The sequence below is a fragment of the Hermetia illucens genome, chromosome 1 (genome assembly GCF_905115235.1).
Source record: "Hermetia illucens chromosome 1, iHerIll2.2.curated.20191125, whole genome shotgun sequence".
Lineage (NCBI taxonomy): Eukaryota > Metazoa > Arthropoda > Insecta > Diptera > Stratiomyidae > Hermetia > Hermetia illucens.
Genome location: NC_051849.1, coordinates 212,595,240 through 212,739,418, shown reverse-complemented (window position 1 = coordinate 212,739,418; position 144,179 = coordinate 212,595,240). Strand labels below are relative to the sequence as shown.

The window sequence follows — 144,179 nt, the reverse complement described above, 5'->3', positions numbered from 1 at the left end:
CGCTGACTGGTGGAACTGCTCCAAATGTCGGCAATGATTGTGGAAGTGGAGGATGAGCAAATTCTTCAGTTGAAATCTGCTCGAAGTATTCTCGCCATCTATCCGTTGCGGCCCGATGGTTGGTAAGCAAAGTACCGTTCTTGTCATTAACACAACAGAAGTGTTCGATATCCTGTGTGCGTTCATCACGGCTTTTAATAATAATAATAATAATATAATAATCGTTGGCACAACAATCCATATTGGATCAGGGCCTTGAAGTGTGTTAGAGCACTTCATTCAAGACCGTAACGGTACACTACAGTACACTGTAGGAGGCAATGTGGTCAGCATTGCGCTCGCCCGAGATTATTACCCTGATTTGACTCAGGTACTCATTCACAGCTGAGTCGACTGGTATCCGACGTCAAGTCACGATACAAATCCCACTGCCACCAGCCAGATTTGAACCGCGGCCTTCCGTATTATAGCCCAGTGCTCTAACCACTGAGCTATTCGGACACTCACGGCTTTTAGCAAGTCGATACAGATCTCTCTCGCCATCCCGAGTGTCCAGTTTATCGTATAGATTTTTGAAATGGTCCGCTAGTGTGACAGCGACCGCTTTCTTTGCTTCCCGGTTGGCATTCTTATAAATTTGCCAATTAGCAGGCGTTTTATCGTCGAGAAATTTGTGGTAGAGGCGTTTCTTTTCACGGACCTTCATTTCAACATCATCATTCCAAAGCCAAGTATCTCGGTTGCAGAGGCCGCTTTGTGGATCGTGTCTTTCATTTGGTTCCATGATTCTTCCACATTCGTAATGGTTGGCAATCGTATGAGTGAGACCGTTTCTTCATTCTTCTCACCAAGGAGAAGTGAAAAGTCTTCCTTTTGCAAAACTTCACTAATCTAACGACTAATTCCGGTGGAAATCAGGTGTTGTCTCGTGGGGAGTAAGACAATTTCACGACTGCCTCCCGAGCTCCCCCCCCGGCCTGCAATGAAAATTGGACAGCCACCATGTCTCCAATTAGAAACTCTGAAAGGCATATGTATTTTAAAAGTCATAGTTTTTCGCAAGAAGAGTCTCAAATTACTTGCATACTTCTTCCTTGCAGACCACGAATCTACCCCTGATACGGTCAATACTATTCCAATATTTTCCGTATAAATCACTGCAGCTGACGCTTTTGCATTGTGGAAACTTACATGGGCTATTTTTGTGCTGGCTATTGGCTCTATTAATGTTTAGAATTCTTTACTAACTAAGTATCTTCTTTCATCTCCGACAAGTCAATCCCTTTCATATCGATATTCACCTTGCTCTCTAGAAGATTCAAACCTAGGTCGTCCAGTTTTTCTTTCTCAGCACGAAGCAGATCCACTTCCTAGCTTAATCCTGCCCTTTTCGACCTCTATGGCGGCCGCAATTCCCTTGAACATCTCCGTAGGCTTTCTTCCGATGTGTTCTCTGAATTACAGTTTCTCCGTGTGCTAATGCACAGATATATTATCAAATCTGTATGGTAGTTACTTCATTCAATTGTATCCGATCGCGAGGAGTTTGCCTTTGACCTTCACCTTACTTCTAAATTCTTTCCATAATCGCATGGGGAGATCTCTACTTTAAGCGATTAGGATTCCCAGAAGTTGCTCCGTCTCCAACGCTGTGGCTTTAGGAAATGATGTGTCCCCTGGTACATCATCTCTAGTTAATGTCGATAATTTTGCTTCCTCGCAGTCTGGCAACTTAGGAACTATAATCCTAAGCCCGTGCCCTCTGCCCCGCAGTTCACCAGGACCTGTTCGAAGGCATATATCGGCGAACTTGAACCCCACGCTCAAACCCTCGCACATCTCCATGACGATGATGGCCTCAATGATTCCCTGTTCCTCATGAGTGAGTATTTGCTCCGGAAATACTTTCGGCAGTATGACTAGTTGAACGCCCTTCACCGTACCAGCATAAGTTTTTTTTGGGAGGAATCCCCTCTTGTGGGTTGATCCTTGCTGCTTTCTGGTTCTTTAGTTCCGTTGTTGAAGACTTATTTCCATTCTCAGTCTTCTTAAGGACCTCTTTTTAACATCTGCGTCACCGAGGCCTGTCTGCCTTGTGACGTCTGACATACTGACCTCTGACCCTGGTTCTGTCTTCTGAGCAAGCACCTTTGGTAGCTGGGGCCTCTCCAGTAGGCCAATGTTGAGCTTGGCTTTAAAGACTTTCCAACTTCTCCCTTCTTGAATGTAGCCACCTAGTTCTCAATATTACGGAGATGTGCCTCCACCAGATGGGCCAGTTTGCTATTACATTTACCATAATTTTGCTTCCTTAGTTGACAATAGCCAACTTGAATATTCATTTAAGCATCCTTCGACCGCTGTATTTGTTACAAGTACTTGGAATGATTTTATGATTTTTCAAAGTGAACAACAGTCTTTCGATACCATAAGAGGTGACTAAAATTTAATATTATAACAGATGAATAAAATGTCTCTTTATTTGATCTTGATTATCTCGAAATGATAGCAAAATAAATAGTTTTTCATCGCAGACAAATCAATAATATTTCGCATACGTACTACCGGGAATTCCATACGCACATAATTGGACATTTGGTAGTCTAATTACTATTCTTATAAACAATTCCTGACTTCAATGCTGCAATCCATCTGTTCAAAGATTCTCTACAAAGAGGTGTGCAAACCTTCAGTATCTGTTCCTGGAAATCAAATATAAACTCAAGTAAACCAAATTATGTAAATAAATATTCGTGGAAGTTGGAGACATTCACCATGCGTGGTGCTATCAACAAATTCACCTTCGAAGTGATTATTTGTGAATTTTAGATATTCCTAATTCATCGGCACGTTATCACTGAAAATAGACATTGCATTCGTATCTATAAAATTTAACTTTCAAATGAAAGTATAATAGAATTATGTAAATGTAGAATTTTTAATCATCTACCAAACTAGCGCGAAATTGCCGGAAAGTTTTCTTTGGCGCTTGAAAAGTCTTTATTGTGTTTTTCCCGAAAATTATTATCGCTTCGTACTTAGTCTGTTGATATTGTTCAAACAATGAAGTTAATTAGATTCGGTTGTACCTGATTTCGAAGGTTCTAGCTTTGGTTGGCTTTCGAAAGTTTCCACTTGAATCATCATTGCCTTCTTATAGATTGTAACGACTTGTAATTTCCATGGTTACCACAAGGTTCTGGTCTATTTGTTTGGCTTAAAATAGCAACTGCTAATACATATCTTCATATAAACTATAATATTCCGAGGATTGGATAGTCTTCATGTAACCTAGTTGATTCTCGATATTCTATTTATTCGCCTCTTGCAAAAATATCAATATTAAAGATTCTATTTATAGATGTCTCTGACAATATTTTCACTTAATGTAAAATTAACTTTATCTTAATAAATATTGGGTTCTACTTATAAAACCAAGGACTTCTGTAAATGATATTTACATTGGGTTTGCACTGGATCTAAACCGTTTTCAAAGTAAGGATAGTGTCAAGGTTTGTGGAAATAGCACCATACGTACTGATAGTCAACAACTGAATTCTGCAACAATATTTCGAAGTCAAATAAGATAGGGGATATAATACTGTGAATAAAGAATGATATCCAGTTCTTCCCAAAAACAGGTTAACAATAAGTACCCAGGTTAAACCAATTTGGTATTTATAGAGCCACCGAATAGCATGTGTTATTAGATCATCCAATTGTGCAAAATATCTACCTAATTTGAGCCAAAACGCGAAAAAAAGATATAAACATATATCATTGCATCATTTCTACCAATACTATAGGTAGATTCTGACCCAAGTTTTTATATCTATTTTACCCAAGTACCATTGGAATTCGTAAAATGCTCTCATGGGAAGTATTTGGAAGTCAGTCAAAACACATGGAGTCTGTGTCTACTGCACGACGCCATTAGAGTGCCTGAGCCGTTAGGCCGTACCCCCTCCCTTGCAGGATGGCTTGTTTTCTGGCTTTACCAGATGATAGATTTTTTGCAAAGATGCGTTCTTACAAGTCCCACACCGGGGGATGCTACTCTAGCTTGTTGACTTATGTAACACCACAACCACCTCGAGTCCAACGCCAATGTTGCGCTTCACACAATGTTGCGAATGGGCCACACTCAACCCCGAAGTTCGCGTTTGCCCCAGATTCCTCTGAGACCGGTGCGATCATCGGTTCGACAGCCTTTGGGGCTTATCTTGTAGATTGAGGAAACGCATCTCTGAGTTCTACATGGGCTCATTTCCGCCAACTTTGTTATTGTATCAACAGCCGAGCCCTTGGAAATGCTCGTTTCGCGTCGCTGACCTTGTCAGCCGGCTATCCGAGTCTATCCGAGTATCCATTCTATCCATTCTATCCTCTTATCCCATATAGTCTTTTTCCCTTTAGCCCTATTTTCTTCCGCTAAGCATTTCTGGTTTAGAATTCAACCCTGTACCATTTGCCCAGTGTTGTGCCACCGTGCTGGCCTGTTTTGTGGTCCACAGGCACGAAAAACCGCCATGGTCGCATTAGTCGGATTTAATTACCCATGTTTTCCTTATACTAAAATTAGAGTCAGGCTATTTGCCTGCAATTGGTTTCCCGAGATAACGATTTCATTTTTTATCACAGCATCCAATTTCCCAGGTATAAGCGGAATATCAAAAACCTCAAGGGATAAAGACACTAGCCCGAGTCCTTTCTTAAGAGTTAACCTATGGCCCCGTCGCCAATGACGGTAATGATCCGGTAATATCCTCCGATGTCGAAATACAATGAGTTCACCTGGAATACACAACTTTGAAGTTTGTTAAAAATAACTGGATTGCATTCAAACTTTCCAGAATTCTGTCTTTTATTATCACTTATACTGATGCCTACTTCTAGAATGAACATAAGGGGAGTTTTATTTAAGCAGACATCGGACAGAATATATTTTAAAGCCTAGATTTTGTAGAGATGGATCGCTGTGATTATTTTTAGATTATTCAGTTGGTAAGGTTCAAAGAACGAGTCCTGTTTAACTTTATTCCCAATGCAAAATGGTGCCACTGGTTTCATGTAAAGGGACACACATAACACATATTCTAACCAAATTTCATGACAATCGGTTCAGTCATTTCAAAGTAAATCGGCTATGACGGAACGACAGACATTAAAACGATTTTAATAAGGCTTTGTTGCACACGAGGCCTTAAAAATGGCTCACCTAATAGCAGCAAAGAGTAAAAAGGCTGGGGAGAAGTAACTTCTTCATATATAGGATTTTCATATTTCACTAGAATGTCAATTACGACGTCATTATCTTATTTGCCTGACTTCAGATGCAGTAAATTCGAGGGAAATTGATAAGTTTGAACTATAAGCAAAGCGTGTTCACGTATTTCTAGCAAACATTTTTCAGCAACTAAAACTCAATATCGTCTCCGTAGCTAGCAGCCTTCCTTTCCCTTCTTCGATGCCAGGTCTATACGGGCTGATGTGAACAAAAAATGTACTTTGTTAGATGCGTACGAAAGCCTGTGGATTAGAAGGCAACCTGTAAATTAGGATTAAGGTAATGGCAACTCCCCTTTATTAGATTATCCATTGTATCAAGTTTGATCTGCTATAACTTTGACACTAATGACCGGATTCCATGAAACTTGGCATGCGTATGCATGATAGTGTCATCTACGGTGGTGCAAAATGGTACTCCTAAGATGAACTTAAGGAGGGGTTTTCAGTCAATTTTTAAAAGTTGGTGCTATATTATTAGTAAGTTTATTTGAGCAAATATCGGAATGGAACATATTTTCAGGTTTAGATTTCATATAAGCGCACCATCCTGATTTTTTTCGGATACGGTAGTTTCCGAAAAAGAGCCCCGCCTCACTTTAAGTGGGCACATTTTGACTCCTTACTCGCGCACTTCACACGGCACGGCAAAGCTAGTACCAAATTCAAAAAGTACTAATCGATACCTTTCATTTAATACCCCATTTGATCATATTCAATGAAAAAAATGTTTACATCTCTTCTTTGCATGTATGTGGGGTCCCCCCCCCCCCACCTAAATTTATATCACTCACTGACTGCGTGGGATTTCATAGTTCCCATATGTCCACCAAATTTCGTTCGGATCGAATTAACCGTTTTATATGAAAAGTGCATATAACAGACAGACAGACAGCGAATCGATTTTGATAAGGTTCTGGTAAAATGCTGTTCGTTATGTAACAAAAATTTTAAGAATTTCGCTCCATTATTTGCAAAACAGGAGGCTATGGCCTCTAAAAAAATGGGGTCACTATTTATAATCTAAGAAAACTTCAGTAAGGTAGGCTGTATACTAAGTTGGCATATACCAGCTTCGGTTGCTCTATTGGGCTTATCATCGGATATAATGTTAGTTCATGACAATGATCCAAAACATACAGCCGTGGTCGTTAAGGAAAGGTTCCTTTATGATGTCAAAAAGACTTTTCCTTCCCTATCTCAAAGCCCAGATTTGAATACGATAGGGCACCAGTGGCCACGCGTCGAAAAGGGGTTACGCAAAAAGAGAGCCAAGGAGCATGAAGGGCTTGAAAAATCACATAAATTTTATTTTTTCTGCAGAAGTTACCGAGCAATTTGTAGAGTCAAGCAAAAGAAGACCTCTCACAATTTTAAAAGCTAATGGTCACCGCACAAAATATTGGTTTATACAATTGTTGCCATACATTTATTCTATTGCCATTAAATTTTCAGTGTCCAAGTTTTCTTTGATCGTACAAAATGCTCATTTGTTCCATACATTCATACAATTGAATAATAATAATAATAATAATCGTTGGCGCTACAATCCATGTTGGATCAGGGCCTTGAAGTGTGTTAGAGAACTTCATTCAAGACCGTTACGGTACACTAGGAGGCAATGTGGTCAGCATTGCGCTCGCCCGAGATTATTACCCTGATTTGACTCAAGTACTCATTCACAGCTGAGTCAACTGGTATCCGACGTCAAATCACGATACAAATTCCACTGCCACCAGTGAGATTTGAACCGCGACCTTCCGTACGACAGCCTTGCGCTCTAACCACTCAGCTATCCGGACACAATTGGACAATTGAATGCCACTAAAAATGCACATGCATGGCTTAAATTCAATTTTTATTAATAGAAGCGACGGAACTAATGCAAAGGACATTAATAATTAGCCCATGCAACGCAAATAATGCCTCCCGTAATTCTCAAAACGAACTCATTCTAATTAATTACATTCAACAATAACAGTCGAAAACGAAAAGCGCCGCCATATTGCAAATGACGTGAAATGTCAACAAACTATTATCTGTCATAAATAGCAAAAGTTCGATTTTCTGAACATTTTGCGTGCCGCATTGCGCTTCGAACTTGTTGTATATTGTTTCATACAAGTCCGTGTAATAAACTTTATTTGACAGCTCTAAATTGGGCATGATTTCTCTTACGACGCTTGATAGTCCAGCGCTCTCTAGCCATAACAGTACAGATGCTTTGCATGAGTATAAATCAACACCTTCAAGATGGTTTGCGAACATATCAGTGCTAAGTCGTCAGCATAACCTAAAACTGTGGTTTATTCCAGAACCGGATACGGGATACTCGCGGAGACAAAGTACTCTTGAAATCCATCATCTTCGCCATACCAGAGCCACCCTTCTTGCAAGTAATTGTGGACAATACCAGCGAGATGGTAGAAAGGTATCCGTGGCCGCACTGAGAAGGCCAATTAGCGGCCATGACTGCTGTTGTAGGAGCAATGGAGCAGAGTCCAGCCAGCTCACACACAGATTGTTGCTAGGAACTTCCGTATAAGGAATGGAATACATCTCTCATGTCCAGGATCACCATTGCGTCATATTTGCTGGCCTTACCCTCTCCGTAAATCACATCTTCGGCCAAGCCAGTAACCAATTTTTTTTTAAGGAATCTTTACTATTGATCTAAAACACCAACAACAAGTGAGAGAAAGCTGTGGTATCCAAAAGATATTTGAGTCCAACGGAGGTTGATTCTTTTGAAGGTTTACCAGCTGGCAGCAGCATAAGCTTTTGGCAACTCAACCAGCATGTCTCGTCTAGATTTCATGATAAGCTTAAGGGTTTTATTGTATGCTGACCAGGCCTGCAGCTTTATTGTCTCCTCTCCTATCACATATCTACAGCAGCTCGTTTCTGTTTACTGCGGGAATAGCCGTAATATTTGGAGAAGCTTTCAGTGCAAAAAAATTACTGATGATTTCGTCCAGGAGAGATCCAATTCTGCCCTGGGAGTGTGTGGGAAGTGAACTCCGTCGTATATTTAGACCTAAACTAGGCCAAAATGAATTTTTTGTTGAAGATGCAAGGAGTCCTGAGCCCACATTCACTTCCCGAGTGGTCTGGGCCCTCTTTAAGTGGATGCGGACTCAGTACTCACTGGATCCTCGACAAAAAGCTTTCAGCGCCCTTGAGGAGACAATGATGATCATCTACAAGAGGGGAAAATACTTGATCTGTGGCAATTAAGGTCTTCTACAGGGGAATGCGCATCTCCTATCACATGCTTTGGCGATACATTGAATCACATGAAGTCCTCTTCTCGGGTAGGGGCCTTCGTATTTTCGTCTAGCCATACCTTTATGAAGATCTGCTGATTCAAAGCTTTTGCGGAGTATCCTATCATGTTTCCCGATCCTCACTGGCATGCCGTGAGATGAAATGCAGAAGGGCAGGGCAAAGTCTGCTCTACCATTGCGCAAGAACCCCCATCCGAAAGGTATTTACCTCACTTCCGCTGACTAGAACTATATCCAAATGCGCAAATGCATCTATAAAAATAAACTACGCTCCTTGCATTTACTTCTTCGCTATCCCACTTACCGACCAAAGCATTGAAGCCATCGGCAATAACCTTTGGACTTCATCCCCTTACGTCCTGGACACTATTATCCTATTCTGCATTTTCTCAAATTCAAACAATCGCAGGCTTGGTGGGGCGTAGCAGCTATGCACATATACAGCACTTATTTCCACCAACATGAAGCTACTTGTTGAATGCCTTCTTCAATTCTGGGCTTTCGTAACTTCTAGCGATATATCTGTTATCTCGCCCCTCCTTTCCTTCGTAAAAGATAGATTTGTCGCTGGAGGATGCTTTCACGAGTTTCCAAACTTGAGGCATTTGAAGTATTTCTTTAATTATTTCTTTAATTTGGTCTGTTCTCTCAGATAGCAAACGACCCATCCAATCCGAAATTTTGCTATGACTAACAACTTCTATGTTTCTCCCATTTGAACACATGTTGGCATAGACTTTTTGCAAACTCACAGTAGACTCGCCCGCAGGTCCCTCCAAAGTGAATTATTCCTTCAAAGCGACCCAGATTTCTTCTTTGGATGTCACTTCATCCAGATACTTACACTGTGAATAGGGCGTATGCTTTTGAGTGCGCACTACACCATGAGTTTTTGACTTGAATGCGAAAGTCATCGGTGTTTCCCACGCTGGATCTTTTCAGCGCGAACATGTGATCTCTTTTCAAAGTTCTTCGGATCCAATTGACATTTCCGCTTACATCTTTTAGGTCGGTATCATCTTTGAGCTTTTAGAGTAGCTCCACGTAGCCGGCAATGCAATTATCGCCCCTCCTTAAAGCGTGATCTACCCACCCCCACTTCCGTCTTCCGATCACATCGCGTATGGACGACAGGTCCCATTGCGTTATGCGGCATCTTTCGCTTCCCTGACTAGTGTAATAGCAAATCCCCATTTATTACAGTGGGCATTACGCTGAACTCCCCGAAATTTCGCTCGGTGTCGGAGTTCGAACGCGTCTTGTCCTTTATCAATAGAGCCTTTAACCCTTTCCGTTCATCGATTCGCTTCCAACCAACCGATTATTCAGTGTATCTGCCTTCCGATCAACAAGATAGTCCTCGTATTGTCGAGCGACAGCCCTCCAATCCTGAGGGAAGTGGCGGCCGGAACACGCAAGCGAACCGAAGCGACGATCAGATCGTGATTTTTTTCGGTAGAGTTGTCAGCACCTACCTCTTGATGCACATCCTGAAGACAACTCATAAATCTACTACCGTTCGCAAAGTCAGATGAAACCAAAGTTACCTCATGAAAAGCTCTGTGCTCGAACAATGTGCCACCAATAGCGAGGGGGTGGGATTTACAGTAATCAGCAAACCTCCCAACATTATCATTATGGTGTCCAAGCCTGTGGGTTCTTAGGCGTTTTCAGAGCCCACCCTGCCATTCAGATCGCCCATCACAATCACAGTGTCACCTTTAAAAAGCCTCTCATGAACGGCGTGTAATCCTTCGTGGAAAGCATCTTTACCCACTATATCGGAGGTCTCACTGTACAATGCAGTCAGAAGTCAGCCAGATCAAGAAAGCGGTCCTTGCGGTAGCCGTTAAAGCAACCCGACACCGGATACGTGTCTGCTACCACTTGGCTTTCCAGAGTATGAAAGCACATTGCCGTAGGTGCCAGAGCAAGAGTATTACTCTCCAGAGTTCCACCACTTTATTTCGCCCAGGATGTTCAGCTTATATCGTTAGAATTCTCGTTGGAGTTGGAGAAAGAGAGAATTCTGAGGAACCTCGATACCATTGTCGAGGAGCACGCGTACATTCCAGAAACCAATCAGAGTTCGTTTTCGACAGTAGTCATAGCCGTGAGGTCAGTCCCTATCTGAAGCGTTGTTGACGTTTCGGTAGCAGTAAAGTTTCGAAATTTGCAGTTTGGCAGCCCATTGATATCTATCCCCTTTAGTTGCCTCTCTTAAGCGCCAAATCATAGAACAAGCCACTCTAATAGCTTGAACCATATTCTACTCTATTCTCGAACAGCTCAACTATCTTTGCACCAAGCTGGGACAAGGGTAATTCCTCAAATCATCTATTCTTTTTATTGTTTTAAATTTATCTAATCCGCATTGGATATATCTAGCCAATATTGAAGCGTGATTGTCACGTTTTGCGCAACTACATAGTTGACAGTGTTTACTAACCAATTCTCCACCCACTATACTTTTCTATTATTCATTGTCCAAAACTTGGAAATCCTTGCAAAACATCAATATTTGCTCAGAAATTCATTGCTATAAAGCAACTGTTCCAATCACGCGTTATCGTCATTCAGTTGAAATATCATCAGAAAGAACAAAGTCCCCGCAACCCCCCGAGCAAAATGGCGAATAAACTCAATTGGTCGTCACGTTGTATTTTCTTAATATAATATTATTTGCTATTGAACATAGAATACGTACTTGGAATGACGCCTTTTCGGAAACAAACAGAAATAGGTTTGGTCATGTGACTTTTATTCTGCTTTTCTGCCTTTCATCCAAACCCACCGACGCTTGGGCATGTACGTAAATATTTAATTAATTTTTAATTAAGGCGTCTCCTCTTTTGAATCTGTAAATCCAGATCATCCAGGTAAACAACGGTTATCGCAATTTCCGTACACATTGGATCCTAAAATATAATCTTTGTTCGAACATTTGAGGTCAATGCAATAGCAAATATGGAAATTGAGTGCAAGACTGATTTTTAAAAGCGTAAATAGTCGACATTCAACTAGTATATCGGTGGCTTTGTAGGTTACCTTTATCAAGAGGGTTATATCACCTTGAAAACAATTTTCCAAATGGGAGTAACTTTGCTACCGCAGAACTGATGAGAAAGTAGCCATCTTTACATGGAAGCTACAAATATCCAAGATTGAGTTTCACTTGATAAAGATTTTAAAACAATTTTAAGATACATAGAATTTCAGGGACTTATAATTTCGAGTCTTTGTTAACCCAATCCGAAATGGTCACCTATAGGCTCGCTAAGGAATCTTTGGAATGTGGTACCTGTATTGCATAGCTTGATATCACAGAAGTTTCTTAGGATCCTGACCAAAGCAGCCGTCCTTTTCGCCCTAATTGTACTGCTAAGGCCAATTCTAATTACCTGACGTTGGTAGTAATTCTGGCGAAAGTTATTCGGAATTCAGGTGCAGTGAAAGAACTCCTTCCAAAAGGGTCATGATCCATCATTAATACTTTGACATTCCAATAAATCCAGTTCATTTTGAAAGGCTTTGTGAAATTAAGACAATTTCTTGGCCTTAGGGCTTTAATTTCTGAGTCCTATTGTTTCTCACCCCATTTTTATTCCTAGCACTTCTCGGTTAATTTCGTAGCTCATTGTACTCCTTGTAATTTTTAAGCCAATTTCGACAACTCTTTTGGTCAAGTTTTCCAATATATTTGCTAGGTTTAGCCAATTTCTTAACCCTAATTACTTAGTTTCTTTCATTATGATGATGCGTGCTATAGCATTTTTTTCTCTCAATTGGGCTAAAAACCCCTGGCCCAAATAGATACGATGAACTAATATTATAATTTTTCACGCTAATATTGCTTCCTATCTTGATTATTTCTTAGCTCATTTTTAACTAATTTCTTAGCCAACGGAAACAACACCGACAGCACCTATTCAAGAGGAGCGACAACAGGAGGTACTCCAGGACCAGGAAAAGGACCCATTCAAAGGAAGTTCGTCAACTTTGAGATCTCCACCGATGCCAAACATAAAACAAGTCGGGAAACCGGAAGCTTGACGCTTCAGGTATAAAAGGTTTTGTGTTTCCCTATGTGAGGAGCATAACGTAGTTCTCCATTGGTTACTGCCATTGTCAGAATTCAGCAATTTAAAAATCTCGAGTCAACGCTATCAGCCAATGGAGAACTGCGCAATGAAATTGTTTCACGCATTAATGCAACCTGGATGAAGTGGCATTCCCCCAACTGGTGTTCTTTGTGATCGACGTATCAGCGCACGTCCCAAATCTAAAATTTACTGCAATGTCGTCCGTCTGCCACTCTCTATAGTTTTGAGTGTTGGCCGACTATAAAGGACAATGAACGGCGTTTTGCGGTAATAGGGACGAAGATGTTGCATTGCACTGGTGGCGTGACACGTTTTGCGTACTTTTTTTATTCCTTACTCACGCACTTTGCAATTTATGCCAAAACTAATGTCAGTTTCGGAAAGTACAAATCGAGACCTTTCATTTGATGCCATAGACAATATCCGGTGAAAAAAATTTTTGAATCCCCCTTTTGCATGTATGGGGAGCCCCCCTTTAAGCTCCACCTAAATTTATGCCTTTCGCTGTATGCGTGGGATTTCATAGTTCCCATCTGTCCACCAAATTTCGTTCGGATCGGTTTAGCCGTTTTGGAGAAAAATGCGTGTGACAGACAGACAGACAGACATTGAATCGATTTTAATAAGGTTTTGTTTTACACAAAACCTTAAAAAAGAGGATTATGATATCAGCGAACCAAGATTTCCTGATTTATTTCAAATTATTACCATTAGAAATCAAAGAGTAATATCCTTATTAACGAGCGCTGTTTGAGTCGTTAGTTTGGGACCTATTTCCCCCTGGGGTACTCCAATATAATACCGTGAGTACAACCTCTCCTTATTAACTTCCCTCATGGCAATGACCTTCATCATTATAGCATGATAGACCCTGGTCATATTAGCCATATGTCTGTTTTTCCCTATTTAGCTTAAACGGCAATCTTACGTTATCTTCTTGTTGAGAAGTCGCTGAGAACCATGTTATAAGTTTCTGTGTGTTATGGGTTGGATCCGCGGTACTGGCTCTTCTCTGAAGTTCTAACATTGGTTTCCACTCATGACATTGAGACTATAATCATGAAGTCATCAGGCGCAGAGAGGCTGATGTCCTACTGGGGTGTCTACTCCTCCTCCCTAACTTACCCATATACATGCTTCCAATATCGTGTTACTGATGACTGTATAAAATAATTCCACCTTACACTTGAGTGTTGTGCAGTGGGGGCGGGACTGCTGCATTGTATGGCAGATATGATTACCTAGCTATTCCCTTAAATACCATCTTTGGTATCTTGTCTTTTTATCCCACACGTTTTTTAGCAAGATAGAGTACTCTCTACCACCATTACTCTTCTTGCATTTTGTTTTTTGGCTGATCATCAATCTGTTATTGATAATCTGCCATCTTTCTGCTCTTCATCATAATTGTATTACTTATGTCCGAAGTAGTTTTTACTATGCCTTTTTCATTGGTATAGTTTCCTTCCTGTTTTCAATTGCCTTGTGGGGTTGTCTGTCCATCTCCAAGTCGGAGTCCGGGTATTTTTTTATATATATTTTACCAGGACATAGGTGTATGATGTTTTTTACCCTTACGGTTGATGAGAGCATCTTGTTGAGTTGTTAGTTGGGACATGTTCCCCCTGGGGTACTCCAATATAATACCGAGAGTACAATTTCTCCTTTTTAACTTTCTTCATGGCAATGACCTTCATCATTGTAGCATGATAGATCCTGGTCACACTAGCCATATGCCTGTTTTTCTTACTAATTTTGCTTAAACGGCAACCTTGCGTTTTTCTTCCTGTTGAGAATTTGCTGATAATCATGGTGAAAGTTTTTTGCGTGTTGTGGGTTGGATCCTCGATGTTGGTGCTTTTCTAAGTTCTAACATTGTTTTTTCCACTCATAGCATTGGGTCCTTAATCATGAAGTCATCAGGCGCAGAGAGGCTGATGTCCTACTGGGGTGTCTACTCCTCCGCCCTAATTTATCTAGAGTCGTGGGCCTTACAGACTATGTTAGGCAGCCCTTCTGAAAGCAGTTGGGCATCTGAACTCTGAAGATTTTCCAAAATCTTATTCAGATGACGTCTGTGGATCCTCTTGGAATCTCCTTCAACCCTTTTTAGGGTTCAGGGGACTTCTTTGAGTTTTCCTTCTTATGTTGTTTGTTGGTTTTTGGTAACTCTATTCAATCCTTTAACATCGGGCTCCCTCTAGTGAGATGCAGCTGTTCCTCAACACTGGACTCTCTTACTATGTCCAGATGAGAGGGGCGTTTGCTCCCATGCGTAGTAGTCTCAGTCACCTACTGTGCAATTACACTCTACAATATGAATATCCGGTAGTAATATGGTAAACCAGATACGCATTAAAGATTGCTACACCAGCCTTACGGCAGATAAGGATAGCAAAAAATGATAGAATGAGCCTGTAACCAGAACGCAACTGAAACGTGCTTGTAGACGACAAGGACCTGTACTGTGAGTGGGAGGACCTTGTAAGAGAGTAACAGCAGTTGGAGTTTCGTGGATATCGCTTCACGAGAACTGATATAATAGTTCACAAAATGGTCATAGGTCGATAGTCGTCGGGTCAAGCCAGCTTGCAATGTAGAATGCAAGTTGTCGACCACAGAAACCAAGCCATAAAAAATGTGGTGAGAGCTATTAGAGTGCTCTACAACAAATTGCAGCAGTAGGAATGAAATTCCAAGGACAAGTCGAAATCTGTTGTCCAAACGATGTCACAGGCGACCCAAATGTCACCTGCAATAAACCTGTCACTAAACAAGAGTGTGCGGAAAAAAGATGTGAATCCTCTGGGAAACCAACAGGCGCCTAAAAGGAAAAAGTCCGTGCAAAGAGAGAAAGTAGGTTCCCCAAGTGTGAGCTCCAGGAATCGAATCGGTAAAATCAAAAGGGAATGGAAATGGTGGATTGACCAAGGTAGTTAATAAAAAGGCGAAGGGAAAGGCAAAATTGCGAATTAGCCAAGAAACAATTGTAATCTCCAGCAAGGGAAATTTGTCTTACGTGGAGATATTGAAAAAAGTCAAAGCTGACCCCGACCTAAAAGATCTAGTCGGAAACGTCAGCAAGATTCAAAGGACCCAGAAGGGTGACCTAATGTTCAAACTGAAAAAATCCAACTTGAAGAAAACTGATGACTCCTGATCTAAAGAGCTCCCTTGGAGAAAATGTCACAGTATGGACCCAAAAATATGAGATCTATATACAGTGCAAGGATCTCGATGAAATGACATCCAAAGGAGAAATTTGCACTTCCTTGATTAAACAGTGCAAAGTTCAGGAACTTGCATATTGCCGGAAGTGCTAAATGCCCGGAATTTAGGAACGCGCTGACTACAATGAAAAAATGAGGTTTATTCAAATAAACCTCACTCATTGCAAGGTTGCTCAGAATTTACACCTATGAATTCGAGGTGGAAATTGCCATCATTAGTGAACCGTATAGAGACCGTCATGGCGGCGTATGGGTTATAGATTCGACTGGTGTAGCGGCGGTATGGCCATGTGGTCGACTAGCCACACAATGTACTGGGATTCAGGCAGTCAGCGGCTTTGTGTGGGCGAAAATAACCGGGGTATATGCGTAAAGCTGTTACGCCCCACCAAGTCTGGCACTGTCCGAATTCGAGGGAATGCTTGACGGTCTTGTTCTCGACACAAGAGGTTGTAGTCCAAGGGTGATTGCTGGTGACTTCAATGCTTGGGCCCGGGAGGGGGTAGCAGAGAGACAAATGCAAGGGGCCGCAGTCTATTAGACGCTTTTGCACAGTTGAATATAATTCTGGCCAACGGAGGTTATATAAAAACACCTAAATTTTGTCAGACCTGCACTAGCACGTGGTATGTCCTGGTGCGTCAGCAAGGACTACATCCACAGCGATCACCAGGCAGTCTTCTTTGGACTATGATTGAATTCAGCGGGCAAGAGATCATCACGCTCCAGCGAAAGCTCTGGACGAGCAGACCTTCTTAGAGGTGTGGCTAGACCAACCTAATAAAGCAAGCGTTTCTACGTAAAAGGTTGTTCATGTGACTCCATTCATCGCCAAAGCGTGTGATGCGTCCATGCCCAGGAGGTGCGCATTCCTCAGTAGAAGATCAAACTGCTGGTGGAAAAATGAACTGGCCAGCCTTCGGTCAGCCTGTCACCAAGCCAGAACGGAACATCCGACGAACCCTGCAATGAAAGCATGCGCTTCCTGTACGGAGAAGGAGCTGCCAGCTGCTAGCCGATATCCTGCCCCAATAAAGGACTGAAGTAACAGCGTTACAGGAAATGCATTGGACAGCGATTGGTTTCCTAGAGAAGAGTCACTACACCATATATTATAGGGGCCATCCGGAAGATAGATTCCGTAGTCAGACAAAACATAAAACCTGCTTTTATCGGCTTTGAAAACAGAAACGAACAGCTATGCACTCTGCAGTTGCGAGGCAAATTTTGAAATATAAGCCTCATTAACGTTCGAACTCTGCTATCCCTTAATCTCCATGAATATCAGAGCATATAAGGTCGCCAAAATGGGCAAGACTATCAATATCTCGTTGGCATAATGTTCTGGGCTCGAATAACAACACCACCTAGAATCCCTTCTGACAATCAGGTGAGAGTGAATGGTGAAGCCATTCACAGCACAGCCCTCAGTAACACTTACAAGAGGGAAATGGATGCCGCAATAACCGCAGTCAACAGAGATCCTGAAGATGATCTTGACAATTACCTGAACAACGTTATCATTTATACGCGCACAAACATACTTGGTTCCCGTCGCAAAAAAAGTCGGTTCCGTTGGTTTGACGTTGGCATGCGTAGAAATTCCGTTGACCGGAAAAGCGACTTCACAGACGGGAAATGGAAGCTTGGAAGAACCATGAGGTCTGTGAACCCGAAACGAACAGAGAGCAACCGCACCATGCGCGGAAGTTTTACCAACAAGTCAGCATGTCTACGGACTACTAATATGGGAGCGGTGGTCATAAGTATGATGATGGGAAAATGAAGACATGTAGGTTTCCCTGCACCTACACTTTTTTTAACATTCATGCATATACGTATTTGGGGAGCTACTTACTTCCTTCTTCTGGGCGTCAGTTACTGAATTATTGGCAGAAAAACACATGTTTATGTAGAGATTTGGTTGTAATAATAATCAAAAATAATTACATCGAGTCAAATTATCGCAAAAGGGGCTAATGCCGAGAGTTATGTCGGTGACGTCCGCACTATAGCCAAACGGATAAGGTTGCACACCTTTCAAATGAGATAAACAATGTGTACCCGAAAATTCTATTTACTATGGAAATGGAAAACAAGTCGGAATACGAGAGGCTGGATTCTTTGTTGTTTTGTATTCATCCCGTCTAAGAAATTAACCGAAATATACCGAGGACGAGGTGCGTTGGTTGCATTGGTGTTAACCCGAAATACCCGAAGATATGTTAGCTTTAAGGAGAGAGTTGCAGTTTAAAGGATCAATAAAAGGCAACAACTCAACTACACTATCTCCGCATCAAAATATTCCTTGATATACATATGTATTTCCAAACTCCAACTCTTCCGTTCATATAAGTCCACTTTATATGATGATGACGTCAGTAGTAAGTGGGATACTCTCCCAATAGGTTCTGTGTGTTAGAGGGAGATAGTATGATAGAGCTTTTAATCTTTCATGCTATCTCGCTCGCTCCATCTCTTTCGCACTGCGAGCTTTTACACGCCTGACAGTACGATGAATTCACGTGAAATACACAACCTTGACCTTCTATAAATTTTTTAATAATCGTTGGATTTTTGTCCAAATTCCAAAATTATGCATTATATTTTGTATTTCTGAGATGAACTTAAAAGGGTTTTTCGTGCAAATTTCGAAATATATGCTAGTATACTATTATTAATTATATTTAAGCAGATGGGATGTACTTTGAGGCCTAGATGTCGTATGGATGCATCATTGTGATCTTTTTTTCAGATTTTTCGTTTGGATTAGTTCTGAGAACGAAGCCTGTTACACTTTTTTGAGCCCTCACTCCCCTATGTTTCATCCAGTATCAATAATACCACCAGTACTAACTGAGTCCTTTCATTTGATATCCCACTCGACCATATTTGATGAATAAAAAAGTCACCCCCTTTCACATGTATGGAGACCCCCCTCATATTCAACACAAAATGGCACTACTTGCTATATGTAAAGGGATTCACAGAGGACACCTTCTCACCAAATTTAAGATTCTGATAGGGAAAAAATACACGCTCGATAGATTTGAGAAGAATGGGTACAGGAAGGAAGCGATAGAAAAACTTATAAGGAGAAAAAGCAAACGTAAAGAATGTATGTAATGACATCATGGGGATGATCATCATCCTTGCTTGGCCGTAGTCGAACTAGAGGAGAGAACCATTTGCGGTGGAGAGCCATCTGCCGGCACACCTCTTTGCTAGCCAAGCTCGGGTGAAGGTCCTTTGTACGCTTCAGTGTCTCACGTGCAATCATATAAGCTAATGCCTGGGTCCGCACAATAACTTCAAAAAGATAAACGAAATGTGGTGGTCAACAATAATTTCAGATATCCAAAAATAGACCCCTTCCCCTGAGAGCCCTTAAAGGTTCATTTACATTGACATATCTTATTTTTTTATTTATGGACGTATTTGCATCAGCACAATGTAAAAAAAAATATGAACCATAAATAACGCTCAAATACTCATGCTCAAAAGTACTAATAACTCAGTCACATTGCATGGAAAACGGCTACGTACGCTATCCAGGTGGTATGCTTAGCAATGAAATGTGTTTTCGCCAGTGGTCCTGTCCAAAGGATACTCCAGTTTTTAGGTAGAGAATAAACTGGCCAACTTTTCAAATTTTTCTTGAAGCTCTACAGCACCATCCAAATTCGATCCTTGATTTTGGCTGATTTTATTAAAATTATATCAACTCTTTCAACGAGCTCAAATTTCAGAAGCCATCGTCTGGTATTCAAAGGTAAAGCACTATTAAGATTGCGACTATACATATAATTGCTAAGTAGACGTGAACCCAAATAGTGAAGAGCCGGATAATCCTGGCATTAGGATACCTGCAATTGAGCAGAATTGATAGGATGGTATTGTTACGCCGAAGCGGTATTTCCCACTCCTGCACACAAGCTATTGAGTTTTTAAGATTTCACCTTAGTTCCGCTTCTCTGGTTTTCGATTTCTTTGCTCCGTCCATCCTACGTTTCTTGCTCGACAGTACGCGGCGTCAAAGAGGCAATACACTCAACCACCTCATTTTCAAAGCCTTACATGCTATTGGGTTTTGAAGACTTTATTATTAAGTTTAGTTAAGTTAAGAAGATTATCAATCCTAAGTGTTCATATTTCTGCTGGTTAGCATCCTGGATAAAGGATAGCACAACACTAAAGCAAAATCATCCTCGAATAAACTCAGTCTAATTTTATCTAAAATTCCAACACACATATATTTCGTATTAAATAATTTCCATAATCAGGTCTATGCTAAAACAACAACAAAAATGGTTAATGATCATTTTGGAATATTAAAACATTTCTAGATTAACATTGAAAACATTTAAATGGGAGAAGTTAACAGATGAAAGGATTTTATAAAGAAAACTATGGAAAAGAAACTAAAATGATCATTTTAAAAGTTATTTTTTTTAATATAAGTGAATATCGAGATGGTAATAAGGAAATTGAAAGGAGTGCATTGGAGAAGCTATGTCATGGGACAAATCGAACTAAATGTTTTGCACATGCTGCTAAGCCATAGACACTACAAGGAACCAAGATATAACATTGTATTAACAGCAAAAACAAGAAGAACGGAACAAAGTCGACCAACATACCATTGCGTCAATTATAAAATTGTAAATTCGGGACACTTAATGAAATGAAAAAATAATCGTGTCTTAATTGAACACCTGAAATCCGAAACGATAGGTGTTTAATCATGTGATGCAAGCCACTAATCGAGGAAAAGTCATCTATGGAAGCAATGCGTTTTAAGTGTAGGGTACTTGACAAAAAAAAAATATTGAAGTGTTTTCAAGTTTGTATGAAGTTAATCAAACTCTTCTTTTGTAGCCATCGAGTTGTATTCAAGAATAACAAATAGAGGTGAATGGTATAATAGTTTTTTTGGCACTGCAAGACGAGTGGTACATCTCTACAATGTCACCGAATCTAAGGTTGACATTCCATGTGATTTAGATTTGGTGCTATCGGATTCATAAATCAAGTTTCAACAGGCAGAAATGCTGGTGTATTACAAATTTGACTCGATCTAGGCCCATTTTGGGAACGAAAAAACACTTATAAAAATACCTGGAAAATGCTTTTAATATTCTCAAATTTTTGTATTAAAAAAAAAATGTCATATAAATTCTTTTGGAAGGCATTTGGATGAAATTTTTGTGTTTGTGGTGTGCAATTATTATAGACTAGTGGACTAATCAACGGAGAGCTACCGAGAAAGTAGCAGAAATAAGCTCTGAGCCTGCAGAAGGGTTCAAATATTCTATGTTATCAAGTTTTCGTCGAACTACGGCGAATTTATCCTGGTTATATTTGCACTCATATTGTGTTTTGTTTACGAAAAACAAAAAGAATTCAAATCGACTTTAGATGAGTACGCCCCCCAGAGGGCACCTTCACCATCGTGACACGGAAGAAACACCACTACCTTCACATTGACTAAGACGATACCACTACATCCAAATCCCAGATGTCTGTGGAGAGTAACTCCGACGCAACTTGTGGCTCCAATTTGACCTTAATAATTGCACCGATTGCTGTATCAGAGATGCAGGAAACAGTCGCACTCAAAAAAGAAAACAGGCGCCTACTTAAAAGGACTTGAGGAAGCATTCGCAAAAAAAAATGGTGGAAATCCAGGAGGGGTCGAAAGTGATCATTTTTTCACGATCCCATTCTCAGAAACCATCCAACCGAAAAATCTGAAAAAAAAATAGGAGGCTGGCACTTTTACGTTTGACGAGCCATAACTCTGTCCATTGTACCTACAAAAAAAAATAAAAAGATTCATTCTTTCTGTTATTTAATGTGGTTTGTTTCTGCTTAATATCCTCTCTACATGAAATGGATGGTTTTCGAGCTATTTTTAAAAAACCGTTGAAAAGCATCCATTTCTTTAATGAAAAAACGGCATGTTTGAACATGAATAACTCGAAAACTACTACTTGTACGAAACATTTTCACACCACATTTTTTGCTTAATATCGACCATTTAATAAACTTCTGAGGTTTTTCGAAGAAAAAATTTTCAACCCCTCACATCGGCGCTATATAACTTTTATTTCATATGCCACCCTCTACCCCCACCCCAAATTTCATGTTAATCGGTCTTGACTGAAAGAATTCAAAGATTGCATTCGATTTTCGGTTTAAATTACTGGACTATAGTATGATCAGCTACATGCAGAGCAGATACGTTAACTTTGGGAGCAACGACTACCGCAACTGTCCGGTCTTCGTCCGGGTTGTGGCGAGGAGAAACGCATAGAAACGTGTGCCATCCTCCCGTTCCACTTCCCCACATATATCGAATCATCGGCGCCCGATAACGAACCCGGCGTGCGCAAGAGCATTCGTGCCCTTCGCAGATGGTTTACGAATTAGCATCGCTTATATATTTCGCGCCCGTGAGGCAGCCTCTACCACCTTCTCCAATGCTGACTTCCTCGAGTTAACAAGGGAATCACAATTCCTCTAAATATTATAATGGGCGTTAGGGTAATCGAGGCCAAGCGCGCATACACAAGATTGGACTATTCCGGGGCGAACATAAACCCAACGTAGTGAGTGAAACTAGGTTGAACTATAGATACAACCCCAATTTTTTCCATTTCAATCGTTTCCGGACGGACTGACCCCAATCCCACCTCCAAGGTTGCAATACTCATTCACGGCCGTTCTTATTTCCAGGAAGTTCCTGCCCTCACAACTTATCCTACTCCCCAATACTTTCAATTCACCCTCATCACCTTTCAAATCTATTCTTCCACAGTCTTCGAAGCATCTATCTACTGCCCTGGGTAGTCCTTCAACACCAGCCACCAAATCCTCAAAAGTCAGCATCAACCCATTTCACTGCAGCCTAGCCCTCCCGACATTCAACAAAAGTTTTACTTACTTCTATCTGGATCATTTCCTCATCGCCAGTAATATTATTGTCATCACAAAGTCAAACGCTTCCATTTTACTTGACACCGTCCCAGACATCAGCGACAACGATGCCATAATCGTTGATATCCAACATACATCACATCCCACCATCAGTCCCTGGCTTCCAGAATGCCAACTGGAAAATTTAGCCTCTCTTACTCCCCTCCAACCACGACATCTCTAACGATACCATTGACCTGATAGTTAATCAATACGCTGATGCAATTCAGCAAGTGTGGTTCGAACAGGCCCCAACCCTTTCCCGTAATTATCATAATCTGATCTCCCTTCCCAATGATATCCTGGAAAATATCAAATATAAAAAGATCCTCCGGCGAAGACTGTTTAGAAATAGATATCTTCCGCAATCCTCACGCCTTCTAGATGAAATCCACTTCCTAGATAGTTCAATCCACGTGAGAGTTCTGAAGATCTATACAAACCATCTCCACAACCCTGACACTTTCAAGGAGCTTAGAAAAAGCCCCGTCTTAGAAAAATTTCCCAACAATGTGCATCTTTCTTGAAAACGAAGTGATTCAGTCCATCTTCAACCTCCTCTCACTCCCATTCTTCCGGCCGCCACAAACCATCTCAAGCTTCTCATCGAACCACTCATTGGCCCCAAACTTCGAAAAAACATACCACCCTTTCATTTCCTCAATCCGAACACCGCAGTAGCTTTAGTAGCCCCATCAAAAAATAAGAAATAAGTCAGACTCGGCTGAACACTTTCGATCGTCTTCAAGAAATACACTTCAAGTATTTCCGTCCTCCTATGCTCAATTATTATCCACAGGCTCTATAACGCTCACTTTTGCGAAGGCTTAAAGGGTGCTCCTATTGCCCTAAATCTCAAGAAAAAACCAAACTTTCTCAATCCCGACAACTACAGGCCTATATCGATCCTATTTTCTTTTGACCAAATGTTCGAGCGGACTATAAAATGCAATTCGCCAACGTACCAAAATACTTAGTTGAGCACGCCTACCACATTTTGAAATTGGACTTCTTCTGGGCTAAACCGGAAAACCCCGACAGTTATCTGTCTCCTTGATCTAAGAAAAGCTTTCGGCACCGTATGGCAGTACGGACCCGCCTTTGAGCTTTCCGACATCATAGACTTCCTGAAAAGGCAGAAATCCCCTAGTCCATATACGGTCACACCTCTCGGCGCCTTAGTCATGTCCTGCGGTCATCCCACAAAGAGGTCCTTTCTGCCACTTTTTTCCCGTTGTTCATTGCCGACCTCCCTAAACCACCACCACATCCAAACCCCATCTGAGTCCTCCAATACTCGGACAACCTGATCCTCTATGCCTCCACCATACACATCCCGGTGGGCGAAGCTCATCTGAATTGTTATTTAGATGGGCTTTACAATCACTTCTCTGAATGGAAACTTTCCCTACATCTCCAGAAATGCGAAAACATCCTGTTCCATGGAACCACCCGCTTGATGCCGAAAATGTGGACGAACATCTCTACCTTGTCCCCAAAATCAACAACACTCCCATCTCAACCGTCAAAGAAATCACCCATCTTGGGGTGACAATGACTTCCCTTCTGTCCTAAGTACCCCGTATCACTAAGACACTGGGCCATGCAGCAAGTGCCCTCGAAGCCCTATTCCCTATCATCAAATGCAACATCCCAACACCCAAGAAGGTTCAGATGTTTTGCTACAAACAGCTTATCCAACCCCTCCTCATGTTCGGCTTCTTTTTTTGGTCCAACTTTTCCTTATTCCAAATGGAACGACTCCGGCACTAACAGCGAAAAGACCTCCGCCACTGTTCCACCAACTTCGAAAGAGAAAATTGGTTCGAATACATCTCCAATAAGATCCTATGCAGCTTCTATCAAACTCCTGGCATCGACGCCGTCCTAGTCAGTGTGTCAGCGCCAATCACGTCTCAAACCACTCATTACTCAGGTCATGAAGATTGAGATCGTTGAAGAGAACCTTCTGCGAGCTCATCTGTTCCCGCAAATGCTTCTAACACTTCAATCCCAAAATCGCCTTTTTGATCTCCAAGATACACTAGCTTTCTACACGGACAACCGCTATACTCCCAATCCCAATTTTACAGACCCTGACATCATTGGCCCCCATCTCAGCTTTTAGTCCCAAAACCCGTACCCCATGCCCACCATGGTATCCACAACTTAAAACCTTGTGAACAAAGAACCTTAATTTGGAAGTTGGACAAGGCTCAACCAATTTCGGATTCGGCTGCTAATGTAAACCTTGAATTATAATGTAGGTGTTTAGGCGATTAATTTTACAACGCATATCTACATATCTGCCTACTTCTTTCAGATTAACTCGTGACTAAATAAATAAATATGTTTGGAGTGCGCTGTTTGATCGGAAAGGAAATTACAATACATTGAATTGAAAATACTCATGACTATTCCTATATTTGTGCTGAAATTTAATTCTATAAAGCAATAGAACTTAAAGAAATATCAGCGAATCTTGAATTGAACAGGGAGCGGCCATCAGTCAATATTTGGCAGATTATCATCCCAAAGAAAACATATTGGCCTTGATAAGTTCACACAAAGTTCAGTTATCAAATTAAGTCAAGAGCATTTTTAAGACAATGTCAATATATAAGAATTTCAATTTTAAAAGTTTCATATGCTATAATTAACTATTTCATATGCTATAATTAACTATATTTCATATGCTATAACTAACTATATATACTATGCTATAATTCAATATTAATTCTGTATTTTTCGATGACTGAAGCTTGCTAGATAATCAAGATGGAAAAGCTTCGCAATTAAAATGTATAAACATCCAAAACAAAAAATGTTAGGCGCACTAATATCTATCCCCGATCCAATATGTTCCCGCTCTGCCAAACTTAAATGATATTTAGAACTTTAGACACAACCTTCCCCTTTATCCACTTTTATGTACACCCCCTCCAATTTAACCTTTAGATCGCACACCACTTTGATCACTCTCTTAAGAGGGGAAGGTTGTGTCTAAAGTTCTAAATATCAGGCTTAAGTTCTAAATATCAAGCTTAAGAGCCTTCCTGTGCATTGCCTTTCCCATTCCCCTTATGCCCGCCTCCAGTTTGCCAACAGGCGCGGCCACGGCACCTCACATGCCCTCCTAGTCCTCAAAACCGACATCCTATCCCAACTAAAAAACAACATCCCCACCACAGCTTGCCTCCTAGATATCCAGAAAGCCTTCGACGGGGTCTGGCACGACGGCCTCACCTACAAACTCTCCCACACTTTCAAATTCCACCCACAATTATGCAAACTCATCTTTAACTACCTGTCTGATCGCCAATCCTTAGTCCGTATCCACGATACCCTGTCCGATTCTTACAGTCCTCCCGCAGGCATCCCCCAAGGCTCAGTTCTGTCAGCAACTCTCTTCTCCCTATACACCGCCGATATTCCACTCCAGCACCCTACCAACTCCCCCCAAGCAGTCAAAACCATCCAATATGCTGACGACTTGATCCTCTACACCTCTTCCCGGAGAATACAATCCGCCCAAAACCGCATCAATACCTCAATCCAAACCCTCAACAAATTCCTCCAATCCTGGAAACTCCTACTCAACCCCTGCAAATGCGAAGCCATTGTCTTCCGCGGTAGAGCCACCTTTACCCGCAAGATGCTGGCCGACACCCGCAACCTCACTATCAAGATCGGACCTTCCACCATTCCCTCCGTCCAATCCACTAAATACCTGGGAATAACCCTCAATACTCGCCTATCACCCGTACCCCAGGTAAATTCCATCATTTCAAAGACCCTAACAGGACTAAAAACCCTATGACCCATCCTTAAGAAAGACTCCGCCATCCTCCCCAAAGTCAAACTCTACTGCTATAAGCAGCTAATCCGTCCCTTAATTACATATGGATTCGTCGCATGGTGTGACGTCTCCTCAGCTCAAATGGAGCGCCTTCGGGTACGCGAAAGGAGGTTCTTCCGCCTCTCCCTTTCCCAGTCCAATATCCACTCCAACCAAGCTGTCTACGACGAGGTAAAGTGCTCCCGCATAGACCAGATCCTCCTTACCTCACTAACCAAATTCAAATTACTCAGTCTATTTTTGATGTCCCTTCTTCTCTTCCCTCCAGCTGGTGGACACAGCTTGCCCTGAATCGCCTACCATTCCCCACCTTACGACTGTCCATCTCTCTTCCCCTATACCTTATTTTAAACAAAATCCTCGAAAAGAATCATTTTCCTGGCCTATAGGAAGAGAGTCTCATCATCCCCATTCATAAAAGTGGCGATAGTACTTTAGCAGGAATTACTGTCCCATTTCGCTCCTCTCCTCCTATTCCAAAATCTTGGGAAGATATGTCAGCGACTGGTTGTCCGTCCACTTTGGCCACCACGGAGTGAAAGAGCAACGCGGCTTTTCAAAAAAGCAAGCGATGGTGGCTTTACGGTTTCTTACCAGGGCAGAGGCAAATCGTCAGACGCTGCCCTGGGAGCAGCGTGAGTTTGGGTGGAAGCCCTAAGCGAGGGGTCCGTGGACCAGGAAAGAGGGAGTAAGTTGCTCCCCATTTGGTCCGGTCCAGCATTAAGTTGATGCGGACTTAGGACCCCATCATTCTCAAAACGAACACGGCTTTGTTAAGCGACTTCACCAACTCTGTCGCTAAAAAAATTCACGCAGGAAGTGAATACAATCTACGCTGACTTTGCTAAAGCCTTCAACACTGTAAAGCACAAGATACTCCTTGTTTCGTGGTTTGCCTCTCGCCTTTTTAACCGATCCTGCCACGTCCTTTTTCATGGCTGCACATCCTGCTCCTTCTCCCCTTCCTCTGGCATCCTACAGGGATCTTTTCTGGGTCCTTTATTATTTTTATTTTTTATCAACGACCTTCTCCCTTTTTACTTGTCTCTGTTTGCTCTATGCCAACGACCATAATCTGTTTGGCGCTATATCTTCGAATACGAGCTGTGCTTCCCTTCAATCTAACCTAGACATTCTGGTTCGTTGGTGCCCTGCTAATGGTTTAGCGCTAAACGTCAGAAAGTGTCCCTCTATGTATATGCTACTCGCTTAAATCCTTACCCACTTCCTTCTCCTACTCTCCTAACGGACATTTCTTATCATACCTAAATTCTACTCAAGACCTCGTTGTCACTTTCGAAGTCACCAATCGAACAGCAAAATTGTCAGGCTTTATACTTCGCTTCTTCTCTGATTTTGACTCCATTCAACCCTCCTTAGCTCTCTTCAATTCCCTCGTGAGGAGTACCCTCGAATACCTCTCCGTGATCTGCTCACTTTGCCGTAACTGTGATTGACTTACCCTTGAAAATGTAAATTCACCTCTTCCCTCTTATTTAAGGAAAACTTTCCTCCTGTGGACGGCCCCTCCCGCCTTCGCTTTCCTAATCTCCTCTTTCTACGATCGCGTAGATCCTATCTGCATTTACGCACATGTACTCTGGTGTGATGGACTACTCCATCCGCCGCCGACCTGCGTCTTATAATACGCGCAACGCAGACATTTTCAACATGCCCTTCACGGAGCTCGAAGTCTACTTCTATTCCCTGACTCCTAAACTTTGTTGAAGTTACAACGCATAACAGCTTGGTCCTTTAAACTTCTCTTCTTTAAGTTGTTATAAGCATAAGTCAAGATTTTTGGCTCTCTCCTCCTCTTGAGAGCAGTAAGTAACTGTAGTTTACTCTGTTAATTGTCCAATTGTCCCTTAAGTAAATAAATACAAAAATTCAGGGTGTTTAGAAATTAACTAAGATGGTTCATCAAATCTGTGGGCGTCACGAAAAGGTGAAAAGCTCATAAAATGAGAGGAAATTTAAGAAGTAACAGAAGAGTCCTTTTTATGTATTACAGCAATTTTTGTATATTTGTTTGATCCTGTCAACTAGATATTAATCAGAACATTAAAACCTCCTCCATGATGTTAACATAACATCCTGGTTCCAAGCCCAGATAAAGGAGAAGGGTTTGAGGCAATCTACTTAGTACCATCCTTGGTAGAAAAGACAGACCGATTAACAAGCTTCGGAGATATGCTAGGACGTCTACTCAATCAACGTGGCAGTGCGGGCTCTGATCCTGCCGAGAAATCAGCAGGCATGGATTGCGACCCAAACTGATAAGACGATGGAACTTGCAAGAGCCCCTCGGAAGCGAGACCTCGATATCTACGGTTCGCAAGAACAAAATGCCTTTTCAATCTCGCGCGTGAGGCCGTAATTGGGGCTGAAGATCCTGAACGAATCATACTCTCAACCAACGTTACCCCTGCCTCAGGTATTCGTGAAGGGCAGTTTTTGGAGTACCCACCTAGCTTTGACATCTCAGACCATAAAAATGGAAGATGTCTCTTACATTATTATGAATTTGAGAGAGTTAGAGAGAAAATAGAAGAGGACTCCCTCTAAAATCCATTGAAGTCATACATCCTCCATAGAAAGCAGCATTAAGGACGTCAACGGTAACTTTTATGGTTGCCATAAACTCTAAAATGGGGCATAGTGCCTCAACCCTACTTAAGGGTAATCGTTACCGGTTCCTGTCAATGTTTTTCAACTTATCCCACGTTCCTCTGAGAAGTTTGCACTCCTCCTCCACTGTTCTACGCTATGTACAACTTAGGGCGACCCACTCGTCCGCCGTTTGGAATAATGGGTTTCATTACATGGGATAACCTTTGACTTTCGTGGTCTCATCAACACGTCGACGGGCATGTGACCCGTATCCGAAGGCGGTCTTCATTCGTTATTATCTCAGGTTCGATGACACATGAACAGTTGTGGTCACTTTCCATGTACTGCTTCCATGTACAGCACAGAGAAAACACTAGCTGGAAACAGTCTCAACTTGATGTTGAGATAGCTGCATTTCCAAATCTGGAACAAAACAACGAAAACGGATTTAAGTCTCTTTTTATTTTGTTTCTATGAGTGAAGGTGCTACGCCAGGTTGCAGCAATGTGTGTGGGCTTCCCAATTCCCAATAAAACCACCCAAACTTCTCCGCCCTTATCCCCGCGTGACTACTGTCAAATATTACTTCGCAAGTTGGTGGCTGGTTTACACCAACACGATTAAGTCAAGGGTCCGTCGCGCTTTTCGAGCTCTATCCAATTCCTGCGACTTTCCGTGACTCACAGTTATTGTTGCGTTTACCGCGCTCCAATTTGCTTCCGAACTCAGCATCTCCTATGACTACGTTGACGCTGTCATATAACCTCCTAATTACAATCACAAATCACGGACAATGGAATTTAACATGCTCCAGATCCTTGGGTGTTGCAGCGCATTCGGAAAAGTCTGAGGACTTGTCCAATCCGAAGTGATGCAAGTACCTCTTGTATTCACCGTCCGTCTGCGATCTTCCCAGGGCTTTCCAGCCGTAGATTTTCCCCGATATCTCGCGTTTCCGACGTCGCAGTGTTGAAATTTTTGAATTTCCTGAACCTGGGTCACCTCCGCTTTCGAACGAGGTATCCCCCACAACAATCCGCCAACTTTGCATTTTTCACCATTTTTACGACCCGAGGGTCATGGAAATTTCCAATTTTTTCTGCGATTTTGCCAGAGCTTTCCAGCCGTGGATTTTCCACGATATCTCGCGTGTCTGTCGTAGCGTGGAAATTCTTGGATTTCCTGAACGTGGGTCGCCTCAGCTTTCGAACGAGGTATCCCCCACAACAATCCGCCGACTTTGCATTTTTCACCATTTTTGCGACCGGGGTCGTGGAAATTTTCAATTTTCTGCGATTTTGCCAAGGCTTTCAAGCCGTGAATTTTCCACGATATCTCTTGTTGCCGTCCTCGTAACGAGGAAATTCTTGGATTTCCTGAACGTGGATGGCTTTCTCTTTCGAACGAGGTATCCCCAACAACAATTCGCCAACTTTGCATTTTTCACCTTTTTTACGACCCGGGGGTTGTGGAAATTTTCAATTTTTTGCGATTTTACCAAGGCCTTCCAGCCATGGATTTTCCTCGATTTTCTAAACGTAGGTCGCCTCCGCTTTCGAACGAGGTACCCACAACCCCAATCCGCCGACTTTGCATTTTTCACCATTTTTATGACTCGGGGGTCATAGAAGTTTCCAATTTTCTCTGCGATTTTGCCAGAGCTTTCCAGCCGTGGATTTTCCACTATATCTTTTGTGTCTGGTGTCATAGCGAGGAAATTCTTGGATTTCCTGAACGTGGGTCGCCTCCTCTTTCGAACGTGGTGTCCCCCCAACAATCCGCCGACTTTGCATTTTTCACCATTTTTACGACCCGCGGTCGTGGAAATTTTCTATTTTCTGCCATAGTTGAACGCCAAGAAAATGGATTTGCATTTTATACCTAACTGCGAGGTGTGGTGTGTGAGTAATCTGAATGGCTTCCAAGCTCGTGCACTTCCCTCACCTACCCCCTGAGACGCTGCGGTGGCGTACAGCCATTTATACTGAAGCTATCCATCCCCCCTCCTTTCACAACCGGGCTTGGGCCGACTACGGTGGAGTTTTACGTTTCACTACTTTTTACTTTCAGAATAATATAATTTATTTTATTCTTATTAGTCACGTTTCTTCGACTTTACAATTTTTCCTGTTTGAGCTTTCTCTCCTTGCTTGACTCCATCCTGCACTCTATCGTGCACTGACACCAAAAACCAATTTTCGCTGGCAAAAGCGGCTGCAGTGGCCTCTTGGCCCCTTGTCTGAAGTCTCGCAGTATATACTGGATGTTGAGCCCAAGATATGAAGCTCCATACTTTTATTTGGGGTTGCTCCTCAAGCTTTGAAAAACTGCGTCGCTCTTCTGCACCTGCGCTCAAGGGAAGGGAAGCTAATAAGTCACAATCATAGGTGCTGTAGTTCCGTTGAGCGGGATTCAGCCGTTTGGAAAAGAAACTCAACGGCTGCCAGATTTAGTTCACTTTTTGGTGAAGAGGAGCACCTATTACAGTGTGTAAGACATCGATGAATATAGCTTGGGGTGCATCTTGCTGAGGGAATGTCGGAAGTGTAGCATCCACCAGCTGTTGCTTGGTAGTCTCATGCGCCTGGGCAGCCTCTGGGACCACACAATCCGAGGGGAATCTTTGGTCTTCGACCAAGAACCTTCTCAGATCATTAACAAGATAGGTCAAGAAAATACGCAGTTTACGAGTGCGCAAAATCGTGGATGAGTGAGATTGGATATCGGTCTGACATCCTCTGAGCATTTAGGCGACTGCCACAAGGTCTCCATTCGCCATTGGGTTTGGGGACAATGTGAAGTGGCGAAGTCCAACATTTGTCTGAAAGTCTACAAATCCCGTGCTTGAGAACTTCTTCGAACTCTTTCCGCGCAACTGGTAGGGTGGTAATGGACGCACTTTAAAGAAAAATAGGGAGTCAGTAGTGTTGATGTGGCGCTGAACATCAAGGTCAGGAACAACGGGCTCAGAGAGATTATGCTCGGTAGGTATGGTGCGATATTTTCGGAGAAATGCGCGAATTCGTGCGTCGGCAACATCTTCAAAAACAACGGAAAGAGTGCTGGACGAGGAAGATGAGATTTTTCCTGATGACCTAAGGGAAGCTGCGGGGTCTATGAGGAGTCTGTTATGTGGATGCACTAGCAATCCATAGTGACACAGGAAATACGCGCCTAAGATGGGAATCCTGATGTCCGCCATAATTAACAGCCAAGAAAATGCTCGTCGAAGTCCTGAACTCAAGTCTACCTGCCTCTATAATTTTTGTGAACATTTTATATGACGTACAAAGTAGTGTCAGATGTCACATGTCAAATTGACACTTTTTTTGTGAATAGGGCATATCACATTTTTTTCAACTCTTGCGGGATTTGTTAGTGGTTTCAAATAGAGCGAACCAAATTATGAATAGTTTCCGTGATCCATGAATCGCCTGATATGATAAGTTCAGCGGAGATGTCATCTATACCCGGCGCCTTGTTCATTTCTTGGCATTTGATCGCTGTCTCTATTTCTTCAAATGTCGAATTGTGTGTGAGGGGTTAAGGAGTTCTTTGAAATAAGACGCCCATCTCTCTCCCCATGATTCACTTCCGTCCCCGATGTTTGCTCCGTATTTGTTTTGCAGGGGGCGATTTTAGGTAGATATCCCCCGCATCAGACTCGCCCGTGATATTGTTGCCAATTTTCTCAAATTCATCGTTAAAATGATTTCTTTTCTTTTGCCTTAATATGCTATTAGCTACTCGTCGGAGATTTTCGTAATTTTCTCTCTTCGTCCTTGTTTTTCGTTCTATATGTTGTTGGTATGTCTCATTTGTTTTGTCAAGTGCTTCCTAGCATTCATCGTCAACCAATCATTTCTTTGTCCTCGGGATTTATATAAAACCACTTCTTCTGCTTTTTTATTGATAACTAATTTTAGGTTATACTAGGTGTCATCAATAGGCTTACTTGTGGGATACTGGAGAAAAGGAATTAATCGTTCTTCCAGTTTCGCATCTTCTTCTTCTTTTTCTTCAGCTTTTATCCCGTTCACAAGCAGGGGTTGCCTCGTTTTGATCGGTTTCGCCATTTTGTTTTATCAAAAGGCTGACGTGGATGCAATCGAAACCATCTAGCGTATCAAGGCACTGTTGTTTGGGCCGGCCTTTTGGTCGCTTACTTGACGAAACTTGACCAGTGAATTCGCGAATTACGTGACCAGGCGTCTCTCGCAATTTTTCCACGATCCGTGCAATCCCATATCATTCGCGAATATCCTCATATCGGATGAGATTAAAGCGTGTCACGCCACTAGTCCCACGCAGCATCTCCATCTCTGTTACTGCAAGACGTCGTTCGTCGAGGGTTTTGCTATCGTGACTGGATGTTAGATACCAGTCGATTCAGCTATGAGTGAATACCTGAGTCAAATCAGGGTAATAATATCTGGGGAGCACAATGCTGACCATATTGCCTCCTATGTGTAGTGTAGTGTACCTTTACCGTCTTGAATGAAGTACTCTATCACACTTCAAGGCCCTGATCCAATATGGGTTGTTGCTCCAACGATTATTTTTATTATTCGAATTCCTGGCCTACTAGAACCCTGACCTTGTACTTGCTGGTGTGTTGAAATAAATATTTGGCAGCACGAGATTTGTTTAATGATCTAACATTTAAGGATCCAATAGCGTAGGCATTTATTCATTTACACGGTATTTTCTGTGGTATTAGTCTTGTTCGAGACTGTTTAACCTGTTTCTGTACATGAGGTCTGATGCTTTCGATGGATGACGGGTTGTATGATCATCGCTTCGAACCGCCAACCTAGGAGACCAGGTCAATCAAGTTAGACCCCCTTGACGAAGGGGAGTGATCATGTAGGATGTAGTATTCGAAGTTATCCCGAATAAGTGTAGTGATCGCGGCTTCGCGACGGGAGCGGAATCTCATTTAGCTCTTTCTTAATTAATTTGCTTAAATAATGCATTTCATAATGTGCAATTACCCTAATGTTCGCCGCAGATTGCACATTATTGAATGCATTCGGGCGAATTAATCTTGACAGAGGCGAATGATTTGCCGCATCCGCCAGCACATGCGCATGTTGCCGCAACATGAACTGACAGAGTTCAAGGCAAGGTAGCGGGAGGCGAAGCGGTGCTGGGTGGAGGAGCGGTTAGAGGCCGGGAGAGTTAGAACAGTGAATTGAACGGTTGTGAATGATTTACTTTTCCCCAAAATAGATATATTTCAAGATTTCGATTGAATAATTATTGAAAAAAAGAATCGAATTCGTGACGAGGAAGTGGTTTGGTGAAAAAATTAAAAGGAGATTTTGAAAAGACGTGAACGGCGCGAACACTTTGTCGTCTCCGTTCCAGACAATACAAACCTCCAGAACTACCTCGAAAACTAGCCGTGTTTTGGTTTCAATTGGTATTGACGGTGGGAAGTTGTGGAAATAAATCGTTGCAGCGGAAAGCAGCGGAAGAAGGTCGAGGAGGCGGCTGCAATTGATGTGAGATTTTCGGGGAGGCTTGCCTGCGACAAACCAGCCATCTAGCCGGATTCGGTAGTGGGTTTTAGCAGCCTGATCGGGAAAATCCTTGCGTACAGCAGTGAAGTCACCGAACCCAAAGAGGTTTTTTTTTGCTATTATAGAAAAAAAGAAAAGAGAAATATATAAACAATTGTAATTTTGTTTATGAATTCCTAATGTGCTTAATTTCTTCCCACCATAGAAGCAACTACCACGCCGAGCTCGGAGTGTTTCATTGCAAAAGTAAGTCTAAAGTTTTTTTTTCAAATTTCTTCTTTTTTTGTTGATTTTTAATTTGATTTAATTTTTGTTTTAATTTTTTTTTCTGATTTTTGATTATTTTTGTTTTATATATTGGATTTTTTTTTCTTGTGTAATTTGAGGACTTCCTCCCTCTCTTTTCCTCCTTGCTCCCGCAGAACCTGTCAAGGGACATCCTCAAAAAGACAAACTGGTCTGAGGATGTCAAGGAAGGGTGGGAGCCTCTGGGGCCGCGCCGCATTCAAGATCTGAGGCCGAAGAGACAATAATCGGGACTGTGATCCGTCGTGAATCTTCCCCTCCTTGATCGCGGCACTCGGGTCCGGAGACTTACGGCTTCACGCGCGCGGTCCTGCCGTTTTCTTTTTATTTTTCAATTTTAGCTCGCGTTCTGGTCGTTATTCGTTAGGCCGTCGCGAATTCCCTTGTATTGGCTATTTTGGAATCGTAGTCGTAGGTGATTGCCTTCCAGAAGCCTCTGGATCTAGGGCCTTGGCGGCTATAAGCTGAAAGGTATTGCCGTCCGAGCTTCTGAGGAGTCTCCTTCCCTACCTTTATGTGAAACGTCTATCTTTTCGTTTCAACATTTGAAAAAAATAAAATATTCTTTCTTCTTCGTAGGGATGAAGTGACGGGTGAAATGAATCCTTGATGGAATACGAAGGTAGTCGGCTACATACTGTGCCGTTCCGTCCTCAATGATTCATCTTCACTTTGTTCTCTGCCTTCAGACGAGGAAGATTGAATTCTCGCGATCCCTTTTTGCTTGTTTTTTGTTTTTTTTTTAATACTCTGCGACGGGGAGCAACTCGATTATTGTTTCTTCAGGAACAAATACTGTGTGTGGAAGTTTTCTGCACACAGAAAAAAACAATTTATGAGGTTGGGATGGCATTTTGGTCATCCTAAAGTTTTGCGGGAATTAATTAAAGGAGTTGGACATTTAGAGAGAGAGAGGAGTCCTTAGGGTACATTTTTACTTTACTTTTGGTTTTGTGGTTTTGGTTGGTTATTTTTTTTTCTTTTTCTTTTTCTTCTTTTCTTTTCTTATTTTTTCCGCTTTTCTTTTTCAATACGATTTATCTTATTTTCTGGGTGATAAATTTGGGTGTTTTTTTTTATTATTATTATTTTTCATCTCTCGGCGTAATCAATAATTTCATTACAAATGTCCGAGAACGAAGGTGACCCTGTGTCGAATGGAGACGAACGAGAGGCAGGGGCCTGGGCGTCGACCCATAATCGGGGGCGCGGACAAAGCAGCGTTGGACTTTGACAACCTGCGAAGACTCCGCCTATCCAACGACAGACAACACCCAACAGGGAACTTCTAGCATGGCGACTCAAGTTAAAGGACCATATGATGTGACACCGGAATCGCCGTCGATGTCATATTTAGAAGCCCGATTGATGTCGAGGCTAAGTATGCTCGTTAAGGAGGTGTTGGACGAGGAGCAGCATTCTTCCACGCTTAAGAATCCTCCGAGAATGGATCGACCCCCAGCACCTGTTTCTCTTTCATTGCCATTACCCCCGTTAACTCTCCATCCAGTTCATCGGGACGATTACGCAGCGTGATGTCCCCGGACAAAATATCGCACATCTTGAACTCTTGAGGCTTTAAATATGACGGCTTCCAGGGATCGCTGCCAATAGAAAAGTTTCTTTTCCGAGTCGAATCCTTAGCTCATTCGACTCTGCAAGGGAATTTTTCTATTTTATGGGAATACGCTTACACCTTGTTTACTGGAGAAGCGGCAGACTGGTACTGGGAATATCGGCAAGACAGCCCCGACGCTCAATGGCCGGATCTGCGCGACGCTCTCCGAGATCAGTTCCGAGATCGTTTGCCGGACATTGATCTTTGGGAGCGGATTCGGAGCCGGACTCAAAAAGATCGTGAACCCTTCGCGAAATTTTATAAAGGGACATCCTCAAAAAGACAAACTGGTCTGAGGATGTCAAGGAAGAGTGGGAGCCTCAAGGGGCGCGCCTCATTCAAGATCTGAGGCGGAAGAGACAATAATCGGGACTGTGATCCATCGTGGATCTTCCCCTCCTTGATCGCGGCACTCGGGTTCGGAGAATTACGGCTCCACGCGAGGTCGAGCCGTTTTTTTAAATTTTAGCTCGCGTTCTGGTCGTTATTCGTTAGGCCGTGGCGAATTCCCTTGTATTGTCTATTTTGGAATCCGGTGCGGACCCACGCATCGAAATAGACACGTTAATTTTGTAGTAATGAAACGTGAAGGATCAAAGCGCTCAAAGGACCCCCTCCCCACATTCCCGAACCTGGCTAGCACAGAGGCCTGCAAGAACGTGTCGACCGAGCAATTTGATGGAGCTTCAATCTTTGCGGGCGGACCTTCACGGTCAACTTCGTCAATTTTTTTAGGTTTCTGCGATAGCTCTGCCCTCTAGGTCGTTGTCGGCCACTTAGGATGATCGCTCTGATCATCCTACCCAGTTAAGTTCATTACAAATGGCGTCCACCTCAATTTTTTTTCTCACTTTGCCCGATCACTGTTTCTTTTATTAAGGATTGTACTACAGGAATGATCGTCTCATGCAACACGGTCTCAGATTGAACCTAAACAAAACTGAATTTTTGACGACCGATCCCCATGAAACAGGCACAATCACTGTCAGCGGCAATGGTCTGCCCAGAACTGAGCGATTTAAATACCTTGGGTCAACGTTATCAGCCAATGGAGAACTGCGTTATCAAATTGCTTCACGCATTAACGCAACCTGGATGAAGTGGCGTTCCACAATGTATCAACGAACGCCTCAAATCGAAAATTTACCGCAATGTTGTCTGTCCTGTCGCTCTCTGCGGTTCTGAGTGTTGGTCAACTATAAAAGACAATGAACGGCGTCTTGCGGTAATGGAAACGAAGCTGTTACATTAGACTAGTGGCGTGACACGTTTTGATCACATTCGAAATGAGGATATCCGCGATCGTTATGGGGTTTGACTGATCGTGGAAAAGTTGCGAGAGAGGCGTCTTCGATGGTATGGTCACGCAATTCGTGCTAACGATAATTCACTTACCAAGATTGGTCTGAACATCGTAGTCGATGGTAAACGACCAAAAGGCAGGCCTAAACAACGGTGGCTTGGTACGCTGGATGGAGATTTAAAACCTCAAGATTGCATCCAGATCAGGCATTCGATAGAGCCAAATGGTGAAACCGATCACGACGAGCCGACCCCGCTTGTGAACGGGACAAAAGCTGAAGAAAAAGACCTCACGAATACGTTGCCTCAAACCATCTTCTTTTACCTTGGCTTGGGACCAGCATGGTATTTACAAAACATGGCAGAGTTGAAAGGAATAGTACTGGCGACAAAATGCAGCCTCATCGCACTCCACTTTAGATTTCATTTTCCTCCGAAAATTACCACTAATCTCGATGTAGCACGTGACATTTTGTCGCATCATATGTCACTTTGATAATAGTACCCGCTCTTCATCGATTCGGAGAAAACTTTCGGCAGCGTCAATAGAGAGAGTATCTGGAGTGCTTTGCGCAGGAGGGGTTAACTACTAGGTCATCCAGAAAAAATCTTACCAGCAAATAATGGCTATTCATCTTCCTAAAATACTCTGGGTTTCTCATGGTAACTGAGGAAAATATAGTTGTAGAATGGATAGTAGGATCCTCTTCTGTAATGAGAGTGGCCTTTTTCAGCTCTCAATACCGTATACGAATCCCGAATTTAACTATTGAATAAATGCTCCAAGAGAAAATCAACAGTGAACTTATCATTGCTTGTTTATTCCATGCTTGCTAATAGGCTCGCAAAGCATGTTTTCAACCATTCTTGGAATTCCTCCCATATCACAATTGGAATCACCTTATTTTCCCCTTTCGGTTCTTGCAGACATCTCCCAATAACTGCAAGCACCTTACTAAGATCTTCTAAAACTACAGGTAAACAATTAGTGCACAACAATAGCCTAAGTGTCTCCGCGACGTACACAGATATCTCTGTACCGCGACAAGATAAGATTTCGTAAGAAAACTCTATTTCGCTTTTAAGGTTTAGCGGGTGGCCCCAGACGAATCAGTTTTCACCTGTAGGCCGCGTCGAGCGTAGTGTATACGTCGAACAAGCTCATTTCATACCTGCACAATCCTAACACATATAGAACTAAGTAATGTGTAATTAACGCGATCTTGATACTAAGAAACGACAAATAATTCGAATAAGTTCTCTCCTAATCAGTTTTGTTAGTGCCGCGATTGATTGTTGAATGTTACGATCTATTGTTGTTCCTCGTCTTGCGTTTAAACTTGAACTTAATTTCGCGTTTATCGTTGTGTTTGCTCTTTGGAACCTTGGATGTTTCCTAAAGTGATACGAATTCCATGCAAAATAACGACTATTGCAAGTGTTTGACTATTCAAAGAGGATTATAAAGGGTAAATCACGTTTAAGTCGATAAGTTAGATTATAGGAGCCAACCCAAAAAAAGATACTTTGCACATGGCCTTAGTGTGCAAAGAAGTTCCCTTAAAACTTTCTAATTCATAATATACCGGATTATAGTAGAACCTGCCTGAAATGGCATAGAATCTATTTCAAGGTATTTAAAGCTTATCTCGGCTCACTTAAGTGCACAATTAAGAACTACTTTCGTCGCGAAACCCAGCACCGCTCAAACCAACTAAAGAGATGTTAAGCAAAAAGACTGCGAATCCGGCAAGACCAAAGTAACTCTATGAATCGATTAAATTAATTAAAGTCATTTTTCTAATCCAAATAAATCAAGAAAACGTAAAAATATCTTTTTATGAGTGTTTCATGAAGTGCATTGGTCATAGATACGCCAACTAACCAAGTGCACCAACCGCGATTCAATTTTATGATTTATTTGTTAAGGCCAATGTGTTTTATTCAACGTGACCTTATTTGTGTTACACAACACTGGAAACAAATTATAGGCAACATGTCAATCGACTTTAGTGTATCTTTCCATAATTTTGCGGAAAATTCCGAAATTCGGTAATTCTCACACGTTTTCACCCTAAAATATGAGTAGACATGTGTGATTTGTTTGAAGCCCCTGTGATCTTGGGGGTTTTGCAAGTTTTGTGTTATATATTCATGATATATTCGTGCGTGCATGCTACGTCCTATCGAAACAGTATCGCTTTTGTTATCTTCGAATGAGGTGTTTCAAGCTTTTATACATGGCGAGACACACTATATTAATACGTGGAGACACGAGTATGATTTATGCTCTATCTACGGATCAAAATTTAACCTCAGTCGTTAGATCGACCTTTCTTCTGTAATACGTACAAATCTTATCCAAGATACCACCGACCAATCCATCTATCATTATTCTATGAAATCAGATACTATAAATATCTGTAAAGTTGGAATTATCCATATTTTTCATCCTAGTAACTGCGGCAACAATTAGATACACTTGCAGCCAGCTCCAGGTTCAAACTCTGAATCATTCGACCTCCAGCTACTGAAATGTATATAAATTCAGTTTTATCATCTCCGGAACTCTTCACTTACATTTGTATTTTACTCCTAAATTTAATTATTTGGGCATGACATAGATACTGGCATGCATGCACTTGTACGTATGTAGAATGTCCGTAATTATCTTATCGAATATCGTTGGTCGAATGAGTGTAATGATTGCAATAGACACTGAAGTACAATTACTGAAATTACTGCCGAATTTGCCAAAATGATAATTCATATAAAAAAATATTAAATAAAGTTCATAGATTCCAAAAAGATAATTTAAAAATTTATACGAACATTAAAGATTTATCAGGAGAAAATCTAGCTCATAAAGATTCATTGTTTGATATAATTAAGACTTCCCTTTTCTACTCTGAGTTTTGTTAGCACTGATGAAGGGAGCAAGTGGTTCCTGAAATATCGGTGTTTGCAAGACTAAAAAATATCACTAACGAATAGAAAAGGCAAGTCTTAATTATTTCAAACAATTTAATCGCAAGAAACACCGCGAAATTACAGTTAGATAAGAAGCCTCATTGTGTCAATGCATCAAACTGTCCAAATTATATTGCAGGAAAGCGTAGTAATCTGCATAGAGTAAGCCCAGGCAGGGGAATAATGAAGGGAAGCCATTGGCAAAAAGTAGAAAAGATAAGGGGGCTAGTCCATACCCCTGGGGAACCCCAAAAGGAGGAGAGAAAAAACAGGATAAGCGACCATTAAAAGATAGTTTGATAGATAGATGATAATTACTGGTGGGATGTTTTTTAAAAAGAGTTTTGAGGGCATCATGGAGTAGTTGACGGAATCAAAGGTCTTAGAAAAATTGACCGATCAAGACATTAAGCGACAAACTTAGTGAAGTTGAGTAGGTTGAAGACAATAAATGGGTGTTTCACGGAACCATATTGTTCATTAGGTGGTGACCGAAATGCGCGGCCAACCTGTCATTCACGAATCTTTCGAACCTTTTAAAATAAAAGGAAGAAGAAGCTAAATAGGGTAGTTCACATCTACAATTTGCTTTGCCCATTTTTCCAAGGGTGTGGAAAGTGGCAGAAAGTAGGAGAAGGCTAGAATGTCCATCCGAAACAATAAGATTGGTTACGTAAATTGCAAGTGCTAGATCAAAGCGACTTGGAATCTCTGTATGGTAGACCGGCTCAGATGCCCACCGGTTGAAATAAGCAATGACCCTATTGGTTAGGATATTGAGAGAGAGGGAGGCTATTGAGGGCCTGAGACCACTCGCATATAGGATGATGTCATCCGCGAAGAGGATCCCTCCTGACGTGGGAGGACCATTGTCGTTGGGGGAAGAGGGCGGGAGAGGGGCTGCCTGAATTGCCGTTGTCGTGGGGGATAAGTTTACGGGAGGGAGGGGAATATCGTGGAGGAAGATGTTAAAAAGTTTGTGGCCTAGAATAGATCCCTAAGCGACTCCTGAGTTTATTGGGAAGTCGATGGAGCGTAGTCCATCGAAGCGCACGTGGCAAGTTCTGTTGGAGATGAAGTCTGCGAGGATTCTGAATAAGGGGAGGGGGCAATTGGACTGGATTAGTTTGTAGAGCAATCCCTCTTTCCAAACTGAATCAAACACCTTTTCGAGGTCTAAGGTACAGGCTACGGTGCAATGCCTGTTTTCCAGTTGATTGAGGATATGGTCTTGCAGGTACAGGATTGCCTGCTGGGTGGATCTGAGGTTTTCGAAGCCGAATTGATTAAGTGGAATGATGGTGGAGTAGTGTCTATTGAGGTGACTTAGTAGGATACGTTCGAAGATTCTTCCAATATTGGAAAGAAGAGAAATAGGGATAGGTATGAAGAGGGCTGATTTCCAAGATACCGGGAAGTGGCCGTTGTTCAGGCAGTTGTTGAAGAGGATGGTGAGACGTTCACTGATGGTAGGCGCACACTTCCGCAGAACAAAGTTAGGGATGCCATCGGGGCCTGAAGATTTTTTATTGTTGCACCGGGAGATTGCATTTTCGACTTCCTCTAGGGCGATAAAGAAGGAGGCGAACTGGCCTGTTCTTACTGTATCAGCCGGGAATTTGGGAGAAAAGGGGTAAAAGTAAGACCCTTCCAAGCTCAATCTTTTATCGCTGACAGCATTGGCGATCATCGAGTTCCAGATGGGGTCCGCTGGCGATTTGGCTCTGAATAAGTGGCTGAAATAGTCTACACAGGCAGATATTTTTTCCTCAGGGGAGTGACACTAGAGGTTACCTATTTTTATCGGGATTTGGTTGAAGTTAGTATATTTTTTTCTCTCGGCCAATCGATTAATTATTGAGAAAACTTGTGGGCTGGGTTAGAGGGATTTGAGGAGTTTCTTGTAAGATGTATTCACTTTGGACCAAATAGATGCATCGATTTTGCTGGACAGGTCTTTGATGATCTCGGAGAGGAGACGGTAGTCAGCGTTGCAATAAACGTTTCCTGCGCTGCAGTAGTCTGTTTCTATCGCGGACTAAGAGGAGGATTGAGGGGGAAAGGTACGCGTATTTGTAATAACCAGGTTCTTTAACTGAAGCGTGCTTGTCGATTGTAGTTTCGAAAGCAGGGCATGATGGTCCGAGTGGGCTCCTAAAGAGGAGCAGCTAGTGACACATGCTGAGAAATTGGACGAGATTATAAAGCCGTCTAAGAAAAAATGATGTCCGCGCTAAGAAATGGGCCTGACTGGAACCAATCGAAGAGTACTTTCCCATTTTCGTTGTTAACTCAGTCGCCCCAAGATACGTGCCTCGCGTTGAGGTCACCTCCGAGGATGAAGGCGTCGAAACTGATTGCGATTTCCCAGAGTTCGTCCAGGGTGGGAGTGAGGTGACGACCTGTGCCGCCCGGGAAGTAGAGAGAGCCTATCAGGACTCGGAGGACGCCACCACCCCTGACAGGAAGTCTGACTACTGCTAATCGGCAGTTTGACGCCAGTGCAGCCGATGGGATACTATTTGCCCTTAGTCCCGCTTTGACTAGTATGGCTGTGCCTCTGCCCGCGAAAATACTGTAACCGGGCGCATGTAATTTTACGTTGGGGGTCTGATTCCGTTTAGGAGAGCGAGATTAGGATTGGAATCCTCTAAGAGCTTGTGGAGAGCGAAATGTTTGTCGTTAGAAATGAGCGAATTAGTGTTGAATATTTTTGGTTTTGGTTTGTCTAGCAAGCAAGCAAGTCTAGCAATTGGTTTTGGTTGTCTAGCAATTTGAAGAGGAATTGTAGGTACGCTTCCGGTTTGTCTTCATGGGGGAGACGGAGATAGTTGTGATAGAAGTCGGAAATTGAGCTCCACAGCGAGGAGAAAGACATATTGAATAGAGACCTGGCTTCCATGAAGAAGGCCATTGGAATGGAAGAATGTGCAGGCGCTAAAGGGCTAAGGGTTTCGGGTCTTGCTCGACCCCTGGCCATTGCGGCAAAAGACGGGGCCAGTGAGGGAGGGGCAGTCCAGTTGGCATGAGGCAGAGTGCTAGGCTGCGAGACGCGAACAGGCGAGAGTTTGCCAAGGTGAAGGAAGAACGAAGCAAATCGACAGTGCGTGATGCACCTAGGACCTAGAATCGAGGACGCGCATGCCGGACTTTTACTGACTAAAACCTCCACTGTTTTATGTACACACTCCCCGCAGAACCACGGTTCTGATATTGCTTTGCGAGGCTATTCAGTTTATTAACTGTTCATAGAATAGCTGCTTCTGTTTTTATGGTGTTAGTTGCATTAGCTTGACTTCTGCGCCTCCGTTCAGCTTTTGCTTCTTTTAGCCGTTGATGTATCCGTTTCACCGTTCCAACTACTGCATTCCACGCGGTATCCGATTTCACCATATAGCTAACGAAATTTTCCACTGTTAACGGGGACCCCAAGTCAATCCCGAGGTTTCTCGGTTGGATTTCGAATCTTGGTTAGACGAAGAAAACATGTTCTACATTTTCTGATGCACCTTCACATGTAAGACAATCTGACGATTCATCCACACCAAACCTATAGGGGTACTTTCTGTGCCCGCCATGACCACTTAAAAGTTGAGTCAATTCGTAACTCGTCTCGCCGTGGTTTCGTGTAGTCCACATCCTTATGTTAAAAATTAGCCTGTATGTCCACCGACCACTCTTCGTCTGGTCCCATGCTATTTGCCATGCAGTCAATGACCTCATTCGCTCAGTTTACTTGTTAAAGCTTGCTTCCTGCTTCTTGTACAAGCGTCTGTTGTGTTTCGAGGCGCTTATATTTGGAAGCATCCTTGGTAATGTTGAACTGATGGTCGCTGCTTTTTGCCCAGTAAGCTTTAATTGGGATGTAAAACTAAACTTTGAGTCGAAAGTTACTCCCAGGTGTTTTAGCGAACAGAATGTGAACCGATACAGATCTGGATGGTTTTTCGTTTTCGTCGCTTTGTAAAAAGTACCAGCTCTGTCTTCTGTTCGCCAAGCTTCAGCCCGAAGTCCTCAAACGAAAACTTAATTGTACAGATAGTGTCACTCGCATAAATCTCTACTTCGTCAGGGTGATTGGATATTATGGCCACCCCAATGTCATCTGCGAATCCCACGAGAACCGCCTACTTAGGTATTGATAGCCGTATAACCCCATCATATATTATGTTTCATAGCAAAGGCCCAGAGCAGACCCCTGTGGAACTCCTGCCGTAATATCGTATGTCTTCGGCCCGGTCCTCCGGAAGCTAAATTGCCTGTCTGATAAATATCCATCACTATCAATTATTTGATATAGCCGGTTATATATCATCTGATCGAGAACCTTACCTATTCTATTGAAAAGACAGATAGGACTGTAGGATGTTGGCTCGCCTATCGGCCTACCCGGCTTCAGGATCAATAGAAGAAGAAGAATTCTATTGAGAAATGTCTACACTTAATTTTATTGGCTTTTGTTATATTAAAACAACAAAAAGGATGTTTTGTCGTCTTAATGATGGCGAAAGGACTTCTCGGTCTTCCATTCCTGCGAAATGTTACTATGGTTGTAAGGTCTCGCTATTCCGCTACCTGATTTCCAGAGCAATGGACAATACAATGTATTTGATATGGGGTTGAATAGAAAGAAATACAAGATCACGATGAGGGCGTTTGTTGGGGATGACTGAATAGCCATCATAGTCCGCACACATGTGATTCTCTCCATATTGTAAGTCTGGTCCTATTTAAGCTTGCCAAGAGGGCGTGAGAAAAAGGGGACTCTCTCAAGCCCGAAGTATTCAAAATGACCCAGAATGGAGAATTTCCGTCCGGTCGCCCGAAGATTTTGGCGGAGATTTAAAGGATGGAGACAGTCCTTCAACTGTCAGATAAGGAAGATTTTCCTTTTTTTAAGGGCAGGTGCAATTGTACATATTTCCCGCTGCCGAGGAAACAGATGTTCCGCAAACAATTGTGTTGAAGAAAGGACTGGAAGAGACAAATGGTTGCAATACATTTCTTCAGATGGTGGTTGGAGTTTTGTGAATACCGAGTCTATAGTGGAAACAGGCAATAAAGCAGTCTATGGAGTCTCTAGCTATACTGAACAGCGGAAAATGATCATTCGCAGAACATCATCCATCTTGCCACTCCTATCTACATCTTATAAGACAATTTTTTCCCAAGTCGAATCACGCCTTCTCTTTTAATATCGTGGTATTGATTTTCACAATGAGACTATATCTGATTTCCACTACATTCCCCCTTGCTACCGACTAGAATGGCGTGAATTCTAAACATACTCTATTTTGTCACTTACAACAGTAGCTGCGATTGTGTTCTGATTATTTTATCTATTATTATCTGTCAGTAGCCTTTAAATCAATTGTTAAAACATGTCGTGAACATCTTTATGAACCTTTTTAGTGAATTTCGCTGAAAATATAGATCTCAAGGTTAAAATCGTGTAAATTAATATCAAATTTAAAATTCAATTCAAAGATTCATTAGGATGGTTTTATGAAGATATGAATTATTTATAATAAAAATTAATATCAAATATGACAAAAAATATTCAACAGAATAAATATTTAACCAAAATCTGCAGAAGTATTTAGGGCATTTCAATTTAAACAATATAAGTCTTCCTGAAAATTTACACTATCTCTCCATAACATTTCCGGATGGGTTTTCAGTCAATTTATAAAAAAGTATAGCAAATTACTGTCATTAACTTTATTTAAATACACCGTATAGTGGCAGCCCATGACTATAGACGATGAAAAAAATTGTACACGACCCTAAACCCTACTCTCCCCTCTCTTTTACACTCAACGTAGCGCGATGCCAAATTTCATATCAATAAGAGTAACCGTTTCTGAGAAAATGCTCGTGAGAGGTAGGAAGAGCGATAGGCAGTAAGCCGATTTTTATAGTCTTTTATTTTACACAAAACCTTAAAAAATAACAGGTTTTAAAAAAATACAAAAAAAATAATTTCACAAAAATTTCAGCAAATTTAGAACTAACTTTTTTTGTCTATGCAATAAGATCAGCTACACCTCTGATACTCCATACCGTTGCGAATAGTAAGGGTATGAAACTGTACTCAGCGCCTGATATCACTCAGGATCACGTCATATATCCGTGATTATGAAGATCTACCATAAATGACTTTTAAGGTCGTGCTGCCAATTTCCGAGCACGGGAATGCTCGTGTGGCTGAGCGGAAATGACAAATCCCATATCTCAAATCTTTCGACTCGGGACGGACTTTCTCTCGGTCTGAAAAATAAAAGCCACTTCTTTTTCTGCACCTCAAAGTGTTTTTTTTAAGTATATTCGAAGATAATAGAGTCTATCGAGAGGGTTATCCCATTTAATGGGCGCCAGTCATTGATAACGAAGTCAGACAAAACCAGTTGTTGATTGTTATTGTTTTTTATGAAGTTTTATTTATATTGATTACTTCAATGATGATAATAATGCGATAGAATGCATATTATCAAAAAAAGATTCGTCATAATTTAAATGACACGTCATTAATGCATATCTAAAGTAGTATTTGCTACCTTGTATTCTGATTTCCTCCTTACGTTTGAGGAGGAAGTTAATAAAAAAATATTGGAACTTTTAGTATCGCTGGTATACCAATAATAAACTATGACCGAAGATACATGATATATTTCAGGTATATAGCTTAGATTGTATTTTCAAGGTATTTTCACCTTTCTTGGTAGGTTCGAAACTGGAAAAAGTCTTCCAATTGTCCTTAAAAAGGTTTTTTTTTTCGTCAGAAATCTATTTCAATGCTATTCAGTTCAAAAGAAGTTTCATTGAATTTCGTTATTTTATTAGAACTCTGTCTGTTCAAATCTGTTCTATTCTACATATGATGAATAGCACTCCATTCAACTCTCCTTAAACTCAATTAAAATTGCACTCAACTAGGTGATAACCTGAAACATCATACTGGAAACTTTGGTAGAAATCGTACAATTATCAATGGAGTTGCCTCTTTCACATAAAGTGACTGCATCATATACAGAAAAGGTTACTATCACAGCGAAGTGAATGGGGGTTGGATATACACAATGAATAAGCACTAGTTGCTATTTACAAAAGGAATCACAATGAACATAATATAACAAATCCACAAACCTTCCATACTTGAAGCGCTGGGCTTCCAGTCGGTGTCAACAGAAAAGATCGGTGTCAACAGAGATGCTCGCTACTGCACTCAATTTTCCCACAGCTAACCCAAACCACCTGCCATTTCAATTTAAACCCCCCTCCCTCCTCCAGGACAGCCACCAATTGTTCATACCCACCTCAAGGCAACATCGTCTTTCCTCTCTGACACTTCAGATTTAGCCCTTCTCACCCTCCAAACTGGTTATCACTCTCTCCTTTTGCTCGAAGTTTTCGAAGTTCTTCAGAACAATTGTTTCCTCAATTTTCATCACTTTTTGACCCCACAATCCATGTACCGCTCTTCAGTTCTTCTCATGTTCTGAACTAATGATCACAAATTAGGCAAGATACAGGCGTTCAAAGTTTTTCTAAAGAAAATTGTCACTTTTTCTTGAAATTCTAGGAACAGGACTTTAAAATGTTGAAGATAGCAAAAACGACTTGAAAAGGAGGTTCATTTATGAATAGCATATTACAAAGTAATGCAGTACATCCACCTTGCTTCACTAGAGCGAACGATCTCTTTTGTTGGAAAGCAAAGGGAAGTATATTATTTTCCGCAAAATCCTGTAAGAAAGATGGAAAGCTTGACCATCCTCATCGACTAACGTGTCTGCCAGGTTGGCTCTTCTTCCAAGAGACCATTTTACCTGTTAGAAAATATATATATATGTATTTATTTACTTACTACCATAGAAAGAAAAAAATGTTGGTCTATGCTTACTTTCGTGAAAATAAGACACCTATTTGTGGCGAGGAGAAGTGCCCAAAAAAGAGCCCCTCCTTCCCGGACCAACCCAATCCTACACACTTGGGCGTATTTGATTTCAACGCCTTCTTTCACTAGGCCTTCCGTGTCTTTCGCTGGTGCATTGCGCAGCGGCAACCCAAGCCATACGGCCCCACACGTACCTTCTAACCAAGCCATCCCAGTTCATGATGTTGATGTTCAACACGATGATCAGCCTTATGGCATCAAATCATGAATATTAGGATTATTGAGTTAAACATTAACTCTCTAGTGCAGTTTTTCCTTATCGAATATAATCCGCAAATGGTGAAACCAGGTTTCGCTATAGATACAAACCCATCTTTCTAAATTCTAACTTATTCCGCACAGACAGCCATCATCCTTGCCACCCCCCCCCCCCCCATAGCTTGCAGAGGCACTTCAATTCTGGTTTCTGACTAATTCCTTGCTACACAGTCCTTTCTTCTCGCAATGCCCTTAAATCTCTAGAGGTTTCCATCATCTCGATTGAAACCAACTCCGGCTTTTCCTACCTCATTTCCCTCTACTGTCACAATCAACTTTTTGCTCCAAGCGGCCTATTTACTATCAAATCCTTTTGGGTAGACCAAATCATTTTAGAAAGCGCCTTAAACGCCAGACCCACCTCCTGGTTGGACCTCTACCTTAATAATAATGGTCGCGAACTGCATCGCTGGTTGACCACATTTTAACCCGGCACGCCTTACATACAATGTAAAGAACAGCCACTCATACCTCAATAACTCCTTGATAAGCAGCAACATCAGCTTAAATCCCAATTCAAATCGCCTCTTTACTTGAAACAGTTCCTGGCATGCCTGGGATGCCATCGTCCTCGGCATCCAACTACTTAATCGGGCCATCCGCCCAGCGCCGCTAACAGCTTCGGACTTCAGGAGTGCCAAGTGGCGGCTCATAAACCAATCCCTCAAAGTCAAGCTCTCCCAGCTCCAACTCCCTCTGAATCAGTGAGTTTCGAATTATACCATTAATAGCGCAGTTCGTTAATATACTGTGGCAATTCAGATAGCATGTGACGAATTCATACCAACAACTCCTCTACGCTTCCGTAACCTTATCTCCCTCCCGGACAATATCCTTCAAGACAAGATTACAAGAAAACCCTACGGGTGAGACTATTTAAGAATAGATATTCCCCGCAGTACTCGATCCTTAAGAACGAGATCAATGATCTCAAGACCTCAATCCGCGAAAGCATCTTCATCCTGAATACTAACCACTTCCACAATCGCTTCGCCAACATTGAGCTAAATTCAAACACATACATAGCTTAGAATGTATTTTCAAGACATTTTCACCTTTCGCGGTAATTGAAGAACTTGACAAAATTGCCAAATTATCCATAAAAAGGGGGGGGGGGAAATCTATTCCAAAGCAATACAGTTCAGAGAGAGTTTCATTGAATTTCGTTAACTGATTAGAATTCTGAGACTTACTGAATGACTACATATGATGAATGGTACACCAACCCTCCTACAAAAACTTACTACTTGCCAATTTTCGCTTTCGGGGACTTTTCTATGATGACTGGCACCCTGTCTGAATATTTCCTTCCTTAAATTAAAATTTCCCTAAATGTTTGCTTTTCTTGCGTTATATCACAAGCCTGCACTACTTTGAATGATTTCTAAAAACACGCTCAAAAGTACACTTTTCAACAATAATTCACGTCGCAGAATCACTCGCCACAAATATCCCCGTCCAAAATGAAAATGTCCACACCATCAACTTCCCGGTCCAGCTAATCTGCTGTGTATTGATCAGCTGGTTCCGGTCCCGATCTTTCATCATCATTTTTATCGAAGCCTGTGTAGCATTTTCAAGGTTTAATTCTCAGAAAATGCAATAACTTACACCTGGCGATATTTCTCCCTTTGACAGAAGAGACTGGATCATGTTCTCCGAATAAGAGAGGGTAAACGCGGTCATAATGGATTATTAAATGTTTTATTTACGTTCTGTGCTTTGTCCTGGAGTCACTTTTTTACTAATGATGAGTGAAATAAAATCCTTAAAATATGCTTCATCACCATTTTGGTTAAAAAGAAATCTTTTTCGTATTTGCATCCCTTCTCTAAAACAAAAGCATAAAGTCGATGACACTTGGTTGTCCAGTCAATATTAAGAACTAGAAATAGGGAAAATTTCTAAACTGAGTCCTTTTGGAATCAATTTCTGTTATTTACACGATTCTGCTTATCACCCGACAGCCTATAATACTTTCGCATACATATAAGGAGGGGGTGTTACTTTTTACAAAACGCAGTCATGTTAGGTACTCCCTGACATCCGATCAATAATCGTAAAATTGATATTGTATCATAGAACATGAAACTGGAAAGTTTGGTGAAAATACCTTTAAGATTAATAAAATTAGAGAAAGCGAAAGTTAGCACATCCTTCTGACCCTGATAAGCATGGAAATATGCAAGAGCACGTAAATGAGTGGAACACAGTTAAGTGTTTACGGACCTGCATGGTCAAATCTCGCTACTTTTCAGGCCTTGGGGATAGCTTTACCTATACTAGATCACCAACAAAAGTAATAAAGTTTTTAGCTCTATTGTGAGATTTCGTTTTTACATCAAATCAGATCTTTTACATGCTTGACATTTGGCACTTCTCTTTTGCATGCATAGGGAGCCCCTCTCCCTTGTAGTCCACACAAAATGTTGTCACGCTATATGTAAAGGGATTCATTTCGCGACGATCAGTCCCACCATTTCCGAATAAATCGGGTGTGATAGATAGGCAGACAGGCAGTCAGGGTCACAGGCGACCCAAGTGACACCGAAGCGTAGCGTTGGCGATCTGCCAGCAAAGAAAAGAGTCCGGTATAAGACGGGAATCATCAGGCCCCTAAGAGGAAAGAAAGTACACTTGCACCCCGAAGAACAAAACTAGAAGCACGGAAGGTAAAAAACCTGTGCCCCAAGTGCAAACGTCAACAATCGGAGGGAAACCTAAGAGGAACCAAAATTGTGTATGGACAAAGATCGTTAATGAAAAGGCGAAGAAGAAAACGAAAGTGTGAAGTTGCTCAAAGGCAATTGTTATTTCCACTAAGGGCAATTTGTCAAACGCAAAGATTCCAAAAAAGGTGAAAACTGAGCACGACCTAAATAATCTGGGTCGAAATGTCAGCAAAATCCGAAGAACCCAGAAAGGCGATCTCATGTTTGAGGTGGAAAAATCCAGCTTGAGCAAACCGAAGGCTTTCGCGCCCAAGTGAAGAGCTCGCTTGGGGAAACATGCTACAGTTCGGGCCCAAGAGTATGAGATCTCCATACAGTGCAAGTAACTTGACGAATCATCCAGACAAGTCATCCAGAGAAGAAATATGCACTGCGCTGAAAGAATAATTTAAACTCGAGGAACTGGAAGAATAAATCATCGTAAGTTTGGGAAAAGCCTTTGGTAATACTCAAACGGCCACAATGTGACTACCAGTGGAGGCAGCGCTGAAATTATTGTTGGTCGGAAAGGTTCGTATTGGATGGGTTGTTTGTCGCCTGTGAGAGCAAGTATTATTAAGGGGGTGCTTCAAATACTTCACTTCACGAAAGCATACATCAGCAGCATTGATCGTGTCTTTTGAAGATTTCCATTCTTTTCAAAAAAAAAAACAAAAAGACAGACAGACGAGTAGGCAGACATCGAATCGATTCTAATAAGGATTTTCTTTACACAAAACCTTAAAAATGGCGGTTTCGACTACATTCAATGGAGTTGTCGATAAACTCCGCTAGATAGTCATTGTGACTCTGAGCGAGAAGACTCCACACTTGGGCCGGAAGAAAACCCTAATCGCTAAGTACAAGATCCGGAAGGGATGCCGGAATTCCCCTGATGTTTGGTCACAAACTATAAACTAATAAAATAAATATATGGAGTCAGCGATATGAAATTAGAAATAACTCAACGATTTTTGTCTCAATTTTAATCAATGGCAGATACCAAGATAAGATAGAAATTGTAAAAACTTTCAATTTTATCTTGTACTCTTCCGTTGATGTAAAAAGATTCATTTGTTTTTCAAAGAAATATCTATTATCTAATTGTGTACTGATAAATTCCAAATTCTACGATCTGAATCACCAAGCATTTGTTATATATTTTGATGTAATAGATACTTGCAAAGATATATTTACGGACTTATGCACGTGTACTGATATTTTTTAATTCCATCTATCACTCGTAAGTGCATGAAAGATATAATGCTTGGACCATGTTTTGTAGTAAGTTACTTAGCGCCTATTGTGGGATAAGCCATATTTTCTGAAATTTATTTCTCCATTATCGTAGGCCGCGAATTATTATTTTTTATTGATTGACTGTGAGCAAAGCACCACATACGGTCATAAAATTGAACAAATCTAATATCTCATTCCAGATTGTTTTGAATGTTGAACAACAATAGCTAACGAAAGGTGTATCTAAAAAATATTTTCAACCGTTTTTATTTTTAACGACCCTATTAGAGGTTTGCTATTCATTTGCTTATATTTTAAAATCTATTCCACTTAGTGCAGCTCTACTGATGGGTTTCGCTTCTGTGCTTACCAGGTTCGTGAATTTTTGGTGGTCTTTTGAATACTTTAGTCCCCCAACGCCATTATCAAAAATTTCACGTATCCTTATCTGATTGGGATGGTACCACAACCTGAAATTAACAAGAGACACTACACAACGAACGTGAAACTGATAATGGAAAATGGGGTGGGCATGCCAAAAACCGGTCTATATCTTACCTTGCCAGCCTTTAGTTATAATGATTGAGGATGTCCCTTTATGTTTGGTAGGATGTTAAAAGGAAGTAGGGAACGTGATCCTCAAAATAAAGAAATACCTCCCGCAGCTCATCACAATTTCTTCTTAATTTAAATAAAATATAAGAACTGGGAAATTGTAAATAATAATCAAAAACAATGGCTAATGCCATAAAAGAAATTAAAATAAAATTAATAACGATTGTAATAAAAAATAAGTTAAACAAAACTGAAATAAAAATTATTAAAGAAATGAAGCCATAAATAAAGGAAATCATCAACGGCACAATAACCGCCAGCTGTATGGCATCCTGACCTACGTCATCGCTCCATCTCAGGCAGGGTCTGCCTCGTCTTCTTTTTCTACCATAGATATTGCCCTTATAGACTTTTCGGGCTGGATCATCCTCATCCATACGGATTAAGTGACTCGCCTACTGCAACCAGTTAAGCCGGATTTTATCCACAACAAAACGGTCGTGGTATCGCTAAAAGATTTTGTCGTTATGTAAGCTACGGAATCGTCCATCCTCATGTAGGGGGCCAAAAATTCTTCGGAAGATTCTTCTCTCGTACGCGGCCTTTGAGCGCTTCAATTCTTCACGTGTAATTTTTACAAAATCAACGTATTTAAACCGACGCGTAGGTCCGAACCGCATTTAAAAATAACCAAGTGAACAAAGAAATTCGCAATGGCCTAATGAGATAAATTAGAGCGCGAGCTAAAGCTAATAAGCTGCGTGATGAAATTGCTTCACGCATTAACGCAACCTGGATGATGTGGCGTTCCACAATTCCACGATTCAAATCTAAAATTCACCGCAATGTCGTCCGTATACCGCTCTCTGTAGTTCTGAGTGTTGGCCCACTATAAAAGACAATGAACGGTGTCTTGCGGTAATAGAGACGAAGATGCTGCGTGGGACTAGTGAGGTGACACGCTTTGATCCGATATGAGGATATTCGCGAATGATATGAAATTGCACCGATCGTGGAAAAACTCCGAAAAAGGCGTCTTCGATGGTAAGGTCACGTAATTCGCGTTAACGAGAATTCACTTACCAAGATTGCCCTGAACATCGAAGTCAATGGTAAGCGACCAAAAGACCGGCCGAAACAATGGTGGCTTGATACGCTGGATGGGCATTTAAAAGTCTCGATCACGACGAGCCGACCCCGCTTGTGAATGGGACAAAGGCTGAAGAAAAAGAAGAAGATGTGAGGAGCGATGAGTGCATGACAGCTCCGTGTCTCATAGTTAAAAATTACATTGCCCTCTATTTTTTAGAAAGCTATTTAAATAAATCATTTGATGGAAAGCCATGTATTAATAATGGTCAACCTCATACGCTTCACACCCGGAGTTTAATATTATAGGCAAATGTGAAGAACTTAACCTACAACAAATACAAAAAAAACTGAGGAGAAATAGATCCTTCACGAATGAAATTTTAATATTTCATTCGAATGTCAATTATTCTCGTTAGTTATGACGTCACCATCTTATTTGTATGGCTTAGGAAGTGGTAAATTCGCACGAAATTGATAAGTTTGAACTGCTACAATTTTGGCGTTATTGTCTAAACTTCCATAAAATTTGGCATGTGTATATGCTGGTGCGAAATTAGAAGTCCTAGGATGAATTTAAGGGGGGTTTTTCAGTAAATTTCTAAAAGTTGGTAATGTTCTATTAGTAAATTTATTTGAGTAGATATCGAAATGGGGCATATTTTCAGGCCTAGATTTCATCTAAGCGCACCACCCTGATTTTTTTTCGGATTTTTGGGTTCTCATTTTAAGTGTCTACATTTTGGCTCCATACTTACGCACTTTACAATTCACGCCAAAATTAATATCACTTTCGGAAAGTACTACCCAGGACTTTTCATTTGATATCCTACACGACTATATCCGATGGCAATTTTTTTTTTAAATCTTCCCTTTGCATATATGGGGAGCTTTCCTCCCTTTAAACTTCACCTAAATGTACATCAGGCGCTGTATGCGTAAGATTTCACAGTTCCCATCTGTCCACCCAATTTCGTTCTTCTTCGCGAACAGTATTTATTCAGAATCGTAGTACAATTTACAAAAATCGAAAAGGAAATCAACAAAAACACTTGGAGTCGAAACTAGCATAGCGTCTCCCCTACGCCGAACGCAAAACTCTTCCCAAACTATTAGTAATTTCCCAACTGCCCGCACTCGATGTCACACAATTTCAAGCGAAACTGCCGTAGGAAAGAAACTCCACACTGTTAGTGGACTTTTTGCGATTAAAATCTACCACTCGACTAAGCCAAAATTTTGTACTATTATCACACTCAGTGACTAACTTTACAAGTTTTCAGGCTATAAAATCCACAAAATTCAGAGAGAACTGTACGAAACTATTAACTACGGAAAATCGCGGAAAACCAAAAATACTCCACCCGTTCGATGTGACACCGTTGCCAAAAACTCACGTTCTCCTTTTTTCTTTGTTCTCCCAATCCCATCAGCTGTCTCTCGATCAGCCGGTCCGCTAAACTTGGCCTTGGACTTCTCGGATTCATGTTGCCAACAATATGCGCAGCAGCGTTGACGGATGCGGCATATCATTCCCCTCCGCCACGATCAATTCGCCTGAATGCACACTATAGGATTCATTATTTGATCAAATTAATCCCGAAAAAGGCTACATTGCTACATTGCCGAAAGCACCAAATACCCGTAACTGAGGTATGTTATATGTTAACTGGAGCAAAAAAATAAAGTCAAATCCACCTCAATTTTTTAAGAGTCTCTCAAGATTTCCGTTTCCGTCCGGTTTCAAAGTGAACCTTGTAATGACATAGTGAAAGTGAGTGATAGCCTTAAGAACACCTTTAGTGGCCGGAGATAACCAAGAGGGGAAAATTATCCCAAACCTAAAAAAAAGAAAAGAAATTTGGACGAAATTTACCGTGAAATCCGCCCGCAAATTGGCGAAGCTCCACCGAAGTGTTCCATGCACACACGCCTGCTTACCTCTATGCTGGCTATACTTCGACTTCGTGACCTTATACCTATGCGTGGGTCAGCACCAGAACCTGAAAATCAAATAAATATGGGACATCGCGCGAACCTCACGAAAGATCAACATGTGAGCTAAACCTCGAAATTGGAATAAAATAAATAAAGACTTGACTGCCCGCGTGGAACCGTAAAACTGCGGAGTCGATACGTCTCCTGCCTCAGATGTTTAGTGAGGCGCGGCCTTTGGAGCTCCCACCCTGTCTTGATATTCTTAGGCCATTCTATTGGAGAGCGCTCTTTATTTTGTATGAGTTTTGCGGATTAGAGAAAAGGTGGGGAAGAGGAAGTGTATATAATTCATGCATAAGAAAGTAGTACATTTAAAAGAGAGTGTCCGGATAACTGAGTGGTTAGAGCACAAGGTTGTCATACGGAAGGTCGCGGTTCAAAACTCACTGATGACAGTGGGATTTGTATCGTGATTTGACGTTGGATACCAGTCGACTCAACTCTGAATGAGTACCTGAGTCAAATCAGGGTAATAATCTCGGGCGAACGCAATGCCTTCCCTGGAAAAAAGGGTAGCGAACCATCCCTGCCGATGGGATCCCCAAGCAAGAGTGTTCGAAATACCACTGGGGTGTTTGGGTATATCAATTCACCTACCTTTTTGCAGTCGGAAATGAAAATCTGGGTTTTCCTATTGCGTTGCATAGTCAGGGATCACGATGTCAACAAAATCAAGACACCTACCGTATCGTTGTGCTTGGTTCTCGACTACTCCGGAAAGTCTCCCCTCGATTACGTTTCGTGGGACAATTCGAAGTAGCCATCAATGTCGACTCGTGAGAATCATTAATAAACTAAATTGTGTGCTTCCTGTGTGGGATGGAAACAAAATGGACGGATCGGAATAATGGTCGAATTGTAGACCAAGAAAATGACACGAATGACACTTTCACGAGCGCAGAACGCACGATATCTCCAGCTTCCCTCACGGCAACAGGGAACATCTAGTTTTTAGCGTAATTACAGCAAACGAACGTACATGGCGACAAGCCGACTTATCTTTTCCCGGCAGCAGCTTTTAACAAACTCCTCGAGTTCAGCTATTCACCAGTCCACTTTCCTGATTTTACTATGGTTGACCCCGACCTTGAACATCAAATTCGGTGACGGCAAAAGCAAACATTGTTTAAAATTTGCATACGCCGATTGCCTTGAATCAATGCGACAACGAATTCCCATTCACTCCAGCCAGAAACAAAACGTTGGGATTTCATTGAAGAACCTGAAGGGTGCTAAAAATGAGAAAAAGAAGAAATGCTGCATATTAACAAATGCAATCTCTAGTCAGATTGTCACTGGACAAGGCGAATTCAACTGATGAAGTAGTAACATAAGCGTGTGGTGGTCAAATCATACTGGATTGCATGATGTAGCATTCTGTGAGCTAAAATGAAAGTGTATAGCTGGTGCGCTCCTCCAAACTATCTATCTAATCTATCTGCCCACTCTGATGAGTTCGAGAACATGCTTCAACAGCCCAGTCTCCATGTATAAGAGATCACTGACGTCTAATAAAAACCCGAGGAAGCGCTGTTCATTGTTAGCTCTTGCACAAATGAACGTGGCACGGGCTGACGAAGCTGGTAGTGATGTGTTTGAACTTTAATTAAGATTACCTCTATAGCGACCTCCAGACAAGCCCAAAAATGCGGTGATTGCAAAGTTGGCAAGCTAAAGTGCTTAAATCAGGTAACAGAGAGAGAGGCTTATCCAGAGCAAACTGAGACTCAGTGTGAAAATGATGGGCGTTTCACAGCCGAAATTTTACTTCTGGTGGAATACTAACTGCCTAACCTTCCGTCGGAAACCCTGTCCACTTAAGGTCGAGCAGATGGACCGCATTGTAGGGGCACTCTTCCCTGCACACCCCGTATGGGATGGTGACGTCCGCGCGGAGAGCGCAGAGGACTGTCCACTTTTCTCTATAAAAGAGTTGGAACAGGCAGTCCTCTCTATGAAAAACAAGAAGGCACCAGGACCCGATGGTATTCCAGCAGAGGTATATAAACTGGTATTCCAACACCGGCCAGACCTACTGCTCGACGCATTCAACGCTTGCCAGAAGGAGGGCATTTTCCCTGCTCGTTGGAAAGTTGCGAGGCTTGCGCTGATCCCTAAAGGGAAAGGCGACCCCGAATTGCCGTCTTCATATCGCCCACTATGTATGCTTGACACTGCTGGGAAGGTGCTCGAAAAGCTCATCAGAAGTAGACTCGCTGAAGCGACACGCGCTGCATGAGATTTATCTCCCCGGCAGTTTGGTTTTAGGGCACGGAAACGTCAGAAACGCCTTCAATTCCGTAAGATGGAAAGACATTCTAGGCACACTAGACAATACCTTCAACGTGCCGAACTATCTCTTACGGATTTTGAGGGACTATCTGAGGAACCGTTCCCTGCTCTATGAAACACTAGAGGGTCAAAGGTGGATGGAGGTCACGTTGGGGGTAGCACAGGGATCCATCCTAGGGCCGGACCTCTGGAACGCTACCTATGATAGTCTGCTTAAACTCGACATGCCAGAGGAGTCGCGCCTGGTCGGCTACGCAGATGATGTCGCAGCGCTTGTTGCTGGACGCACTGTTGAACAGGCGCAAAGCAGACTCGGCATATTGATGCGACGGGTAAGCGGATGGATGACTACTCATGGTTTCAACCTTTCACTGGAAAAAACGAAGTAGCCATCCTGACTAAAAAGAGAATTCCGACCCTGCGTCCGATATCGTTCGGTGAGTCGATAATCGAGTCAAAATCAGCGGTAAAGTACCTCGGGTTGACTCTTGACTCAAAGATGAGCTTTTCCGAGCAAATCCAAGCAGCAGCGAACAAGGCCGCGGCTGGAGTTTCAGCATTAAGTAGGCTAATGGCAAACATCGGGGGTCCTACGTCTAGTAGGCGACGTCTCCTGATGAGCTCAACGCAGTCTGTCCTGCTCTACGGTGCAGAGGTATGGGCTGGCGCTCTTAACAAGGAGGTATATCGTAAACGCCTCGCGCAAGTACAGAGACAGAGAGCTTTACGGGTGGCGTCTGCATACCGCACTGTTTCTGAACCGGCCGTGATGGTGATCGCGGGAGTTATCCCCGTTGCCCTTCTTGCTAGGGAGCGTCAGGCCATATACAAGCGCAAGGGAGATGAGCCAAGGGAGGTGGTTGCTCGCGAAGAACGGCAACAAACTCTAGACGAGTGGCAGCTATCTTGGCAAAATGAAATTAGAGGCAGATGGACTGCGCGGCTCATCGGCAACTTAGGTGCGTGGCTGAATCGGAAGCATGGTGAGACTGACTATTTCCTTACCCAATTTTTAAGTGGGCATGGAAGTTTTCAGTCTTACCCGCACAAGATTGGAAAGGCGCGTTCTCCGGATTGTGTGTTTTGCAATGGAGTTGTGGACGACGCCCACCACACTTTTTTTTCTTGTGGAAGGTGGGATGGGGTTCGTCAGCAGCTCTATTTAAACATAGGGATCTCTCCCCAGACAACATTGTTGAAGAGATGCTGAGGACTGCTGACAGGTGGAATCGTGTTGTCCATTACGTTCGAGCCCTTCTCGTTGAAGATAGAGCTCGACCGGTGGAGGAGCCGGATGGCAGGGGGTTCCTTGAACTGACAGTTCCCTTCTTCCTCTGCCCTCCCGTTGGTGAAAGGAATTCCCTGATTTGAAGGCTCCGCAAGGCGGGAGAGTTCGGGGACTAGCCCGAAGTAATGTGACAAACGGTTCCAGGCTAGCTCTCTGACGATGGGGAGGTGTTTAGTTGGTAGTCCGACGACGTACCGAATCGGGAGTCCAACACTGTGTGCGTAAATGCATTCACCTACCCTACCCCAAAAAACAAAAAACCTTTCGTTGAGTAGCCATCGATCCAAGTGATTACCCAAGGGTAGTAAGTAAGACTAAGGAAAGAATAAGTCTATAAAGAAGTCGAAAGGAACTTCAAGTTAGTTTCATAGCAAAGTAAAGGATATGCTTGGAGGTACTCTGGTCAGAAACGAAGGCAAGTTTTGCTGTGAATCTCTAAAATGTTATGATGGACATGGAAAGTGCACACTCAAGTCATTTAGGGAATACTTCCCCAACAAAAGGAAATAAATTCATTATCCACTTCGAAGTTAGGAGTAATAACCGCAATACCAGGTAAAAACTACTTAAATTTTTTTAAAAAGATACGAAAAAAAGGTTCTTGTCCGGAAGACAAACCTAATAAGACCCTCAAGGTCGTGGTTAAAATAAGGTGGGACAAGTTCGCTGAGTTTTAAGGAACATATATTGTCGAGGAAATCTTCCTTAAATAATGAGATCTGTATAAGATTATATTAGCAATTAACGCAAGTTAACCTCCAAGACAGCTATCCTCTTTCTGCCCCATAGGTCCTTATGTGTTCGAGGATTGAAGTCGCGAGGGCGAGGAGTTTTCTAAGGTACTCGGGATAGAGATACACAATAAATGGTTAACAACATCTACTTTTCACCCCGAGCCTGAATGTTCTCTCTACGGTCCTGATCCTGATTCATTACTCTCAGTTCTTCTTTTTGACCACATTACAATCCGGTTTCCGGGTGTTGTGTAAAGATTCTCTTCTTAATATATCCAAAAATATCACTACGCCTACTATACGGGCACTTTCCTTGACTTTGGGATCCGGGGAGCAGGAAATACAATTTATCGCATAGAACCCGTTTTAACAATCTGAAAGTTCGCACTCAATACTTTCTAACTATGAATACGACCGCATAACTAATGCAAGCACATCTAACATTCACTAAACTAAACTAAATTCAGTAAAGTGTTCTCAATCCATAGAAGGTTACTTCCACTTACTCAAATTACTTTTCTGTATCGAAATCATTCAATGTAATCGCTGGATCTGTGCAATACACAGATAGACATAAAAGATAAATATAATGCAACAGATAAAGTTGTACTTAACACTACCCACAATTGTCAACATGATTTTCATGAAAAGATTCAAATCTAGTTTTCAAATAACTCAATCGGAAACCACTTTTTTCTCTTCATCCACAAACAAATACAAATGAACACAACAAACTTTAATTTAATCCTCGTGACGCAGATAAAAAGTAGCAAATGACGTACCTTGCTCAGAACCCTGACTTCAATTCTTTTGCAACCATTCGTTTGCTATTAACATCGATACTTAATGAGTGTATTTGACGCTAATACCTTTCTGTATATCCATGTAAGTAGCATACTCGCAGCTTTATCAGATGCTAGAAATCAGATAGATTTGGTCTAATGTTGATTTTTTCTGTTATTTATTTGAATAAGTTATCGATAGTGAAGTTAATACGAATTTGTTTCGACATATTGGCCTTTTAAATTTCATAGTTTATAGATAAAATGCATAAATCCACACATAATCGAAGTCAATTACTATTGTTTCTGCGTATATCAGTTATAACGGATCTGATACTTATCCTGAGTGCGTCAAACTACTTGATGTTCGTTGGATTTTGTTTGCTTATATTCATTTTTAAGATCCAACAAAGTTCAGGGAGAAGTCGCACTGCGTCCTTAAAAAGCTATTGTGCCCCTTTTACTGGTTATAGTGTACCTATTGATCATAGTATCTCACGCAAGCCTATAACCTTTAGGAATTTCAGTACATACCCTACTTCCAAATCTTTCAACTTTGCATCTGGTATTAAGGGTTCTCCCAGATGCCTCGACCTACTTTGCGCAAGTACCGGACACTGTCCCAGAACGTGTATACAGGTTTCTTCATACTCCGTACAGAACCTGCAAGCAGTGTCCGTAGATATCCCTAGCTTCCCTAGGTGATAGTTCAGCCGATAGTGACCAGTGAGAATTCTCACTATGATTCGGAGGTTATTTTTGGTGAGGTTTAAGTAATCCTTTGTGCGCATGGGTTCGTATCCCCGAATAAGTACCTTAGACTGCTCCCGCTCAGTGTAGTTCCTTCAATCGTTCCTCTTCATTTGTTAATGTCATAGCTATGAACCCATTTCCGATTCCACAGAAGGGTTCTGGGCCGTGTAAAGGTGTCCCTTCTTGGTTAGTTCGTCCGTTCAATACGGCCTGGAACCCAGAGTATCCAGACCTAGTTGAACCGACCGAGAATTTAGTTTAGAGTTCATCTGGTTGGACCTGAGTGCCTTGATCACCGCTAGGCTGCCGGTGAGAATGGCAATGTTCCTCCCACTTTTAGTTCCTTTGGAGATTAAAGGAGGCACATCTGTCTGATATATAACTCAGCTTGGAATATGCTAGTGTGCTTACCCATTGGCTCCAAGTATATTTTTCTTGGATCAGTGACCCCGGCACTCGCTCCCTCTGCTCTGATAGATCCGTCAGTGCACCAAGAAATCAGTTGCTGGTTTAAGCCGTATGACACAGCCACGCTCTCCCAGTTTGCCTTGTTACTCCAACGTCTTTTAAACTCCTTATGGAAGTGAAACCTTGTTGTCATGTTATCTCCTGGTATCAATAATTCGGGGTACCGCCTAGAAAGAATATCAATCTTCCTTCGACTTAGGAAGCTCCCCGCCTAATTGATACTCCCAGACATCCTGAAGATTGCCTTCCTTGCCTGCATCTGTATGTGCAGATAGAGAGGGGTTAATCCCAGAAGGACCTCCAGGGATGTCGTTGGACATGTATTCATTGGCCCTACTATTGCAGTGTATATCCAAAGTAGTATCTTCGTGCTGCAACCCCATTTTTTTTGCTACGGACCCACAGACTATCATAACCCTCTTGCCTTTCCGACAAGAGTTTCCGACATGTGTCTTCCAGAGTAATTTTTGGTCTGGCGTAATTACCAAATATTTGGTCTCTGTTTCTCGTCTCACCTCCATGTCATGTCACCTCATGGCTCTCAGGTGATCAAGCTTACGTTTCATAGTGAATGGTACTATGGTGGTTCCCCCACCTTCCTGCACCAGAGACAAGTAATCCTTAGTCCAGTTTGGATTCTATCACATAGGGTATCCTCATATTTGCCTTTACAGATTAAAACAATGTCGTCCGTGTAACCCTCGACCTGTATTCCAGTATTTATTAGCACGTCCAGGAGTTCGTCCACTACAATACTCCTGATAAGCGATAATAATACCTACCTTTGTACCTGTTAGTACTACTACTCTCTAACATTTTGCCCATCTAGAAAGCCAAGGTGTTTCCCATTCCCTTGTTTCTCTGCGATGTGTTGTCGAATGCTCCTTCGATATACAAAAACGTAGAGCATCCATCAGCTGATACAGAGCAGTTTCGGTTGACCTTCCTGCCCGGTAAGAGTGTTGACATTGATGTAGGGATTTACGCTTGATACGCTTGATTTCAGTTATTCTTCTTATTATTTAGTTAGTTCCCACTACCCACCTTACCCTAGCTTCTGATCATACCTCTTTTACTAGTTTCAAGTTCTTCTTTCGTCCGCTGCCGTCGTGAGGGAGGACCCCGGGAAATGTATTCTGAGAAGCAAGTGTACTCTGGGCTGCTCGTTCTCGGCAAATGTCCCATCTTCCTTCTTCAAACAGACAGAGGATATTGCCCCGTTTTTTTGGCTACAGCCTTGTATAGCCTGGTTGCTTCTGTGATTTGTTCAATCCGCTCACACAGTTCCCTCAAGCTTTGTCTGTTTGATGTGCGTAAAAAGTAAGGCACTGATATTGGTCTCGAAAGGGATCAACAGCTGATGGTCGTTTACATTCACTTGCTTGTTGCGTCCGCCATGTCTCACAGAGTTAGGGAGCTGGAACTCACTGAGTTCAAAATGGACCGCTTGTGGAACCCAGCTGTTGCTAAACAGGTCAGAGGCCACGTCCCGAAATGACGATAGAAGATCTGGCTTACTGCGGAATCGTGGAAACGGATCGATAACCTTAGTCAAGGGGTTGAAGGCTCTACTGACCGCTGCGAACGATGGCAGGCGTGGCGCACTCGAAGTCCGATACCAAGCGAAATCCCAGAGAGTTCAGCATAGTTTTCGCGTCGACAAGAGAGAATTTGCTATTACGCTTGTCAGGGAACCGGAAGATGCCACCGGTTGCAATAATTTTAGGAATGTATACCGCATCACGGAAGAGCTTGGATGTGGTCACAAATCTTTCGATGGTCCTATGAAAGACGTCAGCGATCGACTTCTCATCCACGATAATGAACAACTGAAGAGGTGATAAGAACAGGATAAAATAGCGAGTCACCGTAACATGCAGATACGGACTGTTCCTCCAAGCAGAAGAGAAATCATTTCCACCATCAATGCACTCAAACAGAGTAAAGCCGCTGGGCTTGACGGTCTCCCCGTAGAGTTATTTATTGCTGCCCCGGCAGTTAATGCTGATCTGCTGCTTCCACTCGTATAGAAATTTTGGGAATCTGAGACCTCTCCCACAAAAAATCGAAGAGGGGCATGATCGTCAAGAGTGAGTGTGACAACTGCAGGAATATCGTGGAACACATCAAAAAACATCTTGGAAGCTTGATCGTATCGACCGCATCCTACGGATTATTTTGGAACAATGCGCAAAGTTCAGATGTTCGCTGCATCTGCTCTTCATCGATTTCAAGAAAGCTTTCGATAGCGTGAACAGGGAGTATATCTGGAGTGCTCTACGCAGCAGGGTCATTCCAGAGAAAATAATATCTATTATCAGAGCGACATATGTTCGCGCAAAATGTCACGTGCTGCACCGAGGTAAAATTTCGGAGGATTTTGAGGTCCAAAGCGGAGTCCGTCAGGGTTGCATCCTATAACCGATATTATTTCTTCTTGTCATCGGTGCCGTACTTCATATGGCCTAGTCGGAAGGGCGTGGATGAGTTAAATGGACAATAACATCTTTCCCCAAACACCTGATGACATTTACTTGCTTTCTCACCGGGTCATGGACCTTGGACAAGTGGCTCTGGATTTGGAAAGGGAGGTAAGTAGAATTGAACTGAAGATAAACACGAGCAAAGCTAAGGTTCTCAGTCTGACGAGTCATCGCACTCTCCATATCTGCATTTGTATATATAGGAAGCATGGTTTCTGCAGAGAGTGTCACCGAACTGGTTGTCGGCCAAACACATTAGGGGTCCAAGGTTGTTGTTCGGTCTGCTTGACGCAAGAGCTCGAAATTTTCCCGTTAAATGGATGATCTTGTCAATATCGTCTCCTCTATCAATCGCAAATACGTCGTCTACATATCTAAACTATACTTTAGGCATTATTCCTCTCGAATCAATTTCTTCTTCGATTGATGACATGAACCTTTCAGGGAGTAACACCGAGAGGGGGTTCCCCACCGCTACTCCCGAAGGGGTTTTGTAGAATCTATCCAGAAACGTAAAATAGTTTTCGTTCATGCAGAGCCTGGTAAGGTTTACATAAATTCGAACTTCTCTTCTCCATTCCGGGCCAGATCTAAACTGGCTCAGCCATCTTTCGAGTCCGAAAATTAGCTCTTTCACTGGCGTGTTGGGAAACAAAACCTTCACGTTGAACTATACCATCACCTCATCCTCACCCATCCTCTCAATGTGTTGCAGCTTCTGTAATAGTCCATGGGAGTTAGCCCCTGAATACTTACTGCTGGTCGTCCCAAGGATATGGCACTCCTTGATCAATCACTTGGTCATGTTATATGTTGGTGAGTTCAAATCAGCAATGATTTTCGCTTCTCCTTCTCTTCCTTATGTTGGTTGGCATCTGGTTCTTGGAAGCATAGGATTTGGCACTAGGAGTCGCCCAATATTCGGGAATACCACATTAGCTTCTTTCAGCTATTTGATAAATTCGGGAAGCGAGTTGTTTCGCAATGCGAAGAAGTTTCCACTCTCTAATTTCCGAACAATATCCTGGTCATACTTAGCTTTATCCATAACGACGATATTGTTCACCTTGTCCGACTTGAGAAAATATAGCGTTCTACCACGAAGTTCCCATATTGTTTTTGAAACGCGTTTACAAATTTTCTTGTCTAATAACTTTCGTCAATTCCTGTTTGCGTCATGTTATCGGATTACGCTAGCCTAACACTATCTCAAACGAAAAACTTGTTCGTCACACAAGCCTGGCACTCGTCCGCACTGTCATCAGAAGTCGTAAGTGGCAGTTTATAGATCACACTTTAAGGAGGGGCGACAAATGCACAAATGCGAACTCCGTCATGAAATGGCATCTACTCTCCCAAGATGGCCGACGAGTGGGTTGCTCCAAGGACACTTAGCGCACAATAGTGGAGGGGAAGTGCGATCGTTTCAGAAAGTTTGGGGGGGGGGGGGGCAGGGAGCTGAAGCGCATTTCGGGTAACTGCGAACGATGGCGCGTAGATGTCGTTGGCGTGCTATACACCACCAAGGGTGAATGACAGCCATCTATTTATATAATTGTGTACCTTTAGTGAACCGGCTATGGTAGAAAACTCTTATTCTAATTTATTGATGTAATTAAGACAATATACAGACGCGTTACATATTGTTCTCAGAGGGAGGAGCAAATAAATGGCTTACCTTATCCTCCTTAAAGAAGGAGACAGAGTCAAAGCTGTAGGGCATCGTAGGACTGGCATAGCCTCGGGATCGGGACCTGAAGTAAATCTCAAGCTCGGCGAAGGATACCACAAAAATATCCGCACTACGTGTGTTATGAGAGGCGATGTGCAAAGTAATATCCGAGTTGGGAGAGAAAAGAGTACACATATCAAGAAAGATATGGCGTTGCTGTTGGGAGGCAGATTCAGGGTCCGGAGTCATAACAGATAGTCAACCCGTGGAAGGCTCCTTTTGTAAAAGAGGTCCGTTGTACAGCTTCAAGAGCGCGACACTCACGGATGCGGAAGGGGACCCAGACTACACAGCAATATCCATGGATGAATGTGATAAGGGAGTTGAAGGGTGTTAAGAAGGGCTGAATTCAGGTAAAGTCGGAGAAGGAAAGTAGGATAAAACCAGACATTTTGGAAGCTCTATTGATAATGTCAACGACGTAGGAACTGAGAAGAAGTTTATTGTCGAATATTACCCCCAGGTGTTGAAAGGAAGTCAGTAGTGAAAGGGGTTGTCGACTAAGAGAATAGGAAAAGGATGTTGTGGAGGGTTTAAGCGAATAGCATATCCAGTGACATTTGATGACATTCAGTGTCAGCTTGTTGACCGAACACCAACGGACCAGATTATCAAGGTTGGAATGTAAGAAAGCACAGTCCAGCGGAGACGAAATTCAGGCAAATAATTTAAGGTCATCTAGGTAAAGCAATCATGGGCAGGTGAGGATGGAGGTGAGGTCATTGATAAAAAACAGGAAGAGTAGTGGACCAAGTATAGAACCTTGGGGAGCACCAGAGGAAGGAGAGAAGGAGCGAGATGAGTAACCATGAAAAGAAACGCAGCAGGAGCGGTATGAGAGATGGAAGGAAAGTCAGGAGGTGATTGAGAGAGGGAACTTGAGTAGAGAGAGTTTAGAGAGGAGAATATTATGGTCAACGGTATCAAAAGCTTTGAAGAAATCAGTATAAATAGCATGTACCTCCTGTCGTGAAGTAAAACATTTAGCAACGAAATTGGTAAATGCCAGAAGGTTTGAAGGTTTCATACTGTTCAAGATTCAGGTTCCCTTTTCAACCCCGGCAATCGATCTTATGCGCCTCCCAGGGATCGGACGGGGAGATTTAGTGAAGGCTCGTACAGTGCCCAATTTGTCTTCTGCAGGTTTCGAAATGAACCAGGTGAGGATGTGATCTACTTGGGACGAGCGTAAATGAATATGTGGAGTCTAAAATTGGTTGGTAGATATAAAGTAGGCCATGAAATTTGACCACTAAAAAACACTCTAACACTCTAAGCAACCGACGCCCACTTGGTTATTTTAAACTGAGTGTCTTCCAAATATAGACTTGCATACATATTTTTTTGATTATTTCATTGGAATACCAATAGTTTGCAAATGTACCCAAAAGACGACATTTGAAAAATTATTCCAGACCTAAACAAACAAGCAAAACCAAAAAACCATATTTTTTTGCAAATTTTAACCAATTTGACGCCAAAACTTATTTGAAAACACTGAATAATGTAAAAATGCAATTTAGCAATTAGAGCGCACCTACGCCATTCCAGTCGCAAAAGTCTATTGTTAGCCAAATTAAAATTTATAATATTTCAATTGACAACTATATTTCCGTGAAAGAACCTTATTACCAATTCTGCAGTCTAATTTACTAAGCCTCTACAAATAGTTATAATCCACCAGCGCAACAGGGTACCAGTTAAGACACCAATTGACGTTACTACGTTTCTTATTCACCCACCATTTGCGTGCTAAATAGTACCGTTATTGATGACTTGCATCTTATCAAATTTATCCCTCCCATAATTACGAGGCATATCTTCAAAGGGTGGATTTAGGGAAGTATAAAATTACCTCGAAAATGGTCATTATGAGTTGATTAATTGCTCGTAGGATGTGTACAATGTACTTAAAAATTCCAAATAATTCCAACGTCTAGAACACAAGTTTATCTGAAAAATCCTCAAAAATATCTTCAAGGCTATCAAAGGCCCATCCCCGCAGATAGTATTAAAATATGGGTTTGGTATAATATTTTAATTCACACTTTCCCTGATATCCACAAATAAGATAGTCATTAGTGATAATCATAATCGTATCGTAAAAAAAACTAAATGCGCACAAATATACTTTGCTTAATCTTTATTTTTTCAAATTAATTATCGGATTTCTATAAAGTGTTAAAGATTCTCAGTACGGTTCCCAGTTATATTCAAGTCGGCAGCCGGGAAGTTTCAAATTCATGGTGAAGTTTTAGGTTTTTTTTTTTTGGAATCTAGTTCTACCGTTGTCAAGATAGTGTGGTGAAATTTTCTGAGACTTAATGTCTTTTGAAGTGAGTTCCAGTGATTTAAATAAATTGTTTAGATATTTCTGTGTCTAATTGGAATAAATGTGTTTAATTTGGAGTTTAAAATAATTTTAATAATTTTAGATCGAATATAATTAAACTTAAAATATTGCAAAGAATTCCACCCTTGCTCAATGCCAACAAATAAAACGTATAAAATATAACCATGAATAACATGACCTTAAAATTATTCAATTTCAAATTAAACAACTTAATTTTAATTAATATAACATGAAATTAAATTTATTTTCAAAGAATTGTAATTAAACACAAACAATATTAAACGCAATCAATAATAATTAAACGAACAGTATATGTGTCCATTTCGCTACTAAAACCATTGAATTGATCATTGAAATAGTCAAGATATTGGATAACTAGGTTTACTTCTACGTTTAATTATGCACCTGTATCTTTACTGTATCTTTAGTATCTCAGAACACAGATTTTACCTTGTGTTTGAGATGAATACATTCCAACCAAAGCTGGTTAATATATAAATCCTGAATACCGTGATTACCTGAATCTGTAAATAGAATAAAACTAAGAATTAAACCAACATTGTGGCCTTTAATGAAAAGATACTTAGTAATGTCATAAAAGAACATTATTTGACTTGGAAGTGAGTGAAAACTTGAATTGATTAACTAGTGTAGCTTCACACAAAACCAACTGAGAAGTGAAGATTCTAAAAATCTATCTGGTATCTAAGATACCAGTTCCGAGTTGGTGTGATAGATCTAAATGTGTTTTCCCGCTAACCCTGGTGTTTCCTGGCTTACATCAATTGGTAACTTAAGGGGGTCATCCGGTGTGAAGGCGGTTTTTTTTAGCTTTTTTTAGAATTTTTTTGTGAAGAACTGGAGAAAGATACAAATACGAATTTTTCACCATAGATTTATTAATATCTTGAGCGTACATAGTAATTTTTCCACCCTAATCGCATAGTTGGTTATTGAAATACAGGGCAATTTATACACCCATCTCCAAAAAAGGTGTTTTCTGCTGCCACGCTAGAGAGCGCTGCGATCATCTTAAAGAAAAAAAGTAAACGGTATTTTAACGTACTGGCTTAACTACAGTCCGCAAACTAGGATTATTAAAAAATATTAAAAGCTAAATTTTTGGTGCTTTGTTAAATTTTTTTTTGTGAATTTTGGTGTTTTTTTACGGCTTCTTCAATGAGTAAAAAAAAAACTACTGACTGAATCGCAATTATCCTAGTTTGCGGACCGTAGAAATATGTTCTGAATAAGTCGTGAAAATTTCAAAGAATTTCGTTGGATAGATTTTGGGCTATGGTGGCAGCCGATTTTCAACATGCAATTTCGAGAAAAACGCATTTAAAAAGTAAAATGGGGATTTTTAGCCATAAAACCTCAAATGGCCATTAATCTGCTATACCTAATCCATAAACCTTACCTTTCTTGAAGAAACACATGTACAGCCTTGGTTTCAATTTTTGTCCTTTTAGCGAAGGCAATCGAACGTCATTGGGATTGATAAATACGAGTTTTATTATGGCAAGCTTACGAGCTTATCACGTATTTAACACTATAATTACCGAATGGCTCCGAATATTAAAAAATCACTTTGCCCATATATTCTACACTATATTTAGATACAATTGATGCCAAAAAAAAATCGATTCCGCGAATCCGACACACGGGATGACCCCCTTAATTTTTCTTCCAATAAATCAGTGTCTAGGCAAGGACATTATCTTTGGGCTCCAAAGACTGTTTCTTACTCAATGCAAACTCAAGGACGAGAGATACCAATGACATCAAACTGAGCCCTAATCAACCAAAGAGGAGTACGCCAGCATCTTCGCAAATAAATTGAGCAACCGAAACTTGCCCAAACTCAAAAAGGATTCATTGCTAAAATCCTCGAAAAACCTTGTAGAAATCGAAAAAAGAATCTGTCTGTCCAACGTAACCTTCCTGAGGATTAAATGTCTGGCCAAAGCGCTAAAAAACTAGGAAATGAAATGAGGGAGGGCCATCCCTTGACTAAGATTTGGGAAGCAGGAAATGGTATTTTGATTCCCTATTTTTATCTATAGCAAAAAACCTTTCTATCCTTGGGAGAAGATATTGTTTATTCCCAAATCGTGACCTTTTTATAAAATAGAAAACAATAATCTATGAACAAGATTCCTTTGGCCTGTATTTGATAAATTACCTCCAGACGAAAACATTCCTTACTACGTTTTACGCCAGACATCCAGGTCCTATCAACACTTTTGGGTACTTTTTTGGTTCCAAAATTTTTTAGACCAACGTATCATCGGCTATATTTCGTTTGAAATGATCTAAAAACTGTTCAATTAGTAACAGATAGGGCAACCAAGCAGAGGTGGTCTTGTTATAATGATTTACTAAATTGGAAGATAGCTAAGAGAACACCCTGGTCAACCGTAGTCGACCTGGAGAGGAGAGCTATGCTGTAAGCCATTGCAAATGGGACCCTACTTTCGTTTGGTTTTATTACGATAAATTGTGGCCTATTCGGGTCCCTGTGTCAGAAAGAAAAAATCAGTTTCTAAACTTTGCTCTCTGCAAAGTTTCACGTAGACTTGCCTTCATCGTTTTAGATTTGGGTTGCAAGTTCCTATTCCTAAGGTTAGTAATCAAGACCGCCCCCGTCTTTTGTTCCACAAGGTCAAACTGAACCGGTTATCCAACGCATTGATATCGCTAAATTCGTACATGCATAATTTCTTTTTCATCGAACCATGGATGAAGCTGCCACCATACGGTGCATAGCCCTCAAAATACCCTCCACCGGCAACTCCAATACCCTGTAGTGTCTCTGTTCGTAAAAAACCCAATCAGAATTGCTAGTCCTGACAGATATGAACCAAATGGAACTGCAGTCGACTGTTCTATCTAGGGCCGAAAAAGGCTCATTAAAAAACGGGCGGCAGTCGTGAAGCGTATGCGGTCGGCAACGTTTCTCCAGAAGAACGTCAGTAAAAGCATCAAAAAACGGGCTGATGGAACTGGAGCAATTTCAGGATCGCACCTCCTTCAACAGGCGAACGTGGAGAGCACCGGAAGATGCGTAGAAAGCAGAAATGGCCGCACTTTCCGCTGAGGACACTATAAGCGCCAAACGGATCGCAGATAGCCCATTTTAAACCGAATTGGGGAAAAAGCGGAAAGAGGAAGACGTGCCTGAAAAAGACTTTATAATTATTTACAGGGGCCCAAAAAAAGAAGGCCGTCGCCAAAGACCTCTAAGATAAGGAGGCTACAAACCAAACGCCAGTAATAGAGAAGATGAGGAAAGGAAGAAGGACTAGACCGTCGACTTTGCTCATTAAGACAGGAAAGTTAGGTTCTCTGCAGGGATCGTGGTGCGTATGGGGGGGGGGGGGGGGAACTAGAGTAACCGGAGTGCATCCGCTCACCAGGTGCTAGTGTAGTTCGCTGCGGAGGGAATAGTTTGGGAATAGAAAATGCAACTTCAGGTTTTGCTAGTTGCTTACCAATATTTTCGGGCTTCGGCGTATTCAGGATGCAATGTTACATTGACATTGCAGACAAATTCCCCATTATTAGCGCGAACTTTCGTTTCCAAGTAGTATACGGAAAAAAGTCGTTGCACAGTACTTAGGACAGTTGGACTCTTTCGCAGCTGAATTCTCACGTGCCCAAGGTCGATCTGAACACCACCGCCAGCATATCTAATTCCGTCAGCAAAAAGAATCAAATCTTATATAGGATTCATATAGGATAAACAAATTAAATATCGACGGGAACCGACGGGAAAAGTAACTTCAATTTCACAGATACCGAAAACCCAGGGCAACCCGCAGAATGAAAAACAAATCCTGTTAAATATGAGTCAAGTCGCATTTACTTAAATGCAGATAATGCATTTCAATCCACTCCATCTCAATGGCGGTTATCGACTTCAGGATGTTCCTTTTTGACGAACCCAGTTCCATGAATATCATATAAGCCACTTCGAGTCCTCGCATAAAGTCCTCGGGGGGGTGGAACTTAGCTTGCAACGACTCCTAATGGTTACATAGAAATTAATCCACCGCAGTTCAGCAATGTAACTGATAAGGCACTTTCTAATGCTTTCGCACTTTTTCCCCCATAAAGTTAATTGTATGCAGCATTCCGTATACCCCAATGTGAAAAAAAAACTCTTTAAATAACAATCAACCGCCTAATTTAGTTTCCAAAAAGTTTCTTTCCTTTTAAACTCCTCAGATTAGAGCCCGAAAAGTGTCAAGTCTAAAAAGTTTTTTCTCCTCCTGATAAGATGATCTCGCTTACCCGCAACAAAAGTAAACCCGCTAACCCGCTGTTTCGATTCAGAGCACACCGATCCGCTAAGTTAAATGCACCTAATTGCATGCGGGCGTGGACACAGTTTCATGATACTAACTGAAAACTAAAAACTATTAACTATTGAAGAATGAATTTTCAACTCATCCCGCAAGTAGTTTAGATGTTACAAAGGAGGAAGTGGAGCGCCTCGGATTGGGGCCATTATGTATTGTCAAAACGGTTGAATTTAATTTTTTTTATTTGATTTCCCGCGCTTCCCGCCAGGGGTATGGCGAACACGGAGAGAAATATAGAAGGTCGTTTCCCTTCAAACTAATCGAATAATGATATCGGGCGTACCCCCTTAAAAAGTTATGGTCCTCGAAAAAGGGGTCTATATCATCATGAAAAGTTTTGATACTACATATATGGATTCCGAATAAATATGCAGGTCGTTTCTATAGCTGTGGCGGTCTGGGCTAGTCTGATTATGCTTCAGATTAGGATAAAATCTGTGTCGGCCTAACAAACAGGATGTGAACATGCGAAGAATGGCCGATGGAGACACTGTCTCATCAATGTTGATGAGCCCCTTATACTTTTTTTGAAGATGCGAAACATACCTTCTTTAACTGTCCTAGGTCTGCAGTTGTAAGGAGGCAAACTACAGTGGGCAACGTATGTGCCTTTTGGTCGGTTACGAAACCTTAAAAAACTGTGACTTGCACCCTTTTCAATATGAACTAATTTCAAAGTAATGACGGTGATGTACCAAACGAACCAATTTTTTCTGTGCAATTTGACCCTAGCTAGATTAACCCTTTTTATAATGACGCTGCCTGAAAAAATTTAGCTAGGCCCCTGCTAATTTGTCAATCCCTAAGTTAGAGCACTTCTAGATAGCACCAGGCTAGACCCTAGCTCATGATGAGTAAACCGGTAGAAAAATGGTAATTTTCTAGCTGAACTAAGAAATAGAAACAAATCCCAGGAATGTAATTTCTTTGAACTATTGATTTTGGATGAGTCTGTGATTTTATCCGTAAACCGTTCAAATCTGGGCCAAAGAAAACTGGAGACCGACGCTTCACCAACTCGTCCATCGCATAGTCGAAATGCATATTATAACTACAAATGTGGACCAAAGAACATGAGAGTAATTTGCTCTCCATTTGGTCTGGTCCAACATCAAGTGGATGTGGACTTAGGATCCCTCTAAAATATTCCAGACAACCCCACATTAAAGACTCAATTCTGACCAAGGCCGTGCTAAAGGTTGCCCAGAAATTCTACGTTCATTTCATATTTTGTTCTGAATTTTTTTTTAAACCGATTCAATTCAAATTTAACAGAGGCTTTAGTCATACAAGAGTAATATGTGCCAAATGTAGAAGCGACTCCTACTCCCAAAAAATATTTTGTTCTCTTTTTATAAAAAACACGTGGTCCTGGGAGTTTAGGTCAACCGTAAGAACTATTTCATATAATTTAGCGTAAAAATAGCCAATCTTTTAATCCATTTCGGATATGTCAATTCTAGAGTTTGCGTTGGCTTGAAAGTTTCATTAACGAAGTCAAGATTTACTTCCTGATCCTTGTCAGTTATCACGAATGACAGCCTAGCGCATCTGCAATGTATCGTGGATAATGGGGGTAGTATTTCCAACCGTTAATATAGAATCTGATCCACTCAAACAGTCAGGCTTTCGCCGCGGTGAGCGGAATTTCCGCAACATTCACCCTAGCTAGCTACTCCAAACATTTAATAACCAATATGGTACAACTGAAACCTCGTTTTTATGGCACTAATTGTTTCGTTTGCGTACATTTCAACGTCTTCAGGTTGTTTCGCGACAACAACCATGGCTATATCATTTGCGAAACCGGTTATCGTGGCCTCCTTTGGCAAAAGAAGGATCATTATTACACGTCCCACAGGACCGGACCCAACACTGAACCCTATGGTACTCCTTCTACCGTACATGTTTCAAATACGCTAGTAAACTAGTCGGGTGTGGAATTAACAGCGAGTTTAAGAACCCACCGCTTCTCCTGTAAATCTGCCCAAGTTCCTCCTCAGTTACTACAAGTATTCAGTCCACCAATAGTTTGACCGCCTTTTTGCGAGAACTCACCGCCTCGCCATAGCAGCGTCGCATGCTCTAATTATGCGTTTCATCATTTGCTCTACCTTTTCTGACCTCCCAATTGCATCCCTATGGATGCTTGCCCTTCAAACTTTTTCACGGACCTGCCCTGGTTTCCAAGACCGCGGGAACGCACTTCGCTGCATGGCCCATATTCGATCTGGAGGAAAATTGCCATCCTCCTCGCCAATGCGTTATTCATATATGTCAGATCGAGTATTGAGCCTGACCCTGCCCCACAAAAGGTGAGCACATTTCCTGTATTTGCAGACACCAAGTCTAGCTCTGTGAAAACCTCGAGCAGGATACGGCCCTTGGTGTTCGACTGCTTCAATACACAGCCCACGCGTTGAAATCACCCGCTATGATTTTGGGGTTTTGATTTCTTCTCTCCTATGTCTGTCTCTGCCTGTCTGTCTGTCACACGCATTTTTCTCGGAAACGGTTATAGCGTTTGACACCAAATTTAGTGCAAAGGTTACGCATACAACAGGTTATGTAATTCTACGCCGAATTTGAGGGGGCAGAGGTCTGCATACATTCAAAAATTCAAATAAATTTAATAATAGTATATTATCATAATTTTTAGTAATTGACCGCTCGCGTGCAAGCATGTATCGGAGGACACTTCAGGGTAACTTCTGTATCTACGGGCGGACCTTTGCGGTCTATTTCGCCAGCTTGTTAGGCTTTTCGAATAGTTATCCCCTCTACGTCGACTTCGATCATCATCCAACCCAGTAAACCATGGCGTCGTAGCCTCCACTGTTGCCGCTAAGGTTTCTGCCGTTGTAATCTAAACCACAACCACCTCAAAGTTATTGCTTCTGTCATAGGTATTACCATCGCCATTGCTGCTAGTACAAGTCTCGTCGCCACTGCTGTTACTGTTGGAGCGGCAGATGCTGAGGCATGATCCGAGCCCCAAGCGTATACATAGCCATTCTGACCGACAGCTAAACGGTCATTAAGACCTTGTACTCAACGGCGACATCCTCCAGGCTGTTGAGGCAGTACAAAAATGCTCTGGGTTCATGGACATAGAAAAACAGATGGAATGAGCGGTTCGACGGACTGGCCAGGCTAGGCTCTACTCCAGGCAGTCCTTCGGCGAGTAAAGTCTGTGTCCCGCTGGCGACTGTCAATAAAACCCGATGACGAGAGTTCTGTACCAGACGCGCGTAAATGCATGCAAGATAGGGGCGGTCTGCATGGGGCTTACAGAGGACCATGGTGCCAGAATCAACATACCCTACAATTCGCATTGTCAAAGCTGCGGAGAAGAGGGAGAAACCTTAATGGCACTTCCTTTACGATTGCCCAGCTCTAACTAGAGCCAGGCTACGGACACTAAACTATTCTTTGAGGGCCTCCGGGAAATCTCTAGATGAATGGTGGAAGAGCCGCTTTCCTTTGTTCTGAACAATAAAAGAAATATTATATCAACGATTCTTTCTAAAAATATCCTAAACGGGACTGTTTTCGTTGTCGCTATGTTTTCTTCTCTTCACTTCTACTGGTCAATTTGGTCAGATTGACAGCTCAGAGAAATTAAGTGATCCAATCTAATAAATAACGCACACCTGATAATATAAGGTTCTGACCACCACCATCTGAAGGCCTATAATGTAAGGAAATATTGCTCAAAATTTGGTTGACTACGAAAATATATTATTTAAATCTAGTTCCACGAAATAGTGCATCAAATAATGACCGACAATTTAAGGTATCTACAATGACTTTTTTTTCACTATTGAAGCACTTTCCCTTCAAGTATTTGTGGAGTGGGAAAGTTCAAGATAAACGAAGTAGCTTTCTTATCATGATTTTCAAGTGGGGAAATTGCGTTCCCTACATCAACTGATAAAAGGTCATTCCCCGGCTAGGTTGGACAAGAAATAGGTGAGAACTACACTTGAAAAGATGCAATTGCATGCTTACTAGCTTATTCCGTAGTTTTAAGAGGATTTTAACATGACTTCATAGCTGAGGCAATATAAGTAAATTTCAGAGTTTTCTTCATGAGTTGCTATATTAGATACCGCCTTATAGAATTTCATATTATATGATCATTACTGGATACTTATCTGTCACCTTAATGACTTGCATTCCATATTGCTAACAAGCTATTGTAAATTTCCCAATGATTCTTAGGCACTCGTAGCAGTAGTTTAGTAATGATTTTACAGACGTCAGGTCGTTACCCCCTTCAAAATATTTTCCTATTCCATTCACCCGCTGTCACGTAGTCCTGATGATTTTCGTGATTTTAGAATCGTAAGTAAAATAAATTTACCCCATTACCCCCATCTGAGCACAATACAAATCCCTAAACGCTTAACTTCAATAATCGAGTTCGGTCAATTAAGGGTCATTTACTAAGTCTTAATGAAACATAATGTTAGGTGATCAATGTATATAAATACCAATAAAGCATGAACCCCCAGCCCGTTTGGCGAAAAGGAGGAACGATTCGTAGTAGGCTGTACAGCCGTGTAGCACTCAGTCGTTCCGAAAAGTAGGTGGGGCCTTATACTGTCATTCACTGCTCTTTGGTGTAAAAAAACTAGCAAAGAGTTGACTTATTGGTAATATTGCGAAACGATGTTAACCACGCTCCAGCCCCTTAAACGCGAGACAAGTTCATCCACACATAGCCAAAATTTGGGTGATATGTTCGGAATTTTGAATAGTATCCGCTTTTGCAGGTATTTCAAATCGGTCTTCGGAGGGAATATTAAACACATTCGACGTGTTTGTTTTGTTCTTCTCCGTAAAGTGCGAATTCAGTATCAACTTCACACATCGTAGAATTTTTGAAGACTTATCTAAAGCTAGGTTGTTGTTTAGGATCTGCGGTATCTATCCTAAGTCCACATCCACGTGATGATGGACCGGACTAAATGAGGAGCAACTTACTCCCACGTTTTTTAGTCCATGGATCCCTAGTTTGGAGCTTAGCACCCCAAGCATTAAAAATCGAAAAAATCAAAAATTGACTGACGGTTTCGTCCAGGGCAGAGGCAACTCATCAGACGCTGTTTCACCTCTGCCCTGGGAGCAGCGTGACCGAAAAATGGTTCTCCGTATATGGATGAACGCAGACACAATTTAAGGGCTTAATTTTTCTGGTTTTCATTGACTGTCTGTAACACGCACTTTTCTCAAAAACGGTTGCACCGTTTGACACCAAATTCGGTGAGAAGGTGGGAACTGTAAAAGCCCACGCATGCAGTCAGTGACATTATCCTATGTGAAACTTAAGAGGCGGCGCCCATATACGCAAAGGAGGGGTGTACTCTTTTTTCATCGAATATAGCCATCTGGGTTATCGAATGAAAAGTCTCGATTAGCACATTCCAAATCAAGTCTTAGTTTTGAAATCGTTGACGAAACGGGCGAGTAAAGGGGTCATAAAAGGGTCTCTCAATTTAAAGGGCCATTCTCAGAAACTACCTACTAGAAAAATTTGAAAAAAATCATGATGATGCCTCTATATGACATCTAAGCTCCGAAATATCTTCCATACCGATATCTCCTAAAATGAAGTTAACAATAGTAAGGTAAATTCATCCTAGGTCCTTGAAATTGCATTAATATGGGCTTTAATATGGAGCAGCCTACTGGTTTTAGTGGGTTTGGTGGAAATCTTATTGTTATTAACAAAGTTACAGTAGATCAAAGTTGCCACTTTTACGTCAAATTGGTACTTCTTAAGAGATAAAATGTCAGTACTACATCGAATTGGAGATCGGGACGCATATACGCTATCAATTAGTCTATAAAAACTTAGATATTAAATTAAACTTTAAATTTCAATGATTTTTTTGATCGATAGATACCGACCGGGCCCGTGGTGAAAATTATGTGGAGAATGGGGCCCGGGGTGAAAATTAGTATTCCAGGCCTATAAAAAAATTCCAGGCCCAGGAGGAACCCTTTTTTCATGGAGGAAGAGCTTCAAGCACTGCTCAAAATGGTCAACTCGTTGTTGTTTTTGGTCGATTGTCAGCTCACGCGACGCCCGCTGAACAGAATTTTCGCATAACCAAACTTTTATGCAGGATATGTCCAACACGTTCCTTTGAAATCTGTATCTCAGCTATCTCGATCAATTCACTTTGCGGTCATCCAAAATTATTTTGTGGATTTTTTTGATGTTTTCCTAACAGCCTCTTTTGGGCCTCCACTGCGTGCATTGTCCTCGATGCTTGAAACCATTTTTTTTGCCAAAAAGCAATGCTCTATTAACGCACGGGATTCCTTTTTGTTCATTTTTTTTTCAACTAAGAAAAGTTAGTTCACTTACAATGATCTATCCCACAAACTAATAGTCTGACCGCTGTCAAATTTGCACATGTATCTTTTGAAGGTTAGGGTTTACTAGAAATCATATGGTTTTAATACGCCATCTGTGTACTATCCTACGAACCTTTCAGCCCACCTGGCAGTTTAGATGGACTTGTCCCCTTTAATATGCTAATATGAGTTTTCAGTCTAGTCTGAAACATTAAGATTTATTATCTCATGACCTCTTTTTTAACGTTCACTTTTAGCCAACTTTGCTAATCACTTTTTCACCTTTTCATCGATAAATTAATTTATTACTAAAAATTCTGATAAAATTTGAGAACAATAAGATAAAATTATTTCCTTTTCAATTTCAGGTGTTTTTCTTCGCCACAAGTTTCTTACAACAACAATGAACTATTTTCGATGTCAGGTCTACCCTCGGCGGGCATAAAATTATCACATAGTTCTCATATTCGTTTTAATTTCAAAAAAATTCCATGTCCTGAAGTGAATCAAACATAAGTGATTTAATTTTTATGTTCATTCCATTTCAACTTTTGTTTTCCTGTTTCCCATTGAAAAACAATACAAAGCGGAAACACTTCAGCAATAACATAGGCAAAATGAAGAAATTACTAGGTGTAGTGTTAAGTGTTTGTCTTGTGCAACGATTAATTGCTGCAGAAATTGTGATTAGTGCTCAAAAATCAGAACAAGCGTTGACAAATGAAACGGAATTTCCGGAGACATCAGTAATTACACCATCATCATCTAGTGATAAGCCCAATGATAACCAACCAAATCAGGATAGTGTGCCTATAGCAATCGCGAATGATGTTGGTGGTGCTGTTCAAGATTCAAATGATATTCCTCCCTTGGAGGAAGTTGCTCCAAGTGTAGATAGTGGGAATGCCGTCGATATCCCTTCATCTATTTCGCTTTCTGTTGCTTCGGGAAGCGGTGGTAATTTTGGAAGCAACCCAGAAGTTGTTAGTCAGAATGAAACCCAAAGCTCATCTACAACATCCACTACAGCATCAACCACTACAGCATCAACCACGACAACAACATCCACGACAACTACAACTACTACAACAACAACTGCGAAACCTTTGAAAATTGAGGAGCCTCAGCTGATACCACCGGCTGATGTGAACGCTAGCATAGCCAAGATAGATACTCCAGTAAATAAGAAAGGACAAGTTATTATCAGGTATGTATCAAAATTATATTATACTAGACTTTTAGAAATGTCCTTTGACATGTGCGAATGAAGTTTCACTACGCCAGAGGTCCTCCATGAGTCTGAAGTGCGTAGTCCAAAGAGAAGAAGAAAAATCAAACGTTTTCTAGAAAGTACAATTTATTGTATAATAAATATCTGTATGTGTGATTTTTGGACATTGCCCAGCTCCGGCTACAGAAATGTAAGCGCGACGTCCGCTCAGGACGACTGATGAAACGATTAAAAAGCTCAAGTTAGAAGATAGCCCTCGGCAACAACATTTGCTTGCATGGACAACGTGAAGTTCGCTGCACATCGGTTAAAAAATGTGTGCGGTTTGGCAGGGGTGCCACAGCCATTCTCCCTCTGGAGGTTGCCTGATCTAAAGACATCAGAATCATCTGGTTGGACATCTCTAACAATCGGCTCTTGCAGGTCGAAATGGACCACACGCGGTGGCCTAACGTTGTCCTTCTGCTGCTGTGAGAAGGTGTCAGCAGCAACATAACCTGCTACTATCAAACTTGTTGACACGGTGGTCTGCCGTCGATGTCGATGATATAGCGACTATCGTCTAGTCTCCGAAGCACCTTCTGTGGTCCTATATATGGAGCAGTTAATGGCGGTTTGACAACTGCAACGAGTTTGATGACATGTGTGAAGGGTTGCAAATTTGTGGGATATAGGAGGATCTCCGATTTAATGTGGTGCGCTGTAGGTCTTAGTTGTAGGGCGCGAAAGTGGAAACGGACGAAGTAGGTAAATCCTCCGAGCCGAAAAATCTTCTTCCTATGCAGGTTCCCAGTAAGAGTTCTGATGGAGAAGGTTTGATGCTCTCTTTGTACGCAGTTCTGAGTCCCAATAGAATGGTTTGCAGAATTTCCCCCTCTGCCGTTGCTCTGAGGATGGTAAGGCGTTGTGCTAATTCGTGCAGCGCCCATCAGCTTCGCCAAAGATGTCAAAACTACTGCCTTGAACTGTGGGCTTTGGTTGGTTGTCATGGTGAGTGGCGTCCCGAAAAACACGATCAATCCGTATGTTTTTTAATGGTATCGCCTGTGGCCATCTGGTAAATCTATCAATTATTGGTAGACAATACCTATACTCATTTACCGTTGGCATCGTGATGAGGTCTAAGAAGACATGGTTGAAACGTGCCTCCAGAACTTCGATGCTGTTAGACCTATTGCGCATATACCTGTGGATCTTGGCTCTTTGGAATGGAATGCCTTCGCGTACCCAGCGTAACGCATCTTTTCTAATACAGGCCATGTTTCTCGGCCGCTTGGGTGCGACGATCCATGGACGACATCAAAAGCTACTCTCCGTAGTGATGGTGGCAGGTAAGGACGAATTACCCCTGTAGAAACACAGAGGACTCAATCTCCTTCAATCTGCAACGGCTGAATATTGAATGATGTAGCGTCATCAATCGGCAAGTCAGCTTGAGCTTCGCTGATAAGAGAGCGTCTTCAACGGAATTTTCTTCACCTGAAATTTGAACGATAACGATGCTAAACTGACCCATATAATCAAGCTGCTGAATCTACGGTGAAGAAGCCTTCTTAAGAGTTGTTGGAACGCCTTGACCAGAAGCTTGTGGTCAGTACGTATCACGAAATGTCCACCTTCGACGATGTTGGGAAAGTGCTTGAGGTTCGCGAAAATTGCCAAGACCTCACGGTCGTATGGCCTATACTTCTGCTCTGTCTGCGACAGCTTCCTAAAAAAACCAATTGGATGGCACTTTCCACCTGCTAACTGCTCCAATGAATCGTCGATCGCCGTTGAAGATGCATTGACAGAGAGAATGATTCCTGCGTCTGGATGGAGAAAACTCGATATTGTGGCGTTTAGGAGAGCTTGTTTCGATATTTCGAAAGCTTCTATGAGCTACGGAGTCCAGCCGATCTATCTCTGATCTCGCTTCTTTGCATTTCGAAGCTGGTCGTTGAGCAGAGCCTGTGATTGAACTGCGTGTGGGATGTGTGCTCTGAAATAATTGACAGTTTCGAAGTAGCGTTTGAGGTCCCGCAGAGTTTTTGGTCTGGGTTAGCACAGGATGCTTCGACTTCTTCCTGTGGCGACTTGAATCCATGTGCTCTAACTTTAAACCCCAAGAAATTGATTTCTATTTTTGCAAATTCACATTTGTCCCAGTTGATGCCAAGTCTCTTTGCCAAGGATATTAAAGACGATTCATAGATACTTTTGCATGTAGGATGAAGGGATCAAAAGATAGTAGTAGATAGTAATGAAATCTAGGTGTCTAAGAATACTGTGCATGTTCTTCTGGAACATTTGAGTCGCATTTTTAAGACCTAGAGGCATCTCGACGAACTCAAAAAGCCCAAATAGCGTAATCACTAACGTCTTTGGGATATCTTTTTCTGAAACCTGGATTTGAAAGTATGCTCTTTTCTATCGTAGAGAAGACTGTTTTTCCATGCAATTGCAAAAGTTGGTCGTAGATGCGAGGAATTGGATATCTATCTGGCCCTATCTACGCGTTGAGATTCCGGTAATCGCAGTAGGAAGGAACCATCCGGACTTCGACAAGGTCATATATAGGGAACTGGCACACGGGCTGCTTGTAGGCCTGACTGTGCCTAGCTCTTGCAACAATTTGAACCCCGCTTTAGCAGCCTTGAGCTTATCATCAAGTAGTTGACGAGATCTGAAGAAAACAGGCGGGCCGGTGGTCACTATGTGGTGCTTGACTGTTACGGTTGGCGCCGTGATGAAACCTTCTATACCGAAAAAAACGCCTGTAGTACTCCGCGACGAGGGCTTCAATATCCTTCTGCTGGCCGTCTGCACTTGTTTGAATCTGTGATAATGCTGAAATTGAATGGACGATAGCTTGCTTGACTTCCCTAGCTATGGAGCAGAGAGTAGTTTCATCGATGAGGCGTCGTCTTTTCAAGTCAGGGAGAAGACGGTAGTGTGAAAGAAAATCAGCGCCTAAAATGGAGACTTTCACATCTACGAGGACAAACGACCATGGGAATGGGCGGCAAAGACCTAGATTCAGCTGCGCTACCTTACACCCGAATATATGAATGAGTGATCCGTTTGCAGCTGGAACTTTAGGGTTCGAATTCTTTGTCAATGTGCGCCTTATGCGGTAGGATGGTTACGATGGGACCGCTGTCGACCAGGAAGCGTATGCCAGAATATCGATCGTAGATGTGAAATCGGTTTTCACTCCAAGGCTTGTTGAGTGATATTGGAGCTTTATTACTTTAAATTTGGCGGTTTCTTGTTGAAATGGAACGGTAGGTTGCATGGATTGGCCAGGGCGCCAAAGAGGTTCTGGTAAATGCACACTCCATTTGTGTATGGTCGTATCCTTGAAGACAAGCGTTCCCTTCTCCGTAGCCTATCACGATCTGGTGACCTGCTCTGATGCTGCAAACTATGCTGCTCTCTTGAAACAGCAGTGAGATGAGATAACAACTCTTTTATCTCCGATTCTGTATTCCAAGAACATTTGGGGCTGCACTCACAACGAAAGAGGAGGGCGAAATGGGAGAGTCGACAATGGTATCAGCTGCATTCAAAGTTCTTGCGTACTGCCCGATTTAAATATTTTCAGAAGATTGCGCACATTTTGCAGGAGAAGGGCGAGCCATTTGGCTTTGAGGAGGTTTTCTGAGGCATTCGTACCGGCCAGTTGCCTGTGTGACTGCGAAGGCTTCTTATCTCCGAACCCCAATCGATTCACCATGGTCTCCGGGTTCTGCTCTGCTAATTTTGCAAAGCGTTCTAAAATACGCCCTTTTAGCGCTTTCTATCTCTCAGTTTCCAGGGACTTAATACAGTTTACCACAAACGCGGACTCAACTTGATGAAACCATAACTGCAGTTCACTCCAAAATGGTCGAAACTTGCACGACGCCACTACTGCGACTTCTCCGCCACATTTCATATCATCGTCTCCTACCACTTTTAACGCGTTGCCTAGCGTGGGTGGAACGCGCTGAAACGGTGCGATTCTCTTACAGAAGTTACTGAACTATAGGCGACGGGATCACTTTACGTCGTGTAGTGCTGCGTCGACGTGTAAATTATCTATCCCAAGCACGATTGAGGGAGCTCCAGCGATTGGTGTGCTTCAAGGCGTCACAAAAATTGTTGAACCAGCTTGTCCTTATGGTTTATGTGCGCACATGATTTTAAAAGGGGGGTCACCAAAGTAGAAATATCCTTTGACATGTGCGAGTGAGGTTTCACTACGCTTGAGGTCCTCCATAAGCCTAAGCGTACTGGCAAGAAAAAAAGCAAACGTTTTCTAGAAAGTACAATTTATTGTTAATATTTTTGTGTGTGATTTTTGGGCATTGCCCAGCTCGGGCTACAAGAATGTAAGCGGGACGTCCGCTCAGGACGAGTAATGAAACGAGAAGAAGAAATGCTCAAGCTAGAAGTTGGCATGCGGCAATAATACTTGCTTGCGTGCGCGACGTGAAGTTCGCTACACATCTGTTGATGAGTGTGTGCGGTTCGGCAGGGGTGCCACAGACTCATTTAAACATTTTTGAAATACATGTTTCAAAAATTAAAGCTAACCAACGAAGAGATATTGTTAGCGCTAAATGTGAATGAATTTTGGATCTCGCATGGAAAATTGTAACAGCTGGTTCCCGAAATGCGTCATTTGGGAAAATAATAAACCAATCAAAAAGCCAGTGTTTTTTTTTTTAATTTATACTCAAACTTATCTTCAAAAGTTCAAAACTCTGAAGACATGAATAGATATTTGAAAAAAGTTCGGCCATATTGAACAGGTTCTCCATTTTAGAACAAAATGATGTCAAATATGTTAATTTTCAACGACAATACCCGAAAATTGATGATTCAAAATATCTTATCTGATAAAGAGCAGCACATCCGCACTTATCCGATTCCAAAAAAACTCTATATCCTTAATTAAAAGATAACATAAACATTTCCGATGACAATTTAATGAACTTCTAATTTATGAATTATTTAACAGTAATGTATCACGCGCATGACTTGCACAACTGATAAAACTCCACACAAATCATTATCATTCCATTTCAACAATACCTTACAAGACAGCAACAAAACAATGGATTCCCTACCACAGAACAGACGATAGATATCCAAGAGAATGTCCCAAAAAGTGGCACTAATTCTGAGTATGACAAAAGACTTTAAAAAGATACGCGCTGACAAAGATTGAAGCTTTAATTAAAAAACAATATCAATCTAATTTACGGACATGTAACATAGCTGTTGCTGAAATTGCGGCAAGCAGCCAGTGTGCGGTTTCAATCATTGTGCAAAATGCCCTGATATTGATTGGAACGCGTAGCACCCGCGGTTCGAAGACAGTGAAAAATAGAAGATGACGGCGAGGGTGACTATTTTTAAACACTCGATAGCGCAAAAAGTACTATTTTAAGAACGATGTTCTATTGTATTGGACTGATATGTCCAAGTGGCTACTGTTCAGAAATGATCGTTCCCTGATAAGACCTCTTTGGAAAACCCACAGATTTTCATTTGGCTAGTGCAATTCCAAGGAGAGGGACTACCTAAAGGAATCAACTCAGCCAAATTAGCTGAAAATGTAGTTTCCCTGACGATATGGGGTGACCAGTCCTAAATGTGGTTCCTTCCATAAGATTTGTAGCACCAACACCCCACTAATTTCTTCTAAAATTTTAGATAGATGCAATATTAAGCACTTCAAACCCTTGATTAATTTTTAAAATTAAATTAAAATAATTATGATTGTCAAAAAAGGTAAATTGCCCAACCCAAATCTTTAGTTTCTTTTGAAAACTACCGAAAAAACTACGTATCTGTGGCTAAATCAAAACAAAGGATCTTAATTATAATTGTCTTATTGAAGTCTGATATGTATCACATTTTAATTATTTTGCTGAAATTCACTATAATGGCAAAAAAAAGTAAAAAAATCCTACGTGCTGAAACTGATTTGTTGATATCGATTTTCCAAAGATATTAAATAAATTTCTATTGTTTTATTTATTTACGGCACAGTTTCTGTCGCATGAAGAAGGAATGAAATGATTGAATTGAAATTCAGTAAAAAAGAATTCGTAGAAATGGAAAAGATTACCAATGCAACTCACGTGATTATAATTTATTTATTTATTTATTTTTTCATCGTATCGTAACCATTTTCCTTCCTTTTGGATCATTCCCAATGCTACCAAACGTACAAAGATACCTGGTTGGGTCATTCTTTGGTTTAGCGCGAGCCTTCATCCAATAGTCCTTTCAATTCGGTCCCTTCAAACTTTTCCAACTGTCCAGGACGTACCTTGCCTTCAATGTCTAAATCACCATTTTTCTACGCCTCGAAACCAGTATTATTATTATGTTAAGGGAAAGTCGCACCGCGTCCTTGAAGAACTATTGTGCCCCTTTTACTGGTTATAGTGTACCTGTTGATCATAGTATCTCAAGCAGGCCTGTAACCGTTAGGAACTTTAGTATGTTCCCCACTTCCAGAAGTTTCAGCTTTGCATCTGGTATTAAGTGTTCTCCCAGATGTATCGACCTACTTTGCACAAGTGCCGGACACTGTCCCAGGACGTGCATAGAGGTTTCGTCCTCCTCCTCACAGAACCTGCAGGCAGTGTCCGTAGATATCCCTAGCTTCCCTAGGTGATAGTTCAGCCGACAATGACCAGTGAGAATTCCCACTATAATTCGGAGGTTCTTTTTGGTGAGGTTTAAGCAATCCTTTGTGCGCATGGGTTCGTATCCCCCAATAAGCACCCTGGACTGCTCCATCCTTGGTAGGCCCGCCCAATATAGTTCCCTCAACTGTTTTTCTTCGTTTCTTAGATTCATAGCCATGAAACCGTTTCCGATTCCACAGAAGGGTTCTGGCCCGTGTAAAGGCATCCCTGCTCCCTTCTTGGCTAGTTCATCCGCTGCCTCATTGCCTTCCAACCCAGCATGGCCTGGAACCTAAAGTATCCAGACCTTGTTGGACGAGCCGAGTGTATTCAGTCTCTCAAGGCATTCCCATACTAGTTTAGAGTTCACCTGGTTGGACCTAATTGCCTTGATCGCTGCTTGGCTATCGGTGAGAATAGCTATGTTCTGCCCCCTGTAGTTCCTTTGCAGATTAAAGGAGGCACATTTGTCTATGGCGTAAATTTCCGCCTGGAATATGCTAGTGTACCTGCCCATTGGCTCAAAGTACATTTTCCTTGGACCAATGACACCGGCATCCGCTCCCTCTGCTGTGAGGGATCCGTCAGTGTACCAAGTAATCAGTTGCTGGTTTAAGCCGTATGTCGCAGCCACGTTCTCCCAGTTTGCCTTGTTACTCCAACGTGTTTCAAACTTCTTATCGAAGTGAAACCTCGTTGTCATGTTGTCCCTCGGTATCAGTAATTCGGGATACTGCCTAGAAAGGATATCAATCTTCCTTCGATTTAGGTAGCTCCCCGCCTTACTCATACTACCGGCCATCCTGAATATTGATCTCCTTGCCTGCATCTGTATGTGCAGATGGAAAGGGGTTAATCCCAGAAGGACCTCCAGGGATGCCGTTGGGCATGTCCTCATTGCCCCACTGATACACACGCAAGCCAGCCTTTGGAGCTTATGTAATTCCCTGGCTTGTGTGCTGAGCTGGGCTCTTTCTGCCCAGATTACCGCTCCATAGGTAATCATTGGCCTTACTATTGCAGTATATATCCAAAGTAGTATCTTCTAGCTGCAACCCCATTTTTTTCCTGCTATGGATCTTCAAGTCATCAGAGCCCTCGTGGCTTTTCGACAAGTGTTTCCGACATGTGTCTTCCAGAGTAATTTTTGGTCTAGCGTGATTCCCAAATATTTGACCTCTGTTTCTCGTTTCACCTCCATATCATGTAATGTTATGGCTTTCAGGTGATCCAGCTTACGCCTCCTAGTGAATGGTACTATGGTGGTTTTGGTTGGGTTGATCCGCAGTCCCACCTTCCTGCACCAGGCACTAGTAACCCTTAATCCCGTTTGGATTCTATCACATAGGGTATCTTCATATTTGCCCCTACAGATTAGAACAATGTCGTCCGCGTAGCCCTGGACTTGTATTCCAGTATTAGTTAACACGTCCAGGAGTTCATCCACTACCATACTCCACATCAGCGGCGATAGTACTCCACCCTGTGGACAGCCTTGAGTGGTGTTCATGATAATAGAATTTGTACCTGTTTGTACCTCTATTTGTCTGCTTTCTGGCATTTTGCCCATCCAGAGTGCCAGGGTGTTTCCCACTCCTTTGCGGCTCAGGGCATCCTGTATCTCTGTGTGGGATGTGTTGTCGAATGCTCCTTCGATATCCAAAAACGCGCACAGTGCAATTTCTTTTGTTTCTATGGCGTCCCGTAGTACCTCTGTCAGGCTGATACAGAGCAGTTTCAGTTGACCTTCCTGCCCGGTAAGCATGTTGACAGTGATGTAGGGGATTACGCTTTAGAACGTTAGTTCTAATATAGGTGTCTATGACCTTCTCCACCGTTTTGAGTTCGAACGATGTTAGGCAGATTGGTCTGAAAGATTTAGGGTGAAAAGGATCCTTTTTACCCGCTTTCGGAATAAAGACCACTTTTGCCCGTCTCCATGCCCTTGGTAAGTAACCCAGTGCTATGCTCCCCCTTACCACCCTCAGAAGAGACTCTAAGATTATTCCTAGGCCTCTCTGGATAAGTGCTGGGAAAATGCCATCTGCTCCGGGAGATTTCATTGGTTTGAAAGTTCCCACTGCAAATCTTAGCCTAGCTTCTGAGCATACCTCTTTTGTTAGTTTCCAGCTCTCTTTCCTTCCCCTTTTATTCGTTGTTGAGGTGTCAGGCCGATTATTGTCGCCTGCCGCCGAGGGGTAGGACCCCGGGAAATGAGTTCTGAGAAGCAGACAAAGGATATTCCCCCGACTTTGGCTACAGCCTTGTACAGCATGGTTGCTTCTGTGATCTGTTCAATCCCTTCACAGAATTCCCTAAAGCTGTTCCGTTTCGCTTCCCTGATAGCGTTGCTATACGCAGTCAGTGCATTTTTATACCTCCGCCAGTCCCCGGTTCGTTTTGCCCGGTTAAAGAGTTTTCGTACCTCCGTTCTCATTCTGGCTAAGTTCCTGTTCCACCATGGTACATCCCTTGATGACTTGACTGTCTTGGCCGGACAGCTGGCCTCATATGCGTCAATGACGATTGTGTTGAGGTCTTCCACCACCGTTTCTAATTCCAATTCGCTCCTGATGTCACCGTCCCTTTGAAGGTGGGCAATGTTGTTGCTCAGGTGCATTGTGTAGGATTCCCAATCCGTTCTCTTGGAATTCCTTATTATTCTTTTTATTTCGGAATTACCCTCAATGTCGAATCTGATTATCTTGTGATCATCCGAAACCAGTACTCACATGTTTGTTGCGATGGAGCATGTCCTCCATAAACTTCACACAGCGATCGATAACTTTCAGTTGCTTTTTTCTTTCAATTAAAACAAAAAAGTAAAGCTTCCCTCAAATTACATAAAACTTGACATGTTTGAAGCAAAAAAAAAAGAAATGACATTACTGAGATCGGACGGTGATGCTTGGTCAAGAAGTTGGTCGCAGTATAGTTTCGTGCGATTTAATAACACAAACGCCATTTTTTGTAAAATCCTTGAAATTATTATATACCTAATATCTAACATGATACATATACATATATAGGGAGAAAAAACGGTCACCTAAAAAAGTAGAAACTAAAATTCCTTATATGTATTTGCAGTGTTTATTTACTTCGATAAAAATAAGCTCAAATCGTTGAAATCCTATGTTGGGGTTGCCGACTAGATAGTTGATTTTCTCGTCGCATTGTAACGTCCCTCGATACGTGACAGCTTCCTGGAAAAGAAACCCAGAGGGTATCAGATACCACGAAAAAATTTCTGCTCGAAACATGCGCGGATGAGGGTATTCGATGCGGTCGTTTTCAGGGCCAGAGTAGGGTTCGGCGAAAAGAACTAGGTTGTCGTCGCGTCGGCTAATGTTATTTTTCTGTTTCAACATGCAGCTTCTGACTAGAGTTCTTATCCTTGTCGGAATTTCATGGAGCTAATATACCAGCACCCAGAGAATGCAGCGGCACTAAAAATGAACCATCCAAGTAACACCGTCCGAACATACAGTCTCGTCGAAAATGTTCCATCGTGCGTTAAAACGACTGCGCTGGGTTGGGAAAACCCAGAGATAGAGCAGAAAGAGGCCGAATGGATTTGTAATCGCTGTCTTTGGATTGTCCTTTTCTGCACCCGGGATTTGATAGAAGAGCGGTAGAATCCATGTATCGTCTCCTGGGAAGTAGCTTGATTGCATGACAGTCTCATAAATTCCTGCATACTTCCTTTCCTTGTATGCCATGAATCTGTGCTTGGTACGCCCACGGCGTTTGAGCCAGCACTCTTCCAAAGTTATCCGTGGAATGTGCCCTTGGAATCACTGTAAGTTTATTCGGGCTACCTTGGTGCTAGCCATTAGCTCCATTATTACTTGCCACCCATCTCCAATGTCGCAGTATGGTCGCCTTTTGTTTCCCTGTAACAGACTCTCCACCTTGAGCCCTAGGAGATCTAAGTCGTCCAACTTCTTTAGGTCCACATCCCTCCTCGATCATGGCCTTTCGGCCTCTTTAACTTCCACGATTCCTTCGGATTCTTCTTGCACGAAAGACGATTGTAGGAAATGACAGCGAGTTACCACTTCGCGAAATAGTGGAAACGTGAGTCCAGATAAGAGTTGAGGCCCGCTTTCACCAGCAATATTTTTATAATGAGGATGTATCTAATTAAGTTGACTGTGTATTGCAGGCTTTTGATAGGGTTTTGTGGGGACGGAGGTGTTGAAAATTCTACAGTAAAATGGAAAAACAGAATGGCAAAAAAAGCAGAGCTTTGTGGAATGTTGGCAGAGCATGAGCAGAATGGTGAAATCGTGTCCTGGAGCTGGAGCTGATTAGTTATCAAAATGCTGAGGTTGAGCTGCTATAGATATGGGTGAAAGGACAAAGTGTATAAGAGCGTCCTGCAAGAATGAGCCAAATGCTTTCCGTAGTTTTGCTATTCTAAGAGCCAAACAATCAGTTTGGATAATAAGGAGAACGTGTACAACTGACTATGTTACTCGGTTAGCGAACTGAAAACTGAAAATCCACATATTAAGGTCAAAAACTTTGGCTAAGGAAGGCAAAATCGAGATAGGCAGCAGCATTTTTGAGGCCCACAATTCGTGGATCCAACATTCGGAGCATCAGCAGGCTTCGACATCCTCCTCAGAACAGGTGTTTGGGGTTTCAAAGTGCACCCCGGACTTCGTAGTGGACAACCTGGCGAGCCCTGCGCACAGGAACACCCCAGGTATTTAGTCCAGCTTCTGTAGGATTGCCCACATAGACACCGGCATAGTCATTCATTGTGCCCTGCAACGATGACGAGTTATGTGTAAATGTCCTCGTACAATGTTTTGCGCTCTACTAATATTAGACATCAGACAGCCTTCCAACAGTTTCAACGTCTTAAATGACGCTTCGTATTAAATGTCAGGGAATTTCAATGTTTCAATGTTTGCAGCAGTGCGCTCTTGATAAAATGGAACGTAACAGATTTCAGCTGGGTAGGAACCGCTACCTTTTCTTCATTATATTTTGGCGAGCTTCTACTAAACCTCGAAACATATGGCTTGTCAGAGATATCAACCAAACCTTTTCGGCGTGGCATTTCAATCCACGTAAGTGGAAATCCAATTAAATTTCAGTGGTACAGGCAATCTTTATCGTTTCTGCCGTGATTACCGAGCTAACTATCGACCAACCTCCCACATCAGTACTTGACTTAGGATAGCATGGCCTTTCGAAAGTCGATAACTGAAAAGACCATGTCTCTCACCTAGCAGCGGGTAATGGTCCGGAATCGTACAAGTGTTCAGACGCCTGTGGTAATCGGTGATTTGCCATATTCCGTCTGCTTTTGAAATGAAGCAATCAGACTGACTTAATGGCTGGACGGTGGTCAAGTGATGGCTTGTTCCAGTGGAATACGAAACTGCTCCTTGGTGACGAGAACGTTCGAAGATCGGTGGGTCCGTTGTGTAAATTTCGTGATTTACTGGGAGGGCCGGAAGCGAGATGGCTGTGCCTCGAATAGAGCAGACGTCCTCGAATTCTCCTGAAAGTGTAGCACCCTCCGAAATAATTGAGACGCTCTGAGTAGAAGTACCTTCCTCGTCGCCGTAAAAGGTAACCCCAGTTAGAGAATCCCGTGACGTTGGCTACTTGTGAAGCCTGAAGCTAGTTCGGAGTTGCTTCCTCTCTGACGACAGCCTTAGGAAACAACGCATTGATTGAACTTAAGCAGATCAGGAACTTGATTCGCCTGTCGAGGTCATATATATGCAGGCGGTTTTCTCTTTCTGCCGCCTGATTTTCCCTGGTTACTATTGTTGAAAGAGCAACGCATCCTGCATATCTGAGCCTGCGAATGACAGGGGGAGGGGGAAGGCCTTCTAGAGAATTTGGCGAATTGATCCAGTTGCATGCCCTCGGTCTGAAACGTCCTTACTGCTGAAGGTAGATGGCAGAGGCAACCCACGCCAATTGGCTGTCCGGTCAACGAGAATAGTTGGGTCATTCTGAGTCGAAGCGAGAAGCGCGGAGATAGTAAAGTTTTGAGTAAATGGGTTCATCAGAGCTCGTCGAAACTGGAGGCCCTGAGCACCTAAGATGGCCAAAGTGCCATCAAGAAGTCGCTGACATTTTAAAACAAATGGTGAGGAGCGAAACATGACCGGGACAGCATTCACACCTCGTGTTTAAAATAATGCAAAGAAAGTAGTTCAAAATACCATCGAGACCGGGTTAATGAGGCGAGGTGCCAATGAGGTACTCGATTACGAAATGAACTTCTTCTTCTTTTTTAGTTTTTGTCCCGTTCACAAGCGGCTACGGCTTGTTTTGAACGATTGCGCTATTTTGCTCTATCGAAGGCTTGTTTTGGATGCAGTCTCGAGGCTTTCAAATCACCATCTAGTATATGAAGCCACCATTGTTTCGGTCAGCTTTTGGTCGTTTCCTATCAGCTTCGATGTCCAGACCAATCTTAGCAAGTGAGCTCTTCTTAGCGTGAATCACGTGATCATATCATAGAAGACGGCCCTCTCACAACTTCTCCACCACCGAAGAACAAAGAGAGGAATTATACACCAAGCAAACGTGATTGCACAGTAAGACACACGATAATTGAAGCCAGCAAAGGAGCCCACACACTTAGTTAATGTGGTTAAAGTGGAAAAGAACTAAGCGGAGCGTGAGGACAATAAAGCTATCACAAACAATAAATGGGAGACAGGAAAAAACTACAATTGTCCAAGAATTTCTCGTGCAACTAAATCTACCCCACTATTTGGGATAATCTACCCCTTTTTCACTTGAAAGTTAAATGAAAAGCGGCTTACGGCGCATGTAGATTTGTGGCCATTAACACGATAAGTGAAAGGGCCATGCGTTTATTAGGAATTCCCTAGGCAAACATCATCATCATCAACGGCGCAACAATCGGTATCTGGTCTAGACCAGACATCCCGGTTTAGTGTCCAGGTCCACCAATTCGATATCCCTAAAAGCGTTTTGGCCTGCGCCATCGCTCCACCTTAGGCAAGGTCTACCTAAGCTTCTTTTTCTATCATATATATTGCCCTTGTAGACAGTCCGCGCTGGATCATCCGCACCCATATGGATTCAGTCACCCCCCCCCCCCCCCACCGCAACCTATTAAGTCGGATTTTATCTACTACCAGACGGTGTTGGTATCGCTCATAAATTTCTTCGTTATATAGGCTACGGGATCGTCAATCCTCATGTAGTGTTTCCTGTTCACTCCTTGTTGCAGTATAATGCATCCACACAATCAGATTGAGCACGGGGTAAGTTCACAACAGCGAGACAAACACAAGACGAACATAGACACCCATAATGACTGGGATTCGAACCCAAAGCAGCAAGATTGAAGGCTGATGCTCTATTCCCTCAACTATCCCGCCGTCATCCTGATCCTCATGTAGAAGGCCAACATTTTTCATAGGATTCTTCTTTGCATTTTTCTTGGTAGGAAGCCAAATTTCCGAGGAATACAAGATGACAAGAACATTGTCTTGTGCAGCAAGAGCTTTGACCCTGCGTTTCGAGCGAAACAGCTCTGTTGGCAGTCAACAACCGTGCGCAGAATTTGTCTTCATAACTGTTATCAGTTGTGATCCTAATGGAAGAAATAATCATCGGTCTCAAAGTTGTACTTTTCTATCTTTATTGTTCTCAATTGACCAGTGCCATTTGATACTTACAACGGGTAGCTCTAATAATTTCTGAGAGAGAGCATAGTTTGTGATAAATCCTAAAAGTGAAGAATGGCTGTCAACTAACTACGGGTTGGGGATTGTGGAAATAATAATCTTTGTCGACCTATTTGTTATCAGAGGACGATCAAGCCCAGTATTTTTTTCGTAAAAAACAATTATGGAAGAATCTCTGAGACAAAATTAGTTGAACCGCACTATTCAAATCCTTTCTACAGTCACAGGGTGGGGGTAATTCCCCCTGAAGGCTGTATTAGACATTCCAATGAAAAAAGGACTCTGCGCCCGGTTTTTCAGCATAATTTCCAACCCTCGCGCGGATTAATTAAACTAAAAGTATAATTTCGCTTTAAATATTTACCGCAGTGTCGTTCGCCCTGTCGCCCTCTATGGTTCATAGTGTTGGGCAACTAGAAAATACAATGGACGGCACCTTGCAGTAATGGAAATGAAGATGTTGCGTTGAACTAGTGACGTGACACGTTTTGGTCATATCCAAAATGAGGATATCCGCGATCGATATGATGTTGCACCGATCGTGGAAAAATTGCGAAAGAGGCGTCTTCGCTTCTGCCCTAATGAAAATTGACTTGCCAAGATGGGTCTGAACATCGCGTTCGATAGTAAGCGTCCAAAAGGCCTGCCGAAACAACGGTTGCGATTACATCCAAATCAGGCTTTTAATAAAACAAAATGGCGAAACCAATGAGGTCGATTCTAAGGCAATTTTGACGCATTTTCCTTTGCCCATAATATATTCTCATATGTAGATAATTTATCAGAAAAAAGAATATCGAAATTCACTGCAACGCTGCTCATTTTTCACCTTAAAATTAAAATTTAAAAATCGATAACTGGAAGGAAATAAAAAAAAAAACAATTAAAAAATTTCTTTCCTCTTTTTGCCAACTCATTCCATAAATATTAACAATAAAACCGATAAAGAGTTTTATTATTTTCAATAGGAGCTTTATTCATAATCACCATGTTTACTTTTATTTTCACTTTTATCTAATTAAGATACAAAAGTGTATAATCATTTTATGATGCGAGTATTTTGTCATTTATCTCATAAATCAAAATGATTCAAACCGGAACTGGCTTAACTCTTACCCTTATCCGGAAGGTTGCTTTTGTTGTGAGTAATATGTTTACCTCTTTTGATGTTATTTTCTAATTCAATTTCGAATTATCTTAAATGGATTAAACTTGGTATAGTGATATGATATGTTACGATAGAAATCAAAATGCTACCCTCTGAGGATTATTTACTTGAACAAATTAACACGATGTGCATTAGCGCAACAAAAGTGTTTTGCAAATTTATTATATTTCATCTTCACATGAAAGCCATAAGTAAACACACGATAAAAATAGGAAATGGATAGAAGTATAATTAAGATGAAATTCCATGAAGTGGCTTCTAAGCAGTTTGTCAAGAGTACCTCTTGATATTAGTGAATGAACTTTCTATTTTTAATTATTATGAAATTTATTATTAGAAGCTTTCCATGTTCGTATTCTACGGAACCAAAATCACTTCAACTGTATCTTTTTTTCCGCGCAATCCACCAGATTAGCTACTGATAAGAGGAACAATAAAAATCGCCAGTTTAATAAAAAACTCATTATTGGTAACTTGTCTAGTTGAATGGTATATGAGTTCTTAAATCTAAATGTTTTCTGCTTTCTTATTCATATCAGCATGTAACCGCGATTCAGCACCCCCAAACACTCTACACGCTCCTATGTATCTTCTTACTCATACACTTACTTTCTTATCGAATTTTATTACCCTCAATTGTCATAGGCGACGTATAAATGATATACGACTTGAGAAAGTGCTTTGATTTTTTCCCATTCCCAAATGACTTCTGTCGCTATAATATTATCGATAAAAAGATAAGCTGCGAATAATTATTGGTGCTCTACCGGCAATTCACCAAGTAATGTTTTATTTTTTGGAGATAACTAGTTTTCTGACTGTCTTTTATGAGACTACTATAATCAGTTATATATATAGCAGTAGTTGAAATCAATTAAACTATAATTGATCATTATATTATTATATTTACGTTTCCATTAACAAGTCAAGTTCAAGACTTCCACAAAGTTAATTGTAATTAATTTTATATTTTTGCCATTCACTAGTTCGATATTGGGTTATAAATCATACACCAGCTGGTCTGTGTATCCAATAAGGCGGATAAAGCTGAAAATATGAAAAGATATTTTCCATTTTTACAGTTCAATATTTCAATAAGTTTAATAATTTAAGTATTTCACAGAAATTGCCTTTTTTCAGAGTGATTTGATAGCTAGTCTTTCAAGAGAAAAAAGACGAAACTTCCCCTTTTGAATTACAATTCGTATTATTCAAACAAATGTCGTAGTTCGGGAACCAGTTTTTTGCTTCTTTCGTGTTTATTTAAATTTGCTAGTTTATCCTAAATAAATATTAAAGTTCCTTTATCTTCTTTTCGGGGGTCGAAAATCAGAAAGGTGACTTTTACCAAGTATGAAAGCAGGCGACGAAGAGGGAATTCGAACCGGGTCGATTAGCCAAAGGAGAAAATCTTGGGGATATAAATGCTTCCCGAATATTTTAGGACCAGTCTTTGCCTTTTGTATCTTATCTCTCTGCTGCAATGTTTCCATCCGATTCGAGGCCCATTTTGTCGAGGAGGTTTTCCCTTGACTACAGTTTCAGTGACTGCGCAACGGATTCCTGCGCCTTATCCAGTCTAATTTTTTAAGATTTTGAGAAAAACAAAACCTTATTAAAATCAGTTTACTATTATATCTGTCTGTCTGTTTGTCACAGGCATTTTTCTCGGAAACGGTTATTGCGATTGATCCCAAATCTGATGGAAACACACGAAGGTCTTGGCTAGCACTTTCCTAAGCCGGTCTTAGTTTTCACATTTGTTGGGAAAATGGGAGTGCTGAGGGTCGAACGAACAAAGAAACTAGTCAACTGTAAAATCTGAAAAAAATATGGTGCCTAGGCTCCAAAATTTTATTTGCTATGGGGGTCGTGAAAAAGGCTTTTTCGGATCCTTTTCACAGCCAGGGTCTTGGTTTGAATGATTGCTCCCTCTTCAACTGGATGGACTAATTCATCAAATCAAAGGCCCTCCCAGCTGAAATACCCCCTACACCGGTGTTCCTGATATTCGTCCCCTTAATTTTTGCATCCATTGGGTACCGGGCTACGGCCTTTAGCCCATCTTTGGTTCCTAATTGGAGGGCAGATGTAAGAAGAACTTTGTTAGTGCACGTCAATGGAGTTAAGCTTCCAGCATGATGCTTGGCGATTGCGCCCTTGTCTTTCGCTTTGCTTTTTACGTGGATGCATAGGCGTAAGGTGTTACAAACCTCGCGCTTATATTTATACGATACGCAATAAATGCAAAAAATAAATTAGCGCAACAAACCTTCTTTATTTTCGCTTTCGACCTTAAACTTTGGAATGCTATGAACTGGATGAGGATAAAATATTCAAATCATTTTTTAAGGGTCTATGTAAAACAAAACCTTATTAAAGTCGATTTACTATCTGTCTGTCTGTCCGTCACACACATTTTTTTTCGGAGACGGTTATAGAGACTGATACCAAATACAATGAGTTACATGATCTTACGTCAAATTTAAGAGGGGGGGTGTAAATTTTTTTTTAGCAAATATAGTCATCCGAAGACGGTCTTAATTTTGGCATTAGTTGGAAAGGTGGGGAGAGTTGAAAATGATCATCTCTTCAACGGACCCATTCTCAGAAATTTTAATGCCTGGATCCTTGCCCTCTAATCATCTCAATCACGCGACCGCGTCCTCCAGTCTTGGAAGCCCAGTAGTTGCTCGCCATTCGTATTTATTGTGCACTCCCACCATGCTCTCCGTCTTTCTCGTAGTCTCGCTTCGTCGGCACGTCTTCCGCTGATAACTTTTTAGGCATGGGAGCGTTCATTAGGCATACACTGAAGGCGTTGTAGTTTAATGAATTTCGAGACTTCTAGCTCATCGTACACTTCATACAACTCATGATTGTATCGGATGCCGAAGGACTTTCCATTCGAATATATTTAGCAAATGTTCGCAGGCTTGAGTTAGGGTCCAGGTTCACATCCATAGCACTAGTCAAATGATGGTTTTGTGTACGCGGAGCTTCGTGTTTCTGCACATGCTTCTCTTTCATTGGGGGAAGGACTCAGAAAAAAGTCTTATTCGCTAATTGTATCAGCCGCTTGACCTTGTCAGTCTCATTGGCACCCTTTGACAGGCTGCCACGCAGATATATAAAGCTGTCTATGAATTCGATATTGAAATCCCCTACAAAGATGTTCGGATGAGCTGGCGTCCTACTTCTTGATTGCATCATTATTTTCATTTTATCGTCATTAATGCGTAGTCCAAATTCTTTCGCAGCAGTGTTACGAGTATGCAGAAGTTCATCTGCGTTGGCTAGTTTTCGAAACATGATGTTGATGTCATCTGCGTACCCTAACAACTGTGTCGACTTAATGAATACCGATTATTCCAATAGCGTATTCAAGTGCCAAATCAGTACCTGTTTCAAAAGGATCGCTCAACCTATTCTGGATTCTGACCTGTCAGATGGAGTTGGTCATAGTCATCTTCGTCGTTAGCTAGTATACCAAATTGCAGCATTAATGAATCGTTCGACTAGTGGCTAGTGAAATACCTCTGTAGTTTTAAAAACATAATCTATCTCCCTTTTTGTAGATGGGACAGATGATGCTCCTGCGCCAGTCGTCTGAGATCTCCTCGTCCTCCCAGAATCGTAGCAGAAGTTGGTGTATCGCATTTAATAGACCCGTTCTATCGGATTTTAACAGCTCGGGTGGAGTCTCATTCGCGCCCGGCGCTTTGTTTGATCTCAGTGACCGCACGGCGGAATCACCTTCTTCTGCTGTCGGAGGATGCGTAGTGGGGGATCACCAATACCGCCATCAGTTTGGGCTACTTGCATAGGGGTGCTATGTGTCGGATTCAGAAGCTCGGCATCGCTGATGATGTTTACCTCTTTGTCCTTCCAGGGACTAGTCCTTGGTTGATAATCGTTCTTAATTATATTCACTTATCTATATGCTTATCTGGTGTTTCTATTAACGAGGTTTTCATTAATGTTTGCCTTCACCAAGTGATGGTCTGAATCGCAGTCTGCTGGATGCGCTTTTATCAATGAGAACGTGGTCAATTTGGTTGACCATATATATGCGTCTGGTGATTCCAGGTCTGTTTGTGAATGCGTTGCGTGCGGATTCGAAATCAGGCGCGCGTGACACCTCGGGCACTTTCCGGGCTCAGGTTGGTCCTCAGGGTTCCGTTTAAATTCCACCTCTGGCTCACAATTCGCGGTCACTGAAACATTACATGTTTTAGATTTTCTGGTATGCTACCATATTCAGGACAATTTGGGGAATCATCAAATTGAAAGCAGGACAAATGCTGTGTGCAGAAGCCATCGCTTCCTGTGGGGGCCTTAATATTAAGCCATTCCCTAATCTTAGGAATCAGTTTATGCCCCCACCGACCCTTCGAAGACTCGTCACATCTGTGTTGCCTGCGAAGATGCGACTCCGCCTTGCCGCATTCCTGCGCTCTGCGAACCCATCCATATGGTTTACGTGGTACACTCATTTCTCGCGCAAGAACGTCTTCTCGGAAATTGTGTCTCCACACGCCCAACAGTGTGGACGGATACTTCACTATAACAATAACATCTAAATCATCTGCAAAGCAGACAACTATAGGTTCTTCTGGGGCGAAAAGCATAATCAATGGGGTAGACCTGCTATGACGATATACCCTGTGGGACTTTCACCCGTTCTGTGTCGGAATTGGAACACCGAGAGGTAATTTTCGAATGAAACTCACAAGATATCCAGGACCATCTATTGCATTTCAGCCAATGCGTTTTTAATTTGATACCAGGATTGAGTATTCCATATCCAATCATCCATTTACTGCGTCTCTTTCCAGGCTCACCACCGGATTTATTGTATCCATAGTGGAGTGGTACGAGAAAACCCACACTTATGTTCCTACAAGTTATTACCGTTTTCCACTTGAATAGCAGTCCGTTTTAGATGACTCTCTTCATCATCTTCCTCATTGTATCTAAGAAGCACATTGGGTTATGTTGAACTTTTGCTCCTTTCATTAAACAGGGAAACCTGTCCTCTTCATACATGCTACCTGAAGGGTCTAGCTCTAGCTAACGATGTCTTCCACCCCTCTCCTGCTTTTCTCAACGTATCTATCTGCATTGAATTCGTCCGGTCATGTGGTTAGTAACATGCAATTTAAATTTTTCGGTACTACCGTCTGTCTGTCACATGCTGACACGAATTTGGTGGGGATACTAGAAATGTAAACGCCCATGTAAGCAATGAATAGCGTTGTATGTAAAACGGGGTGCTATTTTTTTTCCAAAATACACTCATCCAGGATAACAAAGAAAGGGTATGGAAAAGCCTTTTTCGAGGTAGTGTAATGAAAAATTAAGAAACAAAGACTAAAAGTGGAATAGGAATCATAATACATTCAAAATTTTTACATAAGAATGCCAAACAAACTTTTCTAACAGAAGCATCCAACTTCCGATTTCCCACATGTTATGGACGTCTGTAGTATTGTATAATAAATTCATGAATGAAATGATATATCTAGACTACCATAAGATTCTTGTTTAATGTCCAATCAAACTCCTCACCCAATTTGAAAGCTTGCATTCATTATAGTATCTTAATAGATGACAGTACTCATCCTAACTAACGATTTTACAGCTTTAATCTCTACAAAACCTTATATAAGACTCTATTTATGACTTCTATGACACATTAACTGAATACTTGTAGGGAATACTATCTTTCCGATATATTCCAAAACAGTACGCACTACACATTATCTTCTAAAGATTCTATCTAAACAAATTGGCGCATACATACGAGTACCTACATATATGCATCTATTGCCTCATTTACGTATCTTTATCAATGCGTTGCATTAGTCATGCTCATACCTATTTTAATGTACTACAATTATGTTCATCGAGTAATTAACATATAATAGTCAGCCCTTGCTCATTATCTCAACCATCATAGAAACTCGCTCATTACAAACCATGAAATCTATGATATTTTAATTTTAATTCAATTATCATCGAATATTGATGGCATGTTTCCTATCAGCACGCGCACAATTGAATCGAAACAAATTTTTATCGTCATTTCAATGGGTCCCAGTTTTCAGTATTCCTCATATCGAAGTTAACAGCTCGTATCTTCTGTCTGGTCATGAAAGATGGATGATAATCGAAAAATTTTATATGGAAAAGATTAAAAAAAAAGATACAAAAATAATAACAAAAATCAAGAGTTGTTTGACACAAAACCTTATTAAAGATTAAATGAAAATATCACGATTGCTTTTATGAAGGCTAATAGATATAAAACATAAAGTTGTACTCGAAAAAGGGGACTACGAAAAGACCTAAATAATTAACCTACGGAGGAAACCGACCAAAAAACCTTATGAACCTACAGCGCAAAGCTATACAAAAAGTATCCTGGGCACCTTATTTCTCCAGTGGACTGATCCTTCAAAGCCTCCCAGTGACAGTACCAGTGCATTGGCGACGTGTGGTCTGTGTAGAGACCGAAAGCTGTTCAGCAGCTAGTCCCAGCATAAAGCTGGGATCACTGCGTTACAAGAGATATACTGGAAAGGGATCGTCTTCCTCGAGAAGTATGACTATACCCCCCAGTCTGATATGAAATCATACTTGGAGGTTTTAACAGCCAAATAGGGATGAAAGCCATATTCAGATAATACCCTCCATAAAATTACCAATGACAGCGGACTCACGATTATTCAACTCCCAGTTTCGTTGGAAGTACCTGGTCTGCGCGGAAAGAGATCTACAAACAAATCTGGGTCTCCTCAGATGGGACTATTTTCAACCAAATTGACTGCTTTCTAATCGAACGCCACCAGCTCTCAACCTTAATGAATGTTAGAACATGGAAGAGGGTCAATATAGATTGAGATCACAATCTTGTGGGCATGGCTCTCCGGGGTCGAATAAAAAAAACACCTTTAACCTTGGGAGGATAGGATGGGATGGGACCTTTCTCTTTACAACCAATGTCAAAACTTAGAGCTGTTTACCCCGCAAGACAATATTCAGTGAAAAAAAATTGACCCTCTCCTACGGACTACCCTCCCGCCCCTCTCCTACGGACCCCCCTTAAGTTCAACGTTGTTTTCCACTAAACAGCGTCTGTTTCAAGTTCGGAGGTTTTCATTTTAAAATCCAAAATTCATTCGAGGTATTCGCACTATATTTCCTTCCAATTATATGTCTATATATATTTGAAAATTTTTCTACATTTTATAGGAACCATCTTAAGTGTTTGTTTCTTTATTTTTTTGCAGCTCAAATCCAGACTGTCCTTCACTAGCTTCAGCAAATAACATGTCACAAACGCAATTGATTACAGCACTAACGCACGAATGTCGCTATGATCGTCTAGAGCGGCCAACAAGTAAGTTTAACTAATTTCATACAATGGGCATTCTAAGATGTAGTATCTAATCCTATCTATCTAATTACAAAGAAAAACTTTATCCAAAACCTAAACAAGTTTTTCATGGTCAGAATCATCTATATTCTAACCAACACACTTCTTTCACTGCCCATTTCCCCCTCTTGTTTCGCAAGCAGTCAGGAACCCAGGAGCTAGAAAGGGGCTGACACTTTCCAAGTAACTACACTGGATCGCGGTTTTGGGGATAAAATAAAATTTACTACGTACCATTGTCATTTGTGAATATGCCGATACGGTGAAACCTCTCATCTATTGAGGAGAGGGGGTGGTTAGTGATCATATTTGGTAATTATAGCATAAAATCTTAACTCTTGTTAAAGGGACTGAATAGAGCGAAGAATAGAATAGAGTGATTTGAAGGCGCCTTATACAAACCCCCCCACCCCCGTTTTAAACTAGATGACCTGGATCATGGTAGGAATGGGAGGGGATGGATTCCCAAAGATAGGATTCGAACTTCACAAACTATTTTATCGTCATTTAACCTTGAAAGATGATTGTTTGGGATTTTTGCGGGCTTAGAGCTAATTTCCCCTTGGTCAGTCATCGAAATATAGTTTCAGAGAAGCTTCACCACAAACCATGATCTTCATAAAAATGTATATTATCTGTATAAGGTCATCAGTATATTTCAAAATTCGATTGAACTGGATTCACGGGTAGGCTCAGGAATATTTGCTTTGAAGAGCAAAAATAGGGTTGCGGAGAGAACGGAGACTTGTGGGATTCCAACAGGGCTATTATACGGAGTGGACAGTTGAACTTTGTCTGCGAATTTTTACTTGAGGTTGCCGTTCATTTAAAAAGTTAAGGATTACCTTGCAGAGAGGTTGTTGTTATCAATTTAGTTGTTCCACGACATCCCGGCAGGCTAACAGATGGAACTAGGTACTCTGGTCCGGCCCACGATAATCGTACGTGGGGACGAGATTTGACAAGGCCTGTTTTGGTGAGACGAACTAGGAAGGGTGCTTTAGGATAGGAAATGCCTTCTGCCTTGCGATACTCAGATTTTCTCAGAATAAGTAAAGTAAAAGAAATATGAAATAAAATGTAAGAGTAGAGGCGTAGTCCTAAAGATTGATTCTTGATCGATTCTTCTAGGAAGCTGATTAAAACCTCAATCTGGAGTTGGTTTCCTTCTTTAAAAAAAAAAAAAAAAACTCTTAAGGAATTGAAAGACTGTTTCCAACTGAATTTGAGAGCCAAACTGTGCCTCCTTTACTCAAAAATAGACAATTGTCATTGTTGATTTTTCCAATCTTCGGAAGGAAAGGTTTGCTGTAGACAGCGAGTTTGAGTAAAGTCTATTGACAGTTTTTATAATTGCTACACTATTTGTTAAGATGAAAGCTGGTATTTTATTTTAATGCGCAATTCCTCTTCCTTCTTCTTGATTTTATTCTGCGCCACCCATAGTTCATCTTCAGCTACAAAGGATGAAACCATGGTGCTTCCGGTGATTGCGCCATCTTGTTCAGCATAATTTCAATTTTAGCTAGGCACCACAGTATTCTTTTCTCCTCGAAGTTAGAATTCGCTATTGCATCAATTATTTCCCAGACCATGGGATGTCTGATGTCTTTTTTCTCCAGAAAAGTGCAGGCTTTTTGGAAGTCTGTGATTATTGCTATCTTCTTTGCCGTTTGCGTGACCATCTTTATCCCATTCAGTTCAGCAAAGAGGACTGTCATTGCTTGCATCCTGTAGCCAGCTTTGACTCGAGGGTGATCAGAGACTACCGCACAGCTTGAGGTCACAGCTGATGTTCCCGTATCAGTTCCATATAGACCAAAACCCCTGCTCCTGAGTTGGTTATTTCATTTCTTTCCCTGCCCTGACCCACTCCAGACCAGCAGGTTTCTCCACTCTTCTTTTCTCCTCATATATCTTAAAGTTATTAAAGCCTTGCTGGAAATTCTTATAAATTACCAATAGACCATTTTTACCCATGTCTATAAATGGGATTGTCTATGAGCAAACTATAGAAGGAGGGAGCAGACCTTTTGAGCCTTAGAGGCTAATAGCGCCATTCTGAACTAATGGAGGGAGGGGGAGGTCAACCTGTTTTTGTAGTTGCCAATCCACCTAATCATCTCCTATCCCCATAGCAACGAGGATAAAGTCATCTGCGTATTGGTAAATATCAGCTGAGTCATTGAGTTTGGAGTGAAGCTAGGTTATGTACAGATTGAAAAGTACCGGGGTAGGTCACTGTTTACTGAGCACGACCATGCATCTAGCTTCAACTCCCTGTATTTCAGAAAGCGCAGAGTCCAAGGGTATATATCACGTTCTTTTCTCTCATAGTTTCGGCAAAAAGGAGTAGGTCCACTATTTCGTACGCTTTGCTGATGTCAAAAGACCGTGAAAGTTCACGGCTCTGCCCTTGGCCTCTTGGCTACAGAAATTTTCAGCAGCAGGTCCTTTAAGTACACCGTGGTCGATTTAATAATCTTGAATATCCTCCGTTCTTGTGGTGGTTGGAGAGCCCTCCAAGCCCCGTTAAGCGTGCTCAGAAAGTCCAGTTTGGTTTCTTCATTCAACCAGTTTACATAAGAGTAAAGTATCTTATCATTCCCTGGAGCGAACTGTATCATGTGCTTAGCAAGAACTTTGTTGAGATCATCCATGTTGAAGTCCAAATGGCAAGAGGCCTAAAGTGTTGTATCTAGGGGTACAGACCTTCTATTTCTTTGAGAAATTTTTGTTTCTTGTCTTTATCCCATGAGATTTCAGAGGTAAGAGTGGAACTGGAGGATGTTATTTAGCTTCTGAAAGAATCCGTATTACCATATAGAAAAGAAAAATTTCCTTTCGTCCAGGGAACAGGATATTGTATCTCTTGCGATTAATTCCGGGTACAACGTAAGTTTTCAAAAATTGCCATTTATGGTCATATCTTCAGGAATTCGTCCTCCCAATTCCCAATGATTTCGTCTGAAATCAAAGGCTGATCAGAACGCTGTTCGTCTGCACGTTACAGCATTTTTGACGCCCGTACATTGAGACTTCGCAATACGAACACACAAAAAGCACTAACGGAAGGAGCCAACGGAAGCTGCTTAGAGAACGGCTGCCCAGTTACGGATGAGCATTGAAACAGACTCCGTCAAGAATGAAACTTCTTGTCCAATACTGATGAAGTAGACAGAGACAGAGTAGAAGCATACAGCGAGTGAGTTAAATGTAGGTGGAGTTTAAAAGGGGGCTCCCCATACATGCAAAGGAGGGATTTAAATTTTTTCCACTGGATATAGTCGTGTGGGGTATCAAATGAAAGGTCTCGATTAGTCCTTTCCGAAACTGATATTAGTTTTATGAATTGTAAAATGCGTGAGTAAGGAGTCAAAATGTGCACACTTAAAATGAGACAGGACTCATTTTCGGAAACTACCCAAACCAAACATCTGAAAAAAATCAGGGTGGTAGGCTTTAATGAAATCTGGGACTTAAAATATATTCCATTCCGGTATCTGCTCAAATAAACTTTCTGATAGTAAATAACCAACCTTTAGAAATTGAGTAGTTTCACGCTAGGAGTACTAAATTTTGCACTTGCATAGAGGATAGTATCGTACATTCGCGTGCAATGGAAATCCGCCTATTAATGTCAAAGTTATAACAGTTCAAACTTATCAATTTCCCGTGAATTTACCGTATCTTAAGCCATGCAAATAAGACGCTGACATCATAATTAACAAGAATAATTGACATTCGAGTGAAATATTAAAATTCCATTCATGAAGAACCACGCCTCCCCGCCCTTTTTAAGGTTTTGTGTGAAATAAAACCTTATTACAATCGATTCGATGTCTGTCTGTCCGTCTGTCTGCCTGTCCGTCTGTCTGCCTGTCATACCCGATTTATTCAGAAACGACTGGACCGATTGTCAAAAAATTTGATAAGAACGTGTAGTCTGTGAATCCCTTTACATATAACACCATTTCAGGTTGAGTTTAAGGGGGAGCTTACATAGATACGAACGGCGGGTGCAATTTTTTTTTCACAGAATAGGGTCATGTGGGGTATCAAAAGGCTAAATTTCTAAACTGGTCCAACATCCGATATCGGCTGAAACGTAGTGGAGTGAGGGCTCAAAATATGACCACCAAAAGCTGTAACAAGTCTCATTCTCAAAACCTATCCAACCGAAAAATCTGAAAAGAAATCACAGTTGTTCATCTAAACGAAACCTATGCCATAACAAAAACAAGTCGGAATACCGGAAGCTCGCGCTTCGGGTATAAAGGTTTTGTGTTCATCTTATGTAAGAGACGCACATTTCTCTGTCCGTATATATGATAGCTACAAATCCAACATAATCCTTCATATTTTTCCAAACTACGAGACATACGTACATATTAGAGCCATAGATATCACGCTCACCCTAAACAAACAAACTGCCTATTACCTGCTGAACACATATATGCACGTATCTAAATTTATCGTACCCATATTTCCGATTTACGTCTTATATCTATCTGAATTAGGCACTAGCCGCAAAGTTCATTAGCACGCATATATTATATACCTACATATACACATGTCTGGTTGACAAATAACTAAAAAACTAAAACAAAATAATTGTCTGCGACCCAATTCATAAGAATTCATTTCGTTGTGGAATTGACGAATTGATATGTGATGATGACGTCATGCGGGTTGTAAAGTGCACGAAATTCACAAAAAATTGTAAAGTTTCACCCCCAATAACTTTGTTAATAATAGTTGGATTTTCTTCAAACTTGACCAAACTGTGCATTATATTCTTCGTTACACTCATGTATTTCTGGGATGAACATAAGGGGGGGTGCCGGGTAAATTTCTAAAATGTGGAAATATACTATTATTAACTTTATTTGTGCAGATATCGGAACCGGATATATTTTGAGGCCTAGATTTCGTAGAGATGCACCACTGTGATTTTTTCCAGATTTTTCGGTTGGATAGGTTCTGAGAACGAGACCTGTTACACTTTTTGTGGGTCATATTTTCAACCCTTACTCCCCTATGTTTCATCTAATATCAAATATTGAACCAGATTCGAAAAGTACTAGTTGAGACCTTTCATTTGATACCCTACTTGGCTACATTCTGTGAAAAAAAAATTTGCACCCTCCATTCACATGTACGGAGAGCCCCCCTTAAACTTAACGTAAGATGGCGCCACTTACTGCATGTAAAGGGATCACCAGATTACATACTCTCACCAATTTTCGTGACAATCGGTCTAGCCGTTTCCGAATAAATCGGGTGTGACAGACAGACAGACAGACAGACAGACAGACAGACAGACAGACAGACGGACAGACGGACAGACAGACACCGTCACCATTCTAATAAGGTTTTGTTTCACACAAAACCTTAAAAAAAGATGAATTTTATTTTTTAATGTCAAACAGTGAGTTTTTTATTCCTCATATACCGGTATTTCGAGGACCAGTTGTCCTCTTCCTCAGTGAGTTGAACCTAGGCCTGAAAATACATCCCGTTCGGAAATCTGCACAAATAAAGTTAATAATAGTATATGAGCAGTTCGTACTAAAAGTACAAAATTAGGCATATTTATAAGGCATAATATAAGACACAACTTTGAGAAGTTTAAAGAAAATCCAACTATTTTTAAGAAAGTTATAGAAGGTGAAACTTTTACATATTTTATGAACTTCGTGCATTCTAAAACATGAATGATGTCATCATAACGTATCAATTCGTGAATACCACAACAAAGTGAGCTCATATGAATGAGGGGTCGCAGGAAAACATTACGTTTTAGTTTTCTAATCATTTATATATCAATATCAATTACTCGAGACAGACGTATGTATGCGAACACTATATTGAGCAGACGTCTTCTCTAACAAAAACACGATAGAGGGAGGCTAGCTGACTGACATGTGTTACATGGTATGAGCAAAAGCCACGGATTTTGGCGTTCATGGACCCCGCAAGGTGGCTTTTTTAAAATAAATCATATGTCTATCTTCTCAGTATTAAGAAAAACTTCCAATTCTTGTAGGTGCTGTTGCAGTCTATTTGAACTCTACATTAGGGTTTTCAGGACATTTGTCATTGCTTTGCCTAATAATTTCCGGTTATGAGTCTGCCTTTCTTTTCTTAGACGCTCTTCTTGTTTGCAAGAACCAATCAGTTTCTCTATCTAATTCTTCTTCATCTGAGTCGTATCTTTTTGGTTCACTTACACTAAGGCTACGGCACTTCGCTGGGAGTGAACAAGGATAAGATGGAGGATTTGATTTTCTTGCTGTAATCCTTTAGTTCTAAGCTATTATATAAGTTTCTCCAGCTTTTATGTAAGTTTTTCTAGCTTTTCGCACAACCTCCCATTTTCTATTTCCTGAGTTCTTTTCGCTACATTATTAGTTGGTTTAAAAGTTTTAGGCCTCTGTTCCTTTAGTTTTAGTGGTATTTCTTGTACCTTGGGTTAGGTTTGGTTAGGTTCGATGGAGGTGATCTTGTAACCCTAGAACTTCTACTAAAAGTGTCGGTCAAATTCAATAAAAGGTCCTCCCCAGATTCCGAAAGACCGACCTTCTGAGGCATTGATTTTCCAGTACAACTGGTCTGCCCCCTGGAGTTTATAATCCATTATTTTGTTTCATTGCATATGGATGAATATAATTTATACCTCTTGCTGGTCTCCGTATTAGAACATGCGCTGGGCGCCGCTTACATTTGTTCACCATACGACGGCTGTCTAATGGTTATCCAGTGCTACCACTGCAAGGTATGGGTCGACTTGATCCAGACATGGATAAGGATCGTTACTGACCTGTGCCGAGAGGCGATCAGAAACTTTGTCTTGTGTATCTGAACCCATTTAGCCCCTAGTTTTATTTTTTCATACATTTATTGAGTTTCCTCAAGAAAATTTGCAGGCATTCTTTCAAAATGTTCAGAAATTATGAAAATTTCCAAGACTCAATAGCTAAGTCTATGTTTGTTCATGTCAATTTGAGTGAGTTTTATTTCAAAGAGCCTAGAATTTCTTAGGTGAAGACGTCAGTGCGCTGTAGCCTTAATCCACTGTAAAAGTTTGGGCATTCTAATTGAGGTTCTCTTCAATCGTTTTGATCTTTCAATTCGAAACACTATTTCACTGACATGTATTCCATGTAGAAATGTACAAAAAACTATTTTATGCAAAAGTATCCAATACAACGTGCATATCAGCAGAGAGCAAAAAACTCATTACCTTGATTACCGTCATCAAAGCTTCTCTTCAAAATAAACATGTCACCAATTCCGTTACTATAAAATTACACAATATAAAAATATGCAATCTACACTATAAATATCTATCAAATCCTGCTATTTTCCATAGAGCCCTGCAAAAAGAGCGTCACGATTCAAGATTTTATCGTCACATTGATTTATCAAGCGTAGCACATTAATCTCCGGAAAATCAATCATTCTTGAAATTATTATTTTTTTTTCTGTTTGTTCTGATCTCCCCCAACAATAAAATATACTTAAAGGAACATTACCTGTGTTAATATAACATTTATTTGTTGTGTTTACGACTGCCACCTAGTTATTGCATGTAATGAGTTTTATAATCATCGAGAGTGTGACGTAACAAAGCCACACAAAAATAAATTACTTAATGAGAATTTATAGAAAATGGTTTAATACTTAATTCGCTGCTTCAGGTGGCTACTTTATTATAGGGGATGTAAGAGAATCAATATTGCCATATTGGTTGAAAGCAATTTAATTAGAGACAATTTTGAAAGTGTGAAACAGACTAGCTTCCAATAGGGCCGTCTATCATAAATAGTAATAATTAGATGGGGCTTGACCACAATAATTTCAATTCAAAACGGCGAACCTAATAATCAGTAAAACACGCGCTACTCAATTATGAACAAGAGAAACCACAATGATTAGAATAAAATTAAACGGACAGAGAACCCTCGTTTTTCTGTACATATTGGAGGCATAAGGAAACATAGAAGGTGTTATAACACCCCCAATAGTGCAGATTTATCAGTTCAGAAAATTAGACCCATCTACTGTGGTGGAAAGTTCCACTCTCTATACAGAATTACGGTCAAATGGCTAGCACTTTCCCAATTTTTCTGAATATCATTCTCTGAGAATCAAGTGGTTTTCCTAACTGACTCGAAAACTCGCAAAGGGACAACTAAAAATAGCGAGAAACTATAACGGCTAAGTTATTCGAGGGTAACCAGAAAGACCATTGGAGTTGACTTGAGTCATCAACAACAAAGTCAAAGATGTTAAGATTCCTACATATCAGGAGCACAGAAGTTGTGGAGCGAACCTCGAAAGCGACGAAAAAATGGCTTCTGGGATGAGTATATGATCCACAAGTTCGGCTCTCCATGAGATTCTTCAATCTGCCTCAGATACCATTGAGACATGACCTGGGGTGTTCCTTCCGTCCCTCAGTGCCTTTTGGCCGAAATTGAGTGCAAAGCCCAATTTACTTCTAGGATGTAAAGAGGAGAATGAATAAAATAAGGTACCAAAATTAGAGATATTTAGTCTCCATAATTCTTGTTTACGAAAGAAATACTAATTAGTGTCGGTTTCTGCCAATGCGCTTCAGCTGCCTTTAGAATTTACCGAGTGACTTGTTCGACTGTTCTATGCTGCGTATTTCTAAGGCGAAACTAGGATTGATTTCATTACTTGGCATATCCCGCAATGGAGTTGTCAATCTTTCTTAATATGACCGTAATGGAGTTATTAATCTTTCTCAATATCTGACCTATCCAATGCCATCCAATGTCTTTCTTCTCAACAACACGTCCACAAGTATCGGGCTCAAAAGCCGATAAAGTTGTTCATACTCTGGCATGCGACAACTAGAGTGTCTCAGTCCAGAGTACCCCTATGCCACGACATAGTCATGAACTGACGAAAGTTTGGAGCTTCCGGGTAATAGTGGTGGTCACTTTCCATGTACTACCCCCATATAGTAACACAGAAAGATCATTGGGAAGGAACAGCCTCAGTTTCATGTTAGTGTTAAGATAATTGCTTTTCGAAGATTTCAAATAAAATAGCGAAGGCGAATTTACCACTGTTAATATGTCGAACCGCATCAAGTTCGCTGAAAGCGTCAGCAGAAAAAACGCTTCCTAGGTATGCAAACTTTTTAACGTTGTCGACTTTCTGTTCATTCTTTTTGTTTATGGGTAGAGTGAGTGAATGCATTGACGAACTTCTTATGCGATTCCCCCAAGGATAAACCTTCGGACTCCCAACTAAACACCTCCCCATTCTACTAGCTAGCTACTCTGGAGTCGGACTGGACCTCATATTCTCCTACCTTAGGAAGCCTTCAATTCAAAGAACTTGTTCCACCAAAGAGAAGGTAGAAGATGAAGGGAAGTTTTGATTCAGAGAAACCCCCACAATCCGGTCGAGCACAAGACGGGTCCATTGTCAGCGCTCATCAGCATCTCTCTGATAATGTTGTCTGGAAACAGCTTCCCTATGTCGGCATAAAGTTGCTGACGGAATGTAAATAATACGACGACCTTTTTTTTCGCTAGTATTTATTTTGGTAGGCATATACCGATATATCGAGAAGAATTTATTTGCTTCTTTAGTGCTCCACCAAAATCAATACTAACGAAAAAGAGATATCGCCGAATTATTTGCATTATTTTAATCGCCAGAAGCACCCACCTTCTAAAAGAAAAAAAATGTGCGATTGGCGTCGTCCATAACCCTTTGCAAACCACAAAGTGGGAAAATCATATCTTGCCAACTTTGTAGAGGTAAGACAGAAAACCTTCATGTCCGCTTAGAAATTGGGTAAGGAAATAATAAGTCTCCCCAAAATTTCGGTTCTTCCACATACCTAAGTTGCCAATGAACGATGAACTGCCCAGACCATCTGCTCCGGCTTATTTTGTCAACAGATTTGTCACTCATTCACTGTATGCTGCCGTTTTTCACAAGCAGGCACTTTCCTTGAATCCTCTTCTTACATTCTTTTGAAAAGATGGCCAAGGGGCAAGGCGAGGCAGTGCACTAGGCAGACCCATTCGCATAGTTCCCTTTCTCTGTGCTTGTACAGGGCGTTTACGATATACTTGATTAGAAAGAACATCAACCCATATCTCTGCACTGAAGAGCAGAACGGACTGCGTTGCACTTACAAAAAGATATCCCCTACTAGAAGTAGGACCACCAATGTTTGCCATTAGACTTATGAGCGAAACTCCAGCTGCAATGGTTTCTTTTGCTCAGCAAAACTTATTTTCGAGTCTAGCGTTAATCCAAGCTGCTTAACCGTTGGTTTTGACTGCATAATCAACTCACCAATCGACAGGGGACCAATGTTTAAGATTCTCCTTTTAGTAAAATTGTTCGTCTTTTCCACAATCATCCATCCCTTTACCTATCCCATCAATATCCCAAGTTCCCTTTGAACCTTTTAAATAGTGCGTCCGGTAACAAGTGCCTCAACATCAGCTGCAAAATCAACCAGGCACGTCTCTTCTGTCATATATATTGTTGGCTGATTATAGTAGGAAGCATCCTACAAATCCTACCGTAGGATTGACCCCTTGCTACCTCTGATGGGATCCCTTTCCTTGTCCAGTTCTCCTGCGTCAGGGAGCGATCTCTGTATGTATTGATGGTAGACTATAGTAGAAAGCATTCTACAGATTACACCGTAGGATGAACCCCTAGCTACCCCTAACTCTATCTCCATCCTTGTCTGACTCTCTCACGTCAGGGAGAAGTAACATGGAAATAATTTGCCAATATGTCTAAATTATCTGCCATCTTACGGAATTGAAAGCATTTTTAACGTTAAGCTTTTCAAGGAGCACCTATGGACATCTATGGCTTAAGCTTCAGTTCGAGGAAACACATGAGAAACTTCCATAACTGGATACCTCTTTGCTCTAAAAACGATCTGCCTCGGGGATAAGTCCTCAGCAAAACAAATTGCTTCAACGAATCTATTTCCGGTTAACTTTTCAGCGCCTTCCAGTCATGGGTCATGCAAACAAATTGGTCGGTATCTTCATAGCAACTGAGTGTCTTTTGAAATAATAACAGACTTGTTAGCACTGATGAAGGGAACAAGTGGCTCCCGAAATATCGGTATATACCAATAAATAACACTAGCGAATAGAAAAAGCGAGTTTTTATTATTTCAAATAATTTAATCACTAGAAATACCGCGTAATTCCGCTCAGAAATCAGTGTCTCCTATGCGTTTGCCCTGCCAGCTTCCAGTAATCAGCCTTCAGTCGTTGGATGCGCCGAGCAGTAAATCTGACCGATGGTGAAACATCAGTTTATATACCTCTGCCAGTACACCATTAGGACTCTTCTAGCTCTTTGATTGTCAAAAGTGTACAACCTTCGGCGCATGACATGCTATTTACATCAAACCGATTGGAATGCACACGAAATACCCGTACAATATGGTTTATCCCAGTCCAGATTTTTCGGGTGACCAGTTTATAACCAAGTCATGTCGACAGCGGATTTTGCTATTATTTATCGCGCTTCGGGATCTCCTTTCAGCTGATCTACACTCTGTTATTTTAGTAAAAGCGTCCACCTGGCTATTTTAATGTTGTGCCAAACGACTCGAACGTTTCCATCGTCCACTAGTACGTAGAAATTTTGTACAGGTAAGACAGATAACCTCCATTCCAGTTTATAAGTTTTGTAAAGAAATATCAATTTCACCATATTTTTGGTTCATCCACAAACCTAACATTTCACACGTTAGCAGCGGGAATCAATGGGAAGACAGTGCAGTAGGCAGACCCCACCCACAAGGTTCCACTGTTCAGCACTTGTGCCAGGCACTCACCATACACCTACTTCCCAAAAGAACCAACCCATATCTCCACGCCGTGGAGCAAGAAGAACTGCCTTGTACTCATAAAAAGATGTGCCTTGCTAGAAGTAGGACCGCCAATATTCGCCATTAACCGACTTATGGTCAAAACTCCAGTAACATCCTTGTCCGCTGCTACTTTTTTGCTGAGAAAAGTTCATTTCTGAATCTAGTGTCAACCAAATGTACCTAACCGTTGGTTTTGGATCTACAATCAACTCACCGGTCGACACGAGACGACGGGTAGGGAATTTCTGTTTGTTCAAAATGACAATTCCGATTTTTTCCAATACAAGGATGAAACCCTGAGCAGTTATTTATCCCTTTACCCGTCGCATCAGTGTCTGTTTGTCAGTTAAGTCTGTTTTGCGCTGATACAACAGTACGTCCGACAACAAGTTCCACAACGTTATATTCATAGCCCACCAGGCACGCCTCTTCTGACATATTGAGTGTTAGCAGGCTATCGCAGGAGTCCAGAGTACTATCCTAGGATCAATCCTTTGTTACTCCTGACCTCCATCCTCTTCTAATATTCCAATGTCTCTCTCTCTTTATTCACTTTCATGAGCACCTGTGCTGCTCTTCAGTTCAACCGCACCACAAATCATCTAAATCGCACTATCGATCTAGTCCTCTCCAATATGCCTTTCTCCATCTTCTCCTACTCTTCTCTATGTTGCTTCTGATGCCCATCCTCCTGTTATTGAGTTCGAGGTACAACTGCCACGCCTCAACTCCCATACTATGCACAGGCCCTCTAACCTCATCTTTTATAAGGGCACCTTTGAGGGTTTGAGCTTAGCTCTGGCGTCAATCAGCTGGGCTCCCATTTTCTCACCATTAACCTGCCACCAAGCCCTCTTCTCCTTTTATTCCATCCTGTTTGACCTCCTTCCTAGTTACGTTCCTTCCTCCTCCAAATCCCTGAGCTCCTACTCATTATGGTTCACCACTGAAATCCATAAAAAACTTCATCTGAAGTAAGCTGCGAGGAAAAAGTTTTTATCCACCGGAAGGCATGCAGACTTTGACCATTTCAGCGCTCTGCGAACTTCAGTTAATTGGCTGACCCAGAGATATGTTTTTCAACACAACAGTTCCTTTATTTAGCGGACCCTCTAAACAACGGACGCGAACACCAAAAATAATCAGAAACATTCATTGTGTCACATATTTTTAGTAGTACATGATCGTTAGTTGGAATCTCGGAAAATCCCCCATCTGGAATTGTTCACTTTTTCTTTGCAGACAACATGCTGTTTCGTTTCTCTGGCAATAATAATGTTTCTTTTGGTTTTATACTTTCTTAAACTCAGTTCAGTTCTGTCCTACTTGACACAATGACCACGTCGTGCAAACGACCCCCTCCCCTTTTATTACTTCATATATATAGCACTCCACTTAACGTCCTATGGGACGTGCACCGAGGGTGTCTGGTAAATAGATATTTCACTGTAGGAGAACCACCCATCGCTGTACGACTCCATCACTGTACGACTCAGTCCAAGGAGTTATATCAATGACCTCCATGTCTGTGATCTCTCCAAACAAACTGTCTTGGAAATAAGTCCTCAGAAACACAAATTGCTTCGATATTTCTAGCCCTGGTGAACTTTTCGAATACCTTCCCAACTGTGTCAAACATTCAGAGTAGTCAGTGCCCAAATGGCCGGTCAATGTCTCCTGTAGCTTTGCTGATCAACGCAAGCCTTGCCACCTTCTAGAAAGTCACCAGCCTTCAGGCAAGCGTTGGATGCGCTGAGTTTCTGTGCCTTCGCTAGTATACCATCGAGACCTGGTGTCTTCCTACTTTCTTATTGAAAAGTGGCTGATCTTCCGCTCTTTTCACGCTGTTTACATCAACCCGAACAGGATTCGCAACCAGTACCCTATACCTACAATGCAGTCCATCTGTTCAGCATTAAGTGAACAGCTTTTCTGCAGAGCCCCGATTTAACCGACACCCACGTGTCCACAGCGAATTTTACTTTTAACGGCCGGCTGCCCTCCAGGCCATGGAAACTCTAAGAGATGCCATTATCTAGCTTATAGCTGAGTTTATGCGATTTTAGGCGCCATTTTCAGATCCATTTCACTCTGGAGTCTGAATCAAGCAGGCGATTTGGCAATAAACTCCCAATTAGAATTCGCCCCTCCGTGCTATAGGCAACGTCCTCCAGACCATCAAACATGCGCCAAAAGGCCGACACCTTATTATTCGCTTTTAGATAGGCACTGGAAAACGTTATCTCAAACCACCGAATCCAGGCAAAGCTGTCCCCTCGAGCTTAGACTTGAACCCGAAGTCGGCGAAAGGCTCCGTACCGAACCCAGATGGCAGCAATACTTGAATGATTCGAGATGCCATGAAGCTGGATCCTTGTTTTAGTAAGCTATTCGCTAATTAGCATTTCATCAGCTTTTATCTCCGCAGCAAAGTGCAGTAATTACCACTTCAAGTTTTTCACCTCAAGAGATCTAGGAGGTGTTGCCTGGCCAAAAATTGGTTGCCTCTGGGTATTTACACTTAATACTCTCTTTCGTTCCTGCATTTCTATAGGACATGCAAGAACACAGAATTCCAGGTACCACATAGGCTGTAGACTAGAGACCAGAGCTTCCTCTTCCAGGATCCTCTTCAGCGCCTCCCAGAGCATATCTTACTGACAGAAATGAAAGTGGGGGTTATGTGATTCTCCCGGGTCGAAATTTTCTCGGGAACCCGATCGCGGAGTTTCTTTATATACCCCTGTTTTTCGGTTGTCTTCAGACCCTATTCATCGAGGGCTCCGCCAGCTGTTAACATATTTTCCGTATAAAACACTACCTTCGGGTTTGATCTTACAACGGATCTAGCCAGAGCTTCTAAAAAAGGTCTTGCCCTCCGTCAGCTGTCGGGTACTCCTTCATTTCTTCATCTTTTCTTTGGTAACGTCGCCTTTCGTATTCGTCTTGACTTTAAGAGGGTCTTCTACCATCATGGTCTCAGCAAATCGATTTTTTGGCCATCTTTTGAAAGTCGATGATGTTAAGAATACGCCATAAAAAGTATTTTGTATAGAGCAGATTCCTTCATGAGTATTTGGGAGGGGGAATATGAACAGCTGCGGTCTTTTCGAGCCCCTAGTGGCATACGACCGTTTCGCTCATCAAGTGGCATCAGGCCGAGACCCAAGGAAGTTCCACAAGATGGTAGAATTGATGAAATCGACATACAAGATTCTGTATTCTGTCAAATCATTAGAAAGATGCTTGGGTGCACGCACTCAAAACAGCACCTTTTGGCTCCAAAACATTTGCACTTGGGTAAACGGATGGTTGAAATTGCTGCACATTTAGCAGTAATGATCTTCAACGAAACATTTCTGTCCATTTTTCAAGCCGTGAACGTATCGGGGGTTACTTTGCGAGATGAAAAACACATCGACCGTCAGTGACTCTGCAAAAACGGCCCGAAACGTTTTAAGGACATAATGGGTATTTTTCAAAAATATTTTTAAAAAGCCAAAACATGTACAAATTCAGGAAAAAAAATTTCATTAGATTATCTTCAGTAATTACTTTGCAATTCATCATCAACGGCACAACAACCGGTATCCGGTCTAGGCCTGCCTTAATAAGGCACTCCAGACATCCCCGTTTTGCGCCGAGGTCCACCAATTCGATATCCCTAAGAGCTGTCTGGGGTCCTGCCCTATGGAATCGTCCATCCACAGGTAGGGGGCCAAAAATTCTGCAGAGGATTATTCCCTCGAACGCGGCCAAGAGTTCGCAATTTTTCTTGCTAAGAACTCAAGTCTCCGAGGAATACATGGAGACTGGCAAGATCATTGTCTTGTACAGTAAGAGCTTTGGCCCTATGGTGGGACGTTTCGAGCGGAACAGCTTTTGTAGCTATTATGGGTTGTGATTTTCGACCCCAGATATGTGAAATTATCAACGGTCTCAAAGCATCACATATCACTTTCTGCAGGGCCAGGTTAAAGAGGACGCATGATAGGGTATCCCTTTGTCGTAGACCATTGTTGATATCGAATGGTCTTAAGAGTGATCCTGCTGCTTTTATCTGGCCTCGCACATTGGTCAGGGTCAGCCTAGTCAGTTTTATTAATTTCGTCGGGATACCGAATTCTCTCATGGCCGTGTACAGTTTTACCCTGGCTATGCTATCATAGGCGGCTTTAAAGTCGATGAATAGATGGTGCAACTGTTGTCCATATTTCAACAGCTTTTCCATCGCTTGCCGCAGAGCGAAAATCTGATCCGTTGCTGATTTGCCTGGAGTGAAGCCTCTTTGGTATGGGCCAATGATGTTCTGGGCGTATGGGGCTATCCGGCCTAGCAAGATAGCTGAGAATATCTTATAGATGATACTCAGCAACGTGATACCTCTATAATTGCTACACTGTGTGATATCTTCCTTTTTATGTAGGAGACAGATAATGCTAATTTGTTTCATCAGGATGTGGGGAGGAGAATGATTAGTCAAAAAAGGGGTAGGGTAGTACTGCTGCCTCCACAATTTTCCGAGTAACTTGCTCTACAGTGCGTAGTTCCCGGGCGAAACTAGGGCTGGTAGATTCCATTACATGGCCTATCCAATCCCACTTCTGCCAAAGCAAAGTTCTTCGCACTCTCTCCTAAAACAATTGATTTTCTTTCCATTTGTTTTTTTTTTTTTTTGGGTAGGATGAATGAATGCATTGACGCACAAAATGTTCGATTAACCCAACAGTAAATAAACACCTCTCCATTCTCAGAGAGCTAGCCTGGAATCGTTACCTCGGACTAAACCTATCGCTCTCTTGCCTTAGGGAGCCTTCATTTCAGAGAATTCCTTCCTCTCGCCAAAAAGAAGGCAGAGGGAAACGGGAAGTTTTGATTCAAAGAAACCCCAGCAATCCGGTTTCTCCACCGGTCAAGCACAATCTTTTTCGCATGAAGAACCCGAACGTAGTGGGCAAAAGGGGTCCATCTGCCAGCGCTCCTCAACATCTCTCTGACAATAACGTCCGAAAAGAGCTTCTTCGTTTCGTCGAATAGTTTGCATAAATTTAATCACCAGAAGCCCCCACCTTCTACAAAAAAAAATGTGCAGTCAGCGTCGTCCTGCACCCTTTGCAGACCACACAGTCAGGAAATCATGTCTTCCCAATTTTGTAGAGACAAGACAGAAAAAGAAAATAATAAATACCACCATACTTTCGGTTCTTCCCCAGACCTAAGTTGCAATGAACTGAGTAGACCATCCCCTCAAGCTCGATTTGCCAACAGAGTTATCACTCATTCACTGTATGTTGCCGTTCTTCATGAACAGCACCTCCCTTGAGTCCTCTTCCTTACCTTTGGATATGGTTTTACATTCTTTTGAAAGGATGGCAACCGGGATCGATGGGGAAACCGTGCGGCAGGCAGACGCCATCCAAAAGGTTCCATTTCTCCATATTTGTGTAAGGTGCTTACGATACACGTACCACGAGCATCACTTCATACTGAAGAGAAGAACGCAACCCTAGCGTTTGCCATTAGCCGACATATAGTCGAAACTCCTGTAACCTTGTCCACTACTGCTTTTTTGCTCGGGAAATCTCATTTCCAAATCTACCGCCAAACCAAGGTACTCTATCGTTGGTTTTAACTCTATAATCAACACACCGGTCGATATTGGATGAAGTGGGGGGAATCCCATTTTAGTCAAAATGACAACCTCGATTTTTTCCAAAAGAAAGGTAAAACTCTGACCAATCATCTAGCCCCTTATTCCTCGGATCAGTATGCCAGGCCTGCTTTACACTTTTTCAACAGCACTTCCGACAACAAGTACCGCATCATCTGCATAGCAAACTATTCACGTACCCTCTGGCATATTTAGTGTTAGCAGACTACCCTAGGCGTCCAGAGTCCTACTCTAGAATGAATCCTGATCTCTGATCCCTGATCTATTTCCTTCACTAACCCTCCAGTGTCTCATAGAAGAGGAAGCCACTCTCAGATAATCAGTCATTATCACTAATATGTAGTTCTGTTCATGGGAAGAATTTGCCGAAAGTACATAATCGTTAGTTGGAATCTCGAAAAATCCCCCATCTGAGACTGTTTACATCATTTTGCCGACAACATTCTGTTTCGTTTATATGTTAATAATATTCTCTTGGGTTTCTACTTTCTTAAGCTCAGTTCAGTTCTGTCCTTCTCAACACAATAACCACGTCTTGCAAAGGGGCCCCTCCCCTTTTTATCACATCCTATATGTAGCACTCCATTTAAGGGGAGGGGGGTCTTTGAATAACGAACAAAATGGCGTGCACCGAGTGTGACCGGTAAATAGATGTTTTACTGTAATTTTAGCATCGAGCCTAACAAGGAGAACCACTATCACTCTATGTCTGTGATCTCTCTGAACGAACTACCTTAGGGACTAGTCCTCGGCAACAATTGCTTCGTCATATCTCCTTCTGGTGATCTTTTCGAGTACCTTCCACGACTGTATCAAACATACGGAGCGCCCAGATGGCAGGTCAATATCTCCCTCGCCTTTGCTGATCAACGCGAGCATTGCCACCTTCCAGCGACAAGAAAGTCACCAGCCTTCCGATGGTGAAACACTAGTGTATGAACCTCTGCTAGTTTACGCCACCTTCAGCGCGTACCAAGCTATTCACATCAACCCGATTGGGATGAGCATGGAATACCCGTACAATACGGGCAAACCCAGTCCAGATTTTTCGGGTGACCAGTTTATAGCCAAGTCATGTCTGCAGCGAATTTTAGTTTAATTTATCACGCTGCGGGATCTCCTTTTAACTGATCTATACTCTGTTATTTTAGTACATGCCTATATCCGGCTCCTCTCCAGCCCATTTCACTCTGGAATCTGAATGGGGCATACGCCATTTAAGTACCCTGGTACTGCAAGAATACACTCAGTTTCTGACAAATCCCATCTTACCTTCTAAAAAAAGTGGCATCACCCTTAACAGACCGCACAGTTGGGAGACCATGTCTTCTCAATCTTGTACAGGTAATATAGAAAGATAGAAAACCTCCATGTCCGCTTAGAAATTAGGTAAGGAAATAATAAATCTCACCATACTTTTGGTTCTTCCACCGACGTAAGTTGCCAAAGAACTGCACAGACCATCTAGCTCTTGACTCGTTTTGCGCAAGGAGTTGCCACACATTCGGCGTATGTTGCCATCAAGAACAACTACCTCCCTTGAGCCTTCGTTATTCGTGAAGCTTTTATGTAGTTTTACATCCCCTTCAAATAATGGCGACGGCGATCAATGGGGCGACAGTGCAGTAGGAAGGCGCCAAAAGGTCCCACATTTCAGTAATTGTGTAAGGCGTCTACGATACACCTGCTTTCCAAGAGCACCAACCCATACCTCAGTGCCGTAGAACAGCACGGACTGCCCTGTACTCATAAAAAAATGTCCCTTCCTAGAGGTAGGACCTCTAACGTTTGCCGTCGAAACAACAGCAACAGCCTTGTCCACTACTACTTTATTGCTGGGAAAAGTTATTTTTTGAGTCTAGCGTCAATCTAAGATACCTACTTGGTTTTGACTATGTAATCAATTCAACAATCGGTACGTGGCGAATGCTTGGAATATTTTTTTAGTAGAAATGACTTCTTCGGTATTTTTCAACCCAAGGATGAAACGGTGAGCAATCGCCCATCCCGGTATCCATCGCATCAATATGCCAAATCTGCTTTGAACTTTTCCGATAATACCATATGTCCGGCAACAAGTGCTGCAATATCATTTGCATAACCCACTAGGCACGTTTCTTCTGGCATATGTAGTATTGGTAGACTCTCGTAAGAAACATTCCAAATATCCTACCTTATGATGAAACCCTTGCTACCCTCAATCTCCATTCTCGTGTGACCTTTCAGCCTCTCATAGGGCAGAGAATAATCTCTCAAATTATCACTCAATATCTCAACATAGAAAGAGTTTGTGATGACACAGCGGAAACGGTAACCACCCCGCCTCTGCCGATGCACTGAACTACCGCCGACACATCTGGCGGCCTGGCATGAGTCCGGTATGGCACGGTTCTTTCTTCTCACCGCAAATGCCCCAGAGTACAGGTCATTGGATCGACTTCCCTCTTTTTTTCTTTCATTAATTCTAATTTTTTGAAGCACTCGACCTGATCCCTGTACATTTGTTCGCTGGCCCTTGGTACTCATTCCGCTGGAACCAGCATGAATATTGTCCAGAATACCAAGAGTAAGGTGACGTACATTTACTGTTACAAGTTTGCTAATAAGTCTGGCACATCTGTCCATCTTACTACGTACGCTCAGCTTGAGAAACCACGTCATTGACCCCCATGTCTGTGGACCTCTCTACTCTAAAAATGAACTGCCTTGAGAATAAGTCCACAACACACACAAACCGCTTCAGTGATCTACTGCTGCTGAATTTTTCGGGCCACTTTCCGGCTGTGTCAAGCATTCAGATGGCTGCTCAGTATCCCCTTTGCCATTGCTAATCAACACGAGACTTCCCACCTTCCAACGGCACGAAAGTTTGGAAGTGGGGGTTTAACGTGAGTACCTGCCGTGAATGCATAATCCCGCGGTCCTCTTCGGACGCGGATTGATTTTGTGACCACAATCAGAGCCCCGCCATGCAAGCCCAGCGGTCCTGGTGTATACTGAGTGCAGGCTCAGCATTGATACCAGTGGATGCGAGGCCTATCTAACACCTCTGCCGCAACTAAGGGGTACGGCGCCCGAGTTGTACAGCGCAACTCCACGCTTGAGCTCCGAGGAGCTCTGCCCGCGATGTAGGCATAACCACAACCACCATGAAACTCCCACTAGGGGGCCAACCGCAAATAACCGGGCCGAGAACACATCCTCCAGGAATTCTCCTGGAGCATATGCTCTCAGAGGGCCATCCCGGTTCCCATGGTACCAGATAACCTCCGGTGAGGCTTCGTGGCAGAGCCACTTCAGATGAGTTCCTCGCAGACTCGGGTCTAATCACCCTCCTCGAGTACGTGGGGACCTTCCAACGGCAAGAAAGTCACCCTCTTTCAGGCAAGTGTTGGATGCGCCGAGCGGATCTGACCGACGATGAAACATCAGTTTATCTACCTCTGCCAGAATTCCATTATAAAGGAAATTACCCTTTCTAGCTATTTCATAGTGAAAACTGGTCGATCTTCACCGCCTTTCACGCTATTGACTCCCAGGGTGAAACGGATATTTTTAAGTCACCAGTTTATAACCAAGTCCATGCGAATCCTATCCATCTCGTCGAGAAGTTCATGTTGGCTGCGAATTTCGTTTTCATTTATGGAACTGGAGGATCCCCTTTTAGCCTATACTTCGTCATTGTGGTGCATCCCTCGAAACGTTTATTTTAATGCTATGCTGTCAATTAGCACATAGAAGGCGAAAAGCTGTCATTATCAGGTTTAAAACTGAATTTACGCGATCTCTCATTGTGGAGTCTATCATTCAAGTACGCTGCCCCGACCAGGATCTGCTCCTCCGCGCCCAAGACTGCGTCCTCTAGAATATCAAACCTTCGCCAAAAGCCCGGCACTGTATTATTTGGTCTTAGATAGACATTGAAAAACGAATACAAACAAAGCCATCCTGTCGAAATTGGGCTTGAACACGAAATTGGACGCAGTCATACCGAACCCGGATAGAAGCGGTACTTGATAAGCTACTTGAAGCTAGTTGTTGTTCCAGTATTGTCCGCAAATTAGCACTTCATCAGTTTTTATCTCCGCAGCAAAGTGTAGTAGTCACCACCCCAAGTTTCTCAGCTCAAGAGTTTCAGGGGGTATTGCCTAGCCGAGGGTTGGTTGTTCTAGGTATTTACACCAGCCTCTTCCACTTCGATCCTTTCTGTAAGGCAGGATAGGACTTCCCAAGAGCGCATAGACTCTAGATTAGAAGCCAGAGCTTTCTTTGCCAGTACCCTCTTGAGCGCTTCACAGAACGAATCTTGTCGGCAGAATTAAAAACTGGGGAGGGGGAAGGGCATTTCCCCAGGTCCGAAGTTTTCACTGGGACCCCAAATAGATATGTAAGTAGTATCTACGATAATAGGGAGGCCCGCATAATTTTCACTTCGTTTTTTTTTTGTTCATAATTTCCACCCCGGGTCCGGACTTTTTTCTATGGCCCTGCTTATCGGACCTAATTCATCGAGGATTTCACCAGCCTTTATTTCCCGTATTCCGCGTTCAGGTTTAATCTTATAACGAACCTCGTGGAAAATTTTTGAAAAGGTCTTGCCCGTCGTCAACTTAATGAGTCGAGTTGGCGGTCTAGTCCTCCATCATATCTATCTTGACTTTAAACAACGAAGGACTGTTCCTTCTTGTCCTTCTTCATCTTGATTTTTCGAGACAACCTTCATGACTGCTGATGATTTTTGCAGATCTTTTGCTGTGACCCATGTCCAGCTATAGGAGGAAATGTGGTTCAGTAGCTCCTCCAGTTACATCACCCCATTGTCACGCCGTTGCTGACGTTATTCTGAAGAAAATTAAAAACGGTCCATCCCGATTGGCGAAGACTTCCAGTGTCAGCATCCGAACAATATGTAATAAAATGAGATTTTTGGAGTGTCAGAGGAGGCAACGCCGATGACAACGAATCAAGAGCTGGGACCATTTTATCATCAGCGATTTCTCTAGAATAAATGACCCCTATTTCTCACTGAGGACCTCTTTTAGGAATAGGCTCAGCCTAGACGTCAGTCTGGCCTCGAGATATGACACCGGCGGGGACTTCGATATCACATCGTATGGTCTTCTAACATGAGGTAATGCCTTAGATAGCCCCCGTTGTGTGTCATCCGTCGAAGGATAGGTTGGCTCATGGAGGGTATCTGTGGTTCAACCCTGCTTCGCACCTCTATCAAAAAGATGGATCCCTGAGTAAACAAAATTCCAGTGGTTCCACTGGTTCTACTTCTGTATCCCTACTGGTAATCATTCTGATTCTGTATCTGTGGTAGAACTATAGATACACTTAGATAATCTCTTAACGTTTCCTCTCAACAACGAAAAAATTATATAAAATTGTTTACTAGATATTAATCTTAGCAACAAAAAACCACCTTGAACTCATATTCTAACTAATTATATCAATTGCATAATCAAAATTGCGAGAATAATCGCATTTAACTGCTTCAAAGACCTTGTCCTAATAATTTCAAGCTGCGACTCATAAGACGATTTGATTCACATCTCGAGTTATACCTTCAAATAATAGAAATCCATATCAGCTTGAAAAATTGGATAATTACTCTCCACAAAATATTAAATAAATTTTACAATCTTTCATTCAATAGAGCCACACATTTCCACGTATTTCTCCCACTAAAATGTCAATTATTTTTCTTTTCCAGTCACTAACGATAAAGGCGAACGACTTCCCGTAGATGTATATGTTCGAATCTATTTCTATTTCATCCAAAATCTAGAAGCGCATGATTTGCAATTCAAAATTCAGGCCTTACTACAACTGCGCTTTGTCGATCCACGACTTGTTTTCAAAGAGGTTGCACCGACTCGAAAATCCCCCATTATGGGAGAGGCATCGCTTCGTAACTCCCTGTGGGTGCCTCACATATTCCTTGTCAATGAAAAGGACTCAAGCATTTTGGGAACGGAAGACAAGGACATTCTTACATCGATCTCTCCCGATGGTACTGTTATTATATCGTCCAGAATTCAAGCCACCCTTTCCTGCTGGATGAACCTCCAAAAGTTCCCGTTCGATGAACAGGAATGCTCAACTGTATTGGAAAGCTGTAAGTATTCCCTCTTCCTTACTTTGCTCGGTCATGAACCACGGTATATGTAGCAGAAGACGGGTCCAAAAATAATGATGACCTTTTTTCAGGGATGTATAACACATCAGAGTTAGTCATGCACTGGGAGCCCCGATCACCAGTAACCCTTGCACCAAAACTACATCTTACTGAGTATGTTCTTTTGAACAGTTGGACAAACGAGACTGTGGTTAATGCTGATACATCCGATCTCAGTCATGGTGCATTCGGTGAGTCCAAACCCATTTGAATTGACCGCAAGGACCCTAGTTTCTATAATTCTTCTTCTTTATTTCAGCTGGAAACTACAGTTCATTGAAATACACAATACACATAGCACGTGAAATGGGCTTCTACCTCATGGACTACTTCTTGCCATCAATGATGATTGTCTCCATATCGTGGGTGTCCTTCTGGCTGCAGGCTGATCAGTCAGCTCCACGTGTTATGCTTGGTAAGTACTATAAAAATCACGTTCATGAAATATGATTTGTAAGCCCCAATACAGTCGATATTGTAATCAACCTAATTGACCAAAATGACCATCCAGATTGACTAGGACCAATTAAGAGAGAGCTAACTCAAAAATCTAAAAAGTAGTGAAAATTGTCCGCTCCATCCAGCGGCGTTCGAAAGCCGCACGAACGTCTCAGCTAGAGCAGGCGATTTCTCCAGCCTCATCCTCACGAGACCACCCTTTAGGTATTAATTCGGTTTATGGGTTTGTCTTAAGACATTCGGGCTACTCATTCTTTAAGTTTACCTCTTCCTAACTTTCTTCAGCGGCCACTTCTAAATTTCCGGAATTACGGAGTCAACTTTAAGCCAATTCTCCTACAACCTCAGCACGATCACCGCATACAGGACAATTCGGCAAATAATCCAGTCCAAAGCAATGTATATACCGCCTGTGATAACGACCGTGTCCCTTGAGAAACTGACAAAATACACCCTAACACAAAGTGGTGAATGACCCCCCGCGCCCACCGAACCTTCGAAGGCTCCTCCCATCTACGTTCCCAGAGATCATACAACTCTGACCTCAACTCTGAATTCCTGCTCCCTGTGTGCCCCTCCATATGTTTTGCATGGTACAGCACACGCCAGAATGTCTACTGGGATCACCAGCTTTGCTGCAACTGATGTAGCACTCAGACCCATCAATCGGTAAACCGAATTCGTCTGCTCCCGCCTCTGGAAGTTTGCAACCGCCCCCGCGGGAGACGCTTCAAACAGAATGGATCACATGAAGTAATCTATCTTTCGGCCCGGCAACATTCGGTGACATTTTTGCAAGTGCCATGATAGCACTAGCTGCCTTCAACACAATTTCTTTGAAAAGCACGAGAGGGGGCACTTTGTAAGCTCCACCACAAAGATTTATATCGTCATGGTCGCAGGTAGTTCCTTTTGCTTTTACGGATAACCTCTCTTAAAATACCTCGTAGTTATCTGTGTTCCTCCTGTCAACCGTCACTACCTAGCTTTTTCCTAAGTCTCTGTTGAAGGCTCCTTACCCCGAAACAAATAGTTCGCAAAGTTGCGATTTCGTTCTTGCACCAGTAGTTGGGTTACCTTCGGATGAGCAGTCGCATTTTGCGCAAAAGTGCCATCATATGCTTGTCACTCATTGGGTGATCTAGATGACTCTTTTTATGGCCGCACCATTCAGGTATATATGGGGCTCAGCTCGTACTCGGTAAGTGTAGTGCTGGATGAAGCATAGCAACTGTAAATGCACATTCCTTCCACTTTCGTTTTGATGAATTCCTTTTCTGGATACACCATTATTTCCTGTAAAGCTTGTTGTCCGCAAACCCAAAACACCGCTTGGCCTATTCGATCCTCTACCCAAATTCCACAACCGTGGTTTCAACATGCCTCCCTAATTACTACCAAAGCGATATCTTTCTCGTGAATTTTTTCCAAGAGTATTTCCTGCGCCCCCTCACAGTGGTTGAGGTTGATTTGTATCAACCCCATTTGGGATTAACGTTGAGGGATCTACTGTGTTGTGGGCAGCTGCTGATCGCTGCATTGTGCAGATGGTCCTTACCTTCCTTGCCTTTACACAGAGTGCGATTTGGGTCAACTCTACAGTCCTTGCTTGTATGGCTTTTCGATCTATTATCTGCACTGGTACATACCTTCCCGATTTGACCAATTCCAGTGCCACCTGATCTGTAAGCCGATACATAACCTAGCTCATTTTTACTCTCCTTGTTGTCAACGGTTCGACTGCTATCTTCTATGATAAACTGATGACGGCGGTTCATGTCGCACAGTAAGCTTTTCGCAGCGTTTCTACCACTGACTCCGATAAGTTTGATCTCCTTCTCCAAAATCTCGCGAACCTGCTTCTGCCTGGTGACCTCATCTACAGCTCCTATGTTGACTTACTGTCCTAACGACTTTCCAATTTTGCTTAAGAATTTGTCCACGGTTACATCCTTGGATTTCTTGAGCTCATTCCAGGGACCATCTAAGCCGACTAACATTATCTTACAAATTAGTTAGCTGCAGATATACCTTTTGCCTTTACTCTTCTGAGAAGACAAATCCTAGTCTGATCTCTCTTCTTTTGAGGTGCCACCTTTCTCGAGGCTTCAACGTACTCCCTTTCTCCAGAACTGAGAATACTTGAGCTTACCAGCAGCTGCAGGCGTCCTCCTAACCTAGTACACAAAAAAGAAGCAATTTCGTCAACAGCGTACTTCCGGAATTCCTCCAAAATTAGGTGACTGTTTACTTCTATGTTAGTGTCGTGTAAGCCAATTTTGCTTCAACCTCAGCACGACCATCGCATACAGGACAATTTGGCGAATGATCCAGTCCAAAGTGGTGTAGATGCTGCATGCGGTAACGACCGTGCCCCTTAAGGAACGGGCAAAACACACATAAAGACAATGTTTAGAATGGCCCTATGCACCCATCCATCCTTCCAAGACAACTTCCATCTGCGTTGCCAAAGATCATGCAACTCTGACCTAGCCGAATTCCTGCGTTCTATATGCCCCTCGATACGTCTTAGATGGTACATTCGCCAGATGAACTAGGATCACCAACCCTCCTCATCTGATAAAGTTCTAAAAAACACTCAGAGCTCAGAGCTATCAATCAGTAAACCAAATTCATCTGCTTCCGTCTATGGTCGCCCACGCCTACACATGCGACACAGAACGATAGAGAAATGGATCACGCCACTCCGGCTAAGAGCAATCTTCAACAGTGTTCCAGCTCGACAACATTTGGCAACATTTTTGTCGCTTTGAGGATAGTTGCCTTTTATCACGCATATTCTAGGCGCTCCCTAAAAATTACCTCCAATTATTTTATAACCAACTTCGAGACGACCGCATGTCCACTGATTTCCACCTTAACAGTGTTCTTCTTTCTGCGGTTCGATAGTAAAACCGCTTCCGTTCTCTCATCCGCCAGGGTCAACTCGAATCTCAAGGCAGGACTTTTCGACTATCACTGCCTCCGTCGCGCAGACTTCCACATCCTCTAGGTGGTTTGCTAGAACAACTACAGTCACGTTATCAGCAAAGCCGAGAATTAGAAAGTCTTCTGTGACGAAAAGCACAAGCACCACCCCCCTCCCTCCCTTACCAACGAGTTTTCTATAAAAATTTTGTATTCTCGCCCGACTCGCCAAATATCCAGGAACGCCTCTGTCATGCGCCTTTCATTCGACTTCGATTGGCGAAATCTGTTATAGATAACTCTATTCATCATCTATTCATCATCATGTATCCAGCAGGCGATCGAACAATATAATGCTGAATCTCCAGGTAGCTTATTGGATTTAGGAAGGACCACTCACTTTTGCTTTTTCCACTGATCAGGAAATATTCCCTTTTTCAGGCACGCCTAGAAAGTATTGACGAGAAGGTCGAACCAAGTCTTGACGGCCAGCTTAAAAGTTCGTTTTGGGATGTCACTCAAACCTGGGGCCTTACTACTTCGCACTTACCAAATATTTCCCGCAGCTCCTCCTTGGTAACAGGAGATACCACATACTCGTGTAGGTGGTGAGGAAACAGAGTGCCAACAATTTCTTAGACAAAGCGCGGCAGGTCACCTGGGGTGATCTTTATAGTCTTTTTGTAATCACCCTATAAGCCCTACCTCAAGGGGTTTATATCGGGATGGTCGATATCTTCGACCCAGTTCCTTTTGCTTATGCCAATTGCCCCTTTTAAGTGAACCCGGGTTTTCGCCTAAGCCTCTGGGAAAGCCTCCAAACCCGGAACATACAGCACGCAAAGTTGTGATTGCATTATTCCACCAGTAGTTGGGTCTTCCAGGGAAAAGTCGCTTTCTAGACATATGAGTATCACATACCTACAATAGGTCACCTATTCGGTTATCTAGATGACTTTTTCTTCCATTCAAGGAGATATGGGAGGCATATGCCGCCGAAAATATGCCCCTTCTTCAAAAGCTTTCAACGTCACCTATGCAACCGGCCCGATATTCTGTGAGAGCGCTTTTCGAAGCTTTATTCTCTCCATGTAGATCGACTGATGGCAGAATTGCCTTCTGGCCAAAATGGCCCTCAGGTATATGAGATCCACTGTACACCCCACGCCCAACCCCCCTCTTTGAAAATGTATGGGGTCCCAACACTTGCGAGTATCACGTCTTGCCCTGCAAATGAATAGAACACGTCGTCTCGCATTCGTTGTCTCCATGCCCCATTCCAGAGACTACATGTCAAAATCCGCCTGCTATGATTTTCGACCAATGTCCTCCTGCGTCCAGAACTAGAACGCTCAGAATCTGCTCATACTCGGCAAGTGTAGCGCTAGATAAAGCATAGCAACTGTATATGTGGATTCCTTCTACTTTCGCTCTGAGGAATCAATTCTCCAGATGCTCCATTATTTTCTCGAAAGCTGGTCATCCGTGACCCCATACTGCTGCTTGGCTGTCGACACCTTTCTCGCGGATAGAAGAGAGCATGTTCTGCGTCGCCTTACAATGGTTCACGCTGATTTGTATCAACCTCATTTACGGTCCTCATTTACATTCTTGGATTTATACATAAGGTCTTCTCTCTGGGACCTTTTAATGCGACTAACATCTTCTCCCAAACTGGTGAGTTCTGAGTATGTTTTCACTTTTCTGAGGATGTCAGAGTATGATTCGTCCGCTCGTTCCATCTTTCCACCTTTCTCCTGGTGCCAGTCGTAGCACCGCTATGCCGAAATTAAAAGGAGGGACCCGGCTGCCGGTTACCAACTTGCAAACTACTGTAGTAGAATTGGATGAATGCCAATCAAAGTGCTCCCAAACTAAGACGTCATTGTCAAGGGGTCCCCTCAGAAACAAGGTCTGGCAAAAATCTCGGCCACTGTGTCAGAAGGCTTAGATACCAAGCAACTTCCGCAAACAGTGAAGCAGCAACGGCTGACCAACGAGAGGCGCTGCGAAACACTTCAGCCACATGACCAAGAGCCACTTACGGGGTGGGAATGGCGGATGCTAATCCCTCTAGCGGCAAATTGGCGTCAGAAGTGTGGACCAGCTTTGAATTTAGGTTTTCGGAGATTGTGAACGAGTATCTCGTGGGCGGCAAAGTGGAACAAGGGGATGCATCCCCTGCTTTGATTCCTCCTAGGTAGATCGTAGGTTACAAGCCACAGCATGCGAGGAGTAATTCTTTTAGGGACTTTTTGGGTTTGTTCATGCTTCAGATCAGCAACGCCTGAGAGGAGGTAAAGCTCAGGATTTGATTGTTGAAGGTTCGAATGGATAAACACAAGCTCGTCGGATCCCTACGTCTTCAAAACCCTATAATTCCCATGAACAATTGGATGGTTATCATAAAGCATACACGGACAGTGCCTGGAGGCACTAGAAAAAACGACCTACAAAGTGCGGCTCGAATTCAAACACGCAAAGATGAAAATGTTCCACTCCGCGAAACCGGTCGATGATTTAGACCCGGTATACGCCGCCAACAGGCTGTTGAAGGAAGTGAAGATCAACGGTCTCACTAACAATCACTCACAGCAGATCATGCTGAGGGTAGCACAGATAAGCTGCTGCACTCAAAGTGCGCCTTACCTAATTCGCTGGTGTTACTCCGCGAGGAAGATATCGACCTTAGGAAGCTAGCTGAACTGAGAATGCCTAACCCATCTCTGCCTAGAATCAAAAGCCCCCTCCCCCTCCCAAAATACATAAAGAACGAGGTCGGAGAGATAATACCAGCGACGAATTTACCGACCCAAAATATTGCGAAGTGTCTCTTGGAAGAAGTCAAAAGGTTCGGCCTTAAAATAGGAAAACGGGCAGTGGGAAACAGCAGAGAAGTCATTGCCAGACTCAACGAGGCCATCCCCCTGGCCTCGTTGAGTAATGAAATACTAGCATCCTTCGACTTAAAAGCGCTGTTCCTAAGCGTACCGATGAAGGAAGTCCTATGCTGGTTCGAAGAATGGATCACTACGCACGAACTACGCACGAAAACTCATTCGAATGGAGGAAGACGGCTAAACTGTATAAGAAACTGGCCTTCACATGTATGATTGAATCCTATTTTACGGGTCGAATCCGCTAAGAGTAAGAATAACCCACACATAAAGTCCGCGGTTGCCAGACAAATAATAGAGCAGGGACACTATTTTGTTGTTGGCCAACGCCAATATTTGGAATGAAGTAAACGACATTAGAAAACTAGACTTCTACTAAAAAGGCTAAGCACGGACATGGGCAAAAAATTTTCCACTTTGGTGAAACTTTCAGGATGTCACATTAATACAGTAGACCTGGATTGGAGGAGGCTGGACAATCAAAGGGTCCCAAGTAAATATTACAATTTATTCCACAGCATAAGATATACTGATCGGGGTAGACCTAGAGCCACCCATATCTGCTTCTGAACCTGAGTTCAAGCGACTTAGTCGTCATCAAACTGGAGCGGGTCGAAGCGGAGAACGTTTTTATATGGCTCATGAACGATTATCTCCACCAGAAGAAGTACAACCCCGAATGTTCAACATTGCAGGGAAGAAGACAAACCTGATACGTTGCAAAGTCAATGCGAGGCATACGCTTAAAAGAAACTCCGAAATCAGTGATTTTATTATTACGACAAAACCTGTTGTGGTGCAACAGAAACAGTAAACCAACCTTCTATTTCCGCAGCTCGGAGAGCTGTGATGGTCGGGTTGAGGTCCTTGATATTACCCTACTAACGACAATGGGACTTTTGTGGTGAAAAACTGAGAGTGCCTGACTGGAGATCCTTCTCAGATCACAGTTGGATTTGTTTCAGTTTAAATTTCGCTGTAGAGGTCTTCTATTCTTTCAAAGAGCCCAGAATGATCAACTGGAGGAAGTTATCAAGAACTAACTCTCCAGTCCTGGGGGTTCAATATCAATACCTGTCATGTAGGCATAATCTCTTGGTCTATTTCGGACACGGATTGATTTGGAGACCACAATCAGAGTCCCACCGTGGTACTGGTTTATACTGAGTGCAGGCAGTTGATGCAAGGCCTATCTAACAACCCTGCTGCAACTAAAGAATATGGCTCCCACAAGAAACTCTGCCTGCTATATGGGAACAACCGCCATCACTCTGACATGGAACCGCAAATAACCGGACCGAGAGTAGATCTTCCAGAAATTCTTCTGGAACATAGCTCTCAGAGGGCCATCTCGCCCATCTGGTACAGATAATCTCTAGTGAAGCTTCGTGGCAAGAGTCACTTCAGATGAGTCCTATGCAGTTTCAGGTCTGATCGACCTACTCGAGTACGTGGTGACGGCACTTTCGAATGGGGTAACCGGAATCAGCGCGGTGAGGAGAAACGCAATGAAACCTTTCTACTAGCCAACACCCGCCCTACGTGCAATAAAATACATAGGACGCCGCAAGACAACACCAACACAAAACACATGAAACCCTTATCCAAATCTTAAAATGTCTACCTTAAAGACAAAACCATAAATCTCTCTTCATGAAATAATTAGAACGGTTGGGTGATCTTTTACTATTATTATTCTGTTAAGGGAAAGTCGCACTGCGTCCTTGAAGAACTATTGTGCCCCTTTTACTGGTTATAGTGTACCTATTGATCATAGTATCACAAGCAGGCCTATAACCGTTAGGAACTTTAGTATGTTCCCTACTTCCAGATCTATCAGCCTTGCATCTGGTAGTAAGTGTTCTTCCGGATGCCTCGACCTACTTTGCACAAGTGTCGGACACTGTCCCAGGACGTGTATAGAGGTTTCGTCCTCCTCCTCACAAAACCTGCAGGCAATGTCCGTAGATATCCCTAGCTTCCCTAGGTGATAGTTCAGCCGACAATGACCAGTGAGAATTCCCACTATGATTCGGAGGTTCTTTTTGGTGAGGTTTAAGCAATCCTTTGTACGCATGGGTTCGTATCCCCCAATAAGCACCCTGGACTGCTCCATCCCAGGTAGGCCTGCCCAATATAGTTCCCTCAACCGTTTCTCTTCGTTTCTTAGATTCATAGCCATGAAACCGTTTCCGATTCCACAGAAGGGTTCTGGCCCGTGTAAAGGTATCCCTGCTCCCTTCTTGGCTAGTTCATCCGCTGCCTCATTGCCTTCCAACCCAGCATGGCCTGGAATCCAAAGTATCCAGACCCTGTTGGACGAGCCGAGTGTATTCAGTCTCTCAAGGCATTCCCATACCAGTTTACAGTTCACCTGCTTGGACCTAAGTACCTTGAGCCAGCCTTTAGAGCTTATGTAATTTCCTGGCTTGTCTGCTGAGTTGGGTTCTTTCTGCCCAGATTAACGCTCCATAGGTAGTCATTGGCCTTACTATTACAGTATATATCCAAAGTAGCATCTTCGGGCTGCAACCCAATTTTTTTCCTGCTATGGATCTGCAAGTCATCAGAGCCCTCGTGGCTTTCCGACATGTGTCTTCCAGAGTAATTTTTGGTCTAGCGTAATTCCCAAATATTTGACCTCTGTTTCTCGTTTCACCTCCATATCATATAATGTTATGGCTCTCAGATGATCCAGCTTACGTCTCTTAGTGAATGGTACTATGGTCGTTTTGGCTGGGTTGATCCGCAGTCCCACCTTCCTGCACCAGGCACTAGCAACCCTTAGTCCAGTTTGGATTCTATCATATAGGGTATCTTCATATTTGCCCCTACAGATTAAAACAATGTCGTCCTCGTAACCCTGGACTTGTATTCCAGTATTTGTTAACACGTCCAGGAGTTCATCCACTACCATACTCCACATCAGCCTTTCTAGAAAGGCGATTCCAATCAGGACCACATTTGAATTCTGTGCTATTTTCTAATTATCATTCCCATCAGGGCAATGCTCAAGAATACTAATGACGGTAGGATCCCGTGAAACCCTTGACTCGGCAGATCCTGATGGTCTTCCCAACACCCTAAGTAGCATGACTAGACCACCCTTACCCTATTTTTTCTTGAAAAAAAAAATTCCTGGAAACCGCTTTTCTGCACTAATGATTTCCATTCACGAAACGTACTGAAAGCTGCCATCCTATCCCTCTTTTCTGCTCCTGCTCCAAGGTTTGTAATGAGCACCGAGTTGGAGTGGCCAGAATAGTCATCGGAGTAGACTATGTCTAACCACGAAGGTGGAACATCCCTAAAATAAATAGAAAGTGGCGGTGGTTAACCGTGCATATCGGTTAGTATCTAAGCGCAGCTCCATTGAACGTCCCCCTCATCTCCCTTGGACACGCATTATGCTAGCTAGTTTCGCAAATATTGGAAAGTGGTCCTTTTGAATAGTTCAGTTCCTGGCACGCCGTCTGCAAAAAAAAACTCACGTCACCTGGTGCGTAGAGATCCAAAAGCAGTGAAATCCTACATAATAAGGTGGAAAATTACGAAATATATCGAAATGGGATGATGGGAAACTGGGAATAACTTGTAATGTTGGAAGTTCCACCAGAGCCTAGAACACAAAATTCGAAAACCCGGAGCCGCGATCGAGGGAGGGAAATCCAGAAAGAATGTCATACCTCTTCAGCCCACAGCTCTTTTTGTAGTACGACTGGTGGGGTCCCCACCTAACCTTGGCGAGGAATTCCTTGTTCTTGGGTCTCTAAGGGTCAAAGAACTTGGCTTTAGTTTCTGGCTTCTAACGACTTGAATCTTGCGCAGCAGAGACCTTATACCAGACGTTTGTACCGTCCGAAGTGCAAACATCCTTGACTTTTTAGTAGCAGGGAAGAGTAACTTCCTCGGTGATGTTACTACTCTCAAAATGACAGATATATTACCGTGCAAAGTGAGACCCTTTAACGAATCAACCAGCCATATGAATGGGGAGTAAGAAGTTAACACTCGACTTATCTTCGCTTGATGGCTGCCTTTGGAAGCAGCCAGATTACGGAGCCAAATGTAGACGTGCAGGTGATTTTCTGCGGAAACGATAGTGACGACCAACTGCATCAGAGGTAACTCTACCAGTTTCCCTGATTGCTACCCTTGAAGGAGCATAGGGGGCCATGCTAACTTGACGAGAGGGAGGAGTTGAATCCCTCAGGCTCAAAGTTTTTTTCGGGGGACCAGAAGAAAGATTTTAATGAAATTAAATAAACATTTTGGTAATAGAAAAAGGCCCATAATCACTCTGGGCTTAGATTTTCCCTTTACGGTCTCGCTCATGTGTGAATACTTCACTCGATGCAGAAATTGTGGAGATAAAGGGCATATTGCCAAAAACTACAAACGGAAAAGTAAAATTAAATCCACCTAAACCGTTCAGGCGCGAGGGGGGCTCATTTTTTCAAGTGCTTAGCAAGGGCATAACATATCTTAACATTTTAATGAGAATCTTCTCCATAGCTTCCACCAAACCATTTTATGCCTCCTAAATAAGAAGTTGGAGGAAACCTGCATGGCCCAAAGTGAGGAAACGGTCAATATATTTAGCCAAAGTGGTAGACCACCAAAATTTTTGAAGAGGTGTCGTTAAATAGAGAACTACTTAACCTCCTCTGGTCATCATCAAATCTAGAACGAAAGAGCAAGCCTTTAAGTTAGTTGGATACTCTTGAAAGCAGACACATACCAAACCTTAGCTGTCAGTTTTCCAAAGAAAATGAATTTCCCCTGAACACCAAGTAGCCTACCATCCTCAATGACCTACTAACAAAAACTATTTCCCTTTTTTATAGGTACAACAACTATGTTAACATTCATCACGCTAGCTTCTGGCCAAACCAAGACCCTCCCCAAAGTCAGTTACATCAAGGTATCTGAAGTATGGTTTTTGGGATGTACCGCTTTCATTTTCGGCAGCTTAATGGAATTCGCATTCGTAAATACAATCTGGAGACGAAGAAAGAACGTTGAACTGAAAAAAGTCAACAGCAAATACATTTTGAAATCAACACTAACCCCAAGACCTCACAGGAAAGAAATGGGTCTGCAGAAGTCACGATCATGTTCCAGTTTGGACGCACCCCGACCACCGTCTACCCCAACAACACCTACATACAATAATTATTTAACTGTACATGTAAGACAAGTTGGAACCATCTCGACAGGATCAAGTCAATTCTAATCCTATTTTTCCAATTCCAGAGCTTCAACTCAAAATCCAACCTCCCAACGATCACCACTCAATCAGTGGAGGATGTTCGTGAGAATGGAGACATAGCAATAAACATTGATCCCGCTTCGTCACTATCGTCCTTGCCAGGTAACAAGGATGGAACAGAAACTCCATTGACACCGGGACCAGAAACAAACCACTATGGCTGGACAACAATGACCCCTCAAGAAATTTCCACATGGATTGACCGACGATCCCGCTTGGTGTTCCCAATTACCTTTGTAATATTCAACGCCTTCTTCTGGACCTTTGTCTATTGTTTGTAAGGAAATCTTGAGAAATCCAGTCCATATTTGATGAGAGCGATGTTCATAAAGAATACAAAAAAAGGGTTGTGCAGTCCTAACAAAATATGGGACCTGCCTTTTATTGTGTTTCTTTGATAGACAATAATTTGATAGGATCGATCACGCGAATATGCTTAAGGCCCTCTATCTCCTAATTGCGATGATTGTTTCGAAGAGAATTCAACAAATCACATTAGTTCTTAGTAAATTATTGAAGATTTCTTTTGTATATTTAACTAGTAGCGAACAGTATTCTTATTTGATAGTTTTGTATAGATTTTATCTCAGAGAAAGGAGACCCCCTTTATGTTTCCATTCCAAGACAGAGCCGAACAGTATATGATAGTCAGCAAATAGCTCAATAGATGCCTATGTATTTTTTATTGATTGTATTTTTTTATGTATATAAACGAATATGACTTATATGTATGTGATAAATATATGTATCTTAACTCGATATCGTTCGTTTTCATTGAAAGATGGATGACACTCTGGCACGCCTTAGCTCCATAAGTCCATGGAAACCATGAAATTATAGACAGCCATGTCCCAAAAAATAGCCTCTTAATTCTCCAATTTTTACTAAAAATGCGTAAACTGAGCTAAGAGCTAAAATTTAGTACATTTCTAAGTATATAAAGATGTAAGGAACTGACAAAAATTTGCCTTCTTCAGCTCGCCCCTCTATGAGACAGAGGGAACCCAGGGATGCCACGTATGCCACGTATGCGTGGGCCTTACACCATAAGTAAGCTAGTTTTACTGGCAGTTAAATGTGGACCTTTATTTTCGTCTCTAGCCCTTGAGTCTGACAGTTAGGTTCGGCGTCTCCCCAAATAAATTTTATAGGCATACCACCGTCAGTTCATAGTTCAACTAGTTGTTTTCAGGCAGCATAACCTCACATATCCTGGCTCCTATAATGTCCTACTTCAGTTCGAACAATTCGTAACATACTATAATTCACTCAAAGGCACCTACAAGAACCTTCGTATCCTGTCAGTTCAGCGCATCTGCTATCTTCTTCTTATTCCGAAGTCCTTGTCCAGTCGGAGTCGAGGGGTCGACTCGTCTTGATCAATTGCGTCATTTTGCTCTATTAAACGCCTAATTTGGATGAAGTCGGCTGTCAGAATACCATCCATTGTGTCAGCCTATTGATCATTTTCCATTGACTTCGATGTTCAAACCAATCTTAGCAAGTGAATTTTCGTGGGCGCTAATTATATGACCGCAATTTTTCACGATTTTCAATACCGATCGCGGATATCCTCATTTCCAATGCGACCATGGTCCAAAGCAGCATTTTTGTCGATCATTACGAGGCGTGCGTCGTTCATTGTCTTTTAAAGTTCGCGAGCATTCAGAACCATCGAGCATCAGATGAGACTGCGGCAAATTTTGGACTTGAGACGTGATGGCCGTGATGAATGAGTCAATCACAAAGAACGAAGTGGTAAAACACACTTCATCAAAATTGCCCTGATACCTGAAGCAATGTCATAACGCAGTTCACTATTGGCTGAAAACGTTGATTCTAAATATTTAAATCGATCAGTTTCATGGTGGTCGGTTAGTGTACAAAGCGTTGGACGTTAGATGTCTAATGTGACAGTGCCCATAGCAAGCTTCCTTGATGATCACCGACAAAAAACAGAAGGCAATTTTGGTACACCTGCCACACCTCTAAAGTTGAGTCTTCGGATCACGATAGATCAATTTAACCAAGCTCACGAATTCTTCTGGTACTTAGTGTTGCCGCAAAGCATACCAGATGGTCTGCATGGCATACCGTCAAACGCCTTCTGTAAATCTGGAAACGTAATGTAGAGTGAGCAATGCTTCCCACGCTGTTCTTCCATGAGTAATCATGCAACGTATATTACGTCAGTGGTTCAGCAATTCTTGACAACCTTTGTTTTTCCGTAGCCGATGAACAAATACTTCTATTGAAATCTGTTCTGAATATCTATCCGTCACAGGTCGTCGATCGGGAGCAAAACGTCGTTCTAGTGCGTTGACGCCGGTTTTGACGACCCAATATAAATCGCTTTGACCGTCCCGAGTGCCCAGTTTATCGTAAAGATCTTCGTAATGACCGCTCGGGTGACAGCAATATGAACAATATCAAAGGAAACCAACGAAAACCAAAATGAAAATCAACGGTTGAACATATCATCATCATTATCATCATCAACGGCGCAACAACCGGTATCCGGTCTAAACCTGTCTTAATAAGGAACTCCAGACATCCCAGTTTTGCGCCGAGGTCCACCAATTCGATATCCCTAAAAGCTGTGTGGCGTCCTGACCTAAGCCATCGTTTCATCTCAGGCAGGGCCTGCCTCGTCTTCTTTTTCTACCATAGATATTGCCCTTATAGACTTTCCGGGCTGGATCATCCTCATCCATACGGAATAAGTGACCCGCCCACCGTAACCTATTGAGCCGGATTTTATCCACAACCGGACGGTCATGGTATTGCTCATTGATTTCGTCGTTATGTAGGTTACGGAATCGTCCATTCTCATGTAGGGAGCCAAAAATTCTTCGGAGGATTCTTCTCTCGAACGCGGCCAAGAGTTCGCAATTCTTCTTGCTAAGAACCCAAGTCTCCGAGGAATACATGAGGACTGGCAAAATCATTGTCTTGTACAGTAAGAGCTTTGACCCTATGGTGAGACGTTTCGAGCAGAACAGTTTTTGTAAGCTGAAATAGCCTCTGCTGGCTGACAACAACCGTGCGTAGCTGCTCCCTGTACTTTTCGAGTTCACAGACCTGTTGGCTCTCTCAGGCTTCCTTTTCCGTCTGTGAGGTCGCTTCTCCGCTCGTTGGAGTTCGTGATAAGTCTCTGTGCGTGTCCGCGTTTTTTGAGAATGCAACATGGTATGTAGCATTCTTCCATTCCGTTTCTAGCTTACATTCATCGTCAAACCAGCTGTTCCGACTCTTTTTGCGGCTGGGGCCAAGTATGTTTATGACGGTATTTATGATAACTTTCTTCAGGTGATTGTGAAGATCATTTGTTGATGCTTCATCTCCAGGATCTCTCTTGACTGGGGTTATTGGGGCGTCCATTTCCCTCTTATAGGTGTTGCGGAAGGCTGTGTTGGCTGCACCTGATTGTCAGAGAAAATTCTGGGTGATGTTGTTATTCGAGCTCGGAGCATCATGCCAACGAGATAGTAATCCGAGTCTATATTGGCCTCCCTATATGTTCTGGCATTCATCAAGGCTGAGAAGTGGCGGTGTTCGTTCAGCACGTGGTCAATTTAGTTGAAAGTGGTCTCGTCTGGAAAGGCCCACGTTTGTTTGTGTAACGCTTTCTGCGCAAACCAGATACTTCCAACAACCATTTCGTGACACAGCTAATTGAATAATCCGCAGTCCGTTATCATTTGTATTTTGATGTAAGCTATGGGAGCCAACGTATCGCCTAAATACGGGCTCCGTCCCTACTTGACTATTAAAATCCCCAAGTATGATTTTAATATCACATCGGGGACAGGCTTTGAGGGTTCGTTCTACTGTCTCGTAAAAGGTATCCTTCCTAAATTTGCCTCGCAAGCGCAGAGTTCATAGCCGTTCGCTTATGTTTTCAAATCCGATAACAGCAGGTTTCATTTTTAGGCTGACTAAGAAGAAATGTCCGGATAGATGCATGGTTAGAGCACAAGGCTGTCGTACGGAAAGTCGCGGTTCGAATCTCACTGGTGGCAGTGAGATTTGTATCGTGATTTAACGTCTAATATCAGTCGACTCAGCTGTGAATGAGTACCTGAGTCAAATCCGGATAATAATCTCCGGCGAACGCAATGCTGACCACATTGCCTCCTACAGTGTA

The 144,179-nt window shown here is 42.0% G+C and overlaps 1 protein-coding gene across 2 annotated transcripts; it reads left to right on the top strand.

Annotated features, from left to right (window-relative positions):
* The first annotated feature begins 39,251 nt into the window (after positions 1-39,251).
* Positions 39,252-140,791, top strand: LOC119659638 (pH-sensitive chloride channel 2-like). Of its 2 annotated transcripts, none has more exons than XM_038067851.1 (8): positions 39,252-39,576; positions 80,874-81,712; positions 104,568-104,677; positions 128,012-128,416; positions 128,509-128,667; positions 128,736-128,891; positions 139,608-139,951; positions 140,017-140,791. In XM_038067851.1, the coding sequence occupies exons 2-8, from the start codon at positions 81,036-81,038 to the stop codon at positions 140,311-140,313; spliced, it is 2,148 nt and encodes a 715-aa protein (XP_037923779.1). In that variant the 5' UTR covers positions 39,252-39,576; positions 80,874-81,035; the 3' UTR covers positions 140,314-140,791. The 2 variants fall into 2 exon arrangements, with proteins under 2 accessions (XP_037923779.1, XP_037923770.1); XM_038067842.1 differs by lacking the exon at positions 39,252-39,576 and adding an exon at positions 69,609-69,752.
* The last annotated feature ends 3,388 nt before the right edge of the window (positions 140,792-144,179 follow it).

What these genes read in the sequence shown, in the direction of transcription:
- LOC119659638 (XM_038067851.1), top strand. Translation starts at nt 81,036, where the DNA reads ATGTTCATTCCATTTCAACTTTTGTTTTCCTGTTTCCCATTGAAAAAC. An exon ending in CTCAACTGTATTGGAAAGCT is followed by an intron (nt 128,417 to 128,508) that starts GTAAGTATTCCC and finishes ACCTTTTTTCAG; the next exon opens with GGATGTATAACACATCAGAG. An exon ending in ATAATTATTTAACTGTACAT is followed by an intron (nt 139,952 to 140,016) that starts GTAAGACAAGTT and finishes TTCCAATTCCAG; the next exon opens with AGCTTCAACTCAAAATCCAA.